Source organism: Lynx rufus, unplaced genomic scaffold, assembly GCF_022079265.1.
Source record: "Lynx rufus isolate CCGP_SWC_20201006 ecotype Redwood Valley unplaced genomic scaffold, mLynRuf1.p SCAF_4, whole genome shotgun sequence".
Classification (NCBI taxonomy): Eukaryota; Metazoa; Chordata; class Mammalia; order Carnivora; family Felidae; genus Lynx; species Lynx rufus.
In genome coordinates this window covers 61851645-61965800 of record NW_025814856.1, presented here as the reverse complement: position 1 = coordinate 61965800, position 114156 = coordinate 61851645, and the positions used below count along the sequence as shown (strand labels likewise).

The 114156-nt window shown below is 58.2% G+C and overlaps 3 protein-coding genes, 1 long non-coding RNA gene and 3 other non-coding genes across 28 annotated transcripts in view; 6 read left to right on the top strand and 1 right to left on the bottom strand.

Annotated features, from left to right (window-relative positions):
- The first annotated feature begins 17515 nt into the window (after positions 1 to 17515).
- TBRG4 (transforming growth factor beta regulator 4) lies at positions 17516 to 25890 on the top strand. 5 transcript variants are annotated; one of them, XM_047096142.1, is made up of 12 exons: positions 17516 to 17587; positions 18158 to 18236; positions 18818 to 19288; positions 21353 to 21670; positions 22161 to 22332; positions 22610 to 22767; positions 23252 to 23362; positions 24047 to 24191; positions 24487 to 24732; positions 24846 to 24957; positions 25064 to 25178; positions 25628 to 25890. In XM_047096142.1, the coding sequence occupies exons 3-12, from the start codon at positions 18875 to 18877 to the stop codon at positions 25727 to 25729; spliced, it is 1893 nt and encodes a 630-aa protein (XP_046952098.1). In that variant the 5' UTR covers positions 17516 to 17587; positions 18158 to 18236; positions 18818 to 18874; the 3' UTR covers positions 25730 to 25890. The 5 variants fall into 5 exon arrangements, 4 of the variants coding, with proteins under 4 accessions (XP_046952098.1, XP_046952097.1, XP_046952099.1 ...); XM_047096141.1 differs by having other exon boundaries at positions 17523 to 17687; XM_047096143.1 differs by lacking the exon at positions 17516 to 17587 and having other exon boundaries at positions 17824 to 18236; positions 24491 to 24715.
- Positions 21865 to 22000, top strand: LOC124525245 (small nucleolar RNA SNORA5). The gene has a single exon (XR_006965453.1). It is a non-coding gene; the product is annotated as a small nucleolar RNA SNORA5 (small nucleolar RNA).
- On the top strand, positions 22378 to 22511 carry LOC124525246 (small nucleolar RNA SNORA5). Its single transcript, XR_006965454.1, has one exon. It is a non-coding gene; the product is annotated as a small nucleolar RNA SNORA5 (small nucleolar RNA).
- Positions 25891 to 50615: 24725 nt separating the features above from the next.
- On the bottom strand, positions 50616 to 93097 carry CCM2 (CCM2 scaffold protein). 6 transcript variants are annotated; one of them, XM_047096758.1, is made up of 10 exons: positions 93001 to 93097; positions 70286 to 70459; positions 59831 to 59914; positions 59234 to 59417; positions 55506 to 55642; positions 54152 to 54287; positions 53082 to 53139; positions 52801 to 52939; positions 51823 to 51961; positions 50616 to 51044 (listed from the first exon to the last, which is right to left on the bottom strand). In XM_047096758.1, the coding sequence occupies exons 1-10, from the start codon at positions 93028 to 93030 to the stop codon at positions 50764 to 50766; spliced, it is 1362 nt and encodes a 453-aa protein (XP_046952714.1). In that variant the 5' UTR covers positions 93031 to 93097; the 3' UTR covers positions 50616 to 50763. The 6 variants fall into 6 exon arrangements, with proteins under 6 accessions (XP_046952714.1, XP_046952718.1, XP_046952715.1 ...); XM_047096762.1 differs by having other exon boundaries at positions 54152 to 54251; XM_047096759.1 differs by lacking the exon at positions 93001 to 93097 and adding an exon at positions 74858 to 75022.
- A 549-nt stretch (positions 93098 to 93646) lies between these two features.
- Positions 93647 to 102366, top strand: LOC124523857 (uncharacterized). Of its 11 annotated transcripts, none has more exons than XR_006965123.1 (7): positions 93647 to 93693; positions 94932 to 95330; positions 95775 to 96131; positions 99009 to 99947; positions 100355 to 101265; positions 101430 to 101583; positions 102238 to 102366. It is a non-coding gene; the product is annotated as an uncharacterized LOC124523857 (long non-coding RNA). The 11 variants fall into 11 exon arrangements; XR_006965124.1 differs by lacking the exon at positions 93647 to 93693 and adding an exon at positions 102034 to 102115 and having other exon boundaries at positions 94236 to 95330; XR_006965122.1 differs by lacking the exon at positions 93647 to 93693 and adding an exon at positions 102031 to 102115 and having other exon boundaries at positions 94236 to 95330.
- On the top strand, positions 100107 to 100238 carry LOC124525252 (small nucleolar RNA SNORA9). The gene has a single exon (XR_006965459.1). It is a non-coding gene; the product is annotated as a small nucleolar RNA SNORA9 (small nucleolar RNA).
- A 2431-nt stretch (positions 102367 to 104797) lies between the features above and the next one.
- MYO1G (myosin IG) overlaps positions 104798 to 114156 on the top strand; it is a 13424-nt gene continuing 4065 nt past the window's right edge. Inside the window, exons 1-17 of one of the 3 annotated variants that reach the window (XM_047094944.1) lie at positions 104798 to 104977; positions 106427 to 106635; positions 106760 to 106853; positions 107492 to 107657; positions 107832 to 107885; positions 108280 to 108375; positions 108613 to 108732; positions 109297 to 109521; positions 109633 to 109778; positions 110213 to 110327; positions 110441 to 110611; positions 110793 to 110863; positions 111970 to 112044; positions 112237 to 112369; positions 112924 to 113090; positions 113382 to 113589; positions 114025 to 114156. The exon at positions 114025 to 114156 is cut by the window's right edge and continues 303 nt beyond it. In XM_047094944.1, coding sequence (XP_046950900.1) covers positions 104886 to 104977; positions 106427 to 106635; positions 106760 to 106853; positions 107492 to 107657; positions 107832 to 107885; positions 108280 to 108375; positions 108613 to 108732; positions 109297 to 109521; positions 109633 to 109778; positions 110213 to 110327; positions 110441 to 110611; positions 110793 to 110863; positions 111970 to 112044; positions 112237 to 112369; positions 112924 to 113090; positions 113382 to 113589; positions 114025 to 114156 — 2274 coding nt within the window. In that variant the 5' untranslated portion in view covers positions 104798 to 104885. The remainder of the gene's footprint in view (positions 104978 to 106426; positions 106636 to 106759; positions 106854 to 107491; positions 107658 to 107831; positions 107886 to 108279; positions 108376 to 108612; positions 108733 to 109296; positions 109522 to 109632; positions 109779 to 110212; positions 110328 to 110440; positions 110612 to 110792; positions 110864 to 111969; positions 112045 to 112236; positions 112370 to 112923; positions 113091 to 113381; positions 113590 to 114024) is intronic. The other 2 variants (XM_047094942.1, XM_047094943.1) reach the window with 2 other exon arrangements.

Below are 114156 nucleotides of genomic sequence, written 5' to 3'. Positions count from 1 at the left end.
AGCTCCCCCTTACTCAGGGCTGAGGGCATACAAATGCACAAAACAGTTCTACCAGATAGAATGGCTTCAGGTGTTTCACAGCAGCACAAGGTGGTCCATGCACCATTATTAAAACAGAACGCTGTGTGCACATCCCAGAATATCACGAAAATGTCTCAGGACTATTGAAAGGGACGGATCCTCCAATTGAGGCTGTACAAGATCTTTCTCTTTCTCTTAACGACTGGCTGAGCTCCTGGGGCAGGGGAGGACCGTGGTCAACTACGAAGGTCTCTTCGTTGGGCTTCTCGTTCTTACGGCCGGGCCGATCGTCTTACCTTTTGTCTTCCCATGTCCCTCGGCTTGGGCTGAGGCTCCATCACTACAATAGCTGCACTTTGACAAGCGATCCCTCCCACTTGAGGAGATGCATACACGTGGTCCACCTTGGATTCCACTGCCTCTGCCTTTGGAACTCCTCCGTCCCGAACTGACCAACGCTGGCCCAGAGGTAGGGACATCTCTACGCCCCTACTCAGCAAGAAGAAGCCACAGAAGAGAAGACCTTCCTCCCTCAACAACTTTAAGATCAAAGGATCAGAATTGTTCAGGGGGAAAATGATGAGGAAAAGAATGCAAGGGAAATGCAACTTCAATGAAGCCTCACGGCTCACTGCCCACTGCCGGACACATGACACATGCAGAGGGTCACCTTCCCAGACAGCTGATGCGTGCAGAGGGTCACCTTCCTGGAGGAACGCACGGTGCCCCCAGTGCCTTAATGTTTTGTCTCATTAAAGACTGGAAGTAACCTTATCTTCGCGGCACCAGCCCCTCAAGGTCCTGGAAGCCTTGCTTCCGATTCCTCAGAGACTGACTTTAAGTCTACCCCCCTCCCTCCACTAACTTAAAAGTATGTAATCTGCCTCCCCTCACAACCCCAGCACAGCTCTCTGCCCGTGGGTCCTGCGTCCGTGCTGTAATAAAGTCACCTTTTTGCATGAAAAATGTCTCAAGAATTCTTGCTTAGCCGTTGGCTCACGAATCCCACTTCATAAACTCATCAGTAGTGCTGGGTTCCACTTGCTTGTTGCTCATTGAGGACTTCTGTGTGTGTGTGTGCCTATGCGTCTGTGTGTCTGCATTTGTGTATCCGTGTATGTGTGTGTCTGGGGGGGGTGTATCTGTGTGTATCTGTGTCTGTTTGTGTCGGGGGGGTGTGTGTGTAGGGATGTGTGTAGGGGTGTGTGTGCAGGGGTGTGTGTGTGCTCTCCCCTCTCTGTCAGATCTGGATGGAGTCAGTGTGCTGCTGGCCACAGGAAGGAGTTGGGCCGTCCTGTTCCATTTTCTAGAACTGACTGTAGGATACCGGTCTTAATTCTACTTTATTGTTTTATGTCATTTTAGAGAGAGGGAGAGAGCGTCTGTGAGCGAGGGGGAGAGGGGCAGAGGGAGGGAGAGAGCCCGAACTGGGGCTCGATCACAAGAACCATGAGATCATGACCTGAGCCAAAATCGTGGGTCGGGTGTGGAAGTGGCTGAGCGGCCCAGACGCCCCAGCCTTGATCCTCCCTTAAATGTTTGGAGCGAAGCCCCCTGGGCTGGAAACTGCTTTTGCGGGAGCCGCGGTTTACAAGCTGTCTCCTCCGGGTGCCTCGCAGTCCACACAGTGGTCCACGATGAGCAACGGAGAGCCGCCTGCAGGATTCCCTCACCGCCCCTCCAGCGCCCCATCCCTGGTTTCCGAACACACGTGCTCACCTGTCCTTCTTTTTCTCTGTCCCTCTTGCCAACGTTTGCCGATATGATTGATCTTTCCAAGAACCAGAGTTTGTGGGGGGTTTGCTCCATATATTTTTCTATATTTTCCATTTCCTTCCTGTGGCTGGCTTGAGCTAGCGTTGCTCTGCTCCCAACCCCTCTGGGGGAGGGGGGGGAGGGGGGGCGAGACCACTGACCTGGGACCCACCCTGCTTCTCACAGCTGTCACAGCACCTCCAGGCTGCAACATGCCACATCCTCCATGGTTCTTCTGCCTCCTGCGGCCCTTCCTTCTGCCCCGGGCTATTTGGAAGGTGTTGCTTACTTACCAGGACTTGGTAACTTTCCTGTTACCAATTTCCACTTTAAATCCCCTGTGCTCCCAGAAGACAGGGCCACGACACGGCCCTCCTTTGTCCGCAGGCACTTGGACAGCAGGTGTGCTTTGCCGTTGGCGGATGGACAGTTCTGTCACTGCCAAAGGGGTCCTGTTGGACTCAGCTGGTGCTGAGTTTGTCCACATCCTTGCTGATTGTCCGAGCAGCCATTCTGTCACGTGTCGAGAGAGACGTACTGGTGTTGTCCTCTTTAACGCGGGCTGCAGGGGAGGTAGCCAGGTCCCTGAGGCAGGCTCCCCAGGCGGCCCCGTGCCCCGAGCCCACCGTCCACCGTCCGCCTCCCGCCTCATGGGCCAGCTTTTCTCTTCGCTCCAATCAGGAAGGGGCCCCGACCATCCCTTCTCCGGGGCCCATACCTGCACAGAGAGAGGGCCCAGCCCAACCTCTGTCCACTCCAGCTCTCTGCCTGCCCCTCAGAGGGACACAGGGAAAGGCACCGCCCAGATGCAACCTGCTCACCACGCGGTCCTGAGGCCCGTGGAGCTCAGATGACCGTGGAGTCGTTTGTGTTGCTGAGAAGCTGTCTGCCCTTTCCCGCATGCCCCTAGGTCACACTTCTCGTAGGCACTAGAGACAGTGCACTGGGAATTTGTGTTTAGAATTCCCTCATTCTAGGGGGTCCCTAAACCTGGCTTTGCGTGAGAGTTTCTGGAATTGTAGAAGTCCCGACCCAGATGTCCCAAGGAGGGTCACAGAGAACAGCCGTGACCTGTGTGGTTAATTCCCAAGGGTGGTCCCACACTTGGAAGTGGCTGATACAGAGACCAGCACGTACTTTTAACACTAAACATCCTGTGTATGTCAGTCGGATAAACATCCAACTTCAGCTCAGGTCATGATCTCGCAGTTCGTGAGTTCAAGCCCCAGAGTGTCAGGCTCTGTGCTGACAGCTCAGAGCCTGGATCCTGCTTCGGATTCTGTGTCTCCCTCTCTGCCCCTCCCCTGCTCACGCTGTCTCTCTCCCCCCCCCCCCCCCCCGCTCTCTCTCTTTCAAGGATAAATAAACTTTTAAAAAATAAGTCTCCGTTTGCAGACACCCTGCAGGCCTGGGGTTGCAGGTGAACAGCTGGATGCCCGAGCCCGGCTGTCCCAGCAGTGGTCTGTGGGTGGGGGCGGGGGTCAGGGGACCCCAAGGCAGCCCTGAGCTGACACACCCGAAGTCACTTTCCCGTGGCAGTCCCTCAACCCCGGGTGGGGCCACATAGCTCAGAGCACTGTGGTGTAGATCCCAGACCCACCTGTATGCTGTGTCAAACCCATTCAGCACCTCCTGCAGGAAGGAGAGCCCAGTGCCAGCTGTGCACCCCAGGGACCCCCAGAGACTGCAGTCCTCTGGCAGTCCTGAGCCCAGAGGCAGTGTCCAGACCCTTCCTGTGGGCTACTGCAGACAGAAGTAACTCACTGATCATTCTGGAAAGTGCACGGAACATGGGAAGCCTCGAGGCAAAGGGGCCACACATATCCACAGGTGCACACGTACAGGTGTGAGCAGTGCAGGTGTGAGTGTGCGTGTGCACATGTCAAAGTCCACATACACGTCCATATGCACACGTATGGATACACACATACACCCTTGTCACACGGGGCCACAATAACTGCAGGTGCACACGTACAGGTGTGAGCAGTGCATGTGTAAGTGTGCACATCCACGCACATGTAGAGGGACACGTGTGCACGTGTCCATGGCCAAATACACGTCCATATGCACAAGTACAGATACACACATACTTATGTCACATGGACACCCCACTTCTCCTTAGGCCCCCCAGATCCATAGGCCCACAGTCCCCACCAGCACCAGAGGTGCTGACACAGCCTTGAGAGACTCTGCGTAGGAGAGAACTTTCCAGAGAGGGCGACAGGCAGGAGGTGCAGCCGCTGTGCACAAGGGCGAGGCTCAGTGAGACGGGGTGTGGGAAGGTCCTCGTGCCGTGAGAGCCCCGATGCAGAGGGCTGAGGACAGGACCCTCACCCCGGGGTCATAACACCTGGTGACAGGGATGTGACCCTGACCCTGGGATTGTGACACCAGTGATGGGAACAGGACCCCCATTCAGGGGCCGGGACGGTCCCCACTGAGAGAGGCAAGTGGAGAGAATGGTGTGGCCGCCCTGACCCAACCTTGACCTGGAGAACTGGAGGAAACCCCAGCCCGCCAACCCCATAGGACCAGTGGGGGCCTCTGTGCTTTGCCCACTAAGTCCATGATGCCCCAGGTGATCACAGATGGGCCCGTTTCCCCCACCTGTCTTGGCTTTCAGGAGCTGCTGGGAAGCAGGAAGGCATGTCTGTCTCGGAAAAGACGGGCTGAGGCTCGGCCCGCAGGGCCAGCAAACATCCCCAGGCCAAGAAGAACCCCACATCCCTGTCCTGGGGCCGCAGAGCTCAAGGCGACATCCTTCCTGGAACCCCTGGCTTCTCCACCTGCCCTCGGGGCTGTGACCGCAGAGGTGAACCTGCCCCCATGCTTCTCATGCCAACACCTCTGGCCCCTGCCCCCCCCATCCCTGTGGGCTGTGCACCCCTCCTGGCCACAGTTCCTGACCTCCATGCCCCCCACAGGAGACCCCGAGCTCAGGCAGAAGTGTGGCCCAGCCACAGTGCTTAAAAGGCCTCCCTTCCAAGGCAAGGAAATGGTTTAAATGATGGCAGCCCGCAGGTGAAGTGTCACACTCCACAGCCACTGGCCACACAGTGCTTCCTGCTTTCCAGAAGTCTTGAGGGTACAGGGAATGCTCCGAGTATAATGTGCCTGTACGCGCACCTGCGGCATGACCCCAGTGACCGAGATTGGGGTGGGGGGGAGTATCTATGTATATGGAGGGGGGACAAGAGATAGATACATAGATAGACACATAGATAGATGATTGATAGATAGATGACAGAGATGTCTGCACAGGGAACACCTGGATGACGTGGAACCAGACCGGTAACGAGAGACCTCCAGGATGTGGATCTTGTGAGTTTTGTTTCCTTCTCTGTGTTTTTCTGGACTGTCCGAGCTTCCTGCAATGCATGTGTTGTTTATCTGATGGGAAATATTGGAGGTGGTCTCCTCCACAACCTGAATCGCATCACAGAAACTCTCCAGATTTCGTGGCACCTTTGGTACCAGTGGCCTCGTGCAGGTCCCGAGGACCCAGGAGAGCCCAGAGAGCAGGGAAAGGTCCTCCGGGATGAGGGCAGAGCCCGACCCCCCTGCATACCCCCTCCGGGTGCTCTGGGCAGCAGGTGGGCCGGGAGGCGCCACCACCCACCGCAGGGAGGAAGCATGAGCTGCTACAGGCCCGCACCTGGCAGAGCTGGGGACCCACATGAGCACAGGGGCTCAAACGTCCCTCTCAGGAGGGACCCTCGTGCCACACCTCTGCTTGGACTCCACCCCCCAGGGGGGAGAGGGTCACCTAAGGTGTGAGGTCACTGGCCACTGCGTGGGCAACCCGTCTGGAGGGAGGGCTGATGTAGTCCCCTCCCCATGGGAGCCCAGACTGGGGACACACTGATCAGGGGGATGGACATGAGCCCTGACACAGGGGGTTCATTCTGGAGGAACAGACACCCAAGGAGTAGCCAGACCAGTCACAGTGTGTCAAGGAAGTGCCAGATGCCTGAGAGCCTTTAAGCTGCTTCCAGAGGGGAGGCTCCTTTGCCTGTGCTGGGAGGGGTGAGGCCAAGGTCAGCAGGGCTGGCCAGAGGACCCCAGTGGGGAAGCAGCAGTGCTGGGGGGGCCTGGCTGGGGGAGAAGTGAGGAGGGGGAGAGAGAGGGTGGGGCTGGGGGGGAGAGAAGGGGGGGGAGAGGGAAGGGAGGGGGAATAGGGGAGGAGCTGGGGGTGAGGGGAGGACTAGAGGAGGGAAGGAGAGGGGAGGGAAAAGGAGAGAGGAGAAGGGAGGGAAGGGGGAGGGGAGAGGAGGGGAGTGGGGGAGAGGATGGGGAAGGGAGGGACAGGAGGGGGAGGGCATGGGGAGGGAAGGCAAAGGGATGGGGAAGGGGCAGATGGGGGTGGGGAACGGGAGGGGAAGGGGTGGGGAGGGGGGAGGGGAGGAAGCAGGGGAGGAGGAAGGGAAGGGGAAGGGAGGGGAGAGGAGGGAGAGGTCCAATGCAGGACAGCACAGCTCAGAAGCTGTGAGCGGTCCTGGAGAAAGGGACTTGTGCCCACAGGTCCCACAGGCAGCAGGCCATGTCCTGGGGAGCGGGGGGCAGGTGTACTCAGCCTGGCCTCAGACCCAGCGTCCAGGCAAAGGCGCAGAGAACAGGCAGAAGGGCCAGCAGAGGGCCCTCCAGTGAGTGACAGTGGCCTCCCCACCCTCTCCTCCTGGGCTCAGTCTTCTGACTCAGGCCTGTCTGCTGCCTCCTTCCTGGGCTCTGGTGCAGAAACATCCCATGAACTGCCAGCCTGGAAAAGCAGAGAGGCTGCAACTCACTGTCGCTGGCCAGGATCCCAGGGGTGATCCACCTGGGCTGGGCCTAGGCTGAGGCCCCAGGACTCTGCCGAGAGGGTGCTCCCGGGGCCGGTGGACACAGCTGGGGGCCCCGAGTGGAAGTCTCTGGACCAAAGCATCTGGAAATGCAAGCAGCACAGGCTAAGGGCCCCAGGGGAGTGCCGTCCAAGGTGGAGGCCCCCGGCCAGGCGGCCAGGTCGAGGAGTGCGGCCTAGACCAGGCAGCCCTAGCCCACAGTCACCTTGGGGCCCCCTCCCTACCCACCCTGGGGCCCCCTTCCTGCCCAGGTCCTCAGGAAGAAGAATGGAGGAGGAGTCTCACCCTGACACCTTCTGGGAAAAGCCCTTCCCGGTGACCGCCCTGCGCAGAAACAGCACACTGCTCCTAGAAAGTTCCAGAAGGGATGAAAGGCACCACAAGAGAGACAGAATGTCCCCCAAGGCTGCCCCGCCACAGCTGCCCCCCCCCCCCGCCCCGCTCTGAGTACAGGACAGGCACGTCTTCCGGGGCCCTGCAGGGCCGTCCGGGATGGGGAAGATGTGTGCCGTCCGTCCTCTGCCCTGCACTTCTTTGTTCTGTTTTGCCTTCTCTTAGTTGGTATCATCATCCACAAGAGAATATTGGTTTCGGGGTGACTGATGTTTGCAAACCTTGGGAAGTGATCCCCACAATGTCTCATTACCTCCGTCACCTCCTGACAAACACTCTTTTCTTGCGATGAGAATGTTCAAGATGTACTGTCCAAGTGACCCCCCCCCAAACGCAACATGGTTTTGTGAACCGCGAAGACCACCCATCACGCCCTTCTGCCCCCCTCCCTGGTCAGTCCTTTGCTTGATCCTGGCTATGAACTAGCAGTGCTTTCACAAGGGAGTGGAATCACCCACCTTATCAGGAACTTTTCTATGTTTTTATTTTTTTTTTTTTTTTTTTTTTTTTTAAATTTTTTTTTTTCAACGTTTATTTATTTTTGGGACAGAGAGAGACAGAGCATGAACGGGGGAGGGGCAGAGAGAGAGGGAGACACAGAATCGGAAACGGGCTCCACGCTCCGAGCCATCAGACCAGAGCCCGACGCGGGGCTCGAACTCACGGACCGCGAGATCGTGACCTGGCTGAAGTCGGACGCCTAACCGACTGCGCCACCCAGGCGCCCCTCTATGTTTTAAAACGTGACCCTGACGCAGTGGCTGTCCAGACTGGCGCCCCTCCAAGTCGGAAGCCCCATGGCGGCTGGGCGGGCACCAGCCTCTCCTCCCCCACGGCTCCTCCCACTGCCTCCTTTAAAGCGGGGCCGGGGCCACTGGCCACCATCCACCACGGCCTGCCACTGGCCACCATGCGCTGTCTTGCCAGCCTGGCCCTGGTCCTGCTCGCCCTGGAGGCTGCCGTGGCCCTGGCCGCGGCCCCGGCCTTCACTGTGCCAGGTAGGCCTCAGCTACCGCCACAGGGGGCACCCAGGAGGGCCCTCTGACCTCCCTGTCTCCGAGGCGCTTCCCTGACACGCACCAGGACGGCACTGGGACCGGAGGAGCAGAGCAGAGGAGGCAGAAGAGCAGGGCAGGGCCCTGCCCAGAGACCCCCCATGCGGCAGGGCCCAGGCCACTGTGAGACAGCTAGCTGAGCGTGGGGGGGGCCTGTCCTTGGGCCCCCTGGGTCTTAACCCCACCTGCTGTCGCGGGCCTGGGGCAGGCATGTCACGCTCCGGCAGATTCTCTTCCTTACAAGAAACGGTGTGTCAGGGGTGCTAGGTTCCTATCCTGGGAGCGGGCGCCCACCCACCTGCCTGTCCTGTGCACAGGGCAGGCCATGTGCCCGGAGCTCAGCTCCTCGGAGGAGGACTCCTGCGTCGTCTCCTGCAGCACCGATGACGACTGCCCCCAAGGCATCAGATGCTGCCCCAGGAGCCCCTGCAGCCGCTCCTGCGTGTTCCCCGTCATGGGTAACAGTCACCCCTGTGCCCCACGCCAGACCCTGTCTGGTGGAGGGAGGAACCGTCCACACCCTCTCTCAGTGGCCTGCCCCACAGCCCCCTAAACTCCACCAGGCAGTGACCCCACCCACCTGCTGGCCCAGCCACGGGGCTCCGCTCAGGGTCCCCTCCCTGAGGGCTCGGCTGCCGTCCAGGGTGCCGCACAGTGGTGTGGGGGCCCCCACCGGGACCCAGCAGCAGGGTGGACCACTGGGACCTGAAGGGCTGGCCCGTGTCTCCGCAGCACCTTTGCAAAAGGCTGGCCGCTGCCCCCGGGTACCCGTCCCGCTGGCCCCCGAGCCCTGCTCAGAGAGCACCGAGTGCTCTGTGGACAGCCAGTGTGCAGGGAGCAGGAAGTGTTGTTTCAGCATGTGCGCCATGCGGTGTCTGGACCCTGCGACAGGTGAGCGCCCCAGACCCGCCCCAAGGACACAGCCGCTGGCCCCTGGGGCTGCCGGGCAGACAAAGGCGGCTCAGAGACCTGGCTGGCAGGACTTGGGCCGGCCACCGAGCGGGGTCTGTGCCTTGGCCACTTAATCTTGCAAGGAGACCTGCCTCGGGAGCTGGGAAATTGCTTCCTGGCTACCTGTGACCTCACCTTCCTGCCAGTGGGCTCTGGTGAGGGCCGGGGAGGGGTGGGTGTGGAGAGCTCGCTGGCCCACCTGCACACAGCGTCCCTCCCTCCCCTGCCCCCACCCTGCACCTCTGAGGCCTCCGTGTCCCCTGCAGAGGACCCCCTTCAGTGACGGGCTTCCCCAGGAGTCCCTGGCTGCCCGAGGGTGACCCACCTGAGCCTGCCTGGCGAAAGCCTTCTCTCTCGGATCCAGAAAGCCCACGATGTTTCCTACCTGCTGCTAATAAAAACCCACTCAGCTTCATGTCTCTCTGTTGTCTGTCTGTCACATGTCCCGGGCACCTCTGGGCGGGGGCGGCAGACAAAGCACACAGGCCTCTGGGAGCACCGGGCTGTCCACCGGCACTCAGGGCTCTGGCCCTCTGGGGTCTGGCCCCTTTGAGAGGCATTGCTGGCGTGGGGACAGGAGGAGAGTGGAGTCTGCAGGGAGGGCTGGGGCTTGGAGGTTGCCACGGCCTCTCTCCACGGCTTGTGTGTGGCCCCCACCCACTTGGCAGTGTGTGCTTATGGGGAGCACAGACACTGCTCCCAGGAAGCCCTGTTTAGGACCTGCAGTGAAGCACGTGCACCCCACCCAACACCCAGCGGGGCACCCCAGAGACCACTGCGGTTCTGATGCTAGGCACCCCCAAGTTCCCACTAGGCTGCCAGCACCACAGACACCTGCCCTGCACCCTAACTCACTTAGCTACCAGCCCTGGGGTCCGACGAACCCCAAGCTACCAGTCCCGGGGGGGGGGTCCCACGAATCCCAAACTACCAGTCCTGGGGGTCCCACGAACCCCAAGCTACCAGTCTTGGGGTCCCACGAACCCCACAGCTCCCATAAGTTGTGATAATGACCCACAGGACTCTGAAGGCACAACACTTCGGATCACACCCTGTGATAAAGGACACAGACCAGCAAAGCCAAATAAAGGCCACACGTGGAAGGTGGGAGCAGAGATGCAGGAGCCTTTGTCCCCACTGGGCTGGGGCGTGCCATCTCCCAGCACGTCCACATATCACCAACCAGGAAGCTCCCTGAGGTTTTCTCAAAGCTCCATTAGTAGGCATTTTGATGAAGCCGTTGTTGACCAGCTCAGTCCCCACGTAACCACATGGTTGGCTCCAGGCCACCAGCCTGTCCTGTGCCATGAGGGACCCCTACCCCAGAGTCACCGCATCTGTTTAAACTCAGGCGTGAGAAAGGAGTCCTTGCAAACAACACACGACACTTGCATCAGCCAGGAAACCACAAGGTGTTGAAGCGCTGCTCCAGGAAGGGGACAGAGAGAGACCAGAGTTCCTCACCGTGCCCCCATGCACAGCCAGCCCAGGGGAGCACTTTCCCCCAGCCTGGCCCCAGGTCGCGCACGCTGAAGCCACCTGTCACATGCCAGACAACATGTCAGGAGCCAGGGAGACAGGATGGATCGTCCCAAATAAAAAGGGCTTTCACCAGTGGCTGAATTTTGTTCCTGGACCATTCTCCAGCAAAAGGAAGCAGGATTCCTTGGAGACGCCGTTGAGGGAACAAAGAACAAGGCCGTGGGGACACCATGTGTCAGAAAGTGGGAGCCAACCTGCAGCCACCCCCAGACAACCTTGCCCCTCCCCCCAGCGCCACCAGCATACAGAGGAGAGGAGGCTCTTCTTAGCGGAAAATGCCAGTCAACACATCAGGGGGGAGAGAAGGACTAGAAACCCACCATTCCCAACTCCAAAGTAATCGTTCCTCCAGCCAAGCATCACCAGACCAGATGACCAGAAACCCCTGCAGAAACATCACAGTCTCAAAGCAGCCCCGCTATTCACAAGGAGGAGCTCCTCCCACAGCAGAGAGCTGGCCCCTAATTGAATCAAGGGATCAAACCCGGCATCCTAGGACCCACCATGGCTTGTGCGTCCCCGTGCAACCCAAAGGGGTGGCCGTGCCAGAGATATGCACCAACGGTCTTCATGAAGATGCCATCAGATGACCGCAGCTTCCATTCACGGTTCCAGAAGGGGGCGGGGGGGGGGGGCAGCCTGAGCCCAGCCTGGGCAGCTGGAACCACCCTAGCTCACCTCTTCCTCAAGCTCAGAGTGAACCACCCCCATGCTGGAGGACTCCTCCCCTGCAGAGAACGCCCATCCCTCCATCCCTGCGTTAGCCCTACATCCAGCTTCTGTAAGCCTGGTGCCCTAACATCTGCCCCGCAGGCATACTAGGCACTGATGTCATGTTTGAGTCAACTTACCCACCCCACCCCCCACCTCCCCCACAACTGCCCCAGGACTCCTCTCCTCCCATGGGGTAAGGGGAACACTTTTCAAATGCAAATCAAAGGATGCAGAGCCCATGCCCCAACCCCCTTCTCTCTGGGGTCTTACCATCCAGGCCACTATCCCCAGCAGGCAGCTGGGGGCAGCCCTCCCACAGCAGAGCATGCTAATTATTCACACTAGCCAGTCCTAAGCCCGCCTGCCCTCCCTTGTCTGGTGCTCCCCACAGAAACCACAGCAGAGGTCCGTACCACAGTGACCCCACCCCCGCCTCCTGACCAACACAGTGCTTCCCTGTGTGACCCTGAGAGGCATAGGCTGCCCTTGTCCCTGAAAACTGTGACTCGTACATTAGAGTCAACGGCAGTCCTCTCCTGATCTGTTGGCCTCACCAGACCCAGGACTTTCTGTTAATAAAGATATTTTAAAGACAATCGCTTTCAGGGACTGGAGGTCCATCTCAGAGAGGACCCGGGGGCATGGGGAATTGTCTCCCCCCTCCACCATCTCCCACCAAGTGCTTACGGCAGCCAAGCCCAGAGCTCCCGGGCCCTACTAGGCTGATCTCCTGCCCAGGCCACTAAGCTCCATCCCCCCGAAGTGGACAAGGTAGAGGAATGGACAAGGAAAAATGGAGGAGGAGTGATGATGGAGGAGGAGAAGGGATGATGGAGGAGGGATAATGGAGGGGGAAGAGGGATGATGAAGGATGATGGAGAAGAGATGATGGAGGAGGAGGAGGGATGATGCAGGAGGAGGGATAGAGGAGGAGGAGGGGTGATGCAGGAGAAGGGAAAGACAAAGGAGAAGGGGGGATGTATCAGTCTGTGGGTTTTGGGGACCTGGCTGCTGGCAGGATTTGGGGTTTGGGAGGGCAGAGGGCTCATCATCCTTCCCCAGTTGGGAGGGAGCCTCCAGGCAGGATGGAGAGGCACTGGGAGTTCAGATGTCTGTAGGAACCCTGGGTGCTCACTCTCCAGGTGCCCTTGGGCAGTCCCCTCCCCGCCCTCCCTGGCCTCAGTTTTCCATACATGAAGAGCGTGTGAGGGACAGGTTCATGTGCTGGGCAGAGCTGGGGCCAGGCTGACCAGCTCTGATTCCTCTTCTTCAGGGGTCCATGCAGGCCCTGAGGGAGGATCTTCCCCTGAGAGAGGAAAGCCCTTTGATGGAGAGTCCCCAAGACTGTCCCCAGGCTCTGTGATTCTGCAAAGCTAAGACTTCTTACAGCAGGAGGAGAGAAGAGGAACGGGGGGGGGGGGGGGGGTGAACTCTGGAGGAGGGCAGGCAGGAACTTCCAGACATCTCTCGGGAACAGTCGCCCAGGAGGCGATGAATTCCGCAGTAACACAAGTGATGTGTCTGCCAGGAGGGGCTCAGTGCCCAGGGTTTCCCCCCAGGGCTGGGCTGGACGCGCTCCACCCAGAGTGTGCCAAAACCCAGCCCCGCAGAGGGCAAGCAGGTGCAGGATGGCCCCATGTCCCCAGGGAGGCCCAGGAAGGCCACATCGCATATGGCACCTCTAAGCAGTCGTGTCTCCTGACGCCAGCCAACCCTAATGCCCCTGACCACCATCCGTCCGTCAGCAAGTGTGTTGGACGGAAGGACTGAGGTCTTCCCAGCAATCCCTCCTCTCCCTCAAGGGGAGACAAACCCATCTCAACCAGTGCTCCTGTGAGCCTGGTGCTGGGCCCGCCAGGCTGGGAGGGGGCACCGGAAACAGTGGGTGGTAGGAGGTAAGGAGGAGAAACACGGAGGGGCTCTAACGGAGCAGAATCGGGAGGGAGACAAGAATGAACAAAACTGCCACTTCTTCCCCACATCCCCACATCTCCACATCCGATCCACCCGGCCTACTGCCTCTGGTGGCCCAGGCAATGCCATGCTCGAAGCTCAGGAACATGTTTGAACACATCCCGCAAAGTAAGATCCTCTCCACCGGCTCGCAAACCGGAGCCGCTACATTTCCCCACCCCCCACCTAAGCCAGGAGCTCCTCTCTGCAGAGTGTGGCCAAGGCATCTGGCCTGACCAAGAGTCTCAGAGCGTGGGGCTACCCTGCCAAAACCTGACCGTGGCCGCTCTAAATTAGCCCCCAGGCCCGACACTGCTCCCCTGAGAGTGAGGTCAGAGGCGGAGCTGAGACCACCTCTAGGGACCTCCTGTTTGCTCACTCATGGGAGAGGCTGCCATGTGGCACAGGGGCTCTCGGCGGGGATCTCCAGCCCCCAGCCGTTGCAGGGGAGGTGCCCCCCTCACAACCCCCACTAGCAACAGCGACAGGAACCCCGACAGAGGAAAGGTACGTGCGTTCAAGCCTGAGACTGTCTGTTCCCCCACCCAGCCATCCTCCCCCCATCAGGTTCCCCAAACGTCGGCAGCTCTGGCCCAAGAGGAAAGAACTAACAAGATGGCAACTGTAGGTTCCCTAAAAACAGCCTGACGGCGAGGTTCACTGCCAGCAAGTCCTCTTAATGGCCCGCCACTTTTTTTTTAAGGTACCAGCTTTACTGAGATACAACTCACATGACGGATATTTACCCCTTAACGTGTAGACCCAGCGGCTCCCCATACCTTCACAGTTAATCGTGCAACCACCCAATCCCAGAATATTTCCAGCACCCCAAACAAATCCCAGACCCATTCATCACTCCCCATCTTACCCAACGTCCACAGCTCCCTGGAAACCACTAATCGACCTCCAGCTCTGTGGACTTGCCTCTCGGGGACACTGCACACAAATGGAATCACACAGGGAGTAGGCCGTCTGGATTCCTTCATCAAGTGTAATGTTTTCAAGGTTCTTCTAGGTTAACTTGGGCTGACTGATATCCCACGGTGGATATACCACATCGTGTTTGTTCACGCATCTATCGGTTAGCATTTGGATTGTGCCTGTTTTTTGACTTTTATGAAAAACGCTTCTGTGAACATTTGCGTACAAGTTTTTGCACCGACGTGTTTTCAGTTATCTGCGGTATACACCTAAGTGACACACAGTAATTCTCTGACAAGAAACTGCTAAGCTGTCTTCCAAAGCAGCCATGCCATTTCACATGCCCCCCAACACTGCCTCAGCGTTCTGATCTCTCTACATCCTCGCCATCGCTTGGTATTTTTTGGGCTTTCCTGTTGTTCTAATTGCAGCCATCCAAAGTGGGTGTGAAGGGGCCCCTCATCATGGTTCTGATTTGCAACTTCCTGATGGATAGGGATGCTGAGCAGTGTCCACGTGCTCCCCGGACTTCCATGTATCTTCTTTGGAGAAACGTCTACTCAGATTCTTTGAGCGGTTCTTACCTGGGCAATTGTCTTCTACTGTCACATCGTAAGGGTTCTTTCCTCAACATCATCGTTTTGAGACTCACCCATGTCCTTGCCAGCACAGGTGTTCATCGCTTTTTCTTTTAATTTTTTTTTTTAACGCTTATTCATTTTTGAGAGACAGTGCGAGCAGGGGAGGGGCAGAGAGAGAGAGAGGGAGACCCAGAATCCAAAGCAGGCTCCAGGCTCTGAGCTGTCAGCAGAGCCCGAGATGGGGCTTGAACCCACAAACTGTGAGATCATGACCTGAGTTGAAGTCAGACGCTCAACTGACTAAGCCACCCAGGCACCTCTCATTGCTTTTTCTTAATATTCATTTTTTTAGAGCAATTTTAGGTTCACAGCAAAACTCAGTGCAAAATACAGTGAAATCTACCTCTTGTCCCCTCCACACACCTAGTCTCAACATCCCCCACCAGAAGTACATTTGCTGTGATCCATGAACCCATCATGACTCATCACGACCACCAAACCCCACAATTCACATTACGGTTCACTCTTGGAGTATACATTCTATGGGTTTGGACAAAGCTGTAATAGCCCATCCATCACAGTATCACGTGAATAGTTTCATTGCCCCAAAAACCCTCTGTGCTCAGCCCATTCATCCTTGCCCATTCATCCTTCCCATCCTTCCTAACCCTTGGCAACCGCTGGCCTCTCTACTGTCTCCACAGCTTTGCCTTTTCCAGAATGTCATGTCCTTGGAATCACCCAGTGCACAACCTTTTCAAATTGGCTTCTATCACTTAGTAACATGCATTTAAGGTTCCTCCATGTCCTTTCATGGCTTGATGGCGCCTTTCTTTTCGCCACTAAATAATATCCCATAATCTGGACGCACCACAGCTCATTTATCCATCCGCCTCCTGAAGGACACCTTGGTTGCTTCCAGGTCCTGGGAATTATGACTGAAGCTGCTGTAAACACCGTGTGCAGGCTTCTGTGTGGATATGTTTTCACCTCCCCCAGGTGAACCACGGATCAAGGTTGCCAGACTGCACGGTATCCTTTCAGACTGCAGTCACAAAATACCATAAACTTTGTGACTTACAAACAACAGAAACCTGTTTCTCACACTTCTGGAGGCTGGAACTCTGAGGTCAGGGTGCCGGCACGGTGGAGGGGGGCTGTCTGTCCTGTAGTATAGACTTCTCGCTGGGTTCTCACGTGGTGGAACAGCCAGGGGCTCTCTGGGGTTTCTTCTGAAGCCTCCACTCTCATGACCCAGTGACCTCCCAAACACCCCACCTCCTAGCACTGTCATTAGGTTCCACGTATGAACCTGGAGGACAGAAACATTCAGCCCATTGGACAGTAAGAGTATGCTTAGTTTTGTAAAAAACAAACAAAACAAAAACTAGTAAACTTCAAAAGTGACGGCACCATGTTGCAGTTCCAACCAGCACAGATGAGAGCTCCTTTTCCGCCACCCTTACATCTGAGAACAGAAACCAAAACAGTACGAACAATAACAGCAAGAGGAAAAAAATAACAGCAAGTAAACAGGGAGAAGAAAAACTCAGGGGGGAAACCCCTATCATCGAAATCCTTACAGGGGTAAGACAAAAGATCGCAATAGTGGAAAAAAAAAAAAAACTGTAAAAAGGAACATTCAGAAGCCAAAAAAGGAGCTCTTGGTAAAGAAACACGTGTTGACAAGAACCTTCAGGAGAAGAGCCGGAAGCTAAGGAGGAAATAGCTCAGAAGGTCGAGCAAAGAAATAATGAAAGAATAACAAAGACAGGATGGGAAAACCAGGGAAAACCAGAAATTGGTGTACAAGAGCCAGTATTCAAACGTGGGCATTTTGGAAAGCCAGATTAGAGGAAATGGAAGAAAGGGAATACGAATAAACAACAACGAACTCCGGCCCAAAGACAAGTGCTTTTAGGTTGAGGGCCCATCAGGCGCTCAGGATGGAGACTTGCATCATTGAGAAATATCAGAAATCATGACAAGACACAAGCTTTTAGAAATTAAAAACAAAACAAATTAAAAAGAAGAAGGAAGGAAGGGAGGGAGAGAAGGAGGGAGGGAAGGAGGGAAGGAAGGGAGGGAAGGAAGGAGGGAAAGAGAGAGGTCACTCTGCCTGTTTCAAGGACTTGTCCACAGGCAGTAAGGGAATTTGATTTTTCACTTGCCTTTGTTTCCCAAATCAATAAACACGTGGAATCTTAATCCAACAACAGAAAACAAAGCAATTACTAATTCAGAGAAAGTGAAAAAGCGTGGCAGGAAGGGAGATCAAGCCCGCACACGGACTGCAGGTGCCTCGTGTGCTTGGCTTACCCGCACTTTAATTTTTTTCAAAATTAAACATCAACACTCTCAAAAATCAGAAGATTGCACATAAAATTCCATATTAAAAAAAAAAAAATCCGGCAAGATGTGGGCAAACTGCCTGCAGGACCTCAGGCCGCCCTGGACGCCGTCCACCCCAGAGCCACCCCACACGCTGGGGTGCAGGCCGGAGGGCGCCGAGCCTCCTGCCGCCGCTAACGGGGATCCTTGTTCCCCTCCCCTCATCCCCCCCCCCCCCCCCCATTGCCCAACGCTCTCCTCTCCGCTCCCCGTCGCCTACTGCGCGCCCTCAGCAAAGACGGCACCCGTCCGGAAAGGAACAGCCAGCGTGACTTCCAGCCGGCTGCGTGCCCTCAGCAAAGATGGCATCCAACTGGAAAGCGTAGCGGCGTGACTTCCGGCCGGGCGGAGCAAGGCGAGGCTCGCTTCCGGCGGCGCCCCGAGTGACGTGCCGAGCGCGCCGCGCGGCGTGGTCCGAGGACAGTGCGGGCGCGCATGGAGGTCAGCGGCGGCCCTCGCGGCGGCAGCTCAGGTCTCCCGGCGGCGGGGAAGAGGCTGCGGGGCGTGGATGCCGAGGGCCGGAGGGCGTGGCCGGCTGGAGGAGACTGGACAGGCGCTCCGGGACGCGGGGGGTCAGGGGGCTGGGCTGGCGGGGTGGAGGCGGGTGGGGGGGGCCGGGGCGCGGCGCGAGGTGGGGGAAGGAGCGGCTCCCGCCCGTGTGCGCACGCGCACCTGCACCGCGGTCCCGCATGGTGACCCGCGAGCGGCGCGCTGACCCTCGCGTCTCAGCGCGCAGGCCCCCGCGCCTTGGTGCGGGTGCGGGGTCTGCATCTGCGGGCGGAGCTTCGGGGTCGGTGTAGCCCAGTTGCGCTCCTGGACCGCAGCTCGCTCCCCAGGTCATGGGATCGACCGGTCGGACTGTTTCCGGCTTCCCTCTGACCGGGCTCAGCGGGTGCGGGCTGTTACCTTGGGGCCGGTGTTCTTCCTGAGCCTCTTATACTGTGTAATTAGACTAAGCGTTTTACAGCGGCTATAATGCGCTGGCCACTACCGGGTTCCGGGAAACCAAAGGTCGAACACGCTACGCTCTCTGCTTTGGCAGGCGCGCGGACCCCATCACTTGATCGCAGAGGCAGGCAGGACTGAACAGTATCGGGATATGTGACACACCCCTGGAGAAGGTAACGTCTTGCCTGGGTGTGGAGAGGTGATGGGTGATTTTGTGGGTGCTGTGCTGGGGGTGGGGGCAGTCGCCCTGGCTGGGTCTATTGAAGGTGCAGGGCCTGTCGGGATGAGGGATGTAAACCCAGGAGGTCATTCTGAGCCACGTTGTGAGGCTGCGGGATGTGGGCCATACGTCCGGGGCTTTCCAGGAGCAGTCTGATGTGAAATATTGTCTTGTGCTTCTGGAAGTCTATCATTCTTGATCCTGGGTTACTTTTAAAGTAAATGAAAGGACACTGTCCGATCCTGCGGAGACTCCCACCTAGGAACCCGGGGCTGAACCTGGGGATCTGAATGGTTGAACCACCCCGTAGGCAATTGTGCTCTCCAGCCCTAGCTGTAATGCTCCTGGGGTTGGCATTTGGTTCCATCCTACAGCGAAACAAAAAGCCTCTGTGCCCCAGGTATGGGGCAGGCAGAAAGCAGAGGTCCGGCCAGTGTAGAGAGTGGCCACAACGTTGTGTCACCTGCCGTGTTCTCGGATCTCTGACTCAGAAGCTGCGCCTGCATCACCCCTTTCTCTCCTTTTCCTCTTCAGGGCTTTGGACCTGGACCTGTTCACTAGGAAGCTGCCCTCACTGCCACCCAGGCCATCATGGCAGCCCGCCTGGTGAAGCGATGCGCGTGCCTCCTGAGAGAGGCCACCCTTCTGGCCCCTGTGGTGGCTCCGGTAGGCCGACTGAGGCTTGCCAGCGTGGCGCATAGGACTCTGACTTTCTCAGCCATCTGCCCCAGTTCCCACTTCCCAGGCCCCTTGTCGGGGCTTGTGGAGAAGGAACAACTGTCTGCCCCCTGTCCAGAGCACCAGGAGGTGGAGCGGCTCATTGAGAAGGCCACCCGGCCAGAGGAGCTCCTGGAGCTGCTCAGTGACAGTCGCTGCCTGCAAGAGAACCATGCGGCCCTCATGCTTATCCAGCTTTCTCGCCTGCTGTCTGACAAGCCGGAAGACAGAGCCTTGCTCGTGCAGGATGCCCGCTTTCAGCAGCTTCTCCATCTCGTTGACAGCCAGGTGGGTTTCTAAAATGTTCTCTCAGGGTTCCCCATGCAGAAAACAATGGCACCAGAGTCCATAGCAGCCAGTCACTTTGCAGGTATAGACGGGAACTGTGCTGCCTTGCTTAGTTCTCTCCATCCTGTGAGAAGTTTTTGTTGTATAGAGTCTAGGCTACTTTTGCTTGCTGTTCCCCATTGATCACAGAGCGGTCCCGTTAGGTGAACATTGCCATCCTTCCACTGTCCTTTCAGCAGCACACGGGACGCAGAAGCACAGGAAGCCGCACTGGTTCCACCCGGTTCCTTGGGTGCTTGTCCCCTTGCCAGGCGGTGCTGACTTGCATGACCCTGCCGCAGTGTCTGGCCAACTATGGGCGCACTCCTATGGCTGCAGGGGATGTGGGGTGGCTGACGGGGAATTCCAGGCAGCCGGGCGGGGTGGTCAGACCTCAGGCCCTCTCTGGGCTGGCTGAGGAAGGACTCCCTTCAGCTAGGCTCTTCGCTCCGGTGCCAGGGGCCCGTGGCACTGGCTGCGTCGGCCCTCACTCCCTGCCTTGGTCCGTGCTACCGGGAAGAAGCCGTGCTTCCGACACTGAGCAGGGGACTCTGTGTCCAGTTGTCCGAGAGGATGGGGAGGAGAGGCACGGATCGGGGTGGCGGTTGCACTGACAGTGTTTTCCAAACCAGAGGCTGTGAGAGTAGTGGATGCGGCCGGCTGGTTTTAATGAGATAGGGTAATGGAGAAAATGCCAGAATGCGTGTGTGGTAAGGGGAGCATGGCATCCTGGAACCTCTTGCTTCAGTTAGAGGTGTGTGCTGGGGTCAGGGCACCAGTTTGCTTCCTGGTGATGCCATAGCTGGTGACAGTTCACTGAGTCCCTTCTTGTTCCGAGGCTGTAAGCCTGTAATTGTCAGTGCACATTTCACACACACACATGGAACCGAAGCAAGTTCTGGGAGACAAGAGTGAACCTTGTAACAGAGTCGTAAGCCGAAAGCAAGCGGGGACCAGAGTATGGGTAATGCGGATGGTGGCCAGGCTCTCTTATTTGAAAGTGTCCCTGCTGTCATGGAGCATGCATGTCTCCAGCTGCCCAGCCCCTCCATGCCACCTTCCCTGTTTGCACTCAGCTCCCCCGCACCCCCTAACGGGCAGAGGCTGCGTGCTGCAGGTGGAGCCGCACCTGGACCGCGGGGTCCTGCACCGGACTGTGACACACTGAGAACAGGGGGCCCCCTTGTTCAGAAACAGGCAGGCCCCCAGGAAGAGGGAAGGTCTGCCGTGTGCACTGGGGCTTTGGGGACGTCGTGGAGCCCGGTGTGAAGCCTCACGGCGTGCCGGTGTCTGACACGGTGCCGGTGGCAGCAGGTGGCTGGCCAGCCACTCCCCCCCGCCCCACTCCTCGCTGGTGCCAGGGAGTGTGGGGTAGGCAGGACTCTGTGACACCTGGCCTCTCTCTGCCCGCATATCAAGCGCTTTTTCACATAGCTTCACGCGCCAGGGGCATCCCCGCGTGCTGGCTGGTGTCAGCAGCAGCCCTGGAAGGTGGGGGTTGGCGGGGTGCTGATGCCTGGGCATGCTCTGTAGGGATGTCACCTTTGCTGTCCTCGGTGGTTGCATTCCTAAGAAACTACGTTCCCGGAAATCTTAGGACTGCTTTGTGGGAGAAAAGAGGTTCAGGGTTCGGGGTTTGTCAGATGCGATGTGGCCGCTGCTTTTGAAGAAGGGCCGGTGGGTCTGTAACACCTAAAAACTGTTACCGTCGCTACAAGCAACAGAACGAGCGGGTTGACAAAACTCTTAGTTCGGAGTCTGTCCCACACGCTTCCCCCTGGCTTCTGGACTCCACGGTTTTGCTTGGGTTTGGGCACACGGAGCCACAGCGGGTGTCTGTGGTCTCCCCTCAAGGGAAATCTTCTGACTCACACAGGGGTCCTTGCTCACGGGTGACCGTGCATGGCTGACCAGGTGGCGCGGGAGGTAGACTTGGTGGTGGGCTGCAGACCAGCCCAGGGCAGGTGGGGTCCCGGCTGTGACTGCCCCGTGTGTGTCCCCTTCCCCCCCCTCAACCCCCGCCAGATAAGTGCTGTGTGGCACGGGACCCTTGTGAAACTGCTCCGCAGCCTGTATGCGTTGGCACTGCCCGCGGCCTGCAGGGAGCTGCGCTCGGTGGAGCAGGAGGTCCGCTGGCGCCTGCGTAGGCTCAAGTACAGGCAGCTGGCCTTCCTGGCCGAGTCGAGCGCCACACACATGCGGGAGTCCCCGGAGCTGCTGGCTGAGCTGCTGCTGCACTTAGAGCGGCGCTGGACGGAGATCGATGATGGCCGCACTGCGGTGGCCCTGATGGCGAAGACGGGGCACCTCTCTGAGCCGCTGATGAACCGCCTGGAAGACAAGGTACTGCGGCAGGAGCCCCGGGCAGCTGCAGGCGCACCCCGTGGCCACACAGTGGACCTAGCTGGCGGTGGAGCTAGCTAGCGGGCTGCCGGCTCTCCTCCTCTCCCTGGAGGGCCTCGGGGGTAGGGCAGAGCCTAAGCCACACTTACAAGGGGGCTCCGCTTAACGCTTCTGGTGATGTGCCACACGCCCCCGGCAGTCAAGTCAAATTCGGCCCCCGCTCCTGTTGTAGCGAGAGCTGGCCCAGATGGCTGCCACAGGAAACTCGCAGCTCATGGGCTCCGGGTCCCCTGCCCTGGGACCCGGGGATAAGTTTGGCTGCAGACAGGCCACTTCGGGCCCACGGGTGCCCCGGCTGAGAACCGAGTAGGCCCGCACGGCAGGGTACTGGATTACTGAGCTCAGGTCCAGTCGCTGTCCCGCAGGGGCGGTGCTGCATGGGATCCCCGGCCTGGGCCGCCGAGCTGACCCTGAGGGCTGTGGTTGACAGTGCCTGGAGTTGGTGGAGCGCTTCGGCCCCGACGAGCTGCGGAAGGTGCTGGTGACACTGGCGGCTCAGAACCGGCGTTCAGTGCCCTTGTTGCGCGCCGTCTCTTACCACCTGGTCCAGAAGCCATTCCCGCTGACAAAAGGCATGCTCCTGGATCTGGCCTATGCCTACGGTGAGCCTTCCCCATGGGGAGCGGTGGGAAGGGAGGCGGGCTGGCCGCAGCCGTGTCAAATTCGGTGCCCGCCCACCCGTGGCAGGCGCCGGCCCAAGAGGCTGCCACAGGAACAACGTGGCTCATGGGCCCTGATCCTCTGTGCTGGGCCTCAGGGATAAATTCGGTCACGGACACCAAGCCCCTGGAGCTCCAGGCCAGGCACTGGGGGCGGAGGGAGGGCAGAGCAGCCTGCCCACCCTCACAAGGTGAACCCTGGGGTCGCTCTGTCCCAAAGGCAAACTTGGCTTCCACCAGACCCAGGTGCTCCAGCGCCTGGCTGCCGACCTGCTGCCCCACGTGCCCAGCCTGACGTCCGGCGAGGTGGCCCGTGGCGCCAAGTCCTTCGCCCTCCTCAAGTGGCTCAGCCCTCCCCTGTTCGAGGCCTTGGCCCAGGTGAGCTGGGCAGACCCTGCTCGTTCCACCGGGGAGGCATGGCCGCCCCGGACACTCCCCGGTTACGAACAGGGGCTTCCTACCCGGCTCACTCGTAGAGGCGCGGACTCTGTGGGCAGTGGAGAATGGCGAGTGAGGACGGTGTCCTCCGTCGTGTCACTGGGCTCTGGAGGAGTTTCCATCCGTCTTTGGGTGGCTATAGCAGGACGTAGTGTGGACCGTGAGGCTCGGAATTTGCTCAGGACTCTAAACTTCATCCCCTGAAACAGCGAGGAGAGACACTTAACTTTACCTGCAGCGGCTTGAGGCTGCGCAGACCACCCGGGGCGTTTGTGACACTACCACCGGTCTCTGGGTGGGGGCAATGAGCAGGGGGAGGTCTGGCCCGCCACCCTGTCCAGGTGGCCCCCGGGCGGCTGGGGGCTCGTGGGCCCTGTGGGAGGGCCCCTCTCATTCTGTCCTCCACCCCGTGTGGCCGGCCCAGCACGTCGTAGACCGAGCCCACACCGTCACCGTGCCGCACCTGTGCAACGTGCTTCTGGCCTTCGCACACCTGAACTTCCGTCCCGAGCGAGAGGACAAGTTCTTCGGCCTGGTATGGTCTGTGCACCTGTTCACCCACCCTGGGTGTGGAGGCAAGAGAGGGGAGCCCTGACCCGGGGGCTTCAGGGGTGAGAGGGGAGCTGGAGCCCCGTGTCACAGGGATGGTCTGGGGACAAAAGATGTGAGGTCCTCTACATGCCTGCTGTGCGGCCGTGTGTACAGGTCGGGAGGTGTTGGCCGGCTCACTCGCCGCAGTCAGGGCTAGGGGGCCACTGGTTTTCCCTTACTGTCCTGCTGGTGCTCTGAACCCTTGGCACACCACCATGCAGAGCAGGCCCACTCAGGCATGACATATCTCACGTGTGCACCTGGGCCTCCACGGGGACACTGCCCTCCTTGTACTCTCCAAGTTCTCCCAGGGCCAGAAATCCATCCCTGTCCCCAGGGGCCTGTGATTTTGTGCCACAGGCCCTTGCTGCTGGGAGGGGCAGCAGGAAAGTCTTGCTGCATGTTGTGCTGTCCGTTAGTCCCGGGTGAGGAAGAAGGTTTCTGGTACTTTCTACTGGGGGAAGGGGGGGCTCCAAGCCTGGCCAAGAACGTCAGCCAGGATTGCTCCCAGTAGTTGTTCTAGCCTCAGCGCAGCCAAGCCATTCCGGCGTTCCGACTGCCTCCGGCCCAGGAGGTATACGGCTGCTGAGCAGAGCCCCCCCGCCCCCCCCGCCCCGCCCCTGTCTAGGTTCACGAGAAGCTGGGGCCCAAGCTGCGGAGCCTGCACCCGGCCCTGCAGGTGGATGTGGTGTGGGCACTGTGCGTGCTGCAGCAGGTGCAGGGGGAGGCGCTGCGAGCGGTGCTCTGCCCTGAACTGCATGCCCGGTTCCTGGGTGAGTGCTAGGGCTTCCCCTCCCCTCCCTGACCCCAGGGGTCTGGGGGCCTCAGGCCTGGCAGGGAGGGGGCTCCAGAGCAGCGAGATGGTGCCCAGAGCTCACCTGGCTGGCATCTGTTCTTCCATCCTTCTGCTTGTCCATGTGCGTGGCCCTTATGATCTTGTCTCTGCCCCTGATGATGCCAAGTTCAGAGTCAGTTGGGATCGAGAGTGTCACTGTCCCCTGCCTGGCCCCCCTCTTTCTCTGGCCCAGCGTCGGCCTCGGCTCACCCTCCCTTCTCGTTCTGCCTCAGGCAGCGAGTCCCCAAAGGACCAGAGCACCTTCCAGAAGCTGCTGCACATCAGCGCCACCGCCCAGCTGGAGCACCCTGAATACACGGGCCCCCTCCTGCCGGCCTCAGACTGGGCGCCCTGGCTCTTGGCCTGTGATGGGAAGGCCACACCCCTGCAGAAGGAACTGCAGGACACCCTGCGGGGGCTGCTGGGGAGCCCCAGCAGGGGCAGCTTCGCGGTGGCCACGCAGTACGGCTGGGTTCTGGGTGAGGCCCTCTCTGCACTACCCTGGTGGTGGGCACGGGGCTTGTTCTGTCCAGGACAAGGTCTCTGTGCCCCAGGGACGGTCCCTTCCATGTCCACCCGTGCCCCTCCCTAGACGCCGAGGTGCTGCTGGACACGGACGGCCAGTTCCTGCCCCTGAGAGACTTTGTAGCCCCGCATCTCACTCCTCCCTCGGGGACCCAGCCGCTGCCCCCTGGGGCCAAGAGGTAGGTGGCCTGTGGCCGGCCCTGGACTCTGGCTCTTCTCTGGTGCCCCCCTCCTCCTTCCCCCTCCCCCGGGAGGATGCCTAGCGCTCTGCCCCTCCCCCACCAGGCTGGCGTTCCTGCGCTGGGAGTTCCCCAACTTCAGCAGCCGGAGCAGAGACCTGCTGGGGCGCTTCGCCCTGGCCCGGCGTCACGTGCGGGCCGCTGGCTTCCTGGTGGTGGACGTGAGTACCGCCAGTCCAGTGGGCCCCTTTGTGCGGGACGAAGGGAGGCCCGGAACCTCGTAGATTCCCTGTGGCCGCGGCCCTGAAGCGTCTGCTCAGGGCTCTTAGAGCAGGTCTGCGCCCCGCAAGTGCCTGGCCCGGGGCTGCTGACCCCTTCCAGAGCAGACAATCCTATATGGGCCGGGGAACCCAGGAGCACCAGACACCGTGTGAGGGTTTTGTCACATTTACTTCTTGTGGTAGTTTTGGTATCTCAATGGGTTTTTGTTTTTCACTTCAAAAATGAAAAAGTTGTCATCAGGTGCCACAGATTCTCAGATCCCTGGCCCCGGGGGCTCAGGCCCCTGCAGCTTCTTCCACAGCCACACTCGGCAGCTTCGTGGGCTTGGAGGGTGGGGAGGCCAGGTGTGGAGCAGCGGGCAGAGCACAGGTGCCCCTGCCCCCTGCAGGTCCCCTATTACGAGTGGCTGGAGCTCAAGTCTGAGTGGCAGAAAGGCGCCTACCTCAAGGACAAGATGCGAAAAGCAGTGGCGGAGGAGCTGGCCAAGTGACCCAGCCCATAGCCTGGACTGCACCCTGAGGGCCCTGGCCAAGTGACCTGGACTGCGCCCTGGGGGACCCGGCTCACAGCCTGGACTGCACGATGGGGGAGCTGGCCGGCAGCTCCTGCTCTCTTGTGGGCAATAAACAGTGAATTCCAGTGTCCACACCAGGAGGTGTCCCGGACTTTGTCACCATTGCCACCACCCACCCTGCTCTCATGGCGGCCAGTCTGTCCCGGCTTCTCTGCCTCCCCAGGTCCCCTTGTCCCACATGTTCACACGGAGCCGCCTGCTGTTCACACCGTGCGGTCCACACCCAGGGTCCTGGGATTCCAGCGTTTGGGCTGCGAGGACTTCCTGGGTCAGGCCTGTAGGGTTTTGAGGACATGGCTTGGGGTTCTGATCTTGGTGTGGGCACTGACCACAGGCGTCCTGGGTGTCCCTGCCTGCCTGTGCTGTGGTCTCAGATGAGTGGAGGACCCCCCAAGGACCCAAGCTGACCAGTGTCACTGGCTCTGGAACAAGGGACAGGTGCAGTCAGCTGACAGGATGCAGCTACCATCACCTCCAGACCAGGGGGATGTGCCCTGTCCCTGAGTGGCCCGAGCCTCATCCCTGCCCCGCCCAGTAGTCTGTCCCTTCCCCAAGCCTCTGCTGCAAAAGCAGGATGACTGCCACATGCTGCCATTTGCCCCCAGCAGCTCAGAGCGGGGCAGGGAGAAGGGCCATCTCCAAAGTGGTCCCTCTGGAAGAGCTAGTCCAGTCTCCCAAAACCGTGCAGCTCCCACAGGCGTTGGGGTACGGGTGGAGGGGGGCCTCTGGCACTTGTCATTTGCACAGGCCAGAGGGAGGAGCAGCTGAGAGGACTCTGAAGCCGGTGTCCCCGAGCGTAGGCAAGATGTGGGAGCAGGGATGACATCATGCAGTGAAGAACGGGCATAGATGAGGGTTGGGGCGTGGAGCTGGTCCTGTCCACTCAGGACCACAGGCTTTCACTGGAGACGCTCAGGTCCCTTTGCAGTCTTGAGACATCACAGTGGTCCCTGTGTCCTCTATTACTCTTGGTGATGACATCTACAACTGGTATGTGTCACCAGGACACCGGGAATAGGAATCCACGTGTAGGGCTACTGCCTCCGTGCAGAGGCCCCTCCTGCCACCCTTCACACCCACACCTCCCCCTGCTGGCGGCCACCAGCCTGACCTTCATCTCCACTCTTGTTTCCAGAGCTTTCTGTAGAGGAGTCTGCACAGCCCTCAGGCTGGATCTGCCTGGGCTCTCTTGGGAGACTCATCAGGGGGTCCATGCCCTGCTTCCGTGTTCCTGCAGGTGACCGGTCACCCCACAGTCGGGGTGGAGGGAGCCTCGCTCTCCGGGATAGATGCCTGCCATGTGCATTTATGTGGGAGTTTGAGCTGCCCAGCCCTTCCAGAGTCACTATGCCATCCTGTGCATTCCAGAAGGTGGTACGTCTTCCCTTGGCCGGTGCCAGGGAGCGCCCACTCCAGCGGCCAGTGGGCACCAGCTGCTGCCTCTGGGCCTTGCATTTCCCTGACGGCCAGTGCACTTGCATCGTTGATCATCTGCGTGGGCTCTGGAGAAATTCCTGGCCCGGTTCTGTGTCCAGGACTTGATTCGGTCACCTTACGGAGTTGTCAGAGTTCTCTGTACACTCAGAACTCAGTTCCCATCAGGAAATGGTTTGTGAATGTTTTCTCCCGTTTCATGGGTTCCGTCTTCACTTTCTCAGTGGTGGCCCTCAGGCAGCAAGCTTCCTGTTCTGGCAACATCCACCATATCTTCTTGATTTGCCTGTGCCCTTGGCATCCTGTCCCAGAGTCCTTTGGTGAATCAAGGTCATGGAAGTACACCTGTTTACTTCCAAGAATTTGATTACTTAATTTTGCCCTTACAGATTTCTTCACTTCGAGTGAATGTTTGTATTTGGTGTGCAGTCAGCTCCACTCTGCACATGACTCTTAAGCTGCCCCAGTGCCGTCACCGAAAAGATCATTCTGTCTTCTGTTCTTGGCACCTTTGTTGAAACTCTGCTAGCCACAGGTGTCTGGGGTTAACTCTGGGCGCTCGGTAGCTGTCTCTTGATTGTTGCTTTGCAGGACATTTTGAAACTAGAAAGCGTGAGTCCTGGATTACATCAGAATAGCTTCTGCACAGTGAAGGAAACCACCAACAAAACTAAAAGTCAGCCTCCTGAACGGGAGGAGAGATTAGTACCCAAAGAATACAAAGAACTTATTCAGCTTAACACCAAAAGTGAAATAATCCACTTAAAAATGGGCAGAACAGGGCACCTGGGTGGCGAGGTAGTTAAGCGTCCAGTTCATTTTGGCTCAGGTCATGATCTCATGGTTCAGGTGTTCAAGCCCCACATCGGGCTCTGCACTAACAGCAAGGAGCCTGCTTGGAATTCTCTGTCCCTCCCCCACTGTGCACTTTTCTCTCTCAAAATAAATAAACTTAATTTTGTAATGTTTATTTTTGAGAGACAGAGGTGAGCAGGAAGGGGCAGAGAGGGAGACACAGAGTCCCAAGCAGGCTCTGAACTGTCAGCACGGAGCCTGATGTGGGGCCCAAACCCACAAACTGCAAGATCATGACCTGAGCCGAAGTCAGACGCTTAACTGACTGAGCCACCCAGGCACCCCAAACTTTATTTTTTTTTTTTTTCAACGTTTATTTTTGGGACAGAGCGAGACAGAGCATGAACGGGGGAGGGGCAGAGAGAGAGGGAGACACAGAATCAGAAACAGGCTCCAGGCTCTGGGCCATCAGCCCAGAGCCCGACGCGGGGCTCGAACCCACGGACCGTGAGATCGTGACCTGGCTGAAGTCGGACGCTTAACCGACTGCGCCACCCAGGCGCCCCCAAACTTTATTTTTTAAGGTTTGTTTATTTTTGAGGGAGAGAGCACAGTGGAGGAGGGGCAGGGGGAGGCGGAGTGGACAGAGCATCCAAAGCAGGCTCCGTGCTGATCGGCTCAACCTCAAATGGTGAGATCACGACCTGAGTCAACATCAAATGCTCAACCAGCTAAGCCACCCAGGCACCCCTAACAAAATAAACTTGAAGGAAAGATGTAGAAAACGGGCACAACACATGAACGTTTTTCCAAAGAAGAGCTTCAGGTGCCTAGCAGACACATGAAAAGATGCTCCACATCGCTACTCAGGGAGATAATAAACCGAAACCAGGATGAGATCACCTCACACCTATCAGTGGCTAAAATCAACACAGGAAACGAGTTGTCAAGGACGTGGAGGAAGGGGGCCCTTCCGCACCACCAGTAGGGATACAGACTGGTGCAGCCACTCTGGACGACAGTATGGAGGGTCAAAAAGTTAAAAACTACCCTACAATCTAGCAATTTCGCTACTAGGTTATTTACTCATATAATATAAAAACGTGAACTCAAAGGGATCTGTGCACCTCAGTGTTTACAGCAACAGTATCTACAACTCCAAACTCGAAACAGCCAGGCCATCAACTGATGAATGGATAAAGGAAGACATGTACAGACAGACACACACGCGCACACGCACTGGAATATCAGCCATCAGATAGAATGAAGCCTTGCCATTTGCAGAGACATGAATTGACCTAGAGAGTATTACGCTAAGTGAGAGAAGTCAGAGAAAGACCTACCATATGATGTCGCTCATTCATTGAAGAAATAAATGAACAAAGGAAAAAAGACAAACCGGAAAACAGACTCTTAACTGAGGGGCAGGGTGAGGATTGGGTAAGGGAAACAGGTGAAGGGGGTTAAGCATGCTTTTCTTTTTTTTTTCTTTTTTTTTTTTTTTTTTTGCTTATTTTTGAGAGAGACAGAGCACAAGTGGGGGAAGGGCAGAGAGAGAGGGAGACAATCGGAAGCAGGCTTCAGGATCTGAGCTGTCAGCACAGCCCGATGCGGGGCTTGAACTGCGAGATCATGACCTGAAACCAACTGAGCCACGCAGCCGCCCATACACTTGAGCACTGAATGATCTGCGGAAGTGTTGAATGACTATACTGTACCCCCAAAACTAATACAACACTGTATGTTAACTACACTGGATTTTTAAAAAGTGTGAGTCCTGCTTTATTCTCCATTTTCCAGGTAAATGGTTTTGGCTATTCTGGGGCCCTTGCAATTCCGTATAAATTTTAGAAGTAGCCTGTTGGGGCACCTGGGTGGCTCCGTTGGTTAAGTGTCCATTTCTTGGTTTCGATTCAGGTCAAGGTCCCACAGTTCACGAGTTCAAGCCCTGCTTTGGGCTCTGCGCCCATCATAGTGCTGAGCCTGCTTGGGATTCTCGGCCTCCCCCCGCTTGTGCGTGTGCTCGTTCTCTGCCTAAATAAATTTAAAAAAAAAAAAGCAGAGCCTATCAATTCTTACAAAGAAGTAGTTCAGATTATGGTGGGGATTGCAAGGAAGCCTTAGATCAGTTTGGGGAGTGTTATCTTAACGTGATGTCTTCTGATCTGTGAACGTGGGATGTTTATTTAGGTATTCCTTAATTTTGACAGTTTTGTAATTTTCAGAGTATAAATTTTGAGTTTCTTTGGCTAAACTGATTCCTAAGTACTTTATTCTTTTTGGTGCCATTATGAATGGGATTTTCTTTACTTTAATTTTGGATTGTTTATTGCAAGTTTATAGAAATACAATTGATTTTCTCTCTTTTTTTTTTAATTTTTTAACATTTATTCAGTTTTGAGAGGCAGAGCATGAGTGGGGGAGGGGCAGAGAGAGAGGGAGACACAGAATCCAAACAGGCTCCAGGCTCCGAGCTGTCAGCACAGAGCCCGATGCGGGGCTTGAACTCACAAACCGTGAGATCATGACCTGAGCCAAAGTCAGACGCCCGACCGACCGAGCCACCCAGGCACCCCATCTCTCTCTCTTTTTTAAGAGAGATCATGACAGCAAGGGAGAGGGGCAGGGTGGGAGAAAGAGACAGGAGAATCTCAAGCAGACTCCACACTCGGCTCAGAGTCCAATCCCACAACCCTGGGATCATGACTGAGCTGAAATCAAAGTCAGATGCTCAACTGACAGCCATTCAGGCACCCCACAATTAACTTTTCCTAATGGAAGTATAACTCACACACGATGAATTCACATACAATATTTTTACATGTGAAATGATCCCCATAAGTCCAGTTACCATCTGTTACCAAAGTTATTGAAATATTATTGACAGTATTCTTCATGCTCTGTGTTTACATATGTGACCTATTTGTTTTGTGACTGGAATGTTTGCACCCTCTTAATCTCCTTTATCTGTTTACCACTCCAACCCCTCCCTCCTGTGGTAACCAACAGTTGCTTTATCTACAAATGTGCTTCCATTTGGTGTGGTTTTTTTTAGATTTATTTGTAATTTATTTTATAATTTTGGGGGGAACCTGCATACCGTTTTCCAGCAGTGGCACCAACTTACATTCCCACCAACAGTGTGTGAGGGGCCCCTTTTCTCCACATCTTCACCAACACTGGTCATTTTTTTCTTTTTGATACTAGCCATCCTGACAGGTGAGAGTCGTGTCTTCCCAGGGCTCTGACTTGCGTTTCCTGGATGACGACAGTGTGGCACCATTCACGCGTCTGTTGGCCATCTCCAGGTGTTTGGAGAAATGTCTACTCGAGTCCTCAGCCCTTTTATTTGTTTTTTTTTTTTTTTTATCTATTTTTGAGAGAGCACAAGCAGGGGAGGGACAGAGAGAGAGGGAGGCACAGAATCCGAAGCAGGCTCCAGGCTCTGAGCTGTCCGCACAGAGCCCGACGCGGGGCTCGAACTCATGAACCGTGAGATCCTGACCTGAGCCAAAGTCAGACACTCAACTGACTGAGCCCACCCAGGTGCCCCCTCAGCCCATTTTTTAATAGGGTTATTTGTCGTTGTTTATATTAAGGTGTGTAAGTCCTTTATATAGTTGGATGTTAACCCTTTATCTGTTGTATGATTGACAAATGCCTTCTCCCACTCAGTAGTTCTCTCTGTTTCCAGCTTGAAGCAACCCCACCTTCTCTTGCCCTTGCCTGAAGAGACTGGTCCACAAAACCATTGCCGAGACCAGAGTCAGAGAACTTACTGCCCATGTGCTTCTCTAGGATTCTTAAGGTTTCAGGTCTCACACTGAGGTCTTTGATCCATTTGGAGTTCACGTTTGTGCGTGGTTTAAGAAGGGTCCAGGTTCCCTCCCTCTGCCTGCAGCTGTCCAGTTCTCCCAGCACCACTTGCTGAAGAGATGGACTTTTTCCCATTGCATATATTTGCCTTCTTCGTCATAGATTCGTCGGGGCACCTGGGCGGCTCAGTAGGTTAGGCATCTGACTCTTGGTTTCAGCTCAGGTCCTGATCTCACAGTTTGTGAGTTCGAGCCCCATGTCAGGCTCCACAATGCACAGCCTGCTTGGGATTCTCTCTCCCTCTCTCTGCTCCTCCCCCACTTGCATGAGCTCTCCTGCTCTCTCAAAGCAAATAAATAAAATCTTAAAAAAATAGGTTCATTGACCCTATAAATGTGGATTTATTTCTGGGCTCTCTATTCAATTCTGTTAATCTGTGCATCCTGCCAGTACCGACTGTTTTGATTACTTATTTGCTTGGCAGTATAGTTTGAAATCTGGGAGTGTGATGCCTCCAGTTCTGTTCTTTTTCAAGACTGCTTTGGTTATTTGAGGTCAACAGTTGATTTTTTTTTGTTGTTGTTGTTATTTGCTAGGAGGGGGAGCACAAGTGGGGAGAGACAGAGAAAGAATCCCAAGTGGGCTCCACGCTGTCAGCACAGATTTTTATATCCTGATCTTGAATCCTCCAGCCTTGCTGAACCAATGTTATCATTCCTAATGATTTTTGCTGCTTTTAAAAAGATTTTGTCTTTGACTTTACACACTTTTATATGATACACGTGTTTGTGGGTCTGTCCACATCCACCCTGCCTGGGGTCCATCGAGCCCCCTCAGTGTGTGGGAGGGTTTTGTTTTCAGCTTGGGAAGTCTGCAGCTGTACCTTCTTTGGATGCTGTCCTCCTCCTGGTACCCCGGTCCGTGTGCGGTCTGCATGTGCTGGTGCGGTTAATGTGTTCCACACCTCTCGGAGGCTCTGTGCGTTTTTCTGTTCTCTTCTCCAGCTCGCGTAATCTCCTGTGATCTGTCTTCAAGTTCACTAGTTCTCCTCCCAGTTCAGATCTTCCGCTCAGCCCCTAAAGTGAATCTCGTCATTTCTGTCCCTTGTGGGTATTCTCTACTTGCTGCTACCTCATCATCGTACCTTCCTTTGCTTTAACCATGCTCTCCTTTAGCAGTGAGCATAACTTACAACAACCACCTTCACATCTTTCTCTGTGACATACGGCATCCGGTCGCTCTTGTAGGCAGTTTGTGTTGCCTGCTTTCTCGCCAGTACATGGGTCATACTTCCTATCTGTGCCTGGTAATGTTTTGTTGGCAACTGGGCATTTAAAAAAAATTTTTTTAGGGGCGCCTGGGTGGCTCAGTCGGTTAAGCGTCCGACTTCAGCTCAAGTCACGATCTCACGGTCCGGGAGTTCGAGCCCCGCGTCGGACTCTGGGCTGATGGCTCAGAGCCTGGAGCCTACTTCCGATTCTGTGTCTCCCTCTCTCTCTGCCCCTCCCCCGTTCACACTCTGTCTCTCTCTGTCTCAAAAATAAACGTTAAAAAATTTTTTTTATTTTTTTTAATGTTAATTTATTTTTGAGAGTGAGAGACACAGAGCGTGAGTGGGGGAGGAGCAGAGAGAGGGAGACACAGACTCTGAAGCAGGCTCCAGGCTCTGAGCCGTCAGCACAGAGCCCGACGCGGGGCTGGAACCCACAAGCTGTGAGATCATGACCCAAGCCAAAGTCAGACACTCAACTGACTGAGACACCCAGGCGCCCCGGCAACTGGGCATTTTAAATAAAATATTGTAACAACTCTGGGTTCTGGCCCAACACCCCCTCTCCTCTGGGGCTTGTTACTGTCATTACTTGCCCATTTGCTTGGTGATGGGTTAGATGATTTGGGGGAAGCCCGCTCCTCTTCCCCTGCAGGGCCCTGGGGCTTTTTCTCGGTGAGGTGCGTGGCTGCGCCCCCAGTCACCCCGGCCCGCTGTCTAGGCAGCGTCTTCACTGGCTCAGTGTGTCTTCTCCCAAAGGCCTTTGACCACAACCTCCACAGTCCTGAGGGGGCGCTCAGCTTCACACTACCCCCTGCTCAGTTGCAAGTGAAGCCAGATCCTGTGGGAAGAAACTGGGAGCCACCCACTTCACAGCCCGGCCAAATCTCAGCAGGGGCAGGCAGGCTTGGGAGAGACGCCCTCAGTGTGGGAGCTGAGCCCTCAGCAGACGGGGGACGGCAGCCTCTTCTGGTGTGGAACCACGGCCTCAAGGGGCTGCCGGGCCCAAGGGAGGGTCTCCCTCCCACACGCGGAGGCTAAAGGGAGGAGGGGCCACCTCGGTCACACTGGCCTGGGACTCCTGCCCCCACCCCTGCAGCAGGTGGCGCCTCTGGCCAGGAAGTGCTGGGGGACCGGGGGCCCTGTGCTCCTCGGCCAGGTCAGGTGCATTCTCTGCCTTGGAGAGCAGGAGCTCGCGCCCCTTGGTTCCACTCCACTCGTGCCCCACTGAGGACTTGGCACTCAGTGTCTTGAACAGCTATTTCATTTGCGCATCAGACCCTTTCTGGGAGCTTTAACTGTTGGCCATAAGATCTCCACCGGTGTCACAGGGAGGTTGGCCGGTGGAGCCCCTCGTGCTTCCGTTCTGGAAGTCTGTCTGCTTTGCCTTCTTCTTTTGCCCCGTTGCGGGGTTAGGATCTGCGGCCTCGTGTTGAAAACGGGCACAGCAGCGAAGGCCCTTGTCCCGGCCCGGCCTTAGCGTTCAGTCTTCCGGCTCCCGGCCCGGCATCGGCTTAAGATTTTTGCGTATGATTTTTATGGAGGTAATTTTAACTTGCTGATAAATCTTTTACAATTGGAACGGCTGTCGGATTATGCGATTGACACAATCACATAATTTCTCTTCTCCAGCTTGCGGGCTTGACGGGTTCCGCTGAATGATTCTCACGTGCTGAGCCGCCCGTGCACACCTGGTCAGAGGTGTGTGATTGTTCTGTACATTGTTGGATTGGATTTGCCAATATTTGATTGAGAATTTTTGTGCCTAAGTTCATGGGAGAGATTGGGCTGTAGTTTTTTGTTTGTATTTGGTGCTGTCCTTGCCTTGCTTTGGTAACAGTATTTAACTCTGTCTCGTGGTACACCTGGGTGGCTCAGTCTTTAAGTGTCTGACTCTTGATTTGGGCTCAGGTCATGACCCCAGGGTTGTGATCGAGCCCCACGTCGGGCTCCATGCTCAGCATGGAGCCTGCTTAATATTCTCCGCCTTTCCCCCCCTGCCTCCCTCCCTCTCTGCCCTTGTCCCCAGCTCATTCTTTCTCTCTCACAAATAAAAATAATAATAAAATAAATTTGTCTCAGGAAACGAGTTAAGAGGCATTCCCTCCTCTTCTGTTTTCTGGCAGAAATTGCTTTATTATTTTTTTTAATTTTTAGTTTATTTTTTGAGAGAGAGAGAAAGAGAGAGAGCAGGGAATGGGGCAGAGAGAGAGGGAGAGAGAGAATCCCAGGCAAGCGCTGCACCATCAGCACAGAGCCCAGTGTGGGGCTCCAACCCACAAACCATGAGATCATGACCTGTGCCGAATGAAGAGTCAGATGCTTAACCGACTGAGCCACCGAGGCGTCCTGGGCAGAGATTGCTTTAAGTTGATGTTAATTCTACTTTAGGGGTGCCTGGGGGGCTCAGTCGGGTAAGCATCTGACTTCATCTCAGGTCACGATCTCATGGTCTGTGAGTTCAAGTCCCATGTTGGTCTCTATGCTGACAGCTCAGATCCTGGAGCCTGCTTCGGATTCTGTGTCTCCCTCTTTCTGCCCCTCCCCTGCTCACATTCTGCCCCCCTCTCTCTCTCAAAAATAAACATTAAAAAAAATTTTTTTAATACTTGGTAGAATTCCTCAGTGAAATCATCTGGGCCTGAAAGTTTCTTTGGGTGAACTTTTAAATTAAAAAGTAATTTCTTTCATGGTTACAGGACTGTTCAGATTATCCATTTCATCTTGCTTGCTCGAATTTGGTGGATTTTAATGTTTCTCATGCCTCCAGGATTTCATGCGTCACTCTGGCGCTCCCAGAAGAATATCTCACCTGCCACCCGGGCTTCCTGCGGCCCCCTCGGGCTGACATGGAACTAAAACCATTCCAGCCCCCGGTGTGCTCCTGGCCCTGGTCATCTGTGTCTGCTCTTTTAATGTTGGCAGCCTCGTTAGAGGTTTATCTATCTTACCAATTCTTCAAAGAACCTTTTCTTGGTGTCATTGATGCCCTCTCTTTTCCTGTTTTCCATTTCACTGATTTCTGCTCCTGACTTTATTTCCTTCTTTCTGCTTGTTTTGGTTTTATTTTGTTCTTTCTTCCCAAGTTTCACAAGGTAGGACCTACGATGACTTTGAGGCCTTGATGACTCTTGGCACTCGCAGACCACACACTTTGATGTTCCGTATTTTTATTTTTATCCTGTTGAGTTCTGTGTTTTTAAATTTTTTTTGACATTTATTTATTTTTGAGACAGACACACGCACGCAGAATCTGAAGCAGACTCCAGGCTCTGAGCTGTCAGCACAGAGCCTGACTCTGGGCTCGAACCCACGAACCACGAGATCATGACCTGAGCCGAAGTCAGATGCTTAACCAGTTCTGTGTTTTTAAAAACGCCCTGGAGCACTTGCAGTTTGAGCAGGATCATTTATAAGAGTGTGGTTTTCTTCCCAGTGTTTGGAGATTTTCCTCTTGCTGATTGACTTTGTGGGAGTCCATTGCAGTCTGAGTACAAACCCTGTGATTTCAGGTATTTTAGACATGTTGACGTTTGCCTTACGGTCTGGGGTTTGATCTGTCTTGGGGAACGTTTCCCACGTTGAACACAGGGTCACTCTGCGCTGCTGGGGGTACCACCCCGCAGACCACTGCGGGCGGGTGACGTGACTCCCTTACATCCGGCTGCTTTTCTGTCTAGAGGTCCTGACGGTCAAGTCCAGTCCTCCACCGTTCCTGCAGACCCACCCCCTCCTCTCAGCTCGGTCAGCCTCGGCCTCATGTGTTCCGAGGTTCCGAGAGCCGGCGTGTGTGGCTCCATTACCCATAACGTGGGTCAGTCTGTCGCCGCCTACCCCTTTACCCCAAAGTGCACTTTCTCACATATTGACCTAGCCACCCCTGCTTGTGGTTGTGTGCTGTGTGTGTTTGGTTACTATTCATGTCATTTTCTGTTATTTTCTTCCAGCACAGCTGTCACTGGACTTGAAGTGAGTTTATTATAAACAGCATGTAGTTGTCTGGCTTTTTTTTAATGATTATTTAACTTGAGAGAGAGAGAGCGCGCGTGCACACAAACGCACACACAAGTGGGGGAGGGGCAGAGAGAGGTAGACACAGTCCCCAGCAGGCTCCACGCTGTCAGCACAGAGCCCACATAGGGCTCGGTCTCACCAACCCTGAGATCATGACCCGAGCCGAAATCGAGAGTTGGCCGCTTAACCAGCTGAGCCCCCAGGCACCCCCAGTCTTGCTTTTCTATCCACTCTGCAAATCTTTGCCTCCTGATTTGTGAATTTATTTTTATTTATTTATTTATTTGAGAAAGAGCACGAGGAGGGGAAGGGCAGAGTGAGAGGGAGAGAAGAGAATCCCAAGCAGGCTCCACACTCAGTACTCGGTACAGAGCCCCACTCAGGGCTCAGTCTCACTAACGCGGTGAGATCATGACCTGAGCCGAAACCGGGTCAAAACGAAGTCTTGGACGGACGCCTAACCGACTGGGCCACCCCGGAGGCAGGAGGGTTCTCAAGCGTTGAAAGAAAGTGTCGCTGGAGAAGGAAGGCACTTTGGCCACAGGTACACACCCCACCTGCCTGGAAAAGCATGCCTGTTGACAAAGGAAGGACAGGACAAGTGAGCACCTGGAGGGAGGAGGAGGTGGGGCCTGGGAAAGGCAGAAATGCATGACAGGGGCTGGCTTGAGGGGAGAAGTGCACGGGGGCTCTCTTCGGTGCTCCCTTGGGTCTCTCAGCCGCTTCCCTGATTTTGTCTTCAGTGCTAGACATCACAGGTCAGGTGTCCCGACGTGGGTTGCCTTAGGGTTTGAGATTTGCTCAGCTGCTTGAAGATATGTTTCTATTCTTTGCCTACAAGCTTCAGCTATCATTTCTTTGAATACTCTTTTTCCTTAGTTTTTATTTTATTTTTTCCTTATTTATTTTTGAGAGAGAGACAGGGCACGGGCAGGGGAGGGGCAGAGAGAGAGGGAGACACAGAATCCGAAGCAGGTTCCAGGCTCCGAGCTGTCAGCACAGAGCCCGACACAGGGCTAGAACTCATGGACCGTGAGATCGTGACCTGAGCCAAAGCTGGGCACTCAACCGACTGAGCCACCCAGGTGACCCCCTCCCTCTTTTTTTAATGTTTTTTATTTTGAGAGAGAAAGAGAATCTCAAGCAGGCTCCGCACTATCAGTGCAGAGCCCGACGTGGGGCTTGAGATCATGACCTGAGTGGAGATCAAGAGTTGGTCACTTAAGTGACCGTGCTGCCCAGGCGCCCCTGTTTTGGTTGTCTCTTATTTCCTGCATTTCTTGTTAGATTAGTCAGGAGGAACGGAGAGACCAGCCTATGTCCAGACTGGAAGCCCCTCGGGACTGCTGAAGGACTTTGGGTTTCTGGAAAATCTGTGTTGTCCAGATGGTAGGGGGTCTGCAGGGCAGTGGGAGCTAGGAGGGGGTCTGCCAAGGCAAAGGGTGAAGGGCCCTAGAAGGAGGCAACTTAGGAAAGCCTGGGAGGTGTGGATGAAGGGTGTGGGGGAGGAGAGGAAGAGAAGGGGAGCCCATGGGGGGGGAGAGGGAGGGGGACGAGGGGATGGGTCGCCGGCATTGCCAGCAGGTGACAGGGTGCAGGACGCAGAGAGCCAGCCCCACGCTACGTCTGGGGTCGCGCCAGCAGCAGACAAGGTGGAGGACACTCCCCCCACCCCCACCCGCGACAACTGCCGCTCTGATTCCCTGCCTGCACCCAGCTCAGGGGTGGTGACAATAGTCATCTGTGTCCCCGGGCCGGAGCCTGGCACTGGGCGGGTGCGAGCGCGGGAGGGCCTGGGTGGTAGTGAGGGCACAGATCAGGGAGGCTCGAGAGCGCTGTCGCCCCTGGGGTGTGGCCCGGGCGGCCTCCGGGGCGAGGAAGGCATGTCTCCTCTTCCTCCGCCCGAGAGCCCAGCGGCGGGGGGCACGGAGACCGGGGCGGGAACTGGGGTTGGCCGCGGCTCCCCCTCCCCCGGGGCCGCCCGCCCCGCGGCGCTCCCACCGGTTTCCCTGCCCTCCGGTTTCCATGGAGCCGGGAGGCGGTTGCCACGGAGACCGACGGCGAGGACCAGCCAATCAGCGTGGAGCTGCGGCTCCAGCTCACCTCCGGGATGGAGGCAAAGGGTGGGGGGCGCAGGAGGCCGGGCACCAGGACTGCGCCGCCGCCTCCCCCAGAGCGCCCAGGCCCCCGCAGCCCGAGTTCTGGCTACCGTCCCCGCCCCCGCCCCTGCCAGTTCCCGGCTTAGGGGTGATGCTCCATGGGGTCGGGCTCCTCCCGTTAAAGACGGAGATGCTGCGGGAAAGGCGGGGCCGCGCGGCGCGGAAGGAGGGCGCAGCCTGGGTCGGGGAAGGGAGGGAGGCTGCACCCCCACCCGGCGCCTCCCCCCAGCACGGCCCTCTGCAGTGCTCGGAGCGCACGCGCACGCTCACTCGCTCACTCGGGGCGCCAGCGGGCGGGGCGCCTCTGACATCATCCGCTGACCCCCACCCCCCGGCCGAGGGGCGGTGGCCGCGAAGGCTCGGCCTGACGGACACACGGACAGACCGGGCACGGAGGGAAGGGCGCGCGGTCAGGCCATGCCCGGGGAAGCTGCCCGCGCCGAGTTGCTGCTGCCGGAGGCAGGCGGGCCCGGGCCCCGCACAGGTGAGGTCTCGCTCCTGCGTGCGTCTCGGCCGCCCTCCGCCTCTCCCCGCCTGTCCCTCTCCGCCCTTCTCTAGCCAGCCCCCTCGCCGTCCCCTCCCGGGTCCTTTTGGCGTCCTGCCCTTTCGAGCACCTGAATCCTGACCCCCCCCCCCCCCGCCGCTACCCAATGCCCCGCAAGTCCCAACTCAGGACTGCGGGGAAGGGCGGGGGGGAACCCGGGTGTCCTCCAGGAGCCAGAAGAGACTCGAGGGGCCTCGTGGGGATCATCCCCCAGCTCTGGGGCTCGCGGGCCCACCGCCCGCCCTCTGGGCCGCCGCCCCATTGTCTTCGAGGAGCCCAGGGTCAGGCAGTCCTGGGCGGCTCAGGTCTCAGCTGAACCCTCAGATGCCTGAAGGCCGCCCCAGCGCCGGTGACTGGTCGGGCCTGGGTCTGCAGAGCAGGACTGGAGCTGGAGCCTGGGGAAGGCAGAGGGGCCGCTGTGAGCCGGGGTGCCCTGGGGGAGCAGAGTCTGGGGAACTAGGGCCGGGGCGCAGGCCCACATCCTCGGAGAGGCCGGGCCAGCACTGCTGGTGGAGGCTGAGGGGGTCTGCCTGGGTCTGGGAGGACCAGCCAGGGTGACCAGCCAGAGGTCAGCCATGTGTGGGTCCTGGAGGGCCATGGGCACCTTGCTGTGGATAGAAGTCACCCAGCAATGTGACCAGTCCTGGGCCCAGAGGCCCGGTCTCCTTCTGGGGTCCCGTAAAGTGGATGGAGGCTAGGACTCCCCAGACCCAGGGTCTCAGGCTGGCTCTGCTCAGGCTGCTTGATGACCTTGATGGTTACAAAAACCTTTGACCTTTGGCTTCCCTTCCCCTCCCCCCTTCGCCCAGCTCTGCCCTCTCCCTGCCCCAGTGCGGGTTGGTAAGGGCACCACACTGGCTCGGTGCCAAGAGCCCCGACTCCACCCGACCCCGCCCACCACACCCACCTCCAGGCCCTGGGTGTCTGTCACACTGCAGCCAGCTCATGGACCCGCTTCTCAGGGTCCCCCCCCACCTGAGAATCCCAGTGGTGTGGCCCAAGGGCCCCGGGCTCAGCCACGGCTGCAGGCCCACGGGTAGGCCCGGGAGGGGGCTGCCCCTTCGTGAAAGTTTCCTCTCTAGTCCTGGCAGATACTCTACTTTGCAGACAGAAAGCCAGGGCACAGAGGTACTTGGGGGGTGATCGCAGGTGAGCGTCATAGAGCAGGACCCCCAGAGGCAGCCTCCCTAACACCGCCAGGGGACGCACTCGTGTGTTCCTGGGCAGGGGGGGAGCCCTTCCAGCCCCCCGTGACCCCCCCAGGGCCCGTCCCCACTGCAGCGCTGCCTCCACCGTGTGCTCCAGCCCAGGGCCTGTCCCGTCAGCTCTGGGAGCAGGTACGGGGCGGGGCCGGCTACAAGCAGGCAGGCTGGCCTCAGGTGCCCACGGGGCAGAGAGAAGAGGGATGAGGAAGAGGGCCCGGGCCCCCGCGTCACAGGAGCTGTGAGGCCTTCATTGTCCCAGGGCAGTTGAATGCAGAGGCCTCTCCCTAGAGGTCACGAGAGGTCACAGACTGAGGGCAGGGGGCCAGCCAGCCAGCACCCAAGGAGACGGGTACCAGCCTCACCCCTGCGGAGCCTCAGAGAGAAGCCCATTAGTGTGTTCGGCTGACCTCCTGCCACTCCCCATCCCCCCGTCGCTGCTGCGCTGCGCCCCACGCCCCACGCCAGATGGTGCGGCCCCAGGTCACTCTCCCGCCCGCCCTGCACTCCACACCCTGTACCCTCCTCACGCCCTTCTCTTCCCACAGAGTCATCCTGTGATGTGGCCTCGGCCTCCACCCCTAGAGGGGACCGGCTGGAGCACTGTGCCCTGAGCCCGGGTCCTGGCGGCCTGGCCCTCGAGTTCCTACCCAGCAAGCCGGGCGCCCGGCCCCCGCCGGAGGGAGCCAGCTGGGATGCGGGGCCGCGCGGCACCCCCTCGGCCTGGGCGGTCCCCGCAGAAGGCAGCCCCAGCCCTGGGCCACCCGAAGCCCGGCCCACCGGGGGTCCCCCTCCAGCCACCCTGGAGCCCCGGATCGTGATGGGCGAGGAGACCCGCCGGGTGCCCCCGCCACCCAGGGCAGCCCTGCCAGAGCTCAGGGACCGGGAAGGTGGGCATCCCAGCCTGAACCCACCCTCCGAGTTGTGTTCTCAGGGTGACCCTCCTGTGCCTTGCCCTGCCCCAGACCCCGACTCCTACTTCACGCCTCCCTCCACCCCCACCGAGACCACCTGTGCCCTGCTCCTCGGCACGGGGCCCCGCAGGGACGCCCGGGACACCCAGGCTGAGCTGGGGGACTCGCCGCCAGCCTCGCCCTCGGGCTCTTACATCACAGCGGACGGCGACAGCTGGGCCTCGTCCCCGTCCTGTTCCCTGAGCCTGCTGGTCCCGGCCGAAGGGCTGGACGTCCCCTCAGGCTGGGGCTTCTCCCCGCCGGGGTCTGTGGCGGACGAGCAAGAGCCGTCCCCTGCCGGGCCCCCAGGGCCCCCGTCCCCGGAGTCCAGCATCTCGGCAGACAGCAGCTCTTCCTGGGGCCAGGATGGCCACTTCTTCGAGCTGGACTTCCTGGCCAACGACCCAATGATCCCCGCCTCCCTCCTGCCTTTCCGGGGCAGCCTCCTCTTCCAGGTGGAGGCCGTGGAGGTGACGCCGAGGGCCCCTGAGGAGGAGGAAGAGGAGGAGGAAGAGGAGGAGGAGGAGGAGGACGGCCGGGACTCTGCTGGGGACCCAGCTGGGGAGGGCGAGGATGACAGCACGTTCGCCTCCTCCCTGCAGTCACTGTCCGACCTCTCCATCACCGAGGGCATGGACGAGGCCTTCGCCTTCCGGGACGACACCTCAGCGGCCTCGTCCGACCCCGACTCTGCCTCCTACGCGGGGGCAGATGACGAGAGGATGTACAGCGGGGAGCCCCATGCGCAGCCCGCCGCCCTGCTCCAGGACGGCCCTGGGGGGCCGCCCGCTCCTGGGATCTCTAAGGGAGAGGCCGGCCGGGCCATGGAGGGCCACGAACCGGGTGCCCAGGAGACAGGGGCGGTCCCTGCTCCTGCCCTGCAGGAAGCCCCAGGCCGCCCCTGGGTGACCTTGCAGGCCTGGGGGGAGGAGGCGGGCTCCGTCCTGGGCCCAGCGCCTGTTGCCACAGACACACTTCAGCCCCTGCAGTTGGAGGACGGCGCTGCTGTAGGCCTGGCCCCTTGCACTGCCCCGGAAGAGGGGGACCTCACACCAAGCCCAGACTCTCCGCAAACCCTGAAGCCAGAAGCAGGCCAGGACCCTGACTCTGTGGCCCCAGCCCGGCCCCCACAGGACACAGGCCTCCCCTTGGGCCGGGGGCCTGCCGCTGCGGCCAGGCTTCAGAAGCTGCACGTACACACCCCAAGGATCAAGCCTGTGGTCACCGCAGCCCAGCAGGAAGGACAAACAACCTTGGAACCGAGGCCGGCACCTGAGGAGAGTGACACAAGACATGCTGGAGGCCCGGAGCCTTCGGCCTGGAACCAAGCCCAGCTGGAAGGCGTGGAGCCAGCTGCAGACACTGGTACACTCTGGGCCGCAAGGGGAACTGCAGGCACCCCCAAGTCTGCCACGGAGGCTGCACAACCCCCACAGCCTGCCACGAAGACCCCAGAATGCCCCAAGGTTGCCACGGAAGCCCTGGAGCACCCCAAGACTACCACAGAGGCCCCAGAACACCCTGAGCCTGTCCCAGAGGCCCCAGAACACCCTGAGCCTGTCCCAGAGGCCCCAGAACACCCTGAGCCTGTCACTGAGAGCCCAGGACACCCTGAGTCTGTCCCAGAGGCCCCAGAACACCCTGAGCCTGCCATGGAGACCCCAGAACATCCTGGGCTTGCCACAGAAGCCCCAGAACATCCTGGGTCTGTCATAGAGACCCCAGAACACCCTGAGTCTGTCACTGAGACCCCAGGACACCCTGAGTCTGTCACAGAGGCCCCAGGACACTCTGAGCCTGCCACAGAGGCCCCAGAACATCCTGGGTCTGCCACGGAGACCTCAGAACACCCTGAGTCTGTTACTGAGACCCCAGGACAACCTGAGCCTGTAACAGAGGCCCCAGAACACCCTGAGCCTGCCACAGAGACCCCAGAACATCCTGGTTCTGCCACGGAGACCCCAGAACACCCTGAGGCTGTCACAGAGGCCCCAGAACAGCCTGAGCCTGCCACAGAGGCCCCAGAACATCCTGGGTCTGCCATGGAGACCCCAGAACACCCTGAGTCTGTCACTGAGACCCCAGAACACCCTGAGCCTGTCCCAGAGGCCCCAGAACACCCTGAGCCTGTCCCAGAGGCCCCAGAACATCCTGGATCTGTCATGGAGACCCCAGAACACCCTGAGTCTGTCACTGAGACCCCAGGACACCCTGAGTCTGTCCCAGAGGCCCCAGAACACCCTGAGCCTACCATGGAGACCCCAGAACATCCTGGGCCTGCCACAGAGGCCCCAGAACATCCTGGGCCTGCCACAGAAGCCCCAGAACATCCTGGGTCTGTCACAGAGACCCCAGAACACCCTGAGTCTGTCACTGAGACCCCAGGACACCCTGAGTCTGTCACAGAGGCCCCAGAACATCCTGGGCCTGTCACCGAGACCCCAGGACACCCTGAGTCTGTCACAGAGGCTCCGGAACATCCTGGGCCTATCACCGAGACCCCAGAACACTCTGAGCCTGTCACAGAGGCTCTGGAACAGTCTGAGCCTGTCATAGAGGCCCCAGAACACTCTGAGCTTGCCACAGAAGCCCCAGAACACTCTGAGCCTGTCACAGAGGCTCCAGAACACCCTGAGCCTGTCACAGAGACCCCGGAACATGCTGGGCCTGTCACCAAGAGCCCAGACCACTCTGAGCCTGTCACAGATCCCCTGGAACATTCTGAGCCTGTCACAGAGATCCTGGAACATCCTGGGCCTGCCACGGAGGCCCCAGAATACCCTGAGGCTGTCACAGAGGCCCTGGAACATCCTGGGCCTGTCACCAAGACCCCAGAACACTCTGAGCCTGTCACAGAGGCCCTGGAACATTCTGAGCCTGCCACAGAGGCTCTAGAACTTCCTGAACCTGCTATGGAGGCCCTGGAGCACCCCAAGACTACCACAGAGGCCCCAGAACACCCTGAGTCCATCCCAGAGACCCCGGAACATCCTGGGCCTGCCACAGAGGCCCTAGAACATTCGGAGCCTGCCACGGAGACCACAGAATGCCCTGAGGCTGCCACGGAGACCCCGGAACACCCTGAGCCTGCCACGGAGACCCCGGAACACCCTGAGCCTGCCACGGAGGCCCCGGAACACCCAGAGCCTGCCACGGAGGCCCCGGAACACCCAGAGCCTGCCAGGGAGGCCCCGGAACACCCAGAGCCTGCCAGGGAGGCCCCGGAACACCCAGAGCCTGCCAGGGAGGCCCCGGAACACCCAGAGCCTGCCAGGGAGGCCCCAGAACACTCAGAGCCTGCTATGGAGGCTCTGGAGCACCCCAAGACTACCACAGAGGCCCCAGAACACCCTGAGTCCATCCCAGAGACCCCGGACCATCCTGGGCCTGCCACGGAGGCCCCAGAATACCCAGAGCCTACCACAGAGGCCCTGGAACATTCTGAGCCTGCCACAGAGACCACAGAATGCCCTGAGGCTGCAACTGAGACCCGGGAACAGCCTGAGCTTGCCACGGAGGCCCCGGAACAGCCTGAGTCTGGCACGGAGGCCCTGGAACAGCCTGAGCCTGCCACAGAGGCCCCGGAACACACTGAGCCTGCCACAGAGGCCCCAGAACACCCTGAGCCTGCCAAGGAGGCCCCGAAACACCCAGAGCCTGCCACGGAGGCATCGGAACACCCTGAGCCTGCCAAGGAGGCCCCGAAACACCCAGAGCCTGCTACGGAGGCCCCGGAACACCCTGAGCCTGCCACGGAGGCCCCAGAACACCCTGAGCCTGCCAAGGAGGCCCCGGAACACCCAGAGCCTGCCAAAGAGGCCCCAGAACACCCTGAGCCTGCCACGGAGGCCCCGGAACACCCAGAGCCTGTCACGGAGGCCCTGGAACACCCTGAGCCTGCCACGGAGGCATCGGAACACCCTGAGCCTACCAAGGAGGCCCCGAAACACCCAGAGCCTGCCAAGGAGGCCCCGGAACACCCAGAGCCTGTCACGGAGGCCCCGGAACACGCTGAGCCTGCCACAGAGGCCCTAGAACACCCTGAGCCTGCCAAGGAGGCCCCAGAACACCCAGAGCCTGTCACGGAGGCCCCGGAACACCCTGAGCCTGCCACGGAGGCCCCAGAACAGCCTGAGCCTGCCACGGAGGCCCCGGAACACCCAGAGCCTGCCACGGAGGCCCCGGAACACCCAGAGCCTGCCACGGAGGCCCCGGAACACCCTGAGCCTGCCAGGGAGGCCCCGGAACACCCTGAGCCTGCCACGGAGGCCCCAGAACACCAAGAACCTACCACGGAGGCCCCAGAACACCCTGAGCCTGCCACAGAGGCCCCGGAACACCAAGAGCCTGCCACGGAGGCCCCGGAACACCCTGAGCCTGCCACAGAGGCCCCGGAACACCAAGAGCCTACCACGGAGGCCCTGGAACACCCTGAGCCTGCCACAGAGGCCCCGGAACATCTAGAGCCTGCCACGGAGGCCCCGCAACACCCTGAGCTTGCCACGGAGGCCCCGGAACACCCAGAGCCTGCCACGGAGGCTCTGGAACATTCTGAGCCTGCCACGGAGGTCCTGGAACTCCCTCGGCCTATCGTAGCAGCCCCAGAACTTCCAGAACCTGCCAGAGAGGCTCTAGAATGCCCTGAGCCTGCCGGGGAGGCCATGGCCCCACCCACTCCTGTCTCTGCTGGAGAGGAAGCAGTGGCGGTCCTGTTGGCACCTGAGCAGGGAACCCATCCTGGGGCCCGTGTGCGCACTGCCCACACAGCTGGGCCCTGCTCAGCCCCGAAGGAGGCCCTAGGGGGTGACAATTGCCGGGCTGGGGGCCTTGAGCCAGCACCCCAGGGGGCTAGGAGGGCACATCCTGCCGCTCACCCTGAGGTAGGCCAAAGAGCAAACCAGGGGCTCGGGTTTCCCCTTGCTGTGACCTCGGAGGCCGGGCCGGGCTCCCGTGCAGAGTCCCCACTGAGGTCCGCACCCAGGTCAGGCAGGGGCTGCCCCAAAGAGCCTACCCCACACGCACCAGCACCCTGTCTGCAGCGGGAGCCCGTGCCGGGCCCGGGAAGTGGAACGTGGGCGCAGGTGGCACCAGGAGCCCCCAGCTCGTCCCCAGCACAGTCCCTGGAGAGCCCTGCCAGAGGCCCGCCCAGCGTGCCCCGGGACAGGGTCCTCGGCCCCGAGCCCTCTGCTCCCCGTGTCCCCACAGAGGCACTCCTTGCTCCCTGCCCTTGCCAGGGCCCCAGGGAAGACTCAGTGGAGGGCAAGGAGCCCTCGGGCTCTCCGGGCCTCCAGCCACCACGGGCAGGAGCCCAGCGGGCGGCAGCTGCCTTCTCAGGAACCACAAAGCCTCCAGGGGCCGGGCATCGTGTGGGCCTCCCGCCCCACTCCCCCCTCCTCAGCCCCAAAACGGCCCCTGTGGGGGACACCCATGCCAAAGACCAGGCCTGGAGGCTCTCGCCCCCCTGCCAAGTGCCTCCTGGCCCTCGAGGGCTCCCAGCCGCCGAGCAGCAGGATGACCAGGACAGCCTGGAGGAAGGTGAGTGGGGGGCAGGGGAGGACACAGCAGGAGCGCAGTCCTGAGCGGGGCACCAGAGTGGGTGGGTGGGCGGGCCATGGGGCCAAGTCAGAAGGCAGAGGCCTTCTTCACACCTCCCCCCTCCCCAGACTCGCCACCCAGGGCCCCGGGATCCGGCCAGGGATCGGCCCAGCACTCCGACAGCCATGGGGAGTCGTCGGCAGAACCAGAGGAGCAGGAACTGTCGGGAGCGCAGGGCGCACAGTGCCCGGCTCAGGTGCCCAGCCAGGAGGGAGGGCGCACCCCTGGAAGGGCACCCCCCACTCAGGGGCTCAGACCCTGTCCTCCCCAGGCCCCGGCCAGCGGTGGCAGCGAGGAGACCGTCGCCAAAGCCAAGCAGAGTCGCAGTGAGAAGAAGGCCCGAAAGGTGGGTGGGGGAGCCGGCCACTTAAGGGGACCCCTCAGAGCCAATGGCCGACAAGCCGTCGAGTAAACGCAGTCCCGGACACCGGTGCGCAGCTGGGGCCCCATGTACGCCCGGGGCAGAGTGGGCCCAAAGCCCACAGAGGGTCCCCCAGAGTCGGCGGCAGAGCCCCCCTTCCCCCATCGGTGTGCCGCCCCCCGACCCCAGCCTGGGACCCCCCCCCCAGCCGATGCCCGGGTCTGAGCCCACTGTGCCCCCAGGCGATGTCCAAGCTGGGCCTGCGGCAAATCCAGGGGGTCACCAGGATCACCATCCAGAAGTCCAAGAACATCCTCTTTGTCATTGCCAAGCCTGACGTCTTCAAGAGCCCGGCCTCGGACACCTACGTGGTCTTCGGGGAAGCCAAGGTCTGGCCGGCCCGGGGTGGGGGTGGGGACTCGGGGCGGGGGCCTGGCTGACAGCCGTGCCCCCTGCTGCAGATCGAGGACCTGTCCCAGCAGGTGCACAGAGCCGCCGCCGAGAAGTTCAAAGTGCCCACGGAGACTTCCGCCCTGGTTCCTGAGTCCACGCCGGGGCCGCTAGTGAGGCCCGAGTGTGAGGAGGAGGAGGAGGAGGAAGAGGAGGAGGAGGTGAGGCCCAGGGACACAGGGGGGCCAGGGGCTCTCAGGGCTCTTCCCGGGGAGGGGGCAGCCCCAGAACCTGCCTGCTCACCTCCCCCCACCCCGCCCAGGTGGACGAGGCAGGGCTGGAGCTCCGGGACATCGAGCTGGTGATGGCGCAGGCCAACGTGTCGAGGGCCAGGGCCGTGCGGGCCCTGAGGGACAACCAGAGTGACATCGTCAACGCCATCATGGTGAGCGGCCGGCCCCTTCCCAGACCCCTGTCGCTGGCCCTGCCGGGCACCTCCCCAGCCTGCCCTGTCTTTCTGCATTTCCCACAGGAGCTCACCATGTAGCCGCCGACCACCACCCGCCCGCCACGGATCCATCCCCACCCCCAGCTGTGCTGCTCAATAAATGGGTGTCTCCTCAGAGCCTCTGCTCTTGCTCCAAAGTCCCGGGCAGGCTGCGGCCACATGGCATTTGTGAAGGGGAGACACTTCCTGGACCCATGCAGAGCCCCAGGAGAGGGGAGGGTCTCCCCTCCCAAGTCCTACAGGGTAGAGGTCTGTCCCCTGTGTTCATAAAGGCTGATGTGCCCACCCGCTCATGTCCCAGAAATGGTGGCCTCCCCATGCCCCTGGAGGGTGGGTGTCCTCTCCCTCTGTCCCCAGAGGGCAGGGCTCTGTTCCCACATACCCCAGAAGGTGGGGGTCTTCCCCTCATGTCCCCAGAGGACAGGGATCTTTGCCTACACATCCCAGAGGACGGGGTCTATCCCTTATCCCCAGAGAATGAGGGTGCCGTGTCCCTAGAAGGTGGGGCTTTGTTTCTGTGTCCCGGAGGGTGGGGGTCCTCCCCCAGTGACCCAGAGATGGAGGTCTATCCCCTGTGTTCCTAAAAGGTGATGGTCCTACCTGCTCATGTCCCAGAGGTGGTGGCTTCCTTGTGTCCCTAGAGGGTGGGTGTCTTCTCCCTGTGTCCCCAGAGGTCAGGGCTCTGTTCCCACATGTCCCACAGAATGGGGGTCCTGTGTCCACCCCCAAGTGGGGCTCTGTCCCCACGTGTCTCTGGAGGGTGGGAGTCCTCCCCCGTCTCCCAGGGGGGAGGCCCATCTATGTCCAGGATGCCTCACCTGCCCAGAGAATGTGGGCAGTCACGAAGGCGTGGGCCTGGGGATGGGAGTTTCGGGAAGGAACCCCCAGACCCAGGGGCTCTGGATGATCAGCTGCGGAAAGGCATTTGCTGGGGCAGTGGGTCCCCAAAGTCCTTGGCCCCTCACTGCGCCCGGAATGGCCATGCAGCCTCTCCACATTTTCTCCAAAGTCCAGGGACCCGCTGAGTGGGGCCACATGGGAGCGGGGCCCGCAGAGGGGAGGGAGCCGTTCCTGCCATCCACACAGGACACTTAGGCCAGGGCCTGTCATGTGGCCACCTCCCCCACCCCCACTATGGCCACTCAGACCCATAGTGGGCTGGGGAGAGGCTGGCCCCGACTGGATGTCCCCTTAGCTCTGCCTGCCTGGGCCCACGACCAGCTCCCAGACAGCCCAGGCCAGAGCCAAGAATGAGACCCCTCTTCGCATCCCAACCTGCTGCTGGGACCCCTGCCTCCCTGGAAGCTGAGGGCCCTCTCCTCCCTCCTTGGGGACCCAGCACCCACCCAGCTCAGCCTGGAGCTTCTTGCACATACTGCCAGGGGTCTCCCCGGGCAGAGGCATCTCCTGGGTGAGGAGGGGCTCTCCACCTGACCCTCCTGCACTACAATCTCCAGGCCCCGACCCCAGGGTGGGTCACCCCTGCTGCCTCCCCATGTGCCAAGGGCACAGGAGGGGCCCAGCCAAGAAAGACCTAGGACGCAGTGCCGATGGCCCCCTGAAAACCAGGACCCTGGGCTCTCAGGGTGGAGAAAGGGGGACAGGTTTGGGGTGGGACCACCTGTGACAGCAGGGAGACCAAGGAACCAGGGACTCAGGTGAGGGGTCACACCAGCACCTGCTGCCCCAAGAGCCAAAGGGCAGCCACCCCAGGCCCCCAGCCCCCCACCCACCAGATCACAAGCACACCAAGACCACGGATGAATCGTTCACATCGCAGTAAACTTCTTTGAAGGTCTCTGAGGGTTTCGACAGGAACGTCGTGTGCAAAACCGAAGGGACCCCCAGGATCCCTCCAGGGACAGGCCCGTGCACCGGCGCCCCAGGGCGCGTCCTTCACAGTAGAGGGTCAGGCCGAGTCCCGGTCCATGCTGCAGCCCAGAGCCTCGATGTCGTTGCTGATGTCCGAAATCATGCGGTCCCACTCGTCCCCTTCCGAGGGCGCAGACTGGTCGTCCGAGCTGCCCGTGGCCCTGTTCCCAGGGCAGGTGCAGGTGGAGGTGGAGCTCAGCGCCCGCCGGTACCTGCCAAAGCTGTCAGTGATGATGCCCCGGCCGTCCTTCACCCCGATGGTCTCGAGAAAGTTCTCGAAGTGCTGGCTGTCCTTCTCCGGGATAAAGGGCCGCAAACCTGTGGACACAGGGTTCGCCTGAGGCTCCTGCCCCGCGTCCAGCCCCGCCCCCCTGGCCCAACAGACGCAAGGGGATCGCCGGCAGGTCCTGGCTCTGCAGCAGGTGGCTGGCCTCCCATCCCTGCCTGGTTCTGGCTGCGGCTGCTCACAGGCCTCTGAGTGCAGAACAGAGAGGGTGGGCGGACCTCCCCCGGCACCACCCACTCCTCCGTGCGAGGACCAGACACAAAGGAACATGGGGGCGGGGGGGGGGGTGCGGGTAACTGACCCCGGCGGGGAGGCTGGGGGTCGGCGAGAGCTCGGGCTGGATGTGCCAGGTGGCAGCCTGAACAAGCGCACCCTCCCTGGACAGTGGGGGGCAGAGCCCACATCACCGGCTGCCTTCTCCGGGCTCAGGGTTCAGAAGACACAGCCCAGGCCGTCATCCCACAGGGTGTGCATAGTAGGCGTGTAGGGCCACATGTCACCCACCCACCGCCTGAGCTCAGGGCCAGCGTCTCAACAAAGGCAGGTCCTTCTACCTGGAAGTGGTGCCTTCGCTTCTCTGCCCAGCGAACTCCTAGTCACCCGCCAAAACCCACTCAAGTGCCAACTTCTTGGAGGAAGCCCCCCCACCCCCAGCAGTTGCTCTGACTGCGCACACAGTCCCGGCTTCCTCAGTCTGGTTCCCGTGGGCAGGTCCTGCCAGTCAATGGAAAGAGCCCTCCGGGCCGACCCACCCTGAGCCCATCCTCAGTGGAGCCTCCCACACTCCAGCCGCACCCCTGCGGGACTCACCCAGCAATAGGAACTTGCGGCTGTCCCCATACAGCTGGCGCAGATTGATGCAGAATTCATGCACTGAGGCCCCATCCCGGTACTCGTGCAGCAGCGCCGCGAACTGCTGGATCTCCTGCGAGGACAGCTTGGTGCGCAGCTGCCAGGGGAGGGGGGCGGGGATGAGCGGCACCGCCACAAACCCCGCAGCCCCTTTCCCTCCATACTCGGCCGCAATCCTCCCACACACAAGGCCATGGTCCTCCCCCCTGCAGTCGCCATCCTCCCACACACACGGCTGTGATCCACACACAGCCGCGATCCTCCCCCACGCAGCCACGATCCTCCCCAGCACACGGCCACGGTCCTTCCCCTGTAGCCGCTGTCACCCCACACTCGGCTGTGCTCCTCCCCACAGCAGCCACTGTCCTCTCTCACACACAGCTACAGTCCTCTCCCCTACAGCCGTGGTCCTCCCTCCCACAGCCACAATCCTCCCCCCACACACGGCTGACTTCCTCCACACAGCCGCGGTCCTACCCCACACACAGCTGTGGTCGTCCCACACACACATGACCGCATTCCTCCCCCCTGCAGCCTCTGTCCTCCCACACTCAGCTGCGGTCCTCCTCCCTGCAGCCGCTATCCTCCCCCACAGTCATGGTCCTCCCCCCTGCAGCCTCTGTCCCCCCCCACACACAGCCGTGGTTCTCCCCCTCTGCAGCTGCTCTCCTTCACCCCCCCTGCAGCCAATGTCCACCCCCGCAGCCACTGTCCTCCCCCCGCCCCCGCAGCTGCTGATCCTCCCCCCTGCCTCGCAGCTGCCGTCCTCCTACAGGGAGGGGAACGCTGACTGAGACCCACGAGGAGCCCACCCGGCAGCCCTCCTCTGACCATGAGCATGCCCTAAGGGTGCGGGCACACAGAGAAGCACACGAGGTCACCAGCAGGGTCCCCTGTCCCTGCTCCCCGCATCCCCCCCTGCCCCCTTAGGCGCACCGTGAGCATGTAGTCCTGCAGCAGCTCGGTGGCAGTGGCGCTCAGCTCGCTCTCACTGACCGTCTTGGAGTGGGGCGCCGTCTGCATACAGAAGGACAAGGGCGACACGCCGCCTGCGTGCGCGCACTCGGGGAAGGAGCTGCAAGGACAGGGGCCATGGGCACGCGGCTCCCCGCCTCTGCCCTGCCGTGCCCCACGGGGGCCCAATGACGGCCAGGGGGCGCCCAGCATGGCAGTCCGGGCAGCTGACAGGAGCGAGGGGCAGTGGGCGGGGTACTCACAACGTGCCGACTTCCGTCTCATACGGCTCCTTCACGTCCACCTTGGTGGAAGAGTCGTCTGCAGGGAGTGCGGAAGAGGCTGCCAGTTACATGGGGAGGGGGCACGGAGACCGGCGGCCCAGCACCTGGCAGAAGACGCGGGCCCCTCCTGGGGGGTCCTGAGCCACACCACCTGCTGCAGGTCTGGGCCTGAGCGCAAGGCTCTGGCCTCGGAGGACGCACCAAGCGGGCGCCTGAAGAGTGCTCCCCAGTGGCCAAGGATAAGGGAAACGCAACTTGGGGGCGCCAGCAGCGTCCTCGAGGCTGTGTTGCCCCCTTTGGATGAGGAATTGAATCCCAGAGGTCGGACGACCTGCCCCACATCTCACGGCCACGGTGGCGGGGGGGGGGGGGCGGGAGTGCAGAAGCCACAATCAGAGGTGGGTCTGACCCTCAGCCTGGACCCAGGGAGCTCCATGCGGGGACAGCTACTCGCAGAGGACAGAGGCGGCCCCAGGGGGCCTGAGACCCTCACACCGGCAAAGCCTGGTGCACAGCAGCTCCTCGGGAAACACTGGACAGATGACCTCAGGTCCGTGTGATGCAGATCATGAAGAACACGGACACCATTGTGTGCAGCTGGTGAGCTCTGAGAGGGGCGGGTGGGACAAGCAAGGGGCATCCCTGGCAGTGGGAACCAATGGACACCCTTGGTGTGCAAAACACAGATATAGTGAGCCAGCCGTGTGCAGGTGAAGCCCGTCCCGTGCTCTAGCGCACCTGAAAATGCTCCACAGATACCAGAGGACGTGGCGGCTTCCTAGTGCCCACCACCCAAGCAGCCTTGGTCCTGGAAGAAGCCCTCACCCCGAGAGCAGCAAGGCCTGGGGGTCCTGCCCCATACCCACCCTCCAGCCCCCTGTGCTCCGAGCCCCTCCTGGCCCTCTGTTCAGAGGTCAGTGAAGCAACTGGCTGAGAGAGCGTTCCCTGGCCCCCAGTCATGCAGGACGCCACCAGGCTAGCCAAGGCGGTAGACCTGGCTGCCACGGATCAACGCCCGACGGCATGGCTGTTCGCCTAGGCCCACGTACCGCTGTGGAGAGACAGGTGGTGGGTGGGTGTCGAGGCCCCGTCAAATATGGCTCGGTCCAGAAAGTCGATGGTGGACTCTGTGTACACAATCTGGAAGACCTGCCCGAGCAGGGAGCACAGCTCCTCAGCAGCGACCTGCAACAAAGCTGGACCCTCCTGGGCGGCTTGCCGGGCACCTGCTTCTCGGGCCCTGGGCCCCCCACCTCTCAGTGGCTCCCCAAGGGGACCAGCCCACGTCCAGAAGGCTCTCTGGACCCGAGGGGCCAGGTGCGTCAGCCGCCAGCCCCCATCTGCTGCCCGGGGCTGCCCAGGTCCCCTCTGCTGCCCGGAGCTCGGGGAGAGCACACAGCTTCACAGGCGTGTGGGTCCCGTCGGGGGCAGTTCTGCCCCCCGTCACGGGGTGGTGTCTAGAGGGACCTGCAGTGGGGACAGGCCAGGGACACAGCCCCCTGAGAGCTGCCTGGCTGGAAGGCGGGCAGAGCTGAGGAAGGGCACTGATCAGAGGCTCTCGCGGCACCGCGGTCCCCACTAGTCTTACAGACATAAACTAAACTGATGACTACTAAAGAGCTCTCCTAGGCTGCCAGCCCTGAGGCAGCTGGGGGGCCCCAAGCCCGCACTCGCCCCTCTCAGGGCACAGCTTGGGGTACGGGAGACCACTGCCCCCATCGGTCTTAGAGAAAAAGGGGTGAGGCCCCTGAAATAAAAAAGCAGCACAGCCTGAAGGCACCAGACTCAGTGTAGCTGGCAGGAGCCTAAGCAGGGCAGTGTGCCGGCATGTGGGAGGAGCCTGGATTGGGATGTGGGAGGGGCCTGGGTCATGGATGTAGGCAGGTTGTGGGAGGGACCAGGGCAGGTTGTGGGAAGGGCGTGGGCCGGCATGTGGGAGAAGCCTGGATTGGGATGTGGGAGGGGCCTGGGTCATGGATGTAGGTAGGACCTGGGCAGGTTGTGGGAGGGGCCTGGGCCGGCACGTGGGAGGAGCCTGGGTCAGGGTGTGGGCGGGGTCTAGACAGGAGTATGAGCGGAATCTGGATCAGGGTGTGGGCGGACCCTAGGTTGCAGCGTGGTAAGAGTCTAGGTCAGGGTGTGGGCAGAGCCTGCTCAGGGTGTGTGAGGAGCCCCCGGGGTCGGAGGAATGTAGGAGAAATAATGCCCATCATTAAACATCAGTGTGGACAGGGCCTGGGTGGGGGGCATCTGGGAGGAGCCTGGTTGGGGTGTGGGAAGGGTCAAAGTCTGGGTTGGGGGTTGGGGCGGGGCCTGGGTTGTGGGCGGGGCCTGGGCCAGCTCTAGGAGGCTCAGGGACCTGGTGGGGACGGGTCTGAGTGCCAGGGCCCATCCTCTACCCACCTTGCTCTCGGTCGCCAGGATGACCAGGCAGCACGCCTCCACAGGCCCCACTCCACTCTCTGACAGGGAGACTGCGGTGAGGCCTCTGGAACTTTCTGCACACAGACTCTGGCTGGGGGAGATGCCAGGGTCCTGGGCTGGGAAGCAACGTTGCAGCAGGTTAGGGCAGGTGTGGAAGCTCAAGAGCAGGCTCTGGGCAGCCCCTACCTGGCTCAGGTGAGGGACAGGCCTGCCCCGGGTATGCCCCTCCCTCACCCCCTCTAAACAAAGCGGGGAACAGGTGAGACACGCCTTCACCCTGGGCCGTCGCTCAGCCGCTGCTCACTGGGAATCAGCACCCTGCAGGACCTCCTGGCATCCCCGCTACCGATGACGCAAGCACCTTAGGCTGAGACACGAAATTGCCGATATTCGGCTGCTTTGGATCCACACAGAAGAAGGTATTCCCAGGGTTCCATTCACAGCATCAGTGAACCATGGGCATGAACACAATTCCGACAGGAGACAGGGAAACTGAGGCACGGGGGCCGGAAGGGCCGGGCCCAAGGGCATGAGAGGAGCAGAGGCCAGGAGGGGGCCCGGCCCGCACACACTCCTGCCCACATTTCTAACACCCCACACAGCACCTCCCCAAAGGTGCCCTGGGGCAGACGCAGTGGGGAGGCCCCCGTTGGGCGGCCCGGGAGCAGGAATGGGAGGTGGAGCCTCCCTGATGCTGGGGTGTCTGGGGGCAAGCCCACCTCACCACGGAGGACACCCAAGACTCACACGTGGCCTGACACGGGAACCAGGCAGGAGCCACAGTCGGGACACCTGTGCCCACAGAGACCGGGGCCCAGTAGGGCAGGCAGCACCCCATGCGGGGCCAAGACCCACAAACGCCGCAGCGAGACCCCAGGGCTGCACAGCCCCACGTCGGCACCAGGCACTGCACATGTCAAATGTGACAAGTCCACCCTGTTGTGCACACGGAGTGTGAACAACACACAGGGTCTCGGGAAGTACGGAGAAGAACACGTGACGTCTTAACGATGGTTGAACTGGTGACACGCCAGCACCACATCTGGGACACAAAGGACACCTATTTCCCTTGCTTGCTGTCACTGCTGTGACTACGAGGACAGTCTAAGTAGCTCCATGGCCGTTCCCAGGGACACAGGGTGTGCGGCCCCACAGTCAGGTCCAGTGCGCGTGTGCGGTCTCCGACAAGCCCACATCCGGCCGCCAGCAGCATCCCCACCAGCCGTCCCGCAGCTGCTGCCTCAGATCCCCACCCACCCTCACACATCCACGGAAACCCCTCCACGAGACTGCGCAGTCCGCTCTAGCCCAGTGAGCCTGGACGTCTGGCCCCCGCCCTCCGAGCCGGGCCTGCCATTCACGGAAGCCCCCGCAGCCAGACGTGACCCCCACGCACCCCTCCCAGCACCTGCGAACCCTGGACCCAAAGAGGCATCCAGGGGCGCTACACGTGGTAGGCACTTAACAAATGTCAGCTGCCCGTGCCAGCGTGCTGAGGGCCACTCTGCTCAGGACCTCATACACAGCACGCCTGGTGCACACAGGAGCCTCGCGGACGTGCAGGCTCACGGTCTTGGGCCTTCGCTGCAGGGCCAGCCACTAAAATGACGAAGATGCCCAGGACACACGGACTCATTCTCTTCCTTCAACTCGAAAGCTCTCAAGTTTTCGTCTCACTTTGCCAAGTGTCTCCTATGGAGTTCGCTCTCTCCTTTTAGAAAAATCCATTCCCCATTTCCTAGCAATTGGCTCTAATGATGAACGCAGATGAATGTCCCGCAACACAAGAAACCAGGGGGGCCCGGATGCCCACCCAGCAGGCTCAACACTGGCAGGCGCTGCTCAGAGGCCGGTCTTCCCACCGCTTGTTGTCCCTCAGGATGCCGCAGACCTCGGGCCTCCCGCGGGACTATCTGTCCCCAGGCAGGGAAACGGGCGGCCACAGCGGCACCGGGCAGCAGTGGCAGGAGCACTTCCAGTGCCATTTCCTAGGCCAGCCAGCCCCCCCATCTCCCCCCTGGCCCTCCGCCAGTCCCTCAACCTCTGTGCTCTGGTGGTTCATCTGTGAAGCGGGAGAACGGGACCTTCCTCACAGCTTATGTGGAGAGTGCATGAGATGATCCGGGGCCCACACTTTCTACTAGTTTGAGCCACACCAAACCGCCATTTTTATAAATTAAAATGGTTACGTATGGTAAGTTTTGCATCATTCAACCTGAAATAATGCCCATCATTAAACATCAGACGCTCAGCTAAGGCAAGAATAAGCAGATGACAGAGGGGACCTCGATGCACAGTGTGTCAGATCAGGGGTGTGAGTATGAATGTGCCTGATGTGTGGGGTGTGTGGTGTGAACCTGTAAGGTGTCTGTGATATGTTTGGTGTGTGTGTGTTGTATGAACGTGTCTGGCGTGTGCGAGTATATGTAGTGTGTGAGTGTGTGGTGTGAACATGTCTGGTGTGAACGTGTGTGACGTGAACATGGTATGTGTGGTATGAACGTGTGTGGTATCTGCGGGAATGTCTGTGGTGTGGATGTGCATGGTGTGAATGTGGTGTGAATGTGTGTGGTGTGAACGTGTGTAGGAGTGTGTGGTGTGAATGTGTGGTGGGAACGTGTATGATGTGCAGTGTGTGCAGGAGTGCTAAGCCACAGCCACACAAGCAGAGGGCCTGTCTGTCACTCCCAGGGCAGCCCCCACAAGCCGCTGCAGGTACCGTGTGGTGGCCCCACAGCAGGCCTCCTGGATTCATGGCAGTAACCTCCCGACTGTCCTCGAGAGCTGCCTACGCTCAGGGGCATGTGTGAGAAGCCTCACCAGGATCCGGTCTCTTAAGAAAATCTCTCAGATGCCCCACGAACAGCCAACCTCGGGCAGAAAAACAACGTTCCGCCCGCACTGCCTAAAGTGTGCTCTGGGTGAACCACCTGGCCCTCCGCAGGCCCTGCCCCCAGGCCCCCTGGAAATGAATGGCTTCAGGACCCCACCGGCCCCCAGAGCATCGGTACCGCGGAGCCCAGGACATCGGTACCGCGGCGCCAACCTCAGATTTCCCCGAGGGGCACAGCTCAAGCAAGACCGTGACTTTTTCCTCATGTCTCAGGGACTGGGTACCAGGCAGAGGCTGCGGCCCCTGGTGGGCGGCCCATGGGGAGAGCCCAGCAGGCGACACTGGGCACCCATCCCCAGAAGAGGGTGGGCTAGGTGCAGGGGGCGGGGGGGCCCACCCCCTGGGGGCGGGTCTTAGGGCCCTCCTGACTCCTACAAGGACACGCGCAGAAGGTCTCAAGGACCAGGAGCTCCGTGACGGTGCGGTCTCACCTCTGCACCCAGCTTTGAGAAGCCATGGCCAAAGGCAGAGCCCAAATATTTGGAGGGCTGAGCTGAGGCGCACTTCATGGCTGTACCACGCCTGCACACCTAGAGGACACTCCAGCGTCCCAGAGGGGGCAGCACCAGGCACAGGGGCAGGCCCACGGACCCCCAGGGAGAGGGGCCGGCTCAACACCTCTTTCTCCTGGCCTCTCGGGTCACTGACCTCTGGCCAAGGCTGACCTCAGAGCTAGCAGGGCGGGCCGGAGCAGCGACCCGACGCTGGAGGCACCGTCTCCAGGGCTCCATCGGATTCCCAGACTCACTACCGAGGACCAGGCCGCGGGCTGCGCCCGACAAGGACCCCTTGGCCCCACCTCCCAGGTCCATACCTGTCTTCAGGACCACCAGGTGCGAGGCGTCGTCCCGCACGTAGGACACGGCGGCGATGTCATGGATGGGGACCCTGAGGATGGTGTCTTCCCCGTCCCGCCAGGCCAGCTTGACATTGTAGGCAGACAGGCTGATCACAGCGTCGTGCTCCTGGGTCAGGTGTCCGGGGAGCTGGTGGGCTCTCTGGAAGGTACCACAGCATCAGAAGCGCAGGCCCGGCCGTGGCCCCGGGAGCCCCACAGCGTGTAGAGGCCGGGATTCGCCCTACGGCATAGCCACGCTTGCTCCAGGAGCTCTGTGGCTTCTGGAGCTGCCGGGGTTCAGACTACAGCGTGTGCTTTACCTATCTTGGAAACGGGATTTCCAGAAACAGCCCCAGGCCACAAGGAAGAATAAAGTTCATGTTCGGACAGAAACAGTCTTTATGGCCAAGAGCCAAGTGCACCCATAACATGACGGGACAGGGCCATCGCTCACGGCCACGGAGGCCCAGTGTCAGAGGACCAAGAGCTGGTGACAGTATGAGGGTCAGAGGCCAGAGCTAGGAGCTGGAGCAGAGGGAGGGTCAGAGGTCAGGGTCAGGGGGATGGGGTTACCTTTGCATTGTCTATGAAATGCAGGATTTCGGTCCTACTGGAGGGATTCAGGTATCCTGGTATGGACGTTAACTGACCTAAGTACTGAGAGAAAGCGAGGAGAGAAGCCGCTGTGAGGAAGGGAAAGGAAGGGAAGATCAGCCGGCATGGGTATGCAGAGGGCACAGCCTGGCCTCCGCCTTCTGCCACCAGGCCTGCTGGCCCGGCTTGGAGCAGAGGCCCCCCGAGGAAGCACACTCTGAGCTCCTGGGGAAACCCTGTTGGAGGAGGAGACGCTCCCACACTCCCCGCCTCAGAACTCTGAGCAGAGCGTTCTGTTCTCCATGACAAGGGCCTTCCCACAAGGAGAACTCGCTTCCTAGCACCGGAGCCACCAGGGACGGGAACCCCCGACTCCGGCCCCCAGCCTTCTCTCCGGAAGAGGAAGCAAAGTGAGAGGCATGTGTGGCCGTGGCAGCACAGGGGCACAGGCTCGCGGGAGGGTGCAGGCAGACCAGCCACGGGATGAGAGTGCACCCCGCCCCCACAGGTCGACCTCCAGCCAGATCAATACGCAACCTCACACGCATGGCGTGTCTACCTCCGTTCCTTCTACCTGATACATCCTGTCCAGCTTCCAACAAAAAGTCACAGGGCACGCTGAGAGGCAGAAACACTGTTTGAACGGACAGGGCAAGCATCAGAGCCAGATGCAGACGCGCCAGGGCTGTTCTCAGGAACCGCCAGACCCAGAGCTCAAAGCAGCGTGCCTGGTATGCTAAGGGCTCCGACAGAAAAAGTGGACATCGCTCATCATGGGTGATGTGAAGCAGAGACACAGAAATTCCAAATATACATCAATGGGAAACACGGACGATCAAAAACACCACAACAGAGATGAGGACCAAAGAGCGCCTTTGACAGATGCGTCAGCAGGCTGGACACGGCCACGGGAAGAATCGGTGAGCGTGGAGGCGTGTCAGCCAGAACGCAGAAAAAGAGGCCGAAGCATGAAGAAGATGGGACAGGATATCAAAAAACGGTACGAAAATGACAAGAGGTGCACCATACATGTCGCGGGACCACCAGGAGAAGAAGAGAAGGAAGAAGAAATATCTGACGCCGGAACGACCCCCACACCAAACCACGGACTCGGAAAGCTCAGGGAACACCAAGCAGGACGTAGAAGGAGAAGAGAGGAGCGAGAAAAAGGAAAAACCCTACACCTCGGCATTTCATATTCACCCCATAAAAAATCAAGGACAAAGAGAAGAACTTAAAGTAAGCCATGGGAGAACAGTACATCCCTACCGAGGAACAGGCCGAGGAAGGACATCAGACTTCTCCAGACACCAGGCCCACAGGAGAGGAATGAAACACTCAGGTGTGGAAAGAATACCATCAACCTGCAACTCTGTATCCACTGAGCCTGTCCCTTGAAGCAAAGGGGAAAAAAAAAAAAAACCTGTCTCCAACAAACAAAATTGGAGGGATGTAATGGTTACCTGGCAAGAGACGTTAAAAGAATGTATTCAGAGAGTTCAAATAAAATCAGAGAAGGCAGAAAAGAATAGAAGGCCAAAAACCAAAACAGAGAAAAGAAGCAAAGAACAAGGGCAGTGAATATACACAGCTACAAATATGATAGACACGAATCCAAGTGTCTGAATCATCACTTTAAATGTGGCAGTTTGCATATACCGATTAAAAGACAAAGACTGTCAGACTCAATACAAAATTCAAGACCCAGGAATGCCTGGCTGGCTCCGTTGGTAGAGCATGTAACTCTTGGTCTTGGGGTCGTGAGTTCAAGCCCCAACTGGACACAGAGCTTGCTAAAAATAAAATTTTAATTCAAGACCCAACTCTAAGTTGACTACAAGAAACCCCCTTTAAAGAGGGGCCTTAGGGGGTGCCTGGGTGGCTCAGTCAGTTGGGTGTCCGACTTCAGCTCAGGGTCATGATCTTGCGGTCTCGTCTGTGAGTTCAGGCCCCGCGTCGGGCTCTGTGCTGACAGCTCGGAGCCTGGAGCCTGCTTCTGATTCTGTGTCTCCCTCTCTCTCTGCCCCTCCCCTGCTCTATCTCTGTCTCAAAAATAAACATTAAAAAAAAAAATTTAAGAGGGGCCTTGGGGGGGCTTCTGGGTAGCTCAGTCAGTTAAGTGACCAACTTCAGCTTGAGTCATGATCTCACGGTACATGGGTTCAAGCCCCACATCAGGTTCTGTGCTGACAGCACAGAGTCTGCTTCACTCCTTCTCTCTCCCTCTCTCTCTGCCCCACCCCAGCTTGTGCTCTCTCAAAAAAAAAAAAAAAAAGTAAAACACAAAGGGGCCTTGGGTGGCTCAGTTGGTTGGGCATCCAACACTTGATTTTGGCTCAGGTCATGATCCCAGGGTCATGGGATCAAGCTCCATGCCTTAAGATCCTCTCCCTGCCCACCCCCTACCCCCCACCACTCCTCTCCCTGGTTTGTGCGCATACAGTCTCTCTCTCTAAAAAAAAAAAAATTTGGGGGCGCCTGGGTGGCGCAGTCGGTTAAGCGTCCGACTTCAGCCAGGTCACGATCTCGCGGTCCGGGAGTTCGAGCCCCGCGTCAGGCTCTGGGCTGATGGCTCAGAGCCTGGAGCCTGTTTCCGATTCTGTGTCTCCCTCTCTCTCTGCCCCTCCCCCATTCATGCTCTTTCTCTCTCTGTCCCAAAAATAAATAAACGTTGAAAAAAAAAATTTTTTTTTTAAAAATAAAAAAATAAATAAAAAAAAATAAAAAAATTTTAAGTGGGGCCTTACATAATGAAAACAGTTCTCTAAGAAGATGTGGCAATCCTTAACATATACGTACCCAACAACAGAGCATCAAAATACACAGGGCAAAAACTAATAGAACTGCAAGGAGAAATAAATGAATCTACAACTGTAACCAGAGGCTTCAACCCCCTCTCTATCAAAAATGGAAAGACTCAGCAGGCAGAAAATCAGTGAGGACACAGGTGAACTCAACACCCTCAATCAACAGGATATAACTGGTATCTACAGACGACTTCAATGGACAGCTGTAGAGCACACATTTTTCTTAAGCTCACGTGAACATTCACCAAGGGGCAGCACATTCTGGGCCATCAAATATACCTTAAATTTAAAAGACTACAAACCACACACAGTATGTTCTCAAATCACAATGAAATTCTTTGCAAGACCCAACTATCAAAATTCACATAAAGAGAAATGGATAATCTGAATAGGCATAATAGATCTATTACAGTAATTGATTCAATTTAAAACCTTCCAAAACAGAAAGCACCAGCCCCAGACACGTTCACAAGTGAATCCTAGCACACGCTGAAGGAAGAAATGATACCAACACTCTATAATCTCTTCTGGAAAATAAAACCAGAGAAAACATTTCCTAACCCATTCTATGAGGTGGCATTACCCTAGTATCAAAATCAAAGATCCTACAAGAAAAGAAAAACTACACATCAGTATTTCTCATAAACATAAATGCAAAAATCCTCAATAAAATATTAGCAAATTGAATCCAACAAGGCATAAAGATAATTACGCACAATGACTAAGTGGCATTTATCCAAGGTAGGCAAGGCTGATTCCAAATTCAGAAATAAATTAATGTAATCCATCACACATCAACAGACTAAAACAGAAAATAATATGATCATATCAACAGACACAGAAAAAACCTTTGGCAACATCCAACACCCATTCGTGACAAAAACACTTATCAAAGGAGGAACAGAAAGAAACTTCCTCAACCTGATACGGAACATCAACAAAAACCCTACAGCTATCATCGTAACTAATGGTGACGTGCTTGAACATCACTTACATCAGGAAAAAGACACGGATGTCCCCTCTCACCACTGCTTTTCAACGCTGTATTGGAAGTCCTAGCTAAGGCAACGAGACAAGAAAAGGAAATTGGAGGTACAGACTGGGAAAGAAAAAATCAAACTGTGTTTATATGCAGAGCCCTCTCCGACTGGGGAACCGAGCAGGTAGGTTACTCTGAAGATCACCGAGCGCGAGCAAGGTAAACACGGAGTCACTGAGCACAAGCAAGATAAACATGGAGGCTCAGGCTGGTCTGCCCAGGGCTATGCCAGGCAATCACCTGCTCACCTCCCCTCGAGGAGGAAACTGGTGGAAATGCACACCGCACACAGCAGCAGGTGCAAGTCGAGCGGAATAAACTTCAGAAAAGCTGCTTTCAACAGCTGTCCGCGGGTGCCAGGCAGCTCTGCAGGGAGACACACACTCGTTCTAAAATGTTTTAGGGGAGACCGGGCGGCTCAGCCGGTTAAGGGTCCGACTTCGGCTCAGGTCACGATCTCACGGTTCGTGAGTTCGAGCCCCGCGTCAGGCTCTGTGCTAACAGCTCCAAGCCTGGAGCCTGCTTTGGATTCTGCCTCCTCTCTCTGCCCCACCCCCGCTCGTGCTCTGTCTCTCAAAAATAAACAAACATTTAAAAAAAATTTAAAAACAAAACAAAACAATGCTGTGCTGGCAAGGACGTGCAGGACTGGAGCCCTGTGCACTGTTGGTGGGAAATGGTGTGGCTGCTGGGGAAAACTGTGTGTTGGCTCCTCAAGAAATGAAAAATCGAATCACAGTATTCCACTCCTGGGTCTACACCCACAAGACTGGAGAGCAGGATCTCAAAGAGATACGCACACCCACGTCCACAGCAGCACGAACCACAGAGCTTCAGGCTTGAAGCAACACGGGGTGTATCCACGCAACAGAAAGTGAGTTAGCCTAAGAAGGAAGGTGCACCCCGGGGCACCTGGGGGCTCAGTCAGTTAGCATCCGACTCGTTTTTGGCTCAGGTCATCATCTCAGGGTTTCGTGAGTTCAAGCCCTGTGTCAGACTTTGTGCTGACAGCGCAGGGCCTGCTTGGGATTCTCTGCCCCCCTCTCTCTCTGCCCCTCCCCTGATCATGCTCGCTCTCGCTCTCTCTCTCTCTCTCTCTCTCTCAAAAATAAACAACAACAAAAGAAAACAAAACAAGGAAGGAAATCCTGCCATAAGGTGCAGGGTGGACTGTGAGGACCCTACGCCAGGTGACATAAGCCAGTCACAAAAAGACAAACGCTGTGTGATGCCACTTAGATGAGGCACACGGAGCGGTCAGAACCACAGAGACAGAAGACACAATGGGGGCTCCCTGGGGCTGGGGCAGGGGAGCGGGGAGGTGCCGTGCGGGGACAGCTTCAGGTTTACGAGAGGACAGAGTGACAGAGCTGGACGGTGGTGGCAGCTGCGGAGCGGCGTGGACGTACTCAATCCTCTGAACTGTGTGCTCACAGACGGCTGAGGTGGGAGACTTCGTTATGTGCATTTTAACACAACGGAGCCACAGCAGAGACTTGAGCAGACATTTGTCCCCAAGTTCACAGCAGCGCTATTCACAACGGTCAGACGAGACGGACACCACCCACTGCCCTGCTGGATGAGGGGTAATAAGTAAAATGTGCGTATACATGCCGGCACGCACCCAGCCATGAGGAGAGACTCTGACACCTCCAACAACACAGCCACAACTGGGGGACGTGGCGCCGGGTGGACCGAGCCAGACACGGAGGGACACACGCTGCGTGGTTCCACATGTCGGAGGTCCCACAGCAGAAGGGGGGGTGCCGGGGGCCGGGACGCTGGGGTTCCACGGGGACGGAGCTTCAGTTTGGGGAAATGAGAATGTTCCGGACACAGACAGTGGCAGGGGCTGCACATAAACATGAGTGTCCTTTGTGCCACCAAAACACACACTCAAACGTGGTTAATGTGACAAATTTTGTCGTGTATGTTTTACCAGGATAAAAAATGACCGCGTTAACTTTACTCACTTCATTTGCTAGAAATGTCTCGAATCACCATCAACATGATACTGGGTATTAACTAGCACTCCTAGCTTCAGTGCTTGGCTGAAGTGAACGTGTCCCAGTTCCGCGTGTGCGGGGTATCGTGGGGACTGCCCTGCCTCCCTGCAGCCGTGGGGGGTGGGGGGGCAAGGACAACGCTGCCCATATCCTCCCTTCCTCTTAGCGCCACCAAGCTTCAGACTCAGGCCAGCAGATCTCCAAAGAGAAGTCTACTTCCTTCCTAGGTGAGTCCTCATTCAAGATCTTCTTCGCGGTCGAGTGGGTCTTGGTGAAACAGGGTGGCCTGGCCAGTTCTCACCACACCCTTCCCAAGGTCCTACAAGGTCCCTGGCCACCCCTGCAGGCCCGGCAGCTGGCCCATACCCACAGCACGCCCAGGGTGCCACCACAGCAGGGCCAAGATGATGAAGTGTGACAGACCGAGGGGACATCTGACTGGCAGTCATGTGCCCGGTGGCCTGGCACCAACGAGGGGCAAGATGATAGAGCCAGGCCGTGTCAGGCACCGCTGACCCCACTGCCTTCCCACCGCCCTCACGGGGACCACAGCGGTGTGTGCTGGCAAGCTCACGCTCCAGACACGGAAGGTGCTTCCAAAACTCCCTGCCGACGGGACACAATACAAGTCCATTTGCAGCTGACCCCAGGCTGGCCTCTTGACAACGTCCACCCCGTGCGGGACTCGATCGGCAATACCCCATGGCAGGCGGGGCCGGCCTGGCGGGAGGGCAGGGCTTTCACACGGGGAGGGGGACACAGGGAGGTGCACGTGGGGACCTAAATGTCTTCTCGATGCCCCAGGCCTGCAGAAGTGGCCCATCCCCACTTGTCGGAAGACAGACAACCCCCGCCCCCCCACACACACACATGCACACACAGACATGTACACACCCCTTGCTGGGCAACGACACTCAGGCCTCAAATGGGATGGGCACGTTTCACGACCCTTCACCCTCCCCGGGGTCTGGCCTCGGTCAGATCTCAACAGAACACGTCTGGAGACTGAACGCTGACGGGCTATGGGCCTCTCCCCACGGCACAAACGCCACTGGTCCGGCTGTCAGCAGCTCAGCAAGAGTGAGGGCCGCACTCAATAAAGGGGACATTGCACTGTGGCTGTGGTGGCCAGGGCCCCCCGTGTAAGAAGGACCCCCAGGCTGCTGCTATCCCCGCCCCTTGGGAGGGCCAGATGGACACCCAGCTTTGGAAGGTGCGCTGGAATGGAGAGAGACGCACCACGAGGGGCTCCGTGAAGGTGCAGGTGACCACATGAGACACCCCAGAGCGAGGGGACGACGGGACTCAGGGAGCAGAGTCAGACGGCACCAAGCAGCCGGGGATATAAAGCCGGAGCACCACCTAGCGCGCATGCACAGCACACAGACACGGACCACACAGAGGACGTGAGCCGCTTCCAGACCAGAAGCAGGGCCAGAGGAGACGCAGTCCCAGGAGAAGGCACCCACAGTACAGGCAGACTCGCCGCACCCCGGGGCACCCCGGGGCACCCTGGGGAACGGGAAACCCTTCACAGGCTTGGAAAGGCAGGTCTGGGACAACGCGCAGGGGCCGGGCCCAGGTGAGCACAGGGCGCGACCTCAGGGTCCAGACCCACGTCCCCTGTGCCGCGGGCAAGCAGGAGCTGCTGGCACACAAACGGCCGCGCGGAAGCCCCTGGAATTCATCCCACAGCTGTCCCTGGCCACAGTACCAAAGCAAGAACAGGTCGCTGCCACTCGCAAAAGCAGAGAAGTGCTGCCCTCCAGGCCCTACATGGCTCCAGGATACCGGGCCCCGCCTTGTGCCCAGCTCCTGCAAAACCACTGGTGCCTGGTACGTGGCTATGGCCGTGGCCCGCACAAGTGAACCGGACAGACTCTCTGTGAGAGGTGAGCCCAGCTCAGCACCAGCTGGCAGCTGCTCTTTGGGCAAACACATCCCATACCCAAGCACGATCACGGTCTTACCGCAGAGCCCCAGGACCCCATAGACGCGCGGGGCTCCCCTTAGCTCACCCTATGGCCTCACGATGCCCGCATGGAGCTGACGGAAAGCGGAGGCTCTGGCTTGGCTCGAGTATCCGGAAACATGCCAGCACACAGCAGTCCTCATCATGGCAGCAGACTCTGTGGTCCCGAAAGGCGCCGTCCCGCGAGGGAGCCAAGTCAGCCCTGGCATGTGGCCCAGGGACAGGTTTGTGTCAGCCGGCCCTGCCCGTTCCAAGTGATATTTCGTACATACAGGTGCGGGCTCGGGCTGTGGCTCCCTCGGAAAACTGAGCCAGCCCCTCATCCCTTCACAAAGGAAGTTGTCCCCTTCATTCTTCCCGGGAGACACCGTGTGGAACTGGTGTCGATTCTCCAAACGCCGGAGAGAGCGCTCCAGGGAGAGCACGGGGGCCTGGAGGCTTCTGGATGGAAGGTTCTGGATGGGCCGCTGAGCATGGTCACTAGCTACAGCGCGATTCAAACCACCCTGTCCTCCTGCTACATGTGGCAGGGCTCAAGGAGGCGGTCCACCTGCTGGCCGCCATCTTTTCCACCTTGACCCTGGGCCCTGTGGCTGCTGTCCTCCGTTCTCCCTGTGGACAACATGGTCCTCCCCGTCCCTGCTCATCAGAAGTTCCCTGATGACGTGTGGGTGTGAACCACTCATGCTGTGCTAGGCTTCTCAAATCTCTAGGTTTGTCTTTTGCCCCAAACAGCTTCTCGGCGCCCCCTCCAGAACTCTAACGACACCCACACTGGGAGTGTGCTCTGGTCCCACAGCGGCCGTCCAGGGCGCTCCTCTTTCCCACTGGGCAATGAAGGACACTCCGGCTCCCCCAGGGACCCCAGACACCCTAGTGTCTCCCGGGTTCATCGGGGGCGAAAGTCCCTGTTCCCAGGGAGAGCGCGGGCCCCCATTCACCCTTGTTCGGTGGCGGGGCAGAGCTGGGGCCTCAGGCTTTCCCACCATGTTTGTTCTTAGATATTGTCTGTCCTGCTAGACCATCGCCTTCCTGGTCTTCAGGCCAGAGGGAGCGGCTTCTGTTGGGGTGTGTCCGCACCCGTGGGTGTCTCTGGGTTGCCAGCCTCTTCGGCTCCAAGCCTGGGATTCAGGTGGAGAGAGAGATACCAGGGGCCTCCTGTAGGGCCCACAGGCCCCTGGGGCTCTGCCCTCTGCCAACCTTGCAGAGCTTTCTTACTGTCACTGCACGGATGACACCCAGGACTTCAGTCGTCATGGTAAGAAGGACAAGGACATGCGGCAGAAATCCCCAACCTTACTCTGTGGTTTAATGCAGGCCACCTTCCCCAGCACCTGCTCTGCCCTCCTCACGTGGCTCCGACTCTTCCCAGTTCTTCCTGCAACCACACAAAACCAGCCTGTCCCTTGTCCCGGTGCTGCCGCGGCCAGTCCACACACTCTCACAGGGGTCTGGGCTCCTGCCTGGGCTGGAGCCTAGGCTCTGGGCCCACATCTCCACCCTCACACTGTGTCCCCTCCCAACGCGGGCCCATGTCCCACGAGGTCACACTGGTGGCTGGCACGGTTCCCACCTCACGGTCCGGAGGCCACCTCTCCTCCACCACACCTGATGGGCCTCCTGGACCGACCTCTCATCTCCTCTGGCTCCCTTTCCGTCTCCTGTTGACAAACTTCCTATCTCTTCATCTTCCCATTATTCTTTCCTGGTGCCTCTCCTGATTTTCGTCCACAAGACACACACTGACATCCTTTTGTCCCAAAGGCTCTGGTCTTCAGCCCTTTATTTAAAAGTGGATCCTGTCGCCTCACAGTTCGCAGTATCTCCTCTTACCTCTTCCAGAACATTACGCTTTCCCACTGTGTCCTGCACGGCTGCTGTCACATCCACATTTGCTTGTGCCTGTCTCAGGCTCCATCTTGAGGTCACCTTCCTTGAATGTATACGAACCTCAGAGCCCCTGACAGAAGCCGTGCATGGGCGGCGGGGCAGTAACCGGGTCAGCACGCAGACAGCAGGCCGCGGGGACGCACCTTCCACTCTGTGCATAGGCCGGCTTGACTCCCCGTCTTCACTCTGGGTCGCCCAAACCCTCCTCCATGCCAGGTGTCCCCACGTCTGAGCCTCCCCAGTCCCATGTGTCTGCCGGGGACACTGCCCACCTCCCTGGTCACCTGACGGCCCGGCCAGAGTGGAACCCCCTCTAGGGACACACGTTGGCCCAAGGCCTTTCTGACCTGGGGGTCAGGCTGCACTGCCAATGCATCCCCTCTGCACACCGTGCTCCCTCTCTGAGCACGGGGGCCATGGTCCTGGAGGAGCCCCCTCCACACCTCCCTGACCTTGAGGCCACGGCCCCCCTCTGGCTTGTGTCCACCCAGCGAGCACGGGATTTGACAAGGTTCAGGCCGTGACCATGACACACAGAACACGCATGCCCGCCCGCCCTCAAGAGAAAGGAGGCGGCTGCTCTGGTGGAAAGAGCCGGAAATGGGGCCGGAAGGCAGGAGGCTGGAGCGTGGGCACAGTCCCCACAGGCCACCGAGGCGGGACAGCGGGCAGAGCAGCGTGGTGTGAGCGCTGGGCAGCACGTCCTGTGGCCGGACTTACCTTCACCTCCTTCTCGATGTAGTCGCTCAGCAGTCTGTCAGGCTCCACGCGCTCAGGCAGGGACAGAGCCACAGTGTGCAGAGGGCGCCTCTCTGTCACCTTCTCATGGGCTTTCTTATCTCTACTCTTTTCACCTTTTAGGAATACTCGTTTAAACGGCGACACAATCCCGGGCTGCGGGCAGAAACGGCAAGGATTGGAGTTCGTTATTCCTGAAGGTTTTGCGTTGCCCCCACGGCTAACTAGCTGAAGCCACCAAGCACGGTCCCCACGCATAGGGGCCACCCTCGTGGGCCTGGAATGCACAGCCCGAGGGCCAGTGCACACCGGGGTGGGGGCCCATCCCTCACCCGCTCACAGACACGCAGGTGCACAGGGGGGCCATCCCTCATCCATCACAGACACGCAGGTGCACGCAGGCCCGTCCCTTACCCGCTCACAGACACCCAGAAGGACAAGGGCCCATTGTCCAGGCAAGTGACCTCATGGCTAAGAAGAGAACGGGAAGGGGGCCCCCCAGAAGACAGGAACGTAGTGCCACCCAACCCCCTGACACCAGCAGGTCACTTCACCCCAGGACCCCGAGCAGGTGTCATGGCCTCACAAAGGCTGCAGCACAACAGCCCCATGCCCGCCCTCCTCTTCTCAACACGTGCACTCTGCGTTCCCTTCCCTTGTCCAGGGCCTCGCTGACCCCGGGTACTGACCAGCACGGGGCGACCCACACGCCGATCGGGGTCTCCCCTGGAGCCCAACCCTACAACCAAAGTCAACCTACAGAGCATGATCAAGGGGGGGTGCGGCCAACAAGTCAGCCTGACCTGGCAGCCCCAGGAACAGGCCTGGGGTTCCCTCCATGTGACTCTGCAGGAAAGCCCCTCAACGCCTGGGCACAGATGCTCACACAGTCACTGTGTCCAGCCAGCCCGAAGGAACGCAAACCAGAGAAAACCCACGCATAGCCTCACTGGGAAGCAACGTCCCATCAGTCCGAGAGGGCAACTCACCAGCCTATGCGGCCTGATGCCCGAATGCAGCCGGGACCCAAGGCCCAGCCTAGACCCACACTCACGGAAACACCTGGAGGCCAACGCCACAGAACATTCCTCACAAGCTCTTGCTTCTGTGTCCCCTGTGCACGGGATAGGGCCGTAGGACAAATCCCACACAAATCCCACCACCATGACCTCTGAAGCTGTGAGGCTCCTCCCCAGCCTGTCAGCCTCACGGGCAAAGGTGAAGAGGGGCAAGGACCACCCCCCAGCAAAGGCAGGCAAGGCGTTGGTGCCTCTCAGCACACCTGCACCTACCAGCACATTCTGCTATGCAGACTCGCCCCCTCCCTGGAGCACCTCCCCCTTGCCCTGGAGCACTCCCTCCCTGCCCTGGAGCACCTCCTCCTACCCCGGAGCACCCCCTCCCTATTCTGGAGCACCTCCTCCTCCCCGGGAGCACCTCCCCCTCCCCTGAAGTACCCCCTCCCTGCCCTGGAGCACCTCCCCCCCGCCCTGGAGCACTTCCCCCTCCCCTGGAGCACCTCCTTCCTGCCCTGGAACACCCCCTCCCTGCCCTGGAGCACCTCCTCCTACCCTGGAGCACCTCCTCCTACCCTGGAGCTCCTCTCCCCTGCCCTGGAGTACCTCCCCCCTCCCTGCCCTGGAGCACCTCCTCCCTGCCCTGGAGCACCTCTTCCCCACCCTGAAACACCTCCCCCACACCCAGGAGCACCTCCCCCCTGCCCTGGAGCACCTCCCCCTCCCCTGGAGCACCCGCTCCCTGCCCTGTAGCACGTCCTCCCTCCCTGGAGCACCTCCCCCCTGCCCTGGAACACCCCCTCCCCGCCCTGGAGCACCTCCCCCCTCCCCTGGAACACCCCCTCCCCTGGAGCACCACTCCCCTGCCCTGGAACACCCCCTCCCCGCCCTGGAGCACCTCCCCCACACCCGGGAGCACCTCCGCCACACCCTGGAGCAACTCCTCCTCTCCTGAGCACCTCATCCCCCACCCTGGAGCACCTCCCCCCTGCCCTGGAGCAGCCCCTCCTCCCCTGGAGCATCTCCCCCCTGCCCTGGAGCACCCCTCTCCTCCCAATCCCCATGCCCCCTCCATGGAAGGCCTCAGCGCTCTTGCCAGGGGTGAGTAGAATAAGGAAGGAGGCCCACAGGGCTACCATGGAAGCTGGATGATGTCCATGCAGGGCTTCACGTACTTGTCTCTACTCTCATCTATATTTCGAACCTTCCATCTCACTAAGTGTCTTACGTAAGGACAAGCACAGCTCCTGCCAGTGATTCAGCTGAGACAAGATAGATGCCTGGTGTCACCGGAACACGGCCACCACAGGCACATGATGGACTGAAAAGAGACAGAGCATCTCCAAGGAGCCCACCTGCCCCTGGGGTCTGGGCAGACCCCAGGGGGTTCAAGCCCCACACAGTTTTGGGGAGTGGCCGAGAGTGGGGGTGCTCTGGGTGAAAGCCTGGGGGCATCAGAGCAGGTGGGCACTGTGTGCAACTCCCACAGGGAATGGTGGGAAACAGTCACCCACAATTGGCCCGACACCAACAGTAAACTTCAAGTTGAAAACGACCCTGGAAATTTAGTAGAGCGAACACCACGTCTCACCAGCCCCACTCCAGGCGGGCCACACTGGACTGTGGCCACCGCCCTGGCCCGAACCCTCGTCATCAGGGCCCTTCCTGATCACTGGCTTCTGAACACAGAGCACCTCCCAGGCCCTGTGACAGGTGTGCACTGCCCCAGGGCTGCGGAAAAACTGAGGCAGCACACAAAAACCTCAACCTTCTTGAAACCTACAATCTGCACAGATGCTGACATCTGTCCCCATACCACCTCCACTTGGCAGCCCCACAGAGCTCACACTCCTGGATCACAACCAGCTGCGGCACCTGGGAGCAACGGGAACTGACCTCTGAGAGGAGAGGTTTGCCAAGGTCAGCTTCTCGCCACGAAGCCCAGGCCAGATCACCAGGTGCACTGATCACGCGTGACCCGTAGTGTTACTTTCAGGTTGAGACACAGCTCATAGAGTTAGTCTGCGCACACGGTCTGTGCTGCGAGGGACCCCGGGCCTCCCCCCCCTGCAGCCCGCTCTCAGGGCAGGCCCTCTGCAGGCGGATAAACAGCACCTGTCTGGCCCCTGCAGGCAGAGGAAACCAGGACAGCCACCTCCTACTGCCCAGGGGCCACCGTCCCCCTACTGAGCCCCACACCATCAGCCTCTGCTGCACGGGACCCTGCACAGGACCTCAGCGCTTGGGGAAGCAGAAAGTACTAGCTGGTGAACACTCAGTGCCTGTGCTGACCGGCCAACAGGCAGGCCCCATGGGTAGATGACACAATTCTTACATCGAGAAGGCGCAGTCAGGCAGGGGAGTCAGCCCAGAGCAGGTGAACAGGCATTAAATCCACAATAAAAAATGTATGCCTGCTGTGTATCTCTGACAGAACCAGGGGACAGTGGTCTCTACTGGGAACCTACATTAATCTTAAGGCAACACATATCACCTGGCCGCGTGTGCACAACTCGGAGCTCAGTGTGCTCTGCACAAAGTCCCCAGCAGCTCCAGAAGGGAAGGGACGCGCTGAGAACCGGGGGTGCCTCCATGCAGGTGCAGGCATTCCCAAGGATGTATTGTATTTAATCCTTTACCTAATGATACAGAACCTGCCCCAAGTGCAAGGCCATGGCATCCTTAAGTTCAGCACTGAGCAAATGTGTAATGAGTACCTCGTTCATGCCCGGCACTGGGGCAGCTGTGCACGGTGGTAGGGGCCATGTGGGGCTGTGGTCGACACTGGAGGAGGCACTGGAGCCAGAGTGGGAGTCAGGCAGAAGGCCCCGAGGCTACACTTCCGTCCAGCTGGGCACGTCAGCGGCTCCTGCCCGATAGACTCACATCTGCCCCAGGCGCACGCGGCTGAGTGGAAACCCCCTGCGGTGAGCGTCCAGACACACACACACAGCACCTTCATCTCACACCTGTGCTGCAACACTGCTTTTCTTTTTTTTTTTTTAAGATTTTATTTTTCAGCCCCAATGTGGGGCTCAAACTAATGACCCCGACAGCAAGAGCCGCCCACCCTTCCGACTGAGCCAGCTGGGCACCCCAACAGATAAGCTTTCTAAATCATCTTCAGTACTAAGTTCCTGCCAATAGGACACAGCCCATGCCCTCAGGCCTCCCGCAGGCCTGGGTGCCCATGGCTGCAGACATGCAGGCCACCCACGGACATCACCCACAAGATCCTGGCCGCGCATGTACATGTGCTTTCTCTTCATCCTTTCCCTGATTTGCTTTCCAGCTCAGATCCTGGGTCCCAGCCAACCACCGTCCCCTGCACACAGGACACCTGAGGCCTCCTGCCTCTTGAGTTATGATGACGGCCCCTCCTCATCACTCACCATCCGCTACCAGCCACCACTTCTCAGACCCGGAAGCCACAGGAACCCTCCTCCCCTCTTCCCGAAGCAGGGGTGGGGGGGCCCGGGGCGGCCCAGGCCCAAACCATCGTCCTCGCTGGCTCCAGCCCCACCGGGCCGACACCTACCTCGTTCTCCATGGGACACGGACCAGCCAGCAGGTGTGTCCGAACAGGGACTTCGGGGAGGAACTTTAGGGAGGGACTTGGGAAGAGCGCTGGTTCCTCCCTGCACTGGCCATTTGCTCCTCCCTCCTCTGCTCACTCCTGATCGTGATGAAAACACGCTCGGATGGCAGCCCTCCCCCCGAAAGACACATATGAGAAACAGGAAGATGGAGACCACAGCTTCCTTCTGCAAACCCACTGAAGCCGTTCAGCTCTGTCAACAGCATGAGAGGTGGGCAGCACGTCTAAGTGCCTGCAAAGCCTGAGAACAGCAGCGGGCACAGACAGACGGGAGCGGAGCCACACCCTCACTGCCTCAGTGTGTCCAGCAGGGCACACGGGCGGCCTCCCCATGCTTCCAGCCGGGGCTGCGGCTCGACCAAACCGCATGACTGCAATCCTGCACCAGCGCGAACAAGAGTGAGTGAGCAAACCCAGAGCCCCATGGGGCTCCCCCCTCCATCGCTGCGGGGTGCCTCCTGGCCCTCAGCCTCCCCGCCCCCTGGGCTCCTGAGCTGGGGCCCCCACTGTGACCCTGAAGAGCGTGTCTCTGAGCAAGTTCCCGTCAACGTCTTCGGGGTCAAAGCCGCTCATGTGGAAAAGCGGAAGCCCATGAGCTGCCGGTGAAGACCCTTGCACAGAACATTCCAGAACAGCCTGCCGACAGGGAAGGCTAGCAGCTAAGCGTCTGGTGAGAGCGAGCACGTATGCTCATTGGTCAACAGTCAAACTCAACAATTACAACAGGTTTGTTATTAGCATGAACCCAATCCACGTGCTGACTTTCAACAGCCTTTTGCCCATGAAAGTGGCCATTTCCTGTGATTCCATTTAGACTGTGGCAAAGTTCTGTACTTCCCGATTCCGAGAAGACCAAAGCTCCAAGGCGATCACTCTATGCACCCCGGATGGAGAAGGTGCCATAGCACAGGAAGGCTGCCGGATCAGACTGGCTGGAAGAAGACCTGGTCCTGGCTGGAAGGAGACCTGGTCCTGGCTGGACTGTCCCTTTATCTCCTTAAGAACTTGCGGCCACACGCTGCCTAACCTCGGATTTCTCCTTCTTCCTCAAAGCCGCCCGCGCGAAGCAGGACCTCGTGGCCCTGGTCCCCACCTGGCTGATGAGAGCAGATGCGGGCTGGCCCCCCGACCCAGGCACAACTCCAGGAAGCCCTGGGAAGTGCCTACCTGCCAGGTGGCCTGCTCCCACACATACCACGGTTGCCTGCTGGATGAGAAAGAAACAGGCCAGTGAACACCTAGCAGACGCTGCAGAGAGACAAGGACAGACACATGCCCCTTGCAGGTGTCTGGGGAGGGTGTGGATGGAACCAGCCCACTAGTGGACCGTCCGGCCAATGTGCCCATGGCGCTAACGCTGAACCCCAATTAAACAACACACACCAGCCCCCAAAACAATTCCATTCTCGGTAGGGCTGTGACACAAAAACACTGTACTCAACGATCATCGTACTTTGAACTTCATCCGTGAAGATGTTGTGGGAATCCGTTCCCTCTCCGTGTCCCTGATTTTCCCTCTTGGGCCACAAAACCGAACATACGCACTACCAGTCCCTTTTTACTGAAGTTTGCTTGCCCTGTCCTAGAACACAAAGCAAAACATGAAAAACAAGACAAGAAAGAAACACTACAGGCCACGGACGCCAGACCCATAGCCTGTAGGTGATCCAGGAGGGGACAAGGGCGAGCATAGAGTCAAGGGCGGGTATGGCGACCCAGGAAGGGTTGGGAGGGGCATGACAACCCAGGAGGGGTCAAGGGGGGGCAGACTGGAAGGGACTCAAATTCTGAAGACAGTGCTAAGACACTGGCTCTACAGACTTGGAAAAGACCTTGTACAAAGGCCGACTGGGACAGATGGACCCCAGACACGCAGACCCAGCGTCATAAAACTGCAGGGCTCCAACAGGGGACTTAAAGCGTTCCGACAAGAAAACGTGGAAGGGCTTCCCGTTCTGGAAGGAGCTCAGAAGCATCCCTGTCAAGCTCTGTGGAGCAATTATTTTGAACCTAGAAGTTCATACGAGGTCAAACTGTCCATCAAGTTCAGGCAGAGCAAGGTCAAGTTCATATGTGCAGTGCTGGGGAATGTTTATACCCCAAAAACTCTTGGGGAGAGGAGGGGAGGGGGATGAGGAAAGGAGGGGATGAGGAGAGAAGGGGAAGGGAGGGGGAGGGGAGGGGAAGGGGGGAGGAGGAGGGGAGGGAAAAGGAGGGGAGGGGGAGGAGAGGACGAGGGGAGGTGGGAGGAGGAGGAGGGGAGGGGAAAGGAGGAGGGGAGGGGGATGAGGAGAGGAGGGGATGAGGAGAGAAGGGGATGAGGAGAGGAGGGGAAGGGAGGGGAGGGGAAGGGGGAGGAGGAGGAGGAGGACATGTGAGAGGAGGAAGGTGGACACCAATGTCTGACCAGGTCCTAGCACTTTGGGGCTCATCACAGCGACCACAGAGCACCTGGCGTACCCCCCCTTCCCCGCCCCCATGACAGAAGCTGAGCACAAAGCTAAAGGAAACAGGCTGCTCCAGAGTTTGCTCCAGTCATCCTCCCTTCTCTCTGGTCACAGCAGCCACAGCAATGCTGATCCTTTACCATCACCCAACGTAACTGAGGACAATCCATGGCCATCGCCTTGCGGATGCTCATGTAGCCCACCCTCTGGCCAGTGGCAGGGGACAGCTTGGGGGAGACCCTGGGGACAGCTCAGGGGACAGCTTGGGGGATGGCTCAGGGGAGAGCTTAGGGGAGAGCTCAGGGGACAGCTTGGGGGGAGAGATCAGGGGAGAGCTTGGGGGACAGCTCAGGGGACAGCTCGGGGGACAGCTCGGGGGAGAGCTTGGGGGACAGCTCGGGGGATGGCTTGGGGGAGAGCTCAGGGGAGAACTCAGGGGACAGCTCAGGGGAGCAGCTTGGGGGACAGCTCAGGGGAGAGCTCGGGGGATGGCTCAGGGACAGCTTGGTGGAGAGCTCAGGAGACAGCTCGGGGACAGCTTGGAGGACAGTTCGGAGCACAGTTCAGGGACAGCTCAGACTGGGGAGGAGCCACCGGGAGCACTACTGCCCCTGCAGGAAAGCACTGAGGTGTTTGCTGGCGCTCGTTCTGGGGACTTGGTGACAGAGAGCGAGGAGATGAGCTTTTTGCATTTAAAGACCTTAGGAGTTCAGAGTGACAGTTCCAAATGCATCTGGGATGACAGGGTCACGGATCAGCTTCCTGGGCAGGCTGTGCCCCAGCCTCCATGACGAGAGTCCACACGTAACGATGCGAATGCAAGCACACTGCCACTTTATCCTCAAATACACACAGCAGGTGCAAAATGACACCAGGGTTATTACCAATAACACAATCATAGAAAACAACTTGTTTAGGGCTTTTTTTGTAGGTCTCGTCCTTGGTGCAGAGCCCACTGGGGGCATGCGTCAAATGTCCACGGTTTAATTACCTCAAATAACTCTTCCCTGAGGGGTTATCCTTTTTGTTGGTTTACACCCGTTTTTTTAAGTTTATTTATTTATTTATTTTGAGAGAAGGTGGGGGCAGAAAGACAGGGAGGGGCACAGAGACAGACAGAGAGAGACAGAGAGAGAGAGAGACGTCCCAAGCAGGCTCTGCACTGCCAGCCCAGAGCATACAGGGCTCCATCCCACGAACCGTGAGACCACGACCTGAGCCAAAACCAAGAGTCAGACGCTTAACCGACTGAGCCACCCAGGTGCCCCTACATCATTTTTGATACACATTTTGCTTTTCGTTTCTAAGTGACATTTTAAGAAGCTTTTATTCAATTTGTAGTATTACAGAACATTGGATGGTTGCGGTCATGAGGCTTATGCTAAGCAGTCCCACTCTCCTTGCCTCCAGGTGACCACTTACAAACTATCAGAGTGAGTACACCCACACGCACGTCCTGGGGCCCGCTCACAGGGCTCTCTGGTCATGCCGCCGGCGTGTGGGCGCAGCGCAGTTTGGAGAACGCGCACCTACACGTGGCACGTGGCCACGATGCACAGCTCAGGGCACAAACTGCTCTCCACTGCTGCCAGCAGGTCCCTGGGCGGTCCTTGGAAGTGGGATGCTGGCTCAGTCAATGCCATGGCGCCCTGTCAGCTGGGGGGTTTCCGTGGACCTGGGGGGGAGGGACCGATAGCCAGAGGTGCTCTCGGTTTGCATTTCTGTTCTAAGGAGTCTGAGCTGTGTCTTCACACATCAAAACCCTTTTGCGTTTCTCTTTCCATGAGCTGTCTGTTCCCACGTCTTGCCTGTTTCTCCTCTCAGCCCCGGGCCTCTGCTCTGCCTTCCATGTGTTATTTACGAGATGTTCACCTTCCCTGTTAGAAGTCGCAGGTCTTGTCCTCTCCACCTGTTTGACTTTTTACTCTGCTTATGTGTATGTTACGGCTCAACTAGTTTGTTTCTCACTTCAGTCTCTGTCCATCTGCTGTTCGTCGGCACAGAGTACGAAGGACGCACGCGTTTTACCCTTCTGTGTGCGGCCCCGCGCCTGCGGCAACTCCTCGGGGGAGCGTGAAGTTGAGTCATTGGGCTCCAGAGAAGAGACGGGTGGCATCTTCGCGGGGTCCCGGGGGGACCAACACACTCACGGGGCCGCCATCCCGTCCAATCACGAGATGGGTCCCATTTCCGCCAGTGCTGGTCTGTTTCAGGAGTCTGTCTCGTGGACAATTTCGGCCAGGTCTGCTCTCAGCCCAGAGCACCCATGGGCGGGGCCCTCTCTATTACAGGCCAGCGGGCCGAGCAGAGCCAGCGACACAGGCCCCCCACCGCCCACAAGTGCCCGTGCTGACGTGAGCGCTGGTGCTGGGGTGCTTGGCAGACAAGGCTCAGGGCACCGATGCTGCCACGAGGTAAGGCCGTCACTCCTAGAGGGGCCAAGACACACGACAGAGCCCAAGTCGGGCAGAAGCCACGGTGCATGGAGCCCCCAAATGGCAGGGCTGTTGCCCCCATGCCACCCGGCTAAGTAACTGGGCCTGAAAGTGCCGCCACCACTGCTGGCCCCTCGTGCGCCCTCTGAGGAGGAGACAAGGAGCAGCCCGTCGCCGTCTGACCTCTCCATTGGCTGCACGACGCCCGCACGTGCCAAGTGACGGTGGGCCTCATTCTGGGGGGAGTCCTGGCTGATTGATGGCCCCCAGAGAGCACCACCTGCAAGGGTACCAGGTGTTTCTGCACTTCTGCCTAAAGGGCAGGTCGTGACAAAGGCGAAGGCAATGGCCCAGCTTCCCCAGGTCACCCCGAGCCACCTGGACAGGACCACGGACAGCCCCACACAGGCGGGCCCCACGGCCACCAACAGCAGAGGGGACACCCAACATCGCACAGCCTCTCGGGAGACACAGGAGGCTTCGTCCACGTGTGGGTTTTCCACAGGTTCCTCCCAGTGTGGCTGGAGGCGAGCAGCTCCCCACCACCCACCAGGGACCAGTCCCCCCGTTTCCGCCCCCCTCGTTCCCTCCCTATGTGTGGCCCTCATGACCTCTTGTCTCTGCCCCTGATGATGCCAAATTCAGGGTCACTTGGAGGTGAGGATGTCACTGTCCCCTGCCTGATCCCCCTCTTTCTCTGGCCCGGTGTCAGCCTCGGCTCACCCTCCGTTCTCATTCTGCCTCAGGCAGCGAGTCCCCAAAGGACCAGAGCACCTTCCAGAAGCTGCTGCACATCAGCGCCACCGCCCAGCTGGAGCACCCTGAGTACACGGGCCCCCTCCTGCCGGCCTCAGACTGGGCGCCCAGGCTCTTGGCCTGTGATGGGAAGGCCACACCCCTGCAGAAGGAACTGCGGGACACCCTGCGGGGGCTGCTGGGGAGCCCCAGCAGGGGCAGCTTCGCGGTGGCCACACAGTACGTCTGGGTTCTGGGTGAGGCCCTCTCTGCACTACCCTGGTGGTGGGCACGGGGCTCGTTCTGTCCAGGACAAGGGACCAATAAGGGGTGCCACTCCTTCCGTGGCCAAACCCCAACAACGGATGAAGCAAAACAGGGGGTCAGACAACCATGTCCCACAGCTGAAGGCAGGCACTGGGGACACGAGGCGGGCCAGGCGTCCAGGACCTCCCTGCAAAAGTCAAATCATGCCCCTTTCAAAATGCTGTGGCACTGAGGAGATAAGCACGAGTTTCTTATGATGTGTAGGATCCAGACACTCAGGAAGAGCTCTGGAAATGAGGGTTCCCAAGCAGGATGCTCCGGGAGATCCGTGGCTGTCACATGGTGTCTTCTCTGCATGCCCCAGGTGATAAAACACCGCTGACAGGGTGTGCTGCAACCGGGTTTTCTCCCTCTGGTAATTACAGCAAAACTTCAGCTATAGGAGCAAATTTACGATAACACTTCACACAGACGCAGAAGGGTCACCCCAGAAATAGGGTCCGCGGATGTCTCTTTGTAACAGGCATTAAAACACAACAGAATCTTCAAGGGATGCCCACAACCAGTTACCCTGACGCCTCCACCTTCTTCCAGGACAAGTAACTCCTCACAGGTGAGCTCCACCTCCTGCTTGTCTCTACACAGGCCAGATGTAGCTACAGAAATCTGTGCTGGTCACCAAGGAGCAGCCCAGCAGGGGCAGGCAGGGTGGGCCCTACTTGTCCAGCAACAAGAGGACCACGTGACAAGGTGAAGATAGCAAGGAGATGGAAGAAGGGCCCTTCAGAGAATCCACTCATTTTGCAAAGTGCACATCCTGACCCACTGCCCTGTGCTCCTTCTAACAGCACTCACTCTCTCTATTTCATGGCACTAAAAGCTCCCCCAGCAGATGGTGAAGGAGTTCTGGGAAGGCAGTGACAGTTCCCCAGAAAGGCCTGCACTCAGTGAGCACTAAACCAGTGTTTGCAATGAATGAAACCAAGGAAATACAACTGTGCACAAACACAGAAAAGAACGTACATGTAAGAAAGCCACCTGAAAAGCTCTAATGGTTGTTTCTAGAAGATGGGATTTTTTTTCCACTTATTTCTTAAATATATTTTGCTACTTTGTCTCAGCTGTGCGTTTTTCATTTAAGTTCATTTTGGAAAATAAACCCCCAAATTATTAGCAAATACCATTTCCACCTATCGGCTTGACAAGCATTCAACAGTCTGATCCAGAATCAAAACCTGTACTGCTGTAGGGAACAACTTACAGGTACCTACTAAAATTACAAATGTACGTAAGCCTTCCTGACGATTGCATTTTGGGGAACTAATCCATGGAGACAGTACACACGTGTGAAAGGTTAGTAGAAAGCCAATCTCTGCATTTTCTGTTGGAGCAAAATGACAACGTAAAATTCTATAAATAGGCTACTGTTCAATTATGAATCCTATTAATCCAAGGGAAAATGCCACCGAGCCCCAAAGAGGAGTAACAAATGCATAATGAAAGCTCTCCAAAAATACAATGTCAAGAAAAATAATCCACAAGAGGTTACTAGTCCCCTCATAGAAGTAACAACACCCCCACAGCAGTGAACACATCCACTGACCAGATCTTGGTTTCTAGAAACCACCTCCACTGAGAACAACCAGGCCCCTGGACAAATGTCTGGTTCTGGGCTGGGGCAGGAAAGCTGCAGATGAGCCCAGAACACCTTGTAGCAAATGTAAGCGAGAGCTCATAGAATACTGGGGACTGGTCAAAAGCCACCAGCCATGCAACAATGTGAACACACTTAACATGACCAGACTGGCGGGGCACGTGGATGGCACGGGCGGTTAAGTGTATGCCTTCAGCTCAGATCATGATCTCACGGTTCTTGGGTTTGAGCCCTGTGTCAGGCTCTGAGCTGTCAGCACGGAGTCTGTTTGGGATTCTCTGTCTCATCGCTCTCTGCCCCTCCCCTGCTCATGCTCTTTCTCTCTCAAAAATAAATAAAGATTTAAAAAAATGGTTAAGGGGCGCCTGGGTGGCTCAGTCAGTTGAGCGTCCGACTTCAGCTCGGGTCATGATCTAATGAATAGTGGGTTCGAGTCCCGTGTCAGGCTCTGTGCTGACAGCTCGGAGCCTGGAGCCTGCTTCAGATTCTGTGTCTCCCTCTCTCTCTGTCCCTCTCCTGCTCTCACATTGTGTCTCTATCAAAATTAAACAAAGATTTTTAAAAAATTTAACAATAAGTAAATAAATAAATAAACAAATAAAGTTAAAACAGTAAAAGGTAGGTGATGGGTTTTTTAGCACAATTAAAACTCAAATGACACCAGGGGCACATGGGCGGCTCCGTCAGTTTAGTATCCGGACTCTTGATTTCAGTTCAGGTCATGATCTCATGGTGTGTGGGCTCAAGCCCCGCATCAGACTCTGCACTGACAATGCGGAGTTCCTTTGGATTCTCTCTCTCTCTCTCTCTCTCCCTCTCTCTCTCTGTCCCTCATGCTCTCTCTCGCTCTCAAATCCACAAACTTTGATAAATAAATAGACACCAGAGCCAGCCTAAAGTGGCTCCCTTTGGCTGAGTTTGGGACAATTTGAACTTAAAAGTAAATAATGATAATAAAAGATTATAGCCTTGTGAGTAAAATAAGAACAGACTTTAAGATGCAGAAACCTGGCAAGTGATGGGTCAGTGTCACCAGAGAGCAAATCAGCGTCAGTTAGCAAGTGTGGATGGGGTCTGAGAACCAGGCAGCAATACTGGACTGATGGTAATTTTCCTGATCACAACAGTCTGACTGACGTTGGAGGGTCCTTGCACCTGGGAAACACACATTGAGGGCAACAGGGTCATGGGGCATCACGTCGGCAATCAATTCTTAAACAATTTAGAAATGTTAACAGCCGGGGAGTTTGGGGGGAAGGTATACAGGGACTCTGTGTGCTAGTTATGCAATTTCATGCACAATTAAAATTATTTCAATATAAAAAAGCAAAAATCAATTGTTTTGTTTTTAATTTTTTTAACATTTATTTATTTTTGAGCGACAAAGAGAGACACAGCATGAATGGAGGAGGGGCAGAGAGAGAGGGAGACACAGAATCCAAAGCAGGCTCCAGGCTCCGAGCTGTCAGCGCAGAGCCCGACGCGGGGCTCTATCCCACAAATCGCGACACCATGACCTGAGCCAAAATCAAGAGTTGGATGCTCAACTGACTGAGCCACCCAGGCACCCTGAAAAAATCAATTGTTTAAAGCAAAAATGATAATGCTGGCTTTACAACACGTACAGGAATAAATCAGGAGCTAGACTGTTGACAGTCTCCCGCAGCAGGACAAGAAAGAACATGGCAGGGCGCCTGGGGGCTTGGCTGGTCAAGCATCTGCTGCTTGATCTCAGCTCAGGTCTCAACCTCAGGGTCATGAGTTCAAGTCCTGTGTTGGGCTTCACGCCAGGCAAGAAGCCCACTTAAAAAGGGGGGGGGGCATGGCAGTGATTTGTGGCTGTGTGTGCACCCTACAGCCCCCACAGCAGGCCAAACTAGAGTGGTTAGCAATACAACAGAACCCTAAAAATACTCGATCCCAAAAAAGACTAGAAGGGAGGATCAAAGCACAGAAGAGAAACAGGAAATGAACAGTGAAATGGCTATCAATAATTACATTACCTGTGAAGGCAAAATTAAAAGGCACAAGTTGTTAGACTAGATTAAAAAGGCGTAACAACCACACAAGCAGTACGTGGATTATAACACATGCAGTTTAGATACAAAGCTATAGACACGCTGGGGGACACAGTATGCCCACGTGCAGTCGAAGAAAGCTGGTGTGGTTCAACGGCACAGAACATGAAAAGTTTATAACAGTGCTTTCCAACTGAACATTGTGACTAGCCATTAGAAGACCACCATTTGTTGAGTTTTGGTATAGTATCGATAACAAGCCAGGGCACCTGGGGGGCTCAGTCGGTTATGCGTCCGACTCTTGATTTCAGCTCAGGTCATGATCTCACAGTTCATGAGTTTGAGCCCCACCTGGGGCTCTGTGCTGACAGCTCAGAGCCTGCTTGGAATTCTCTCTCTCCCTCTCTCTGCCCCTCTCCCACTTGCTGTCTCTCAAAAATAAGTAAACATATTTATTAAAAAAAAAAAAAAAAAAGGAAAAACCACCACTGGGGCACCTGGCTGGCTCACTCAGTAGAGCATATGACTCTTGATCCTAGGAGCTGGAGTTCGAGCCCAACCCTGGGTGTGGAGCCCTTTAAAAAACTAATAAGCAATGATTTTTAAAAAAAGAATCAAAAAAATTAAAAAAAAAAAAAAAAGAATCCACCATTATCTGAAAAGGCTATTAAAATATTTCTTCCTTTTCCAGCTACATATCCGTGTGAGGCCAGATTTTCTTCATACTTTTCAACCAAAACCACATATAGCAACAGACTGAATGCAGAAGCAGATATGAGAATCTAGCACCCTTCTATTTACCTAGACAATAAAGAGATTTTCAGAAACGCAAAAAAAAAAAAAACAAAAAAAACAAAAAAAAAAACCAAGCTGGTGTGCCTATATTAACATCAGGCAAAGTAGATTTCGAAACAAGAAATAATACCAGAAATTAAAGATGGTTGTTTCACAATGAAAAAGAGTCATTTCCATGACACAATGATCCTAAATGTGTACGTCCTTTAGAAAAAAGATTGAAGGGGCGCCTGGGTGGCGCAGTCGGTTAAACGTCCGACTTCAGCCAGGTCACGATCTTGCGGTCCGTGAGTTCGAGCCCCGCGTCAGGCTCTGGGCTGATGGCTCGGAGCCTGGAGCATGTTTCCGATTCTGTGTCTCCCTCTCTCTCTGCCCCTCCCCCGTTCATGCTCTGTGTCTCTCTGTCCCAAAAATAAATAAACGTTGAAAAAAAATTTAAAAAAAAAAAAAAAAAAAGATTGAAGCCAAAATGAACGGAACTACAGAAAACAAACCCAGGATGATCGCCCGAGATCTGAGCGCCCAGTCTCACAGTAGCTGCCACAATTAGGTGACAAAGATACTGGGAAGCCGTGGGGCGGTGTCTCAAAGTTAAAACGTGGTTACCATATACTTGGCAATGCCAGCATTTGGTATTTGCCCAAAAGAAACGACAAGATACATCCACACACTGACTTGCTCGCAAACGTTCTGAGCTCCTCCTAAGAGCCTGAAGCTAGAACGGACCCGAAGGGCCGGCGGCAGACGAACGCATCAACATGCTGTGCTCTCTGCGCATAACAGAGCGCCACTCGACACAATGGATGAGTCTCAGAGCCGTGATGCTGAGTAACGGGGTCCAAGCACACAAGAACGTGTACTGCGTAAACCCACGCGTGAGGTTTGAGAACAGAAAGTAACCCCGCAGAACTCTTCCAGAGTGGACACGATTGGCACGGTACCCGCCCCAGGGATGGCACGAGGGACCTTTCTGAGTGAGGGAAACAGCCTACATCTTGGCAGGGGTTTGGGCTGTATGTATGCACAACTGTCAAAATTTAGCTGACACGCACACTTCGCTCTATATCGGTTGCACAGAGAACTGCAAAAAAAAACTGTAAACAGCACTGAACTCTAGCTAATGATGTGCACATTGCCATACTCAGATCAAAGCGAATGATGTCTCAAGTGCATCAGGAGGACAAAGTGAGTTGATGGGGGTCCAGACAGAAGCAGAGGAGTAGGTACGGGACAAGACAAGCACAGCAAACGTTCACAGTAGAATCTAGGGGGTGGGCAGACAGGTATTTACTGTAAAATCTTTCAACTTCAGTGTATTCAAAAACGTTCATAATAAAATACTGGGGGGCGGACTGTACACTCTCCCTCCACGGAGGGGGCTGAAGATTCAGTGCTGGGGGAAAGGAGCCTCGTAACAGGGCCGGAAATGGGTCTGACATCAGGGCACACAAGGGCAGGTCAGCTCCGGCCACTGCTCCCCCGCCAAACGTGAACTGGTTAGAGCCATGTATGGTGACGTGTCTACTGGCACTTAGACCTGGGACGTTTCATGACATGTGACACACAGGATGACAGACCTGACACATAGGCATGAAATCAGTGAACTGTGTCCCCACCAGGTCTACAGCGAGGGATTCTGAACCACGCCTGAGCGCAGGGAGGCTGTAACAATACCCAGGAGGCATAGTGGATTTGGGGAAAGACACCGCGTGCAACTCTAACCGTAGGACGGACCGTAAAGACTCAAAGACAGAAGTCTCCTTCTCAGAGTCACATGGTACAGCAGGTCGAGCAGTCCACCACGCACGAGTGCATGGCGCCACACCCGTCCACACCAGCCGCTCTTTGAGAAGTCCACTGTTCTTCCCGCCTCCCGAGTTACAGGACACCCAGCACCCTAAGCCTCAGACAAAAGCCCCAGTTCCGACTGCCTGCTGCACCTGGCGAAGGGGATGGTTTCCACTGCTCCGATCCAATGCCCACAATCAGGTGCCCCAGTTCTTGGCAGCCTGGCCAGAAACTGCTACTTTTACAGTGCCAAGAGGAAACAGTGTAACATTTCTGGCACTGGCTGGGGCGGGAGGGGGGGATTTCCTTTTTATTTGTCCACTGACAAATCCAAAGCGGAGCTCCCTGCGGAACCACTAAAACCAAGTTGCCGTTCCTGGGCTGAGAGATGGGGAAGGGCAGAGACCTGTACCTGTGCAGACCACGGGGCAGGACGAACACCCTCAGCCTGCCTCCCGCTGTAGACCTCCAGGCACCGAGCCTGTCATGGGCTACACATCCCGAGTGTGTGACGCATCATCCTGCCACTGAGTGGCTCATCCATGTCTGAGGGGTCAGTGGGGACAATCAGAACCCCTGGGCTACATTGAGACCACTCCCCCCAACAGAGTTCGAGCACAGACTCTGGCCACATCACCCTGACGTCTCGAATGGCCTTGACAAAGCACCAGACCAGGTGGCTCAGACAACACAGTTATTCTTTCCCAATCCTGCTCGTCCCAGATCCAGGCGCAGCCGGGCTGGTCCCTCCCGAGGCCTCTCCAGGGGGTGCAGATGGCCGTGTCATCTCCGTATCCTCACGTGGTTGTCCCTCCGTGCATGTCTGTGTCCCAGCTGTCTTTCTATAGGGACACCAGTCACATTGGAGTAGAACCCACATTCGTGACCTTGTTTTACCTCCATCACCTCCTCAAAGACCCGTCTGCACCTACACACCAGCTCTGGGGTGCCGGGGGTCCAGGCTTCCCCATGAGGACTGGGGGGCCCTGGTCCAGCCCATCACAGCTGGGGAACAGGCTGGATGAGGAGAAGACCAATGATGTTTGCACTCAGGGCACAGGAACTCTAGTACAAGATTGTCTCCATGCCTGCACCTGACGTCTTCATAACAACAGGGGTCTTGCGCACACTCATCAAAGCTTCCTCCAACTTCACTCTCATCTGCCCTCTGAGCCGCATCTCCAGCTCAGTGGCCACAGAGCTCATGTGTCCCCTAGCGTCCAGTCCAGCACATGGTCAGTGCCAACAAACAGTTCTTAAAGGTGTACGAAAACCTCCGGGGTCTTCTGCTGCAGCTGGGACCCAAATCCCCCCGCCCCACTGGGCCCAGGCTGTCCCTGCACCTCCCCCGCTGCTGAGGGTCATGAACTGGTGCCCACGTGAGACAGGCTGCTGCCCACCGTGTCTCTCCCGACGCAGTGGCACTGGCCCCCTCCTTCTCCAATGACATGTGAGAGGTGATGGCCCCAACAAGTGCAGTGAGTGTCCTTAGCCCTTCTCCTCACTGCACGTGGCAGGTCAAAGGCGCTGGGATGAATAAACTGGAAGATGCTGTGTGTTAAACCTACAGTCTGACTCCCACCACAGAGCCGGGCTGCCGACAGAAATGAAGAAACGTGAGACCAGCGGTCACTGCAGTGACCAAGCGCACTGGGACAAAAGGCACTCGTCCCTGACCTCACGGGCAGAGGGCTGACGGCATTCTCACCTCAGAGCCGCGCCCATCACGGTACCGTTGCTGAAAGAGATGTTTTCCTCCACACGACATTCCTCCCGAATGATGCTCAGAGCAGTAACAGCCAAGCCCTGCAAGGTTCTGGCGCCTTCGGACTCTAAAGCACGGTGGCCAGTGGATCACGGAATCTGACTGAAGGTGGCAGGGATTCCACGTTCCTCATGTTGAAAATTAATAAATACAGGATACTATCTCAGGGCACCTGGGTAGCTCGGTGGGTTGAGGGCTGGACTCCTGACCTTCAGCTCAGGTCCTGATCTCATGGTCGGTCGTGAGTTCAAGCCCCGCGACAGGCTCCACGCTGGGCGCGGAGCATGTGTAACACTCTCCGATTCAGAGGAATGAGCCTCACAGTTGCTGGTCTCCCTGGACTCACCTACTGGCCGCCTGACCTACAGTCTCTGCCAGGCACGTCGTGCACTGCTCTTCCCGCCTCCTTGCTCAGGGCGCCACATGGTCACACAAGAATCACCGTGAAAACCACCCGAGAGGAAAGATGAAACAAGGCATTCACCCCAAGTGCCTTTGGCTAATTCACCTCAGCAGTTCCGGCTGCGACAAGGCGTGACTGGCAGTTTTTTAATGGGAGGGAGGGGAGAACAGAATAAAAAAATCAGAGTGTATTGCTTATATTAAGCACCATTTCTTTAAAGTTTCATTTCAGGTATACAAATATTTGCACACACACACACACACGCCCGTGGAGAAGGCTCTCTGACGGCTGGAGAGACGAACATATAAAGGCATTGGTCCAGGGGCACGTGGGCAGCTCAGTCAGTTAAGTGTCCAACTCTTGATTTCAGCTCAGGTCACGATCTCACAGTTCACGAGTTTGAGCCCTGCGTCGGGCTCTGTGCTGACAGCTCAGAGCCTGGAGCCTGTTTCAGATTCTCTGTCTCTCTGTCTCTCTGTCTCTCTCTCTCCCAAAAGAGTAAACATAAAAAAATTTTTTTTTAATAAAAAAAAAAGAAACGACAGGGCTGTACCTGGGGCCACTCTGTATGAAACCCACTCTGTTCTATTTATTCTCTGGCAGCTCACAGATTCCCATCCCAAGGAAATAAATAGGCCACGTTAGAACAAGCCTGAATAACTGCTTGACTGGGGTCTGAAGACCTGAAAAAGCCTATCAACCCATGTTTTTATTTTATTTTTTTTTTAATTTTTTTTTTCAACGTTTATTTATTTTTGGGACAGAGAGAGACAGAGCATGAACGGGGGAGGGGCAGAGAGAGAGGGAGACACAATCGGAAACAGGCTCCAGGCTCTGAGCCATCAGCCCAGAGCCTGACGCGGGGCTCGAACTCACGGACCGCGAGATCGTGACCTGGCTGAAGTCGGACGCTCAACCGACTGCGCCACCCAGGCGCCCCTCAATCCATGTTTTTAAAGGTTAAATCTGGGGGTGCCTGGCTGGCTTGGCCAGTAGAGCATGCAACTCGTGATCTCAGGGTCATGAGTTCAAGCCCCACGATGGGCCTAAGGGTTACCTTAAAAACCTTTAAATAAAAATTAAAAATAAAGGTCAAATCTGCATTTTTTGAGGGAGCTAACTTGAAGATAGAATTTGTTAAATTTTTTAAACATTTACTTTTTTTTCTTTTTTTTTAATTTTTTTTTTAATGTTTTACTTATTTTTGAGACAGAGAGAGAGACAGAGCATGAGCAGGGGAGGGGCAGAGAGAGAGGGAGTCACAGAATCAGAAGCAGGCTCCAGGCTCTGAGCTGTCAGCACAGAGCCCGATGCGGGGCTCAAACTCACGAACTGTGAGATCATGACCTGAGCCGAAGTCGGATGCTCAACCGACTGAGCCACCCAGGCGCCCCAAACATTTACTTTTAAGAAAGAGACAGAACACGAGCAGAGGAGGGCAGAGAGAAAAGGAGACACAGAATCCAAAGCAGGCTCCGGGCTTTGAGCTGTCAGCACAGAGCCCGATGCAGGGCTCGAACTCACAAACCGTGTGATCATGATCTGAGCCGAAGCTGGATGCTTAGCCGACAGAGCCACCCAGGCGCCCCTGAAGAGAGAATTTACATGCCCAAATTGTACTTTATAAAATTATGAAGTCATTACTTCTGCTATTTTAGCTATTGAGTTCTGTGTATCAGGTTTTAATTTAATGTTTATTTACTTTTAAGAGAGAAAGAGAGACAGAGTGCAAGTGGGGGAGGGACAGAGAGGCAGACACAGAATTCAAAGCAGGCTCCAGGCTCGGAGCTGTCAGCACAGAGCCCGATGCGGGGCTTGAACTCACAAACCGTGAGATCAGGACCTGAGCTGAAGTCAGACTCTTAACCCGCTGAGCCACCCAGGTGCCCCACTTTGTGTATCAGTTTTAAAATAGATTAATCTGGTTAGTTTACCCCAACGAGAACAACATAAACACCAAATTTCGTGAGTTGGAAGTGACCTCACACTGAATGGAGGAGCAGAGCAGTTATGCCTGGCAGACAGCAACAGAGAAAGTGTGCTAAGTGGTGGCCTGGATGGGAACTCGTGTCCCAGAGCCGGCTGGGACCGGCACCACCCCCCCCACCCCCCGCCCCCATGGGAAAAAGAGGTAGGGCAGTGGCAGGATACAGAGAAACACTGAAGCCTGACTTGGACAACTATGTAACAAGAGATTATCTTCTCTAACAGAGACAATGAAATTCATCTTTAACCTTCTCTCTAGCCTGAATCTCAACACCGCCCCAACTCCAAAACTCTTGAGTTTTGCTGGCTTGTCACTTCTATTTCAAAAGCTCAGGAATGCCTCACTGATTTCCGTCTCTCTCAACACTGCTGAATATTCTACTGTTTCTACCAAACCTGCTAGAATGAAGGCTCTAGAAAGAATTCAGCCTACCCTATGCTTCCACATCACAGACAGGTTAGCATCCATTCAAAGGGAGTGACTCTCCTTAGCCAGCACCATCTGGCCTGGGTGTGAAATATACCTGGAGGCCAAGACTGGTGCTGTGCTGGGACACAGCTCCTCTGGCAGCCATGCACTGGGGACAGGCCCTGACCTGGGCGTCACGGCCCACCTGCTGCCTGCCTGCAGCACAGCAGAATGGAGTGCACTGACTCTTCTGGAGCTTTCCCCCCAGGTGGGCAACCTCCCTCTGCAGTCTGGCGCTTGCAGGCTGAATCACTTTCTTGGGCTGTTTTCCAGACTTAACCATCTCTGTAGGGAACTGCAAAACTAGAAGCGAGAGTGCTCACAACACAGCCCGGAGAGAAAGTGAGGACAAGCTGGGCACGACCCCCTGAAGACCCCCGCTACTGGACCTCAAATACAGCCTTTTTAAAACGGGGCGCCTAGTAAAGCACGGTGCTGCAGAGGGGTCATGGAAGGTCATGGCCGGGGCCAGCTCCCGCTGCGAAGCTTGGAGGACCCACCAAGGTCTGTGTTAAGCTCGCGCACGGAGTGCACACTAGCGAAACTCTGCAGAAGACAAATCCTTTAGCACTAAGACCCATTTTCCAGCTTACCCCGCTGAGCGTACCAACGACTCCAGCCTATAATTAAAGCCACACTTTTAAAACTGCAGGAACTAAGTACGGCGCCTCCTGAACTATGTCCGAGACACAACTGCCAAATGTAGCGTCACTGAAATCGTTCGGCTACACTCGGGCAGAGCAAACCTCGGCCGGCGAGCGGCTGCCCCGTGGGGTGCAGCCTCTGCTCCCACCCGGGTCCGCTGAGCAGCCCTTGTTGGGGCTGGCCGAACCCCCATTGTCCCCAGGGCTGCGGCCCCGGAAAACTTTGGGACCGGCTCCGCGGCAGCCCCCGGTCGCTGACCCGCGGGGATGGCCATGTGCAGAGCCCGGTTTGGGGGCCGGGAGGGTGCACTGGCCGGAAGGGGAGGAAAGGCGTGGCTCCTTCCTCCCCCGCCGCGCGGGCCGGGCCCAGGACCACCTAACCGCATTGTCCGGGGGCGCGCCGCCCACCCCCGGCCGCGCGCACCGACCCCCGCGGCCCTGTCCCGGGCCCGGCCGCGCGCGCTCCAGCTCCCGCCTGCCCGCCCGCCGACCGCGCTCCCCCCGACCTCTCCACGCCCGACCTCCAACCAGACCTCCCGAACCCCGCGCCGGCCGGCCGAAGCGCGACCCCGGGGGACCTTCCCGGTCCACCCCCGGCGCCGGCCCTTCCGCCCGGCCCCGGGGTCCAGCTCGCCCCCCGCCCGGCCCCCGGGGGGCGCGCGCCCGCGCACGCTCACCTTTTTGCCCTTCTTGCCCTCCTCGTCCATGTCGCCGCGAGCGGCCCCCGCGGCCCGGCCCGCCCCGGGAGCCCCGCGCCGCCCGTGGCCGCTACATGCTCGCCCGGCCCCGCGGCCGCCGCCGCCGCCGCTCCTGCGCCTCCCGCCCGCGCGGCCGCAGTTTCCGGCCGCGGCCGCCAGGGGACGTCCGCGCCCCGCACCCCGCACCCCGCACTTCCGGGCCGAGGCGCGGCCCCGCCCCGCGCCCCGCCCCGCCCCCACCCCTCGGGGCTGCCGGGGACGCTCCCGGCGCGCCCCGCCCCTTCGCGGCCGCGGGAGCGCGCCTGCCGCGCCCCTCTCCCGCCCCATTGCCCTTCGGGGGGGCTGAGAGCGCGCCTGCCCCGCCCCCAGCCCGGGCCCCGCCCCTCAGGGCCGCAGGAGTGGTTCCAACTTTTCAATTCTGCCGCCATCTTTAGGGCAGCCAATTTCCCGGCCTGCCTCGCGCTCGGGAAAGCCGCGCTCCGGCCCAATGGAAACAGGGGGCGGGGCCGGGGAAAGGGGAGGGGCTAGCCATAAGAGTAGGGCGTGGCTGGGGGGAGGGGTCGGGCCTGCGAGAAGGGGCGGGCTACCAGGAGGAGGGCGGGCCGGTAGCAAGGTAAAGGCCAGGTGTGGAGAAGAGGCTGGCCTGGTGGGAGGAGCGGGGCTGTAGGGAAGGTGCGTAGCCGGTAGGAAAGTCGGGACGAGAAGGCAAAGGAGGTGGAGCTAGCAGGACGGGGAGGGCGTGGCCTGTGAGATGAAGGCGGGACAGGCGGGGATAGGAGGGGCTAGCTGGAAGGGACGTGGCTTGCAGGAAGGTGAGAGCGGGGCCTGTAGGGAAGGGACGAGGCAAGAAAGTGGAGAGGGGGGAATGGGAAGGAGGAGGGGCTGGCACGAAGAGAAGGGTGGGGCCTATGAGATGGCGGCGAGGCCGGAGGGGTGGTGTGGGGCTAGCGGGAAGGGTGGGCGTGGCTGGCAGGAAGGCGGGGGCGGGCCATGTGAGTTGAGTGCGTGCCGCCGGGTGGGGCGGGGCTAGCGGGGAGGGAGGGCGTGGCTGGCAGGAAGGGGCGAGGCCGGCCGGAAGGTGAGGACAGGAAGGGGAAGGGGGCAGGGCTGGTAGGATACCCAGGACTGGGCCTGCCGGATGGGTGGGCGGGGCCAACGGGAATAGGAAGGAGTGGCTGGCGGGAAGGCTGGGGGCGGGGCCATCGGAAGGCTTGGGCGGGGCCAGCGGGGCGAAGCCGCTTCCTTTATCTTTCTCAACCTGCGCCTAAATTCCGTCTGCCTCAGCCGTGCCCTTTTCTGCGACTTCCTCTGCTGCAGTGCCTGTGTTGCTCAGACAAGCCCTCAGGAAGGTGGGGATGCAGTAACTAGCAACGCCTGGGTCCTATCAGAACAGTCACCGTAACAGTCAATGACCTTAAGGGTCACCAGGGTAACTGCCGCCTTTTATAGACGAGTCTGGAGAGTCTGGTGGTTTGCCCGCCACGCTGCAAGTGGGAGCCAGCAACAGGAGGACACTATTTTGCCACTAAGCCAAGCTGCTAGCAAGAAAGAGCCTTGCAGCACAGGGGTTCCTGGGTGGCTCTGTCAGTAAAGCGCCCAGCTTAGGCTCAGGTCATGATCTCACAGCTCGTGGGTGGCTCGTGGGTTACAGCTCCGGATCTGGCTGTGTGCTGCCAGCGTAGAGCCTCTTTGGATCCTCTCTGTCCCTCCGAGCTCACGCCCTCTCTCAAAAATTAAAAAAAAAAAAAGTTTAAAAAATGTTTTCAGAACCTTGCAGCACAGCTAGAATGTAAACTGATACCAAACAAACCATTACTTGTCTCCACTGATGTTTTACAATGTTGCTTGCTGCGCCGGTTGTCAGTGTGTTATCTCTATGTCCGCGTTCACTCTCATTCCATGCACTGCAGGATGGAGCTGGGCCCTCCGAGCGCTCTTCCCCTGCCAGGTGGGCCATTGCAGAGGTGTGCCGGGGAAGAAACCCCCTGGGAGGCAGTGCGGGAGGAAGGGGCTTTGCTGCCCGGCTCCAGTGAGTTCCCTTGACAGCTGCAGAACGAGAGGCCTCCCCAGAGCCCACCTCCCCGCACCAAGGACGGCTTCTTCTAGCTCCAGGTTCCGCGAGCACCCGACTCCGCGGTGCAGGCTGCCAGCACGCTGCTCCAGCTCCTGCCCTATAGCCGCAAAGGCGCGCCCCTGAACAGCTTTCCTGGCACTCCGGAGGGACTGCCAGACGTCCTGCCAGCGCTTCTCCACCATTTGGTGAGCTGTAGCTAGGCTATCTCCAAGCAAGTTGGACCTCAGCCCTGGGGGTAAGGAGGTCTCTTCCCCTGGGGGCTTTATCCCAGCCCTCAGAATAGCGGCTCCTTCTTACCTCTACTATTCTCCCATTCTTCAGAGCTCTCTTTACTTTTACTGGCCTATCCCTTGGACCCTATTTGAGACAGATACCAAATAAATAGCTGATCCCTAGCACTCCCAAAGGTATTCCAGGCCCTTTGGCATATAGAGCAGAGGTGGGGGAAATGATCTTTCAGTCTTCCATCTGCGTCGTTTGGCACCCACCCCCGCAAACATGAGCAGTGCAGCCCAGGGCTCCCACCCCAGCACGGAGGTCTGGTCTTCTGGGTCTCCCACTAACGTACCTTTTTCTATACTCTCAGTGGGTGGTGCAGCCCATAACACTACTACAGCTTGCAGTAGCCCATGTTTTAGGAAAAACCACTCTCCTCCTGTGTCTCCTTTACTCTTAACAGCTACTGCTCCTGCAGCGATTCTGACACCAGCTGTGTGACACCAGATCCTGACACCCAGCAATTCTGTGACATCGGCTGGGTATCCCACTGTAACTCACTCTGGTACCATCCACCTGGAGACGGCATCACATCCACAGGTGGAGGGCTTCATCCTGCAAGACCCCCTACACTTCAGACGCCAACCGCGAGTCCAAAGTGGTATCTGTGCTTCTGACCAATTGGCTATGAATATGAATTGGGGTTCCCATGACCCTCCCTCAGGTGCAATTAACTTGTTAGAGCGGCTCACAGAACTCAGAGAAAGAGTTCACAGACTGTTTACCAACTTATTATAAAAGGATATGACAAAAGCTACAGGTAAGCCTCCAGATGAAAGAGATGTCTGGACCAAGGTATAGGGACGGACACACGGGGGTTCCATGTCTCTCCAGGTCACCAATCCACCAGCACCACCATGTGCTCACCAACCCAGGAGCTCTTTGAACCCAGGGAAATAATGAGGACCCACCAAATGAGAACAAGAAAAGGCTATTTGTTCAGAGCTTGCGATAGTGAGGGAGTCACTCCATCACCTGGCCTGGTAGAGGCCCAGAGGCAGCAAGGGAGGGGGAGAGCTTCATGGTGGAAAAGGGGGACTCAGGGGTGCCCTGATGGGGGCTGTGGGCCTGAGGGAGCCAGAGATGAACTCTAGAGAAGTGGGGCATCTCCTGTGTTCGATTTTCTCTGGTTGGTCCTGAGTTGGACCCGGGAACAAAAATTAGGTAAGATGTCAGTTATTGACCGAGTCCTGGCCATCTGGCTTATTTGGACTGTCAGAGGGTATTGTATGGCTTTCTGGGTTGTCACCAGAGCCAGCAGTCCGAATTGCCCCAAGTCTGACTTCGAGCAGCCAGCTTCCTCGGTGGGCTTCTGCAGAGGAGGCATTGGTTTTGGGCGGGCTGCTGCAGGCCGTGGGCCTATTTTCATAAATGGTCTGGCCACTGGCCACTTGTATATTCAGTTTCTCATAATAGGCACTGATGAGCCAGTGCAGTGTTAACAGAAAACATTTCTCCCAAGGTCACAACTCATCTGTGAAGTGTCCTGACAGCCTCTTCCTTCTTACCGGTAACCTCCATTGCCTGCTCTGTGGCCCCACCTCATGAACAAAAATACCTAAGACCCAGTTACTAAGTGGTCCACACTTCGTGACAGCAACCATCTGAAGATGGCCCTCACTTCCCCTCTCCCCTCCTCAGAATTATTCAGTGCAACCCCAAACCTTACAAAATTCCCTCTCCAGTCTCCTCATGAGACACAATGGAGAAATCTCTAGGGTTCTCTCTTTGCAACAGGTTAATAAACCAGACCTGGTCTATTAGGTTTATCCCTAGTGGACTTGACTGTTGGGCATTTTCACCCATCTCAAGTATCTTCTCCTCCACTCAATCTTTGGATGCAGTTTTTCCCTCCTCCAGCCCCAGAATACTTTGTGTGTCCTGGTGCTAGAGTTAATTAGCTAGAGTTAATGTTAGGACATTTCCTCTACTAGACTGTAAGGCCCTTTAGAGACTGTGTGGGATTCCTCTTTGTGTCCGAGTTCTAATGAGACAAATGATGTGCACCTGGCCAGACAAAGATGGACACAGTCTCCCCTGGCTAAGCTCTCGAGTGTTCAAGAAAGCCCTGAACAAGTGAAGATTTATCTTCAACTGACCCTCTCAAAGACAGTTTTCTATGGACTCATGTCTTGGCTAGATTCCAGCTAATTGGTGTGGGTTTTGTTTGTTTGAAGTTTATTTATTTTGACAAAGAGAAAGAGCGTGTGCACACACACACACATGCACACACATGCACACACGGCACTTGAGCAGGGGAGAAGCAGAGAGAGAGAGGGAGAGCGATAATCCCAAGCAGGCTCTGCACTGACAGTGCAGGGGGGCTCAAACTCACGAACCGTGAGATTGTGACCTGAGCTAAAACCGAGAGTCAGATGCTCAACAGAGAGAGCCACCCAGGTGCCCCCCCTTTTTTTAAGTGAATCTTTTCACTGTTCCAAAGGCTGACTTCAGTGTTTTCTTTCTGTCCCTCTCCCCCATCCAGGATCTCCCTCATGAGACTAAAGAGCACATAACTAACGAGAGGTCTCCAAGTTGTCCTTGGACACATGCACCTCATACCATGCTGTGCCCATGACAAATCCAGTGGGTTGATTTACTCAGCAAAGAAAAGAATTTCAACTCACTTCGAGTGAATTCTCTTTGTAATTTCAAGTTTCCAGGCCTGTAAATGATAAAGGACCAAACCAACTCTAGATTGTGACAATCCCTGTGGAGTACAGCCACCCTGCGTGGCCTCCTGTGGAAGAGACCCCGCCAGCTCCCCGTTGACATTTCCTTGGCTGTAACTCCTTATGTATTCTTCCAGAGCCAAATTGGTAATACTCTTTTCCAGGCATATATCCCAGTTGGCTTGGAAGAATAGTGGAGTTATTCTTTGGAGATGTGGATTTGAAGAAAGTTCTTTTCGATAGTCTGTTAAGTCGTTAAAATGATGCTGAGAGGTCTGTCTCCCTTTGTGCCTGTCTCATGCACCCTCCCTGTACAACTCAAGTGAGCTTTGGTTCTATGGTATTTAATGTTTCGGCACCCTTTTTGTTTTAGGTGTATTTATTTATTTGGCGGGGGGCAGAGATAGAAAGAATCCCAAGTAGGCTTAGAGCCATCCGTGCAGAGCCCAATATGGGTCTCAAACTCACTAACTGGGAGGTCATGACCTGAACCGAAGTCAGATGCTTAACTGACTGAGCCACCCAGAAGCCACTGGCACTTTCTTATTCTTTGGAAAACAGTTTCCATAGAGCATCGTCTCCTCTCTAGTGAATTTTGTTATGATTTTAGAAAGAAACTCTTCTCTTTCCGTCCTGGGGAGAGCCCACCTTTTTTGGTCACACGTATACACCCACACCCTTACACCGTTTCTCTATCTCGTGGCAGACTCACGGAAGGCAAACAGCACCAAACTCTTGAGCTAGAAAAACCTAGCCTTCCAGGAGATCATGAGCAAGCCTCCTAACCTCTTTCGGTAAATGTTATGTTCCATGTGAGCAATCTGGAAGTAAAACTCCTGCCCCGTCTCATGAGATTTAATAAAATACATAATGGGATTCGTATACGCTGAAGTGCTTGAATGGAATTAGCAGGTGCCGTAAGTAAAATGAGTTTCGAGCACTGCTCAGCTCTTCTTTACTTACAGAACTCCGTTCTCGCCTTGCGAGCCTGATCCCTGATCCCAGACCCCCGAACGTGCAGTCCGTGCCCCCGGTCCCCTCGGAGAAGGCCCTACAATCTCCGACCAGCCGCACCCTTTCCGGCTTCAGTACCTTCCCCGGCGCGGCCCTCCCAACCCAGTCAAGCGCTCCACAAAAGCAGAAGAGAAGGAAATACTTTTATTTCAGCGAAAGAATAGACCGGGAAGGGCTGCGCACCACGGGCAAACCGCTCACGGGAGGCGACGACAAAGCGCTCTCGCGCTCAGCCCAGCGGGACCGGCCCTGCCCGCCGGCCGTGCGCCCTCCCCGCGCCGGGACCCCGGATCCCTGAGCCGTCAGGGACACCACTCGAGCGGAGAGGGCCGTAAGGCGGAAAGGGGGGTGCGCACCCCGATGGGAGCGGACAGGACGCGGGCCCCCCACTCCACACCCCCGCGGCCCCGGACAACCGTTACCCAACTTCCGCCTGCGTCCTCCCGGTGGCCGACTTCCGGCGCGCTGCGTGACGTCATTGCGGCCGGCTTCCGGCGCGCTGACTTGTGTTTGGCGCTGCCATGTGTCGCTGGCGACAGGAGGCTGCCGGGCGGCCTGGGCATCCGAGGCCATCGCGGGTACCCGGCGGCGCTCGCGCCCTGCTAAGGCCAGAGGAGGATCGGCCGTGGGGGCAGCGCCGCGGGGATGGGGTCGCGGCCGGGGGCGGCGTCCCGGCGCCGGCTGACCGCGTGTCCTCCTCGCGGCGCTGCCTCGGGGAAGTGACGCCGCTCACGCCGCTGCTCCCCGGCCGACGGCGCCCGCCACCCCGCTTTCACCGGAAGCCCTTGCGGAATCCGCCGAGTGTGCCCGGGGGTCTCGGCCCGCCGTTCCGGAGACTGATCGCAGCTGGGGAGTACTTGCCGGGAAGACTGGCAGGAGGGCAGCTCTGGGTAATGACCGGTCGTACGGCTGTTTCTCTGTTCTTGGAAGTTGAGGGAGTTCCGCTCAGGAGCTCCAGGGTCGTGGGGGACAGCGTTGAAGGTAGCCCCTCCCGTCTGGTCTGCAGGCCGGGCCGGTGCCCCAGGCCTAGGGGCTTTCGGGCAGGTGAGCGGCAAGCCTCCAGCGTGCCTGGGTCTGGGGTGGCCCCGTGCATTCCTTCAGTGCTTGCAAGAACATTGGGAAACGGTTTGAGGCCTTGCCCTGCTCCATCCAGAGCAAGGTTATAGACATTTCGAACAGATGACCGCGTTTTTTCCATTTCTGATGTGCTGCACGTTGTAAACATCTGCAGTTGCCGCGTGAGTTTAGAGGAAGTAAAGTTTCAAATCCGGGTTTTTATTCACTGCTCACCTGGCAGGTGCTCAGGAGACACACTTTTGGCAAGTGGCTACTGTTGGAGACCATGCAGCTCACAGAACGTTCACATCTACAGAAGTTATTGTGGATTTGGGGGTGTTTGCTGTGTTCACGCTCGCTGCAGGTTTTATTTTATTGTCCTTAAAAGCCTTGCAAAAGTTGGAAATGAAGTTTAGGGGGAGTGGTAAAGGGAGAGCCTCCGGGAATGATGAGTGGAAAACAGTGCCAGACGAGCCCGGTGGGATGGATGGATGGATGGGATATCACAAGTTGTAGGAAAAAAACGGTGAAATTCTGCAGTGGGGCTGCTGGAGGGTGAAGCCAGCGTGTGCTCATCTTAAAGGAGGGCACCCCTGTTGGTCTTTGTTCTTCCCCCAGTTCAAATCCTTGGGGACCCCCGAGAGGTGGTCTTGGGTCCAATATGGAACAGGGGCCCACGTCCAGGGTTGCCCAGCCAGAAACTGGCAGATCGCGATTGCACAGCAGGCCTCTCCCACCCTACTTACTGTCTGCCCTTTCCCAGATGCCAGACCCAGAGGGAGGAGTGGAATCTGGAAGCGGGTGGGAAGCTTAGGTGGGAGGGGAATGCCTGGGGTGTCCTGGCCTTGGTGGAGGGCTGTGGGGTGCTGTCAGGGATGGGCCAGTGTGGTCATGGCAGGGCAGCATAGCTCCTCTGGGTGGCCGGGTCACACCACGTCTCCTCTGAAGGTTGAGGCTTTCAGCAGACTTGGGATCTGCCTCTTCAGTCCACGTGCAGACGCTGACCACACCGGCCTCGAGGACACACTCAGTCTCATGTTTCTGCGGTCCTGTGAGCAAGGCGTTGACTGAACTCTGGCCCATCTTCAGATGTTCAAATAGCAGCCAGCTTTGGGACATACAAGGGAGTGCCTCCTCTGAGGCAGAGAGCAGGTAAAAGGCTTGGCTTTCCTGTAACACACAGCCCTCCCTGTGTGTGGGTGTCTTCCGGCTCCCCTGGTGGGAATTGGGGCTGGGGGAAGATGCCGACGCCCTGACTGCTGCTGCTGCTGAGAAGGGTCAGCTCTGTAATCAAAGGGCCTTGTGTGTCATACCAGCATGCTTGAAACTGGCGGGCCACCTTGTCACCCTGCCCAGCACATGACAGTACTGTCCGCGGTCCCCCAGTGTGTCAGCCACCGCAATCCCAAGACGCAAGAGCCCTGAGAGATGGCCTCGGTGGCTGCCAAGCCATTCCTGGCATCTGCAGTGGTGAGTGTGCTGGAGAGGTCTGTCTTCACTTCACCTCTACTAATTTCCCTGAGTCCCCTGCCCGAGAAGTTCAAAACCATCAACTTATTCTGATCTTCCCGTATTGAAAATCAGATGATGGAGTCCCAGAAAGATTAATTGCTTTCAAGCTCACGAGACTATTTTTGGACGATAGGGGTCTAATACCTGGACTCCTCAGGCCCTGATTCTTTGGCACGGTGTTGATTGCCTTGGTGGTTTTGGATTCGACCTGCAGCCTTTTCCCCAGGAACCTCCGGGGTTGGTGGTGTGCTGGCCTGGGAAGGCCAGGCTGCTGCTGAGTCCCATCACAGCACTGGTTAGCTCATGGTGTGGCCAGGGGTGTGGATCCTGGTCCAGTTCTGTCCCTGCCTCTATGGCAACTGACATTTGGGAGTCCCTGGCTGTGCTCAAGTTAATTTTTCACAGCAGGCCTCCAAGTCCCTCCTCCTCCTGCCTGAAGGTGTGGCCTCACCACAGACATGCCCTTGTGCTGCTCCCATTCTCAAAGCAGGTGCGAGTCCTGGCATGCTCCCCTTCATGGAGGCAGCTGGAATTTTTTGTTTTCTGCCCAGGCTGGGGTCAGGGTGGCCTGGGGCCTGGTGTGCGACTCTAACTGGCGTTCTCTGATCTCAGGTTTGGATACCGCTGCGCTGTCTGCTTCCAAAACAAGGCTCGTCGCTGTCATTGTGACCCCGGCCCCTCTGACAGCTCCTGTGTGGGAAGATGGGGATAGTTAATAAAATCTTTTCAGTGTGTGGTTCAGCCCAGAGGGGTCTCCTTTCTTGTCACTCCTGTCTCTGCAAATGGCTGTGTAGGTGATGGGGCGCCAGCCCCCTACCATCAGGAGCTTTACCTGGAGTCTCAGAGCAGCCTCTGCTGCCTTGATGGACTTCCTTCCCTCTAGTCCTCACCAGCGCGGTGAGACCTGGGTGTGGGGCACATCTCACACCTGCACACACATGCAGGTGGCCAGGCCCATGTGTGGGCTGACACTCAGTGTGAGCGATGCACACACAGTTGACTTGTTGGAAAACTGACGCCGGCCCTCTGGTGGACTACACCTGCGCACTCCCAGGTTTAGGGGTTTATTTAGCTCATGTTGGTGAGGCTATTGGCAAGGAATGTCAGCAGGCCCGGCTTGCATCAGAAAACATGTGCGGTCATGCATGCGGTCAGTCTGTTAACTGATAGTGTGAATGCACAGTGCCCACAGGTGTAACTCCAGGCCACACCAGAAGTGTACTTTCTGGGAGGAAACCCCCGGGGTGGAGGGGGAAGAGTGGGCGGTGGCTGACAAGGTGCCCTCCCTGGTGGGGCCTTCCCTGCAGCAGCCTGCGGTTCGGTATGCCCTCCCCAGTCAGGTGGGTGTAAATCTTTTTTTTTTTTTTTTAACGTTTATTCATTATTGAGAGACAGCATGAGTATGGGAGGGTCACAGAGAGGAGGAGACTGGGAATCTGAAGCAGGCTTCAGGCTCCGAGCTGTCGGCACAGAGCCTGACACGGGGCTCAAGCTCACAAACCACGAGATCATGACCTGAGCCAGAAGTCGGACACTTAACTGACTGAGCCACCCAGACACCCCAGATGGACGTAAATCTTGAGTGATCCGGGAACCTGCCAGGGAGAAACCAAAAAGATCAAGGGCATCAGCAGGGGCCAGGGTGGGGCCGGGAAGGAGAGGGACCTGGCTGAGGGAGGCATCTCGGAACTTCCGCTGACCCCGTGAGGTCAGAAGAGTGAAACACCCCCTGTGCTCCTGCTCAGTGCCCAAGCTGAAATCCCACAAGGGGTTTGTCGTGCCCCCCAAGATGGGGAGGCAACCAGGAAGGGAAAGGACTTGGTGTGATGTCATCCCCATCTCCAGATAAGACTGGTTAGGCCCGAGGTCACATTGACCGCCCATAAAGCCCATAGCAAGCTCCGCCCAGGGGCCAAATCCCCAAGCTCAGGATGGTCTTGACATTTCTACCAGGAAAAACCCAAAGAGAACTATCCAGTGATGTGAAAATTGATTCCGTTCAGGTTTTTGTGTCCCTGGAATTTCAGACCTCACCTGAGTTCCTCTAGTGTTAATGCATGCCGGGGGACGGGGGACCCCATGGGTTGGAGATTGGGGAAGGGACATCCTGGGTCAAGATTCTCCTGAGCGCTGGTGTGGAAAAGCCCTTCAAAAGCACCAGGCCTGTCTTGATGGAAGGGCCAGGCCAACAGCTCCCAAGAGAAGAGGGTGTGCAAGGGTGCCCGCCCAGTTTAATCAGGCATTTGAATAAGCATTTCCCAGTCTTACTAGGTTGTATTCATCTTAATGAATTTGAGGGGCAAAAAAAAATCCCTTAACTTGCATGTCGGTTACTGCAGGGTTCAAAAAGTGGGTTCATTGAAAGGCAGTTATTAAACAGACTAGTTTTTGAGTACAGGCCCCCGAAAGCATCCCACGGATGACTCAATTTTGGCCGATACTCTGGCCTCCGCATGACCCAGCGGGTGGAGACAGAACTGTCTGCCTGGAGGATGCCATGGGGTCAAGGAGGCTGGAGACAAATCTGAGTCAGCCGGTCTGCCCATTGTAGAGAGCTCTCTACTATTCCTGATACTTACTACTGAAGGGATAGGCCGGGGGCGGGGGGGACGGGCTTCCTGTGGCACCTCAGCCTCAGTCTCAGCCTCAGCCTCAGCGTGAGGATCCCAGGCCACCAGCCCTGTGGTGTGGTGCAGTCTGACCTGGAGCAGGTGTGGCCTTGCACAATTACATCCTGGTGTGGCCTTGCACAATTACAAGAACGTTATTCTAGACCCCGGGCCCAAGCTCTGGGCCTCAGCATTCCCCACTCTTAATCAAGATACAAGGTACCCACCCTAAAACGCACCTAGTGTTGAGCTCTGAGAGTTCACACACATGGGGTTGGCAGCCATGACCACGTCAAGCCACACGAGTGACCCTCCCCCCCTGCTTGGGCCAAGGCGTGGGCATAGAGACCACAGAGGGTCCAAGCTTACTGAGGCAGTCAGCAGAAACCTTCCAGAGCCCCCAGTGCCTCCACCGTCGGGAGACCGCCCTCTGGGTGGGGGAACCAGGAAGCAAGGGTGAAAGCCCCTCTCGGGAGGGAGTGGCAAGGGGGGAGGGCAGCCCCTCCCCAGGGCCAGAACCCACTTCCTCCTTTACCACACGCGCCCAGGGAGACAGGCCCAGAGGGCTGGGCCTGCTCCCAGCACCCTCCCCTCTGTCCCTCTGCACAGGAAGGTCGGGGCCACCTGGCCCGGGTGCCTCCCGCCAGCAGGATGGATGAGGAAGGCCCTGACTGCGGCAAAGCCGACTTTGTGCTTTTGGACCAAGTGACCATGGAGGACTTCATGGAAAACCTAAAGCTCAGGTGAACGCAGGGCACCGGGCCCCCTCCCCCACCCCCAAGCTCCCTGGTCCCTGTCAGCCCAGGTTGGGGGGTGGTGCTTACACACACACACACACACACACACACACACACACACACCCGGACCGCTGTCTGGGTGACTACAGGGGGACCTGGCCGGGCACGAAGGACAGTCCTCCCAGGGCGAGGGTGGCCAGCCAGTGATGGGCCGGCTTCCCAGACCCCTGCCTTCCACACAGTCTGGCTGCCTTCTGCCCCCTCCTGCCCGGCAGGGACCGGGAGGGACCGGCAGGTGCCAGCCCTGACAGGGCACACAGTCTCTCTGGCCGGCCAGGGATCGTGCTGGGCCCTGCCCTACCCCCCCCCCCCCCCCCCCCCCCGCCGAGGGAAGCGAGCAGGCCCTGTCCCGGGGTGTAGCTGAGATGATGCTCAGGGGGGCGCATGGGGTGCTGCAGGGCGTGGCTGCTAGAAGTGACATGGGGTCTGATTTGCCCTGCAGGAGCCAGGGGATAGGGAGATGGGGTGGCCGCCAGGACCCGGACAGCTGGACGGCCAGGGGGAACAGAAGGCGGCTGTGGAGCTGGGGGGCACCACCCACCCGGCACACGTTGTTGAAGGAGGAGGACAGGAGAAGAGCTATTTTGTCCAGGGCTAAGCATAACCTCACTTCATTCTGACAACCTAGCCCATGAGACGGGAGGGCATCCCCAGCTCCATTTTCACGATGGAGCACTGAACCCGGCCACATGGTTCGCAGGGGGCAGATCGGGCGACAAGAGGGTGTGTGGAGGGAGCTGAGCTGGGGGACTCCCTCTACTGAGGCGGCAGCAGAGGAAGAGGAACCCCTGACAGGGACGGGCCACAAGCTGCTGGGGCAGGGCGGGTCCCAGACCGCTGGGGAGCAGGCAGCCCCGGGTGCCTCCCAGGGCAGAAAGGTCAAGAGGGGGAAGGATGTAGGTCTTGGTGGGGGGTCCCGAGAGGAAGGGCTGAGAGGTCTGAGGACGTGCAGGGGGAGGGGCCGCAGCCCTAGGCCCCCTCCCTGCACTCCTCCCCAGTCCCAGCCATCTGGGTGGGGCTGGGCGGGGGCCTCAGGACGGAAGCAGCCCGAGTCTCCTCCCACTGCCTCCCAGCCCCTTTTTCCTCTCCAACCTCGACCACCTGGCTCCACCTTTCCCAGTGTGGCCTTGGCAAATCGGCCTGTCATGAAGTGGGTGGTCCTGATTCCTGGTACCCCCGTGGAGAGCAGCGTGGACCCCAACGTGACCCTGCAGCAGGGGTGGGGTTCCAGCAGGATGGCACCGGGAAGTCTCAGATCACCCCGCACCCGCTTCCCACTCTCAGCCCTGGGGTGGTCTAGGGCCCCTCCAAGGCTCCCCACAGCGGCCCACGGCCCCAGCACCTGGGTGTACAACCCCAGTCCTGAGCGCTGAGGCCCAGCCCCTCCTGTGCCAGGTTCGAGAAGGGCCGCATCTACACCTACATCGGCGAGGTGCTGGTGTCCGTGAACCCCTACCAGGAGCTGCCCCTGTACGGGCCTGAGGCCATCGCCAAGTACCAGGGCCGTGAGCTCTATGAGCGGCCGCCCCACCTCTACGCTGTGGCCAACGCCGCCTACAGGGCGATGAAGCGGCGGTCCAGGGACACCTGCATTGTTATCTCAGGTACGTGCCCTGTTGCCAGGGCCCAGGTAGCCTAGCCTCCCCGGACCCGGTGGAGGGGGGTGCACAGGGAACCGGTCAAGGGGAGCAGCCGCTAATTCTGTCTGACTATCCGTCTGCCCGGCAGGGGAGAGTGGGGCAGGGAAGACAGAGGCCAGCAAGCACATCATGCAGTACATCGCTGCCGTCACCAACCCCAGCCAGAGGGCAGAAGTGGAGAGGTGAGAGCAGGGAGAGCTGGCCAAGGGGTGGCTCTGGGTGTAACGCCTAGAGGGGAAGACCCATAAGAGTTCAGTGGGCTCATCTGTCAGGAGGGCTCCAGGTGACCCGCGCAGGCCCTCTCAACCCCGGGGGAGGCAGGCCCAGTGCCAGGGGGATCCACCGCCAGGAACATGAAGAGGCAAGGTGCACAGGGCCGACAGACAGGCGCTGGGCCCTCAGGCTGACCCCACAGAAGGGAGTAGTTGCCCGGACGGTCAGGAAGGGCCTGGCCCGGATGAGGGCCCACCTGTCCACCTCCTTGCCCTCTGCTTACCGGCTGTGACTGGTGGGGCCACGTGGGAGCAGCTTCCTGTGTGAGAGCCCCAGTTCTTCCTGGGCCCTTCCTGTCGAGAGGGCCAAGGTGGAGTTCCGGGGGCTGGGGCCCAGTGCTGGAAATTCTGGGCCACCCCGGGACTGGAGGTGCATGGAGGTGCAGGGCGGGGTGTGCTGTCCTCCCTGCAGGCTGCAGGTGCCTGGGAGGCAAGGAGGTGCACTTCCGAGAGCACCTGGCAGGTGGCCTTCCCAGCCCGCAAGATGGGAGGCGGCAGGCAGGGGTGCCGGGTCTGCGGCCTCCAGCCTGGCCCCCCTGCCCCGCCAGGGTCAAGGATGTGCTGCTCAAGTCCACGTGCGTGCTGGAGGCCTTCGGGAACGCACGCACCAACCGAAACAACAACTCCAGCCGCTTTGGCAAGTACATGGACATCAACTTCGACTTCAAAGGAGATCCTGTCGGGGGGCACATCCACAGCTACCTGCTGGAGAAGGTGGGCCCTGCTGCCTGGGGTCCGGGGGCAGGACGCACTTTCTGGGAGGTGCCAGGCTCTGAGGGGGCCCCCTCTGCACCAGGCCTGTCTCACCCACTCTGCCCGCACCACCCTGGGGGCTCTGGGAGGGGTCCCCTGCGTGGGGCCAGGGCCCAGCTGCCCTTCTCTCCTCAGTCTCGGGTCCTCAAGCAGCACGTGGGCGAACGGAACTTCCACGCCTTCTACCAGGTGAGCCAAAGCAGGGGTGTGGTGGCGCTCAGGAAGGCCTTCTGACTGCCCCATCCACAGCCCATTTCCCTCCCGGTCTCCCGTCTGCTGTGATACCACCAGTTCCCTACCCACCCTGCGGCTGGGGAGCTCCCTGGACACCATCGGTACGGTGTCTACACTGGGTGAGGCCCCCTGAATAGGATCTTCCTGGACTCTGGTGGTGTTTATATCATGCCTGACTGCTGAAGCGGGATATTTCTGTACTCCCGTGGTGTCTACAGCATGTCTGACTGCTGGACTCAGGCAGTGTCCACACTGTCAATGAACTCCCTCGGTTTTGTCCTCCTGCACGTCTGCGGGGGGAGTCCTTGGAGTTCGGAGGGCCTGACGAAGGGGTGTGCCTGACCTCCAGGTCCTGCGGGGCTGTGAGGACTCACAGCTGGAAGACTTGCACCTGCAGAGGAACCCCGCCCTGTACAGCTTCACCCGGCAGGGAGCGGGGCTCAATGTGAGTGGGGGTGGGGCTCCGCAGGAGCACCAGGGTGCCCAGGCTCCATGGCGCCAGGTGCCAGGGCACTGGGTATAGGCAGGTGGCAGGACCATAGAGGCCCCGATTTGACGGGGATCCACGGGGAGGAATTGGGGGCTTTGCATGGGGAGGGGTGCAGCAGGTGAGCAGGCAGGACAGGTCAGAGGCATCACGGGCTCAGCGTGGCACCGGGAGGCTGAGCCCCTCCGTCTGCAGCCCTTGGACAGTGACGAGAGGAGCCACCACCAGGCAGTGATGGAAGCCATGCGGGTGATCGGCTTCAGTCCCGAGGAGGTGGACTCCGTGCGCCGGATCCTGGCCGCCATTCTGCACCTGGTGAGCCCGGCTAGGGGCTGAGGGGCCGTGGTGTCCTAGGGCCACCCCTGGAGGAGGAGACTGGCCTCTGGCAGTCCAGCCCCATAGCCAGCCCTCTCCTGGAGGCCGCCCCGAGCTGGGGGTTTTGTGTGCCCACGTACGGGTCAGGCCTGCAACATGCCACGTCCGTGTCTGGCAGGTGAGCCTGCACTCAGCAGGCTCAACAAAGCTGAGCATCCTGCGGATGCCTCTTGCACCTGTCATTTGAGGTCTGTGTGGCTTTAGGCAGTTGCTCCACCCCTCTGAGCCTCTCTGTGAGGTGGCTTGAAGAGCAGGGGGCACATAGACCGTGCAGGAGGACGCAGCAGGACCACGGATGTAATGTTCTGGGTGGGAAGCCTTGGAGAAGGCTCTACTGTGCACTGTGGGCCACTCCCTCATCTGGGGCCACTCCCCTGGCAGAAGCCAGGCCCCCCCACACCCCTATCCCTGCCTGTCCTTTCTTCTCCCTGGGTAGAGGTGTGCAGGCAGGCTCCTCTGGGATTTGGGACGGGGAGCCTGACTGTCATGGCTCGCTATCACCAGGGAAACATCGAGTTTGTGGAGATGGAGGAGGGCGGGCTGGAGCAGGGGCATGTGGCCGTGGCCGAGGAGGTGTTGGTGGACCACGTGGCCGAGCTGACGGCAACGCCCCGGGAGTCGGTGATGCGCTGCCTCTTGTCTCGCACTGTGGCCTCAGGAGGCAGGGAGCTCATTGAGAAGGGGCACACGGCTGCAGAGGCCAGCTATGCCCGGGACGCTTGTGCCAAGGTACTCTGGGGGCAGGCTGTGGGGAGGGGAGGCGGGGACACCCAGGAGGCCTTCCCAGAGGAGGCAAGGACAGACGCAGCTCAAAGCAGCTGGCTCCTGGCCTACCCCCAGGCAGTGTACCAGCGGCTGTTTGAGTGGGTGGTGAACCGGATCAACTGTGTCATGGAACCCCGTGGCCGGGACCCCCGGCGTGACGGCAAGGACACAGTTATTGGCGTGCTGGACATCTATGGCTTCGAAGTGTTCCCTGTGAACAGGTGGGCGGCCCAACCACCGCATCCCACGCTCTGACCCCAACCTCTAGGGCCGCCTTAGTCCCACGGAGCTCCGCAGGGCTAGGGAGCAGGATGTGCGGCGTCTGTCTGTCTCAGCTGGTCCCTAGCCCCAGGCTCATGCCCCCGAGTGTGCCTCAACTGTGCTTCCCATCCAGTGGTGCCCAAGAAGGCAAGATTTGGGGCTCTCTTCCCCCGGCCATGACTCCCAAATCCACTCTGGAGCATTGGCAGGGGTGGGGGGGGGTGGTCTGGAGCGGGAGATGCTCCCCCACAGTGGGGCACCTCAGGGGAACTTCAGGGGAGCTATTCCGGGAGGGGCCGCCGTGGGTGCATGGGCTCTACACAGAGCGAACAGCCCCAGACGGGCCGGCAGGGTGAGTGCAGGGCGTAACCGCAGGCCCCTCCGCTGCCCGCAGCTTCGAGCAGTTCTGCATCAACTATTGCAACGAGAAGCTGCAGCAACTGTTCATCCAGCTTATCCTGAAGCAGGAGCAGGAAGAGTACGAGCGGGAGGGCATTGCCTGGCAGAGCGTGAGTGCCGGCAAGGGTGTGCGGGGGCCACGGGGGGGGGTGTGCACGGGGGCCCTGGGGCACAGAGTGGCCCAGGCTCACTGGCACACTTGGAGACGCCAGCCGCTCTGCAGGTGGACTACTTCAACAACGCCACCATCGTGGACCTGGTGGAGCGGCCCCACCGTGGCGTGCTGGCCATGCTGGATGAGGCCTGCAGTGCCGCGGGCACCATCACTGACCGGATCTTCCTGCAGAGCCTGGACACGCACCACCGCCACCATGCACACTACACCAGCCGCCAGGTGCTCCTCTGCCCCCTGCGGCCGCCCCCGCCCCACCTGTCCCCAGCTGGTCCCTGTCTGAGCCCCACAGGCACCGTGCTGCCTGTCTTGGTGGGACCTTGGTGGCCGGGCCTCCCCTCAAGGACGGTCTTCTGTGCCAACCCCTGCCCTGTGCCTTGACCCTGGCCCGCCCCCTCCCCAGCTCTGCCCCACAGACAAGACCATGGAGTTTGGCCGAGACTTCCGGATCAAGCACTATGCAGGGGATGTCACGTAAGGCCCTCTCACCATTTTTTTTTCTTTTTCTTTTTTTTTTACTTTTTCTTAGTTTATTTATTTAGTTTGCGAGAGAGAGTACAGCAGGGGAGGGGCAGAGAGAAGGAGAGACACATTCCCAAGCAGGCTGTCAGCACAGAGCCAAGTGTGGAGCTTGAACTCATGAACCTTGAGATCATGGCCTGAGCTGAGATTGAGAGTCGGACACCTAACCGACCGAGCCACCCAGGCACCCCATCTCCCCTTCTTGCACGCTTGAGACGTGCCTGTCAGCAGGTACACAAGTGAAACGCATGAAATGGAGGTTTTAAGATCAGAGCTCTCAGTCCTGCCTGCACCATAGAATCCTCTGGAAGCTTTAAAAGATGCTCTCATCTAGGCCCCACCCCATGCTGGTGCTGGGGGAGGGACACACTATTATGGAGGCGTCCTCCCTGGAGGTGCAGGTTGGGAGCTGGGGGTGGGGCGCAAAGGGGCCAAAGTCAGTGTTTCCAACAAGCTCAGTACCAATGCCCGCGGAGTCCTTCAGACATCTCCGTGCTATTTTTACAAATTTACCTGTTGCTCACCTCATCCTGACTGGGACTTGAGGTGGCCCACAGGGAGAGGCACAAGTGTCTACTTGTCCCTCACAAGGACAAGAAGCGGAGAAGACAGTGCAGCCAGAGGTCAGACCCCATGCCCGCAGCCTTTGCTGGAGCCCCAGGTGGAGCCAAGAGTTTGGCCCTGAGCGATTTCTAGCCTTTGTCATCAAAAGGCAAGACAAGGAATCTGAGGTTCTTGGTACCACAGTCAAAACAGACCAATGAGTCAGGAGTTCCTCATTTAATTGCTGCCACTGATACTTACAGAAACTCAGTAGGCACTGTTCTGAGCATGTGATGTGTATCAGGGCACAGACGGGTTGTCACTGGTCCCAGGCCACACAGCACGTATGCACTAGAGCCAGGGTTCAGTGCCGTGGGCACAACCACCGACTCATATTCCTGGAGGAAGGCTCTCAGAGAGGGGAGTCTTATGTGGGTGTTGGAGGGGGGAAGGGGGGAGGCTGGTGGGGACTTCCTGGGGCTGTCAGAGGCCCCTCACCAGCCCTGCCTCTGCAGGTACTCAGTGGAGGGCTTCATCGACAAGAACAGGGACCACCTGTTCCAGGACTTCAAGCGGCTGCTGTACAACAGGTGTGTGGGCCAGAAGTGCAGGCCGAGCCCCAGGGCTTCAAGCACGACATGCTTTCAGACGCCCAGGTCTGACACCCGCCTCATGGGCTGACAGCCTGAGGTTTAACACGGAGGCCACAAAGCTTACCAGTGGCAGAGCTGGGGCGGGGCTGCCCTCCAGAGGGCGGCTGGGGATGTGGCCTGTGTTTGCAGCTCAGACCCCACCCTGCGGGCCATGTGGCCAGACGGGCAGCAGGACATCACAGAGGTGACCAAGCGCCCCCTGACAGCCGGCACCCTCTTCAAGAACTCCATGGTGGCCCTGGTGGAAAACCTGGCCTCCAAGGTACTGCCTCCTGCCCCTGCCCCCGCCTTGGATCTTTCCAGGTCCTTCTGTCTGTGCCTGTGCATCAAACTGCACCCCCCCCCCCGCCGACTTCTGCACATCTTGGGAAAGGTAGTGTTCACCTCCTGCAGTGAGCTGCACCCCACCCCCACGCCCACCCCCACCAGCCAGCAGGAACCCGCCACAGTGCCAATGACATGTCCTGGGCTGGGCTGAAGCCTGAGTAAATTCGTGGTTTGAAGCCTCTTTCCTGTCCCCACCGCCTAGTGCATGGGCGGGACTCACAGGGACAGGAAAGCAGCTTCTTGGGGAGCTCAAAGTCAAAAGGGCCCTCAGGAAGACCCCAGAGCCTGCTTAGCCACAGAACATCTGGACATTCAGCCTGGCCTCTGCGGAGGCAAGAGGGAGGCCGGCACAGCCCCTCAGCCTCCCCTTTCCCCTGCAAGAGCCCCTTCCCATACACACAGTGAAGGAGTGGGGCAGGGGGCACACCTGCCAGGTGGCCGGGTGGGGGGGCTGACGCTGGTCTCCCTGAGTGTCCTCTGTCATGGCAGGAGCCTTTCTACGTCCGCTGCATCAAGCCCAATGAGGACAAGGTGGCCGCAAAGCTGGACGAGGGCCACTGTCGCCACCAGGTCGAGTACCTGGGGCTGCTGGAGAATGTGCGTGTCCGGAGGGCCGGCTTTGCTTCCCGCCAGCCCTACCCTCGGTTCCTGCTCAGGTACCACTCCCTGTGACTAGGAGCCCCATCCCCCCAGTGTCTGTCCCCCACGGGCTCCAGTGAGGAGTCTGAGGGGTAGGCAGAGGGTCCCAGACGCAGCCAGGGCCCCTCAGACGCAGACACGCAAGACACTGGCAGCGAGGACCCTTGCAGGACAGGGGACAGGGTGGCCGTGGGCTGGAGTGAGTGGCATGTGGGGCGGTGGCATGGGCCAGGTGTGACAGGCCAGCGTGGGGCGACTCCACACCTGTCCCTAGAGCATGGCGCCCACCACCCCGTCCTGCATCACAGGTACAAGATGACCTGTGAGTACACGTGGCCCAACCACCTCCTGGGCTCCGACAGGGCAGCCGCGAGTGCCCTCCTGGAGCAGCACGGGCTGCAAGGCGATGTGGCCTTTGGCCACACCAAGCTCTTCATCCGCTCACCCCAGACTTTGGTCACACTGGAGCAGAGCCGCGCGCGCCTCATTCCCATCATCGTGCTGCTGCTGCAGAAGGTGTGCTCAGCTGGGTGCCCACCATGGAGAGTGTGGGGAGAAAGGTGTTCTTGGGGGGAGGCAGGAATGGGTGTGCACCTTGGGGGGAGGGGGGAGGGGTGTGCACCTGGAGGGGGGAGGGATGTGCACCTGGAGGGGGGAGGGGTGGGTGTGCACCACCTGGAGTTGGGGGTGTGCGTGCACCAACGGGCCCACAGGCACACCTCGAGGCACCACAGGAATCCCCTTTAGCCAGAGACAGACCAGGACTAAAACTGACTTAATCAAAAAGTATGGCTGTGGTTCAGTTCACCTCAGTCCTTGAGGCTGTCAGTTCCAGGCTGGGGTGGATCCAGGTGCTCAGAACAAGATTTTTAGGAATCTGGCTGCCATCTTTTTATCTTCCTTTTTTTTTTTTTTTTTTTTTTTTAACTTTTTTCTTCTTTATTCTAAAAGTCTTGGGACCTGGACAAAACCATGCATGCTGGTGCTCCAAACTCCCCCACCTACTCCCCGCAATCAGTTGTGTCACCCTGTGACCAGTGTGGTTTTCTGCAGACACCTGCACCCCACCTCAGTTCTGTTCAA

Excerpts from the sequence above, each read along its gene's own strand:
- TBRG4 (XM_047096142.1), top strand. The coding sequence starts at position 18,875 with ATGGCAGCCCGCCTGGTGAAGCGATGCGCGTGCCTCCTGAGAGAGGCC. Across the intron at positions 19,289-21,352 it reads TCCATCTCGTTGACAGCCAG|ATAAGTGCTGTGTGGCACGG; the intron begins GTGGGTTTCTAA and ends AACCCCCGCCAG. Across the intron at positions 22,768-23,251 it reads TGTTCGAGGCCTTGGCCCAG|CACGTCGTAGACCGAGCCCA; the intron begins GTGAGCTGGGCA and ends TGGCCGGCCCAG.
- CCM2 (XM_047096758.1), bottom strand. The coding sequence starts at position 93,030 with ATGGACGAGGAGGGCAAGAAGGGCAAAAAG. Across the intron at positions 53,140-54,151 it reads CCACCTGTCTCTCCACAGCG|ACGACTCTTCCACCAAGGTG; the intron begins GTACGTGGGCCT and ends CACTCCCTGCAG. Across the intron at positions 51,962-52,800 it reads TGCAGGACTACATGCTCACG|CTGCGCACCAAGCTGTCCTC; the intron begins GTGCGCCTAAGG and ends CTCCCCTGGCAG.